Source organism: Aythya ferina (assembly GCF_964211825.1).
Source record: "Aythya ferina genome assembly, chromosome: 1".
Classification (NCBI taxonomy): domain Eukaryota; kingdom Metazoa; phylum Chordata; class Aves; order Anseriformes; family Anatidae; genus Aythya; species Aythya ferina.
Window position 1 is genome coordinate 65570923 of NC_140296.1, and position 126105 is coordinate 65697027.

Below are 126105 nucleotides of genomic sequence, written 5' to 3' on the forward strand. Positions count from 1 at the left end.
CCTGTCACTCCCACAGTGGCTCGTGAGAAAGCTCGGGGGAAGACAAAGGTTCGTGGAGACTGATTTTGGCTAACCTTAGCCACACGGCTGTTTAGATGGGGCCTGGTCCAAAGTCAGCCTCAATGTTCTGGTTTGTGTCCTGGCTGAATTAATTTGCTTTTCGGCTTTTGAGAGACCCCAGAGAGCAGGCTCCTGGTGTGAAAGCCCTATCAGCCAGGCTGCTGCTGTTTTATAAGCGTCACATTTGTTTCCTTTCACTTCCTTTTGGCTTAGGAGTACGTAGATACATTTAACAGGAGCACATGCCCTAAAAATAACATCTTCAAAACAGTTGGAAAATCAAAATTTTTATTATTATTATATTTTTTTTATGATTACCTTTAGCAGGTCTATTTTATGATCTGGCCTGGGAACTTAAATCACGCAAAAAAAAAAAACAGTTTTCACACCTTACCACTTTTAAGATAAAAAGCTCTTTAATGGCTTTTCTATGAATTAGCTGCTATAACTTCCAATCTCTTGGCAGAGCCTCGATAACACCGGCTAACATGATGGTTTTTATTTAAACTATGTCAATAAGGGATAAATAAGCAAAAAGGTGCTGCTTTCTCCCACTGATGGCCACCCCCAGCAACATCCCTCTGAACATCAGACCTTCTGTATCTCCCACCTGCCCAGGAGAGGCTGGTAACAGGCAGACCCCGCAGCAGCACTGAAGTGGCCAGGAGGACAGAACAGACAGCTTTCTCTCTTACTACAGCCCTGGCAGAGGTTTCTTTGCTCCTAGAGGTAACCACGAGGCATAAAACCCACCTGAGGGCACAAAGGACTAATAAAGCCTGCAGCAGTTTTGGAGGAGATCAGTGAGCAGCTGTCATGAAGCTCGCTTAAAGCTTTCCTCTTTCTCATGGGAGAGCTCTTCAGTCAGAGCAGTATGCCAATAAACATGATGTCAGTAAAGAAAAAAGCCATCTGAGTACAAATGAGAAGGGCCAAAGCTTCTCTAGCTGTGGTCAGTCTCTGAGCATCTCCATGATCTAGACGTTGCCAACAGGAAATCCAGCTCTTGCACTCTCACAAATGGCTTTGCTCAAGCAGTATCAAGCACTGGTTGGACTAGTATCAATAAGGGATATTAGGGGAACACACACAAGCACACTAGGGAACAGCAAATGATCTGGATCATTTGCTTGGATGCCCCTTTTAAAATAAACATTTAGAGTTTCAGTCCTTCAGCAGTCCATGACTGGACTAGCCTAATGTCATAACCTCGGGATTTGTCAGCTAAGATCACACTGAACATTGGCCTTTCTAGTCTTACACCACAAGCTGGCTCGTTATTCCTAGCTAACACAATTGTCTCTGCTCATATTTTCCACACAGTCTCAAAACTACACACAGGCCTTTCAAACTGATAGTTTAATTAAATTTTGGCAACCAAGTTTATTTCAGTTCCTGGAGTATCTGAGGATAAATCACAAAATCACAGAATGCTTTGAGTCAGAAGGGACCTTAAAGACCACCCAACTGCAACCCCCTGCCATGGGCAGGGACACCTCCCACCAGACCAGGTTGCCCAAAGCCCCATCCCGCCTGGCCTTGAACACCTCCAGGGATGGGGCATCCACAGCTTCTCTGGGAAACCTGTGCCAGTGCCTCACCACTCTCACAATGAAGAAATTCTTCAGAATATTTAATCTAAATCTACCCTTTTTTACTTTAAACCATTGCCCCTTGTCCTATCACTACACTACACTGACAACAAGTCCCTCCCCAGCTTTTCTGTAGGTCCCTTGAAGGTACTGGAAGGCTACTATAAGGTCTCTCCAGGTCTTCTCCAGGCTGAACAACCCCAAATTCCTCAGCCTGTCTGCATAGGAGAGGTGCTCCATCCCCTTTTATCATCCTCATGTCCCTTCTCTGGACTTGTTCTAATACTTCCATGTCCTTCTTATGCTGGGTACTCTAGAGTTGAATGCAGCGCTCCAGGTGGGGTATCATGAGACCAGAGAAGAGGGGGAAAATCACCTCCCTCACCCTGCTGGCCATGCTGCTTTCCATGCAAGCACTTGTGACACTTGTGCTTTCAGGGAAGTGGACAGACTTTGTTCTGAAGATGAAGCTTTCAGGGGACTGAATTTCATTAGCATCTGAACCCCCCAAGATCATTCTCCTTTTGTGCATTTTGAGTTGGATGTTCCAGGATGGAAGCGATAAAGATTACTTGTGGGAATCTTTTCATAGGCATGCAAGGAGAGATGGAAATCCAGATATCCCTCTGTGCTAAAGAAGTATTTTTAAGTGGTTTAGACAGACTCCATGCGTCCAGGCGTGCCAAGACAGAACGGCTCCCTGTGGGTAGCTCTGCTTGGCCCTGTCTTTTACCAGCCACATGGAAAACATTGTTTCTGTGCATTAGGTTGTTTGACTAGAGGCCAACTGCAGCAGTTTTCCACATCCATCAAGGGGGAAGGATTATGCCATTCCCAGCATGAAACCTCCCATGATGGGACACCCAAATAGGCCAGACAGCAATGTGTGCAAAAGGGAGATACTTTCTGACAAAGTACAGGACTTTTCTTGTGGATGTTCCATCCCTGGAGGTGTTCAAGACCAGGTTGGATGAGGTCCTGGGCAACCTGATCCAGTGAGTGGCATCCCTGCCCAGGGCAAAGGGGTTGGAACTGGGTAATCTTTAAGGTCCCTTCCAATCCGAGCCATTCTGTGATTCATATGGTATGCAAGGGGCAGAGAATTTGAGGGTTGTATATAATTTCCCACGGGAGGTTTTCAGGAGTCTTTGGGAATGTGTCAGTGTCAGTAAGGGATGCTGAGGAGAAGGACCAGATGTGGAGAAATGGAGGGATTGAGATAATAACAAACACAAGGAAATAAAGGAGAAAAAGGGATATGAGGGCTCAGCTGAGCACGAAGAGGTTGCTCATCAGCACATCAGCCTGACTGAGCCCTGTGCTTCATCACCACCATCTATCCTGCATTCTCATTAAATCTTATTTCTAACTAGCTTCTGTGAGGATCCAGTCTGTATCCTGAGTGGCTTTATATGAGTGCTAGCAAGCTTCAGACCAGACTGTCAAGATGAGAGGGTACCAGCACCCAGAAGTTGACCACAAAACCCTGGTGTCATACCTCTGGGTGCCAACATCTGGAGGAGACCAGGAGCTAGGTGCCAACCAGAGGACAGCTCCTGGAGTGACCCACATCTTGTGTGTATGTACCAGTAGGGGACTTGTGTCCAGACCCCCCAGAGAGGGGGAACAGGTTCAGGTTGTCTGTGCTGTTCATGTCTGTGGGAGTGCTGTGTGGGCAGATAAAGGCACTGCTTTGTCTTTGTGGTGGTCTGTGTGACTGTGTATATTTTATGTGTATAAGCCTATTGGGAATACATGTTCAGCCTCACTACAGGCTGGACCCGTTAATGTGGAGCTGCAACACTCACATCCATCGAGCTATCCATCAGGGTATGAGGAATCCACCCCCGTCCCAAAGTTCACCAGATTTGGCCACCCCAAATTTGTTGTAAACTCCATCTTGTGACACCTTCTAAGCTTTCTGTACACTTTCTAGAGATACTTTGCCCCTGAAAAAAAAAAGTCCCTTCCAAGCTGAGAAGCTTCATTACCAACTTTTAAAATGGCCCATGAGGCTCGAGGAGAAACATCTGGCTACCTCTGGCATTGTATTTTTATAGAAGAATGGTCCAACGCCCCCACTTACTGAATCGTCATCTCTTCAGGAATGGAATGACAGTGATTTGCCAGTTATCCTTAAATCACTCCTACCACCAGACAGGCTTGAAGATAAAGTGAGGAATGAATTTATTCAGGAATCCAGATATCAGCAGTATTATCTCCTTATTTAGAGGCAGCTGTACAGAAACAAAAGAAGACTTTGCTTACAGCTGCAGACAGATTATTCTCTGTTCTCCATTTTAACCAGTTAAAAAGCTCTCATCATGCTTACATAGCTATCAGCTGGAAACTCATCAAGCAAGACCTGATCCAGAGCATGTATTTCATTGAATGGATCTTGACTTAGGGATATCCTTGTACATCTCTTTTGTCCCCGAGATCATTTCAGTTCCCCATCACACCTGTTGTATTTGCTGCCATCACCTAACCTGCAAAGTGCTTTTACCTCCTGGATATGTGGTATCTCCTCCTGCCCCAAAGGGTAAAGGTATCACTATCCTGATGCTTACCTTAGTGTGTTTTTACTGTGAAGGAAAGCTCCCCCTTGAAGGCAGAGCAGGATTCAAGCCTCCTTGCATTAATTCTTTATACACTCAAAACACCAACACTTATATATGCATAAGATAACAATCATGGTAGATATAAACATATAAACAGTGATAATGCATGTAGTTAATTAAATCTTGGCTGCATGAAGACAAGAATTAATGATAACCAAACTATTTCAGGATGACAACAACAGGAACATGCTTGGCATGAGTAATGCTCTTGCAATATGCTGTGAAGGCATCTTTTTCTTTTAAAGGTATAGATATACCAGGTGAAAGAATTTTGGAAAACATTAAAACCAGAAGTCATTTATCTTACTTCATGTTCTATTAACAGAGTTTTATTTTCCATCTGTTCTCCCAGACCCACATTAGCCAACACTTTGTATCAAGCAGTCCCTGTGTTTAGGTCCTGTGTGAAGCTAGTACCCATCTTCCCTTGCAAATTTTCAAAACTGGCCACTGACAGCAAACATACAAAAGATTTTACTTCTTTTTTTAAGTTTGGTAGACATATCTGCCACTGCCATATTGACATTGGTAAGAATTACCTTGGGTTGTTTGGCATTAAACTGATCTCACACCTGTGAAGAGTGATTTTGACCTACAGGTTATTTTGCTTGGCACAAGAACCACTGGCTGGTGGGTGTTGTGTGGGAGGGTTGGTCTTGATGAGGCCTTCTTTTTTGCCTCTGGCACCCAAGCCTATGGAGCTACTAGGAAGAAGCTGAGCAATGTGCGTGGCTAGCATGATACCATGTTTGAAAAGTAGCAGGCATGGTCTGTTACCCACACACATTAACAGATGATGCAAATCATTTTCCCTCATGGCAGCACTAGGTCAGACACGTGAGAGTAGAGACTGTATCCATCACCCGCACAGCACAGAAGTGATCCTGGGGCTCAGAGGGAGCCTCCTGGGGGCCAGGACCTCTGGTCCTGGCACTGGGCACATCTGACAAGAGCCTGGCTCTGTCTGCTGCAGCCTCCCTTCAGATATTTACAGACATGGATGAGATCCCCCTGAGCCTCCTCTTCCCCAGGCTGGGCAGTCCCAGCTCTCAGCCTCTCCTCCCAGGAGAGCTGCTCCAGGCCCTCCATCACCTTGGTGGCCTGCCTTGGACTCTCTCCAGTATGTCCAGCTCCCTCTTGTACTGGGGGTCCCAGAACTGGACCCAGTGCTCCAGGTGCAGCCTCACCTATGCTCACCAATACCTCTTCTGCTGCACTGTGACTTTTCTTTTTCTCTCTTTTAAGACACAACTTTTCCCATCCTATTAGATTCTATTAATGAAATTATTGTATTTCAATGATTTTTTTTTTCCCTAGAGGTATTTCAGTGTGCAAGGCAGAGATAACAAGTTCTCTTTCTTTCAGTTTGCTCACCTCCTTTTTTTTTTTTTTCCAGACTCTGCAATGCCGGGTGGTCTTTCTTTCTGTACTTCATTAAGTTTGGCAGCTATCAAACCTCTTCAGGCTCAAGCTCAACTGCAAATCAGGCGTGATACCTGGGGTTCGTGCAGGAACTCAGAAGAAATACTTGATTCTTAATGCACTCGTACACAGGAGCACATTCTTCCTAGAAGCCAGAAAGGAGCTCTGCTGTCAGTTGAGCAGAAGCCAAGTTTAGCACACTCACAGACCAAGGAGAGGCGTGAACCTCTCATCTCCATTCTGTCAGAGCACTCCGTGGAATATTTAATACCTGCGCCCAAATGTTAAATGGCAGATGTGCTTACAGACGTGTTGTCCAAGAGATGCCCGGGTTACACTCGGCAGCTGCCCTTATCACCACCCCCGGCTGTACCTAGCGTGTGCGGGTGATTTATTGAGCTGCTTTCCACAAGGCTCCTGCTCACAGGGCATGGACACGCTCCAGCAGCACGGGGGGAGATGGGAAGCAGCAGCTGCAGCAGATGGATGCAGCTCTCCCCTCGGTTTGGGGCCCTCTGCCAAAACTGTGCCAGACACACGCGCTTGTGCACGGCTTGATGAATGAGGAAAAAAGTGAGAACATTTGTCAACCGAAAATTAAAAGACACCTTAGGGAGCTTGAGTTAAATGGGAGTGGGGTGAGGCATAGGGGGGAAACTGGTGAGGTTTTGAGAAATGCCAGCTCATCCTCAGGGTGAAAGGAGTGGTGGCAAGGCTGCTGAGCACCAAGAGCATGAAAGAATTAGCTTGCAGGTTTTGTGGCATGAGTGGAGGGGGAAGGCCAATAGACCAGGTGCCCAGGGAAAGGGGGAGGAAGGGAGAGAGGTGTGCAGTGGCAGTGGTAAAGGCCAAGAGGAGAAGAGGTGATGGAACAGGGAAAAAAAAGCAAAGGAAATGACTGCAGCACTAAGGTGGTAATAAATTAGGTGCTGGTTTTATGAGGCATGTAGGCAACAATTAGAAAAGGATCACAAAATCCATAGTCAGGATATATGCAAAAACAGGACACAGATTTTGCACAGCAAAGACTTTTATGGCACTATCCTCCCATTATATTGTATGTAAGTAAACCTTTTTACAACATAAAAAGAAGGCACTGTGAGGTGTTTTTTTCCCCTCAGTCTGAAAATCAGAGAGCTCTTCGCATGTTTTGATCAGTGTGCAGCTAACAACCTAGCTGTTTCAGCTGACAGCACACACATAGCAAAGATGTGTCACTTCCCTGCTCAGCAAGCTTTGGGTTTGGTTTGTGCTCTCGGACACGTAGTGGCTAAACTTGTCTGCCAAGACCTTCAAATTAATGCTTGGTCATAGAACTGATTATTTGTGTTTGAGTCTTCTCTGAAAATCCTGAACAGCTCTGATCATGATACAAGTAGTTCTGTTGTTTAACTGAGGACCGTAAAGAGCTGTCACCTGGTTAAATGTCACCTTCTCTGTGAAACCTGAGAAACAATCTTGGCCATAAAAACAAGGTGCCAATTTTAATACACTTTTTTCTTTCCTTTTCAGCCACCAGCAAAATCTCTGTGAGTTCTCAGAAAAGCTATCACATAAACAGCTGAAGTTTGAACGTAACCTGCTCAAATCCTTTTGTGTTATGGATGAGAAAAGAGGCAAATCGGTATCTTAACAAAAAGCAAAAATGAGCATTTAGGACTCATCACAGTCACAAGCAGGACCTGGGGAAGGGGAAACAAGTCTCAGATTTAACATTAATTTTGGCACGTGTCCAGACTAATCTAGGCTTCCCAGCAAAATTGTTCAGATTGTGCTAAGTGGCCTGAAAGGTATGTAGTACCCCCGGGTTGCACTGCTATCAGCATCGCAGCAAGCAGTTAGCAAAGATTGAGTTACCAGTTATGCTGCTGGTTATGACTCCAGGGGAAGCACATACACCATAACACCAGCACCTGCTGTTTATAAACAAAACTTTTCAATATTGCTATGCTTGCTTCAAATTGCACTGAAGCGATGCCAAAAAGGGAGGCCGCTGAACTTTTCTCTCTCCTGCCCTATTCCCTGGTGTGCAGAGATGACACAAAGCTTGAACATTTGAAGATTTTAGATTTATCACCAGTGCCAGCTGTGTTACCCTTTTGTTTTTTCCCTGTTTTGCGAAGTGCCTTTGAAGGTAGTATAATGGTCATACTAGTTCTGCAGCTGAAATCCTACCTAATAAGTCCTAAGAACAGCCTAGTGACTGTGATGCAGTTTGTAGAAATGGGACAACTTTGGTGTGGGGTAGGCAGAACTGTTCCTGAAATTGAAAACAAAACAAAACAAAACAAAACAAAAAACACTATTAGAGGAAAGTTGCAGCCTCAACTTTGTGCCAGATCAGTAAAGCTCTCCAGACAGAATCACACAGAATCACAGAATTTTCTAGGTTGGAAGAGACCTCAAGATCATCGAGTCCAACCTCTGACCTAACGCTAACAGTCCCCACTAAACCATTTCCCTAAGCTCTACATCTAAACGTCTTTTGAAGACTTCCAGGGATAATGCAGAGAAAAGGTTATCACAGCCATACTTGGGGCTTGTTGCTGGGAAAAGCACTCATGCTGAAAAGATTCTTCTAATGGCTCTCAAAGTCTGGAAACTCTAAGTCTGCTAAGGTGTGTTGTGTTTTTTCAAGATCTCAGGGTATTTTTCAGATCCTGTTCTCAACAGTCTCTTACAGTTTCTCCTAGAAGTGGGAAACCTGAGACCCTAGGAGCTTATTTGATTTTTTTTAAAATGTTTGGCACTTGTAGCTCCTCTGTCCTTCAGTGGGACTTGCATGCATTTGCCAGTTTTGATAACGTGGATGTGAGTGTCATGTCCAAGGTCACACAATGAATTAATGCGAGAACTGGGATTATTATTACTTATTATGGGCAGGCTGGCGATTATACCTATGCTTAAAGCAATCTACATCTCCTATTACAAAAATCTGCTTTAGCCTCTTACACATGCCAAAATAAAACTGCTTAGACTGGAATTCCTTATCCACACAAGCACATTTGCACTGTGGGCAGGTGAAGCAGGGCTCTTGCTTATTTTTGCTAGTGGCAATGCCTGACTTTTGCTGCTGGCTTCACAACACTGTACTTCTCTCAGATAACAGTTATCTCACCAGAAAATACCTCTCTTCTGAAAGAAGTCCTGAAAGTTTCTTTTGCATGTGTACTTGTACTCACTGGCAGAGTGAGGGGCAGCGTGGTAAAGATGTTGATTCAAGCAAGCAGGTGAGTGTGCAAATGGGGCACTGAATTTCAATGTTACTGGGATTGCTTCCCCCATCTGCTCTGAACTCAGGCGATCCCTAGGATCCTTTTGTCACAGCAACCCACAAACAGTTACATCTCTGCTTGTAGTTAAGTGAAACCTGCTTGGATTTATTAGGACTTAGTTTGGTGGATTATGAGGGTAGATTTAGCTTTGGACTGAAGAAGTCTTAGCATGATCCAAAAACAGCAGCTACAGCAGAGTGAACATGTATTTCAGCCAAAATGGGAAAGGGCAGAGGTGGGGCCATGAAACAGCTGCGAAGAGCAGTGTCCTTTTGTGAGCTGTAACATTTACTGGGCAGATAAATGGAGGGGTGAAGAAGAAACGAGTCCTGTTTTTCCAACCTTGTTTGAACTCTGAAAATACATCTAGAGCTCTCTCTGGCTAAAGAGGCACCCTCCTGTCTTCCCTTTTCTCAGGGCTTTTGTCACTGGATTTGCAAAGTGAACCCTCGTATAGGGCCAAGTAGGGGCAGAAAGGCTGCAGTGCAGACAGGGGACTGGATTAGTGTTCCTCTGTGTGAGTGGGGCAGGGGATGGACAAGGGGTGAAAGGATTCCTTAGGTTTTCTGTGCAAAGTTTGGTTTTAGAGGTGTTGGGTGTCTGAATTTTCAAGTTAAGGCTCATCTGCATCATTGACAATCCAGCACACCCCCATCTGAGGTACTGTTTGTGCTGCAGGGAGAGATCCTGCATCTGCTCCAGGCCTCTGCAAGCGCCCAGATGTGGAGGGTGCGGGCTGCATTGACTGGGTATAGGAGGGATCAAACACCCTGACCAAATGCCCTGAGCATTTGGGTTTAAAAAGTGCTGAGGAAATTTGTGGAAAGGAAAAGAAACAAGGTCATTAAAAATAGTTTGCCTCTGTCTCAGACAGTCCCTGAATCAAAACCTGTGGGAATCCAGGAGGGAGTCCTGGGGAATATATATTCTCAGGCATGAAATATTTGGCCATTGCTGGAAGCAAAGAAATGGGCTGCGCTAACCTATATCTGGCCCAGCACAGGCATTTTTGTGGCACAGCACGCAGCAAGGGCATCTCACACTGCATGCTAGGCATTTCACAAAGCTATAGTCATCAGAAGCTAGCTGCCTGCTGTGAGCCATCTACCTCCCTCTGCAGCCAGCAGCCAGAGATAGGCACCTCCAGTGGCCAGGGAAAGCATGCAGATACACTGGATGCCAGCTTTTGGTGACAAAAAGTAGGTGAGCTGAACTGCTGATGACAGCAGGCATGGAAAACGGGGAGGTCACAGGGCCCTGAGTGCTGGAGCCTGCTCTCCAGCCCCCGCTCAGCTTTGCAGCGATGACATCTTCTTGGAGCCTCAGCTGGAAACACAGGGCAGGAGGGGAAGCCAGGCAGAAACAAGGCCCTTGGAAACCCCGCATACTGTGTTGTGTCCTCTCAGAGCATCTTGTGTGTTCTCTGGAGCCCTGGATGTCACCAGGCAGTGGGGACAGCCACCTGCTGGGAGCAAACTGGGGCTGGGGACCTCCACGTGCACCTCAGCCACCATGGTGTGGTGAGGGAGATCATCAGGGTCCCCTAGGCTGTGGGTGCTGAAGCTAGCTACCACAAGTGTTTTCACCAGCACATAAATGGCCAAATATACACACAACTCCCTGTGTGCCTTCTGCCAAAAGGCTATGTGCCCATGGGTCTGCATGGGGGTCAGAGTTTGGGAATGCTCTCCTTCCAGGTGCAGGTAGGCTGGGTTTGGGGCTTCATGTGCAGATGTCTTCTTTGGAAGAGGTGCATTGATGACCTGTGATTTCAAAGGGGGAGAACAAGCAGGCAGGCTGATGGCCTGATAGAAAATCTGGATCCCCTGTTCCTACAGCAGATGCTAATCCTATCTTCCTCACCACAAGTGCCCGAATGTAAAGAGTTTGCAAAATATTGACTACTGGCAAAATCTCTTCAAGCTCTCCTCCTCTGGCTCTGTTGTTAAGTCTCTGGCAGTCAATACCAAATGCACACAACTTATCTCTAAATTCCCCAAATTAGATTAAAGGCTCAATGGCATCATAACACATTTTTAATCCCAATGCTACCTGCTATGAACGCAAATGTCAGGACAGCAAGGTCAGATCTCCATGGATATATATATGTCAGTAGAGATCTTCCTGTACAAAAGGCAGTACCGGTGCAAGCTGGAGAGAGTTTCTTGTTAAAGCTGTACTGAAGATTTACATCCTTCCTGGCTGCCCAGGCACTGGCATCTCCTGTGAGTTGCAAAAAATAGCCCTGATTGTGAAGATCAATGATAAAACTTGATAAAACTTGATAAAAATGATAAAAGTCCCCTCAGGAGTCCCCAGAGCAAGGAACCCCACTGCCCACCATGCCAATGCTGCTTTGGGCCAGAGTGCTTCAGACACCTCTCTCTTTTCAAAGGGATAAATTCAAACATGGCTGTAAAGTTAAGGAGCTTGGTGATGTCCCTGCTTCCAAACAACGTCCACAGAAATACCCTTCTTTCTCACATCTTTAGCCTGGAGCACTCTGCACCTTCAGAGAGCTGGCACCCTGAGAGTGGGGGCATTTCCCTTTGGACAAGATCCTTTTTCAGGGAGCTATCTTTCCACAGTTTGTCTCATCAAGGAGTAAAACAGTGTCCCAAATGAAACTGGGACAGTTTAGATCAGTGTGGTCACTAGGATTCTTTTTCTTTTTTTGAAGGAGAAAAGTGAAGTTAACAGATGTGCAGTGCACCTTCCCAAGCAGTTAGATGGAGCCTGTCAGTAGGACATGTTCCCCCCAAGCTGGTCCTCAGTCACTTGATGTTTACACCAGACCCAAATTCACTCAGTAATTGGGCTTACACTGGGGGACTGACCATGTCACGAGTGCCCAGTATAGACGGGGCTACAGACAATCATCTTTTGTACATGGTGTTTTTACAAATTAGCCCCGACCTCTGAATCATGCAAACAAAAAATTGGCCAACATTAAAGGCTGAGGCTTTCCAGAGCTGTCCAACCATATGTCCTAACTACCACATTTTTGCTACTTATACAGCTTTTCATAACTGTTTATTGTTCTGGGAAATGAGAAAGGACTGTTTACACAGTAGCTACAGGAACATGTGCCAAAAAGCCACTAACTCTTGGATGAACAATATTTTCGTCAAGAAACTGTGGGATAATTCTCGTGTCTCCTTTACCTAAGTCTCTAAATTGTGCTCCTAGTCCCTGGTGCTTGGAAGCTGGGAGGCTTTGCATGGACAAAGGCAGATGTCGCTTGTTCCAGGAGACTTGACTCTCGCTGTCAAGTTATGTTGCTTGGCAGGAGCTGAGGACGTGTTGTTATGAGCTTTTTGATGTCAGGATGAATCCTCCAAATGCCAGCTTCTGACTGGCTTGGCATTAAAAACATAAAACCTGACTGGGCTCCATATCAAATGGTAAATCAGTCTGTCACGTCAGAAAACCTGGCACGGGTTTTGCTAGTATCCAGGCTCCATGCTTTGACCCACGTTTGCTCTTCAAACAAACTGTTCAGAGAAGAGCTGGGAGGTGACATGATCTCCTAAAGACTATTGATCCACCAATACTTTGAAGAGAAGAGGGAGGTGGGGAGAATGGGACATTCTTTGGGATTGTGAAAATAATAGACAAATCCATCAAAGAAATTGAATCCCATGGCAGATACTCCTGCTTCAGCCAAGAGGAGGAACAACAGATAATCTCAGTTTAACACCACGGTATTTCTCCTGAGATGTGTGTTGCTGTGTAAAAGAGAGTTATTTGCCTTCATGTAGAGGTTGCCCAATGCAATTTCTTCACCTGCCTGTATTAAGGAGGATTTCCTTTTCCTTCCCTTAAAAAACACCTTAAACTAGTTAAAAGTGGTGGCCAAGGACCATGTCTCTGCTGCATCTTGCCCTGCAGAATCACAGCAAATTGCAGACATGGGCCCAACATTGGCAAGGAGGGAGGCTGTAATCCTAATTCTGCTTGGGCAGGTTTTGCTCTGCAGCTGGAGAGGCTGTGGCCATGTGAGCTGCTGAAAGATCTTTCTTCCACCTCTAATCTCTCATTCCTTAGAAGTGTGAGTGCCCCCTGAACCAAGCACCACACCTCCCTTACAGCGGGCAGGAAGCCCGGAGAGGAGAGCTCCCTCCTGAGTTATGGGGCCCCTGCCCACATTGACTGACTTGTGGCCTCAGTCTGGTCCCCAACTTTGTTCTGTTCTTGCTGGGAAGTGTCAGCACCTGCAATGCCTTCCCCCAGATGAAGTGCTGAGGGGTGAGACGGGGCAGAACGAGGCAGACAGGCTGCCCTGCAATGAGGCTGCACACCTGGGACGGACAATCAGATGGACAGATGGATGGATAGATGAAGGAGAGTTGGGACATCCACAGAGCAGTTGGCATTTCTTAGGGCACTTCTGGTAATCCCAGAGACTTGGGGGATAATCTGACTGAGAAGTTAGAGCTGCTCAAAGCTCAGGTAAAATACCAAGCCATGGATTAATGCTGGTTCTTTGAGGGACCCATGCAGGAGCTCCTGGCAGTAGGTGAGGGTATTTTGAGAGCTGGCAGTCCCAAAGGGAGCAGGCCAGGAGCACGGCCGCCCTTTCCATCGGGGCCTCGTGCTGTCCTATCTACGATGCCTTAAAAGGCTGGTGGCACAGAGGTGCTGCGGTCCTTATCTCCTCTGGGTGGCCAGGGCTCTGGAGATATTATATTTATAGCTCATCTGGAGCACAGATGCCTAACTGCCTAATTGCTATATACATAGTGTGGGTAACCCAATAAAGCCGTGAGTCTCCGCTTTTGTCCCCGTCCTCTCTCACTCGCGGGCTCACGAGCAGAGGCACCACCAGGCTGCAGCAAGGTAAGGCAGTGGCTTGTCTGACTTTTCACCGTCATTTGGCCCCTGTTCTCCTTTTCACCTTTCCTTTGCAACAGAGGCTGGAGGTTTCTCGGGGCTCTACTTAGACACCATGAGGGGAGGGCTTCTTTCTTATGGGAAGAGGGGATTTTAGGAAGTTTGTTCATTTCTTGCTGCCAGGACACATACAGAGTGTCTCACGTTGTATTTCCAGACTGCTGTTAGGAATCAGGTGCTAAATAGCAGCTGCTCTTTAGTTTCTGCACTAATAATATGCTGTCATGTTTCCATGTTCTGAAGGAATACAACCATGTCTAACTATAGACACTTTCCTGGTTTTAATAGGAAACTGAGTGACTTCAGACAGAAAAATTCTGATCAGTTATTTTCTGTTTTTTTGTGTGTTTTCTTCCCCCTCTATCAGCATTTTCTTCTTTACGATGAATTTTTGGAAAATGAATAGAGAGCGGAGAAAAAAGAGGGCAGAGGGAACATTTTATTTTTTTTTTCCTTCTTTGAGACCATTTCCTAATGGCCTTGAAATAAAAAAAAAAAAAAAAGCCAAATTACGAGTGATGCTTACCGATTTCATGTTTAAACAATTGCTTGATATGGATTACAGCAGCTGTGTGAAAAGGGAAAAGGAAGAAAAGCACTGAAATATATCTGGGTGTCAAAGCAGGAATTGTTCAGAACCAGACTGTAAAATAACATTAGCAATAACAACCAAATGCCAATTACCAGACCATTGTTATATTAAATTACTTTTAACCTCATCTCATGAGAGCATTAATTTTCAAATGAAGCTAGTAAAAGAAGACCTCTTGGAAAAATAAGATTGTTTGTGCATATGTCAACATGTGTTTAGATGCATCTACGCACACAATTTTAATATAAACATCCCTATAAATGAAAGTCTCTTCCATCCAAGGACCTTAAAGTATGATACAAAGGTAAGAAATATTAATTTACTTGTAGCACAAGGACTAAAGCTACCACATTTTACACAAGTTTATTACTCTGCTAGGCAATTGAATGAAAGGAGGTTTTCTTTCAAATCACTCAGTAGGCTTTGATATGACTACAGATTGCTGTAAGCACTGGAGAGCAGGACTCAGACCTGACACAAACCCAAGTCTTGTACGAATGGTCACCTCACTTCAAAGTATTTAGGATCGGGCTCAATCCTTAAATGAAGATTTGAAAGAAAAAGGACAGGCCCTTAAATGTTCCAAATTGCTGGGATCCAGTGACTTTAGCTGAGATTTAGGTATTCGCATCAAGTGTTGACTGAGCCAACAATGTGAAGTTGGGCCCAGTACCAGGGTTGTGTCTCTGTCCCCACCACACAAGTACATACAATGCACCCTGCAATGCTCTTGGTCCATGCCATTACACGCTCCTTGCTTCTAAAACAAAGTGACCACATCCAAAACAAGTCCAATGGATAGGGCTCACTGTCAAGCCATGCTGAGGTGGGAGAGCCCTGGCTGGAGTTTGGACAGCTAGACAGTGTGGTCAACCAAGTCTTTGTGCGCAGGACTGTCCTGAGGTCCTCTCTGATTTATGACCATAGATGCAGGCTCTGGGGATGCCTCTGCATGTCCAAAATCAACTGTGTTGGAGACCCACTTACAGGGTGGACATCCCCAGCTGGCATGTCTGGTCTGGCTGAGCTGTCCAGGCTTACTCTGGCAGGGGCCCGTGACCGTCAGTGTAGACAGTGTCGAGACAGCAAGCTTAGGAACAAACTTGCTCTGTCTTTTATGTGAAGAACAGCACATAATTTAAACAGAAGGAAAAAAGGAGTGGTAAATACCAAACAGTCTGCACACACATCTATCTTATCTAGAGGCTTACTGAGCCCTCAAGGATTCCTTGGAAGGCTTAACTTCTTCAAACACCACTGCTGTTGCCTCTGCATGTTCCTCTGATCTCTTATGGTCTCACCACCAGACTGTGGTCTCTTCAGTTCAGATCCATACAGAGCTCTGATCTTCTCGTCCCCAGCACTAGTGAAATGAGTGTTGTAAATTGATTGGAGACCAAAGGTAGCACCTCTCACTGAAGAGCACAGCATTGGCTCTGAGTGGGCCACCAGGAGGTGTTGGGATCTTCCCCAGACCTACAGCTCCCCTTGGACTGTTTTTGTTGTTGTTGTTGTTGTTGTTGTTTTTCCTAAGGTTCTGCAACTATGCTTGACTGTTAGGTTTCTGCAGTAAATTGTGCAATAAAGAAATTATCACAAATTATGCACAAAATTATCAGTTTTTAATAAAGTGGTGTCCTTGTTCTTTTCCCTTTCCCTCACTTCCCCCATGTCAAAATTTTTCCTGTGTCCTCAATTTTTTTGTCTATCATTCAAGCCTTAGCCTAAAACAATAAGAATAAAACAATTATTCTGGTTGGGCACTCAAATTATCATCACTGGTGTATTGACAGTATACTCTTAAAAAATAACAAGTAATAAAAATAACTCTTAAAAAATAACCCTCTTAAAAAATAACAAGTAAAAGTAGCATTCCAATCATGTGCAGGAAAACATTTTTTTTTTAATACTTTGGCCAAATATATTTAGCTTGAAAAAATGCATGAACATGAATACTAGTGCAGTGATTTTTCACTGGATTTGAATTTAAAAGTGAAATAAAACAAAAAGACCAAAAAGCCTGTTCCCAAAGTGAACCCATTTTAAAAGCAGTCTTTCCAACAATAATACTTTGTTCTTACCTAGCATTTGAAAATATGATTAATGCATGAATATCTTTACTTTTTCCTTTCCAAAGAGCAAACCATTAGAACAAGGCAGACCTTTGATTGCAGCTGGCAAGGGGCTGGGAGGGGGCAGACTCATTCAAACACTTCTTTAATACAGAAAATGTAAAAGGCCATTTTTACGAGGAAGAAAACCAAAGAAGGGAATGTGAATACTTATTTGGGGGTTCAGATTTTGTCTTTTTTATTTTTTTCTTATTATTTGTATAGTACCAAACTTGTGTAGATTTTTATCAGCAAAGTGTTTTCACATTTTTCCATACCGGTTTTCCTTTTTTTTTCCTTTTTATTATTTATATATATATATGTACATATATATGTACTGTTTAAGCAGAGCATAGGCAATCTGAATGTTTCAGACACTGTTGCACTGTTGTTTTTCAGTTAGATGAATTATTGCTGGCTGCAATATTTTATCTTTGACTTTATATCTCAGTGAGTACAGTTTCATACTGATAAATCTCAGGCAGCTTCAACAATGTTCATCATATAATACTGATTAGCTCAGAGAAGCGTAGATCATATTACAGAGTCCTGTTTTTTCTGAAAGTAGTTTGAACAATCCTGCCTGTTTTCACTCAACTCATTCTGACACAAACATGGAAGGAACACTAACAATACACATTTTAAAGGGATTCATCAACTTCACAAAATGTTTCTGCTGGAAGTTGATTTACTGGCTACCATTACAAATGCCACTGAGAAGTAGTGAAACTGAAAGAGCAGGAAGAAAATATATTTTCCATCTATTCTGCTTTATATTTTGAGTAACATTTTGTGTGAAGCCATACAGGTTTTCTTTTGTAGTCATTATTTCCTGCTGCCTCAGTGAAACTTTCATATCACAAAGAATGAGCAGAAAATGCTCTTTAAAAAAGGAAAACAAGTACATTTTCAAATCCCATCGTCATGGGAGCAGAATGGGCAAAGACATAGGAACAGAAATTGTTTCAAACAAATAGCAAAAAAGCCAGTGAGCTTTCAAATCACGATATTCTTCTGTGAAGCTTAAGGGATTTTCACCAAAGTCTTACTAAAAATTTGCATATTTTCTTTTGGAGGGAAATAGGTAACAGTGACTCTTTTTGGTAGTCTGCAGCTAGGGAAGCAAAGCCCTACTTTCCTTGAGATTACCATACGAAAACAGGAATATCTGCAATCCTCAGAAGCCCTCCCACCACCACACAGAAGCCCATTATTCTGTCATCTACCCCATTTTTTAAATTCTGAGCATCCTCATTTCCTATGCATTCCACTGTCTGTCTCAGTGCAACACTCCCCATGCCACTGGTGTTGGGTGTGTTTGGAAATGCAGGCAGAGAAAGCAACATGTCATTCCAGGGGCTAGGACACCGCTTATAATACAGCGAGAAAGATGTGCTAACACTGGCATGGCACTCCTGGTACAGAACAATAAATAAAAGACGGGAAGCTATCAGAATAATCTCTATTTGCAGAAGGTTTCAAATTCTGGGCTTAAGCCCCAGGTCGGGAGTTTGAATGAGCACAGAGTAAACATGTTCTGTGTTGGGTAATCATATGGCTCACTTTTCATACTGTCGAGTTGCTTCACAGCCTTTGTTTTATTTCATCTCACAACATCCTTTTAGGGGAGAAAAGTAGCACTTTTTTTCCTAATTTAGAAATGAGAAGTAAGAGCCAGGTCCAAAAGTAGATTCAAGTGTCAAAGTGCAGTGAGGATTGGCAGGCTGTGAGACCCAAATCGGGGCTGCAGTGACCCAGGACTCCAAGAAAAAAGTCTTGGTGAGAGAATATCCCTTCTTTTCCTCTCATCTGAATACAAGTCAGTGTGAGTGATGTTGTGTCCAGCTCTGCACAATTCAGCGAGGAAAAATACAGCAGATGAATTCAGGTGTATGAATTCCACTCCTGGACATGCCTACTTGAATTTGGCTACCCAAGATCAGGTGTCTGGCTGAACTAGACTTCTAGATTCCCTCTAGATTCAATGAGGAAAGAAAAGTACATCTATAGGGCAGTTCATTTCATCCTCTATAGGTGTCTAATGAATCAACCATTGCAAGTGCCTCTCTTTCCCTATCCACTATAGTGGGATCACAGACAGACATAGATTGCTAAAGTTTGGTCCGTTAAAATTTGGTGAAATGGGTACCACCATAAACTATTTGTACAGGTTACAGAGAACATTTTTTTTGATTGAGGAATGGGCAGTATTATCACAAGTCCCTGACTAGTACCTACAAACCCTCTCTCCCTTTCTACTTTTACAAACCAGAGTACTGCAGTAATATAGACTATAACAAGAACCGTGTTAGGCTTACTTTTCGTCTTTCTCCTTTGACATGTTTACTTTCCGTATTTCCCTGTATGCTGATGAGTTTTGGGACACTTTCTGGAGATTCATGAGGCTATCCTGGTGCTGTAGAAACTCTTGAAAATCTGATTCCAGACTGCAAACTGAGACCCTGAACATAGGAAGGAGCATGTCAGATGAATGGAAAGTGCTTCTGGTGGAGTCAGGAACTATTTTGGAAATATTCTGTTAGGATTTTTTCCTAGCTTTGTGGGACTGTAACAGAGTGCAATACTCTGTGGTAATGACTTTGCCTCTCAAAAAAAGAAGGTGTAAGAGTTTATTCAGGAACAAAGGGTTATGAAAGAGCAGAGAGACCTAGAAGCAGGGACTGAATGGAAATTATTTTCTAGATCATTCATTCCACTAGCCCCATTATCTGCAGGGAGAAAATGACACAAATCTATTCAAAAATTTGTACTGACAATAGTTTTTTCAGCCAACATGTCCTGAATCTTTTTTAGTCCAATGCATCTCTTTGTTCAAAGCCAAAAGTCTCTGAAAAATTCAAAATTATGGTGAAAACATTAACAGTCCCTTACAGAAACTTTGAATGGTGATAAGATGGTTGATGGTATGTGATGGCATGATGGTTGGTGTTTTCTTGACTGACGGTATGTGTCAGATTTGCATTCCTAATTATTTTTACTGATCTTCTCAAAACAATGTGACTACAGTACCAATGACAACTAGTCAGATAGGATACTGTAGTCTCTTATTTAGACTGACCATTTAAAATAAGAAACAGTATAGCACTTGCCTTACTCATGGATACTGCATATGCAAGTTTGTTGGTGAGAGAGTTAACAGGAAAATATTCAAACATTATAACTAACCCATTATAAATGACATTTGTCATTGCTTATTAGCACTAATACCAAAGCCATTTATTTTTAAACTGTTCCACCCTCCACCCAAAAATCTCATCAGTTTTACTCTGAGTGAGACCTCCAGGACTGGCTGCAGAAGCATTCCTGAGTTTCATGGTAGGAATGTTAATGTTTCTTTGTACACCACAACCTTAAACAAAACCACAACATTATTTCTAATGTCATCTTATTTAACTGTCATAGTTCAATAACTTGCAGATTCATAACCTCAAGATGATCTAGATTTATTAGTGCAGTTGGTGTCTTCTGACACAATTATTTGTTGCTGTGGAATACTGGTAGGTAAGCAGAGGGTATGGTTATATGGACTAGATTATATGAACATAGTATCTGATGCGATCACATAGTATGTGGTCACCCTGAGATCTCCCTGTCATTGGCACAGGCAGGAAGTTGTAGAATGCAAGGACAGTTTGTTCACCCATCCTTTTTTTCTTAGCAGCCTTCTCTTTGCTTCCAGTGGCAAAATACACACACAGAGGTGCCCTCTCCCCTCACCACAAGCAGGAGCACCCAATGAGCATGTTAAGGATGCCTTGGGATTCACAGCGAACCTTCGTCCCAACTATTCCTCCCCCCGTTATCATCGCTTCCTACTGGAGTTTGCCCCTTCTCCCAGTTGCCTGCTTTGGTAATGGTTTCCTCGTTTGTTGAATCAGAGCAGCAGGGGTAGCAGAGACCTAGCAGCCATACCTTCTTTCTGCCTTTTCCTCCTGTAATTACAAAATCAAATGTAGGGTGGATATGCAGCTTAAAAAATAAAATAAAATAAAATAAAATAAAATAAAATAAAATAAAATAAAATAAAATAAAATAAAATAAAATAAAATAAAATAAAATAAAATAAAATAAAATAAAATAAAATAAAATAAGAAGAAAAAAAATGCAAACAGCACTGGGTTCAAATACAAAGCCAGGAAGAGAAGCAGCATGGGCATGGCTGTAGAAGATCAGTGGCCAAAGCAGAGCAGTCAGGTCTTCCTCTGCCCTCTCCCATGAGAGAAGTTTTTGCTGCCTGTTGATTCTGAGTTTGTTGACAGACAAGCCAGCCCTTTCCCCCCTTCCCCTCTTTTTTTTTTTCCTTTTATTTTTTTTTCTGGACATCCAAGTGTTAAGAGTTCTTCTCTGCAAATGAGCAGTTTGGATTCATGAAAATCCTTCTGGATATATGGAAGAGCCAGCACCACTGTGGACAAGCTCTCTAGGAAGCAGCCAGCCAGCCAGGCAGTGCTCAGTCATGTAAGAGAGCAGCCCAGCAAGGAATCATTGGATTTGAAGGTTAGAAGCTGGGGATGAATGAAAGGACTAGTGCTCCTCCATAATGTGATTTCTGACTCCTCTCTGACAGTCCAAAAATTACTTGTCCTGCAGCGTGCAACACATTGTCTTCAAGACAAGCCACTGTTATATGGCTGTGTTTCATTTTACTCACAGCATTTGAATTTCATTCACATTAAGACAGCAACTCCACCAGAAAGCCATGTGAATACAAACTTGCCAGAGACAAACACAATCCATATGTCTACCAGGCTGACAATGGATAATATATTTTTTTGAGCTCTGTGTGAAGTGTTAGACATGAAATTCACACCAGCAACCAAATGATTGCTTTAATCCTATTATTTGAAGTGCCTGAACACTTATAGGGTTCAAAGTAAGCACAGGCCTAAGAGGATCAATAGCGAGGACTCTACTTCAAAGTGCACAATCTAAGCTCATATTTTGAATCATAATAAATGTCTGAGCCTACATCTTTGACCCTCTCAGAATATGTCGTATATAGAAATGGAGGTTGAGCAGAAAAATATCTGTTGCCATACAAGAAGGATCTTTTTGCAAAAGGGTGTGTTCCCAGTCATATTCAAATCAAAAAAGGGTGGCTGCTTCTACTTACAGAAATATATTAGGATTCTGAAGTAATCTGGAAAGTGATTTGCTACCATATGCTTCTTTTGAATTCAAGACGAGGGGAATGGTCTGGGGAATGATGGGGCCAATAGATAACCAGGACATAAAAGGAGTCCTCAGGAAAGAGAAAGCTATAACAGGAGGGAAAAAAAAAAGGGGGGGAGGGGGGGGGAGGGGAAATGTGCTCCTGTATTCATATTCACTGTGAGGAACCTGGAGAGTTTCCCACAGCAGCACACTACCCTGTGGGGATAATCAGAGAATCTATTTCAAGATGAAGTGTCTGTAAAAGAGGTATGGAACAAATAAACAAAATAAATAGGAAGGAAGTGTTAGAACAACATGATGTTCATACAAGACATCTGAAGGGACTCAGTGATGAAACAGCTGAAATAAGTATAATGCATGGCCTCTTATTCAAAATAAAGCAGGCTTAGAAATGAGCACCTGAAAGTAGCTAATACAGTGCCAGCTCTTAAAAATGATTCCAAGAGAAACTGGGGGAATTAGATCCTGGAAAATCTGATAAATTTAGTAGAAATTAATACGCAGGATAGAGAAGAAGGATAAATATTATACATTGGGAGAAATTCAGTACAGCCTTGTAAAGGGAAATCACGCTCTACAAATCCATCAAGTTCCTATAAGACAGTCAGAAACATGCAGATGCAAGAGTCCTTTGGTTGGCAGTATCTTCCTTTCTTGTGCTTTTCCACGTATGCAATAAGACCTCTCACCAAACACCCTTAAAAAACCTGTAAGCAGCCACAGAATAAGAGGGAAGATCTCTCACAGATTATATAAAGTTGGTTGAAAGATAAAGAGGCAGCTCTTGCAGTAAAAGGAGATCAAAGGCTGAGAAGCAGAAGGATTTTAGGAAAAAGGGTGTTCGGACACTGCAGTAGCATCTTAAACTGAATGTTGATGAACACAAAGCAGCCCACATGAGGAAAAATACAACTTTATCTATAGAATAAAGTTTCTGAGCAGACTACATGCTCAAAAACAGCCAAAAAAACAAATCGAATGTTCTGGTCACATCATCTGAGAAAGTAAATTGTCATAATGGAAAAAGTTTGTGGAAGGAAGATAAAACATAGGGAGTGGGTTTCATAGAGTGACTACATAGCCTAGGACTCACCAGTATGGGAGAGAGATAGCTGAGGGCAGGTACAATAAAGATGGATAAAGACATCAGCAGCTTTTAGAGGATGAATAAAGATCAGATGGTGATTATTTCTGCAAAAGTAAGACCTAGGGTGAATCAAATTAAGCTAATGGGTACTATGTTGAAAACAAACATAGAGATGGTTCTTCAACAACATAGAGAAGAATCATCTGTTACAGGAAATTGTAAGTACTGAAGGTTTCATGGGATCAGGAGGTAACTGTGCAAGTTCATGGAAATAATACTCTGTATGGATAGTGACTCCAAGTTGAGAAATCCCTGAACCAACCATTGCTAGAAGCAATGGGACCTGAAGACTAGGATAATGAGTGAGAGGAGCCCTTCTATACAGTTATTCTCATATTGCTATAGCATGATCTTAATATGTGCAACTTACAGGTTCTGCCCAGTGCTAGTCATTAGGCATTCATGTTAGACTGCAAACTCTGGTCTGAATGCTGTTTCCTTTCTCTCTGTGTTTTTACATCTATGTTGGATTATCAAAACTTATTTGCATTTGGCTTTGGAGGTTACGGAGGTTATGGAGTCCCAACCTTAATCATTAAGGTCAGACTAGTCAAAGATCTGCCAGGAACAAGTTAGGTGTTGTCAATCCTGCCTTGGCAATGGGTTAGATGAGCTCTCGAGGTGCCTGCCAGCTGCTCAGTTTTATGAACCTCAGTTTGCGCAGAAGCTCCCCTGGACTCTGACTCGCTGATAATGGGAAGTGGCAGCTACAAACGGTGCTGTTGGCTCTTCCTAGAGGGTTGTAAAAGATGTCAGGGACACAGGCAGAAAAGGCATTCAGGGGAGCAGGAGGAAATTACTCACTCAGAAGCAACATTTTGGAGGAGAAAGTGTGAGCAGTGGAGCAGTGAGAGGGGAGAGGATTCTGGAAAGGGGGCTTTTCCTAAAAGCACTGTAGCATGCTGGGTGCACTGAGGGGAGTACCCAGATATGTGAGGTATTTCATATAGAATTCCTCGTCTCTTGCGCAATCAAAAACACAGAGTGATGAGTTATTTGGAACAATCTTGCTGTTCTTGTTTCGTGTGTCTGAAACAAGGAACTATAAATCATGATTATACTAAAATGAATAAATCCTAAATTAAGGGGTAGTATTTGCCAGTTCAGAAGACCAGCAATTACTGCAAGCTCTGTAGCAATTTGTCAGCTCGGATTCCATCCACAGGGGTAGGAAACCCAAAAGCCTCTTCCCATCTGTCATACACAGGGCCCTGCATAGCAATCAAGCTGAATTGAGGGGAAAGGCAAAAAGCAACAGCTCCTCCACAGAGGGCTCTGTGATATTACCTGGGTCTCCTCTACAACACACAGAGAAAATACTTCGAGCAACAAATCAGAGAACAAATGCTTTCTCATCTTCATTTCTAAGACGGTCTTTTTAAATAAAGTTCTGTGTCTAGGAGTGACAGAAGAGTTAGCATTTCTAAAGACCACTCAACTCTTGTCAGAAGATGTAGTCTTGATCCTGTGACACTTCCAAAACTCAATCATCATGAACCAGGGTTTTTCTTAACAGCTACCAGATTCTTTAAACCCTAACCTACTCATTGAAGCTTCCTCTGGTGTTCTCCATCCCCTCCTTCCTTGAGCACTGTCACTCTTCTCTCCTCTGATTCCCTCAAATCACAACCACTCATCAGTGTCAAGAGATCTTTGTCACCACGGCTGAGACAGAGTGAGTGCCAGCAACAAGGACATAGCTGCTTTCCTGTCTGTGTCATCTGCAAACATCCCTACATCTCAACAGTCCATGGAGAAAGGGTAATACAGAGATGGAGGCAGACCACATGTTGGCCAGTGCCACATGGCCACATTTGCTTTGAGGCAACTTTTTCAGGAGATAGATTTCTGGGAATGAAACAACAGCTAACTAGGTAGAAAAGAAGGTCATGATTAACTATAAAAATGGAGCAAAGTCTTTGTCCAAACTGATCATAAAGATCTAAACATAAGTAGTCTAAACTGCTCTCAGCACCGTCACAGACTACATTATCACAGAGTTGGCCTTGAAATTGAGTCAGTATCACCTATCTTATCACATAACAATGTCATCTTTCTGACGATAACATTTCCTATAGAAAAGCAGAAGTTTCTCAGTGCTACTGAGCTATGGCATCTCCCTCTAAAGTCACTGCAGAAAATTGTTAAAACTGTCTGTGAAAACAATTAAAAACTAAAACATTTTTTTTTCCAAATTAGTTTGGAATTTCTAAAGTGTTGCGTTTTTCACATTGGTTTAGAATAAACACCCAAATAAAAATAAAAGTTATGCATCCATTCAAAGTAGATAGATTTCCAGCTCATGTAAAGGTCTCTGTCTGCTTTGGTTGCAGTAGACTTAATGGATTGTCTAAAAGTATCTGTAATTTCTTCAGAGTCTGTGAAACTCTGATGCTTCTTACTCGCTCAGCATTTCTCTTTCATCACCCAAGGAAAGGAAAGAAAAAAATAAAAAATAAATAAATAATAATTAAAAAAAAGATCACCATATTGCAAAAAGACTTATGACTGGGATACTGTATGGGGAAATAAAATATAGACTATAGACTAAAGCCAAGCCATTTACGCTTTGTATATTTATTGTGTACTTGAGAATAACTATGTATTTGAAAATATCTTAGAATAAGATATTAGATATCTTATTCTTAGATATTATTATATAAGAATGAAATTTCAGAAAGATTTAATATTGGCTGGTTGTTATTTCAGGTTTAATGAACTAAAATGCAATGTCTGCATGAGTCTATACTACTTCCTAAACAGCAGTGCCAAGAACAGCAGTTCACCTAAATGTACCCTCTCATGTTCAATGGAAGCTTGTGTTATGTGGGTTCCAGCATCAGAAGAGGATTTGCTGAATTTCGATAAAGTAACATAACAGTTGCCAGATAAGATTGTGATGGGACAAGTCAGTCAGTAGCTTAGCCATTTTCAAGCTTTAAAGCATAGTTTTCCACCTCCTTTGCCCCCTCAGAGACATTAAATTTCTCTGTGACTCAACTTTGGGGAAATAGGTATATTACACTTCCAGACACCTTTTTCCACTATTTTTCTTGGTTCGTTCATTTCAGCCAGAAAAGGAGATAAGTGTTGAAATGGTGGTTACTGAGGCATCAACCTAGTAGCTAAAGTAAGATTTCTGAGGGATTAGTAAAATCACTGAGAAGTCCCAGTATGAGAAGGATACATTTTCCATCTCATTTCCTATATGTGAGGTATGCCCTTCTCCATATCACATTTAAACCTGTTAAGGCACACAGTCAACTGAAGTACAAACAATAAACGCCACTTAAATGCTACATCTATTATGAATATCTAAGCCATAGGGTATGCTTCTGAATCACAAGATGGTACTGAAAGGTGTTTGTGTTTTCAAGCCTAAATGCAGGCTTCCTTTTAGAGATATTGCCTGATGTCTTCATTGAATTGTTTCCACTGAAGCCTTGAAGATGGCTAATCAGAGAACCAATGAAGTTAAAAAAAAAAAAAAAAAAAGTCACTAAACCGTTAAATTTGCCAATGGGGGAAGTACATAGATAGATAGATAGATACATAGATAAACTTCCCATTCACTTCCCATACCTTTCCCCACTGTCTGCCTGACAATTAAGGAAATAAATTTTCTTTCCCCCCAGTGGATTTAATACTAGTGGGAGAGAAGGTATGTGACTTTTTGCCAGTCCAGTGAATAAGAGGTCAGAGGTTCCTCTTGCCATCTCTGGTAGTGCTTGGTGGAGAGCACCAAACTGTGCTGTCTGGTAAGTCTCCCTCATCCCTTTTCAGCTCCTACTAAGCATCAGGTCCAATTGTGAGCACACAACCCCACAGATCATCAGGTTATAAATCAGTAGAGGCTCTCCTGCCTTCAGGGACTCAGAGATTTGATTAAATCAGACAAAAATGATCTTATCTTCCCAAACTCAACTCATGGCCTGCAACAGTTAAGCTAAACAATTTCAGGTAGAAACAGTAGGTATTTTTAACTTGTAATTGTGGAAAACACTACAGTGTATAACAGCAGGTCACGTCAAAATATCTCTGGCAGAGTTGCTATCTTGGCTGTTAGTGGACAGGTAGGGAAGTGAAAATATCATGGAAATAGAAAAAAAATATGTATTTAATTTGTTTGAATATTTAATTTGTTGAATATTTAATTTGATTTAGAAAGGTCTGGAAATAAACTGACTCAAATAGCCCAAATCTAATCACCTTCAGGGCTCATTTTTCTTCTTTACATCCACTTCTAAAACAGAGGTGAGTTACAAACTACATCTAAGATGGAAATTAAAGTTTTTGTCGCCACTGTGCAGTAATTTAAGCTAAAATAGAGAAAGATAAGGATTATTATTATTATGCATTTATCAAGGCTTTGTAAAATTCCTAACAACTCGCACAAGAGTGTATCTGTCCTGAAAGCTGTATTTACTATTTATATTAGGTGAAACTAAAGACTAGAAAGATTCAATGTCTTGTCCAAGGGCATCAGGCAAGTGATAGGACTGGAAACCCATCCAGCAGCTCTCCCAGTAAATGGTTACAACCCCATGGTAGCTCAAGAGCTCACTGAAAATTACTCCCTGTCTGGTTTAACTCATCTGCCAGTGCTAGTGCCAATGCAAGGGAACAGCCAGTGACACATGGCTGGGGAGAGCAGCAGCTTTGATTCAAATGAGCTTTAATTGCCATGGAATCAAGCTCCATAGTCCCTTACAGCTGTGGCTGCTCCTCCAGGGCACAATGCCTGAGCTTTGAAAATATAACTGTAAGGGCTGCAGCAACAGACAGACAGACCCTTGGGCATTGATGAACATCAGAATAACTCCCATTTGTAGAGGAGAGCTAGGAATGGCCCTTTCTTACCATTTTATTCTGTCTGTGCTTTTGGTAGATTTCAGGTAGAGCTAGGACATACTAATACATTCCACATCATTCAAAATCTGACTGCCTTTCAGGTACTCAAGATGAGAGCGAGTATGGGTCAGGGTTCTGGCACAAGGGGGTTGTTTTTTTGCTTTTTTTTTTGTTTGTTGTGTTTTGTCAGTTTGTGTTTTGTTTGTTTGTTTGTTTGTTTTCAGGAGAGACCCTTAGCAAACCCATTTCAGGAAGTACTTTTTTACTATTTGGATGACTCAGGTTGCCCAGAGAGGCTGTGTGGTCTCCTCTTTGGAGACCTCCAAAAGCCGCTTGGAGATGGGCCTGGGCAGCCTGCACTGGGTGGTCCTGCTGGAGCAGGGCTTGGGCCTGGTGGCCTCAAGCATCCTGTGGTTTAGTGATCTGTATAGCTGCACCACTGCCCAAGCATGTGCCAGGACCCAGTGTCCAACACAAAAGGACACAGGATTATCTTGCATCATCTGGATGCAGAACAGCAGCAACAATATCTCAGGCTAATGGGCTTTACTTTCTCATCCTATTAGTTTCTCATAAGGCTGCAAGCCCTGAATTTAAAGCACCTCCTTTTGGCGTGCACCAGTCACTACTGGGGTAGCACCCTGGATTGCCTCCCCTCTCTGCCCCTCACGTGGCAGAGAGCAGACATCCCCCAGGTGCTTCTGATCCAAATTCTTCCCTCCAGGAGGTTTCCCAGGACCCTCGCTGTTTCGATTAACAGAATGTGTTTCTGCTACAATGGTTGATATATGAAATTGGATTTTGTAGCAGAAAAATTAGTTCCTGGTTATAGGAGGATTAATGGCTCCCCTCTCTTTAGTGTGTGCCCACTGGCAGGGCGCTCTGCTGGGTCCCGAGCATGTACTGAGACAACCTGTTCCCTTGGCTCACTCTTACACAAGGGGCTTGTGGTTTCACTAATTTCCCCTGCTTTTCTTCTTTTTCTTCCTCACTACGGGGGGAACTCACAAAGAAAGGAGGGTGGGGAGAAACAAGAAAAGGCTCCGAGTGCTCGTAGGAAAAGCCTGCACACTTGCTTCTTGTAAAAATGTGCACCTCTCCACGAAGGGGAGAGACAGCTTGTTTCACTCCTCTCTGGGCGAGGCACTGTCACAGCAGGCAAAATAGCCAAAGTGAATAAAAACTACTGATTTTAACCCAACGCTTCGCTTTCTCAGCCAGGTGAAGAGACTTACAAATGCTTGGCTTCGACTTGCTGTAAAACAGGATCCCTCAGCTTTGGCGAAGCCGCGTTATTAAATAAGCATCAGGGGTTTAAAGAAACAAAGGCTGGAGGAGTTGGTGGGGGGGAGCCTTATTTTAGGAAGGGGGCCAACAAAGCTGAGATGTTTAGGAGGGGGAAGTATCTACACCCTTGGAAGAGAGCAAGTGCCGGGTGCCAGCTGCAGAGAGCCTACAAGAACGGGTGTCTCCGATCCTTTTGTCTCCTTATATGGTAAAATGATAGCGAGGGGTTTCGCTGGGCTGGGGAAGGCAGCAGCCTGCTTCCACACCACGCTGCCTGCGGAGCTGAAATGAGAAGAGCTGCTCTGGGCAGGCACTAGGAAGCCCCGGCTGGCTGTACCGCTCTCCTCTGCAGGCAGGCCGGTGTGCTCCTCACCCGTTTGTTAATGGATGTGACCCCCTGCCCCTGCTCCGGGAGGTGACACTAGCTGCCCGCTGCTGCTCTGTAAGTAAATATCCCCTTTTTCCACCCCCTCCCTCCCCGCTACCCACCGACTGTGCCTTTGAAGGTGCCGCTGGAAACAAAGGGTGCAGAGAGATGGAGAGGGATGCGTGATGTGGTACCCAGTGGGTTGTTGGGTAAGGAGGCAAGGAGAGGGATCGCCGGTCCCCCTTTCTCCTGAGCACACAGCCAGGTTTGTGAAGAGGAGAAAAAAAAGATGAATTCCTCATCAGAGCAGTTACTGCTGCGTGTCCGAGCTGATGAGGCACCGGGTCATTTCGTGTGTACCTGTTTTTAATGACTGCATTGTGCTGTGGGTGTAAGCCGCTGGGGAGGTCAGAGCAACTCAGAGCCAGGCTCTTGGGTTTCGCACACCTCTGTGCACACTTCCTGCTTCCTAGTGCAACAAAGGATCATTTTTGCACTCCAGCAAGAGCAGATGCACATGAAACAAAGGTAGCCTTTCCTGATCGCAGGCAAACACTGTGGACGGATTGTGCACGGGAAAAACGGGGAGCCATCAGCACCATATTTCTTCTTTTTACGTGGTGAGAATAAATAAGAATGCAAATCCCAATTAATAGCTCTGAATCCCTTCCTTTCATGCTTCTCTCTTTGTGCCTGTGTGTGCAGTCACGATCATGTAGGTGCTTACTGTATGCCACTGAACATGGATTTCTCTCTGTGCATAATAAAGGAAATACTAACTTTCATTGTCTGCATTGGCTGCTCTAAACTTCCTACTTCCCTAAAGAGATATGGCTTTTGTTTAGTTCACTCAATGCCGGCGTATTTCAGCTTTGCTCTGTACAGAGGCACACGAGAAAGCAAACCTTGTAAAATCTATACAGCAGCTGCCTTTGTTACTCCCCTGATGCCTATCTGGGGGTATATTAACTGAGATTGCTGATTGATCATTAGGTCCAAGGTCAATAGCTGTAACATATATTGTTGGCTATACATATTTGTTCACTGTCTTAAATAGGAGTTGTCCTAGAAGTGCCAGCAGAAGGGTATGTATTATCAGACACTCACACAGATCACAGTGTGAAGGAATTCTGTAGCTAAGGTTGCCATTTCTGTTATGAACCTTATTTTCATCTGTTCATACACTTACAGAACTCCCTGCTTTATGGCTTAAGTCTTCTGTGTCTTTTGTCAGCCAGATGGTAAACTTTGAAATTGATTGCTTTGGGCATTTGGATTTGAAAAAGAGAAAAATAGTCCTTTTATATTAAAAAAAAAAAAAAAAAAAAAAAAAAAAAAAAAAAAAGTGCTTGTTTTCTGTGTCTGTACGTATAACTGGGAAAAGTTGCACCCAAAAGACTGCTCTCTCCATAGAGCCCATGATCAGATCTAGATCCCATTTTGGGAAAATTAAAAAAAAAAAATCATATGAGGTGTTGTATCTATTAAAAACTCAGTTCCAAACACGACCTAGTGGCACTACCGTATCCAAAAGCTGGCCAGAGCTTTAATAAAACTGTCTTTTGCACTAGCCATAAGACAGATATTGATGGTTTGGGGCTGTCCTTTGGTGTCAGAACTAACACATGGTTGGGATGAGGTGCCAGCAGAAAGGTCAAAAAAAACTGCTGTTGCTGAGAAATCATGTTTGTGGAAGTTACCTGGGGTTCCCACTTGACACCTCCACCTGACTAGTGAGCCTGAAGTTGGGAGATGCACCAGTGCCTGAGTTTTTTCCAGAATGCTTAGAAGATCCCAAGATGGCAGAAGCATTCGGGTAGAATTCATTTACTTTTGGTTCTTACCACTCTGCTGAATGTGCTCCCAAGGGAATCAGCAGTGCTACACATGCAAGCACCAAATACTCACTTCCAGGTGCTTGTTTTTTTTATAGGACATTCTCATTATTTTCTGTGAGATCACTGCTATCATATAGCAGCAGCTGTGTTGTTGGACATTATTTATGTAAAACTTCCACCATGAAGATCATGCAATGGCAATTTAGTCTTTATCTATAACTGATCAAAGTACTCAGATACAGATAATGCCCTACCTAAGATAATACAGTTTCTTAAGGAAGTCTCTTTCCCTGAAATCACATCTTTCCTATCCGTACAGACAAACATCAGCACCCCCAGAGATCACACTTTGCACTAGAAAAGGTTTAGACAACTCCTTCAGTCATACTCAACATAGTCCTGCAAGTTCCTATTATGCTTTAAATATCAGGAGATTAAAATAGATAGATAGATAGATAGACAGACAGATAGATAGATAAATGCAGGTCCTGCACTTGTAAGGGCAGATGTGATTGTTTCTGCCACATTTCCATGCAAATTCAAACTTTCACCCCAAAAGAAAATAAGGGGAGTGGGCTGTAAAGACCTATACTCACAGGAGTGAATCCTGGCTCTGTTCCACAGGACATTGAGTCCCAGGTCTGAGAACCAAGCAACGCTTTACCTGCTGTCATCCTCACCTCCTTGCCTTGCAGTGTGCAGGACATTCAGAACTCAAGGGAGGGACTGGATTAATGTTAACACCAACAGCCAGAGGACATGGCTCCTCTATGAAAACTGGGCTGAAAACTGAATGATTGCCTGTTGCTCCTGGCCGTACACCACTGCTCATTCTAGGACCCTAAAGGCGAGCTACAAGCAGGTCTGAGGTGCATTCATGTTGGATAAATTAATCCTCAGTATCATCAAAGAACCTCTGTATGGTATAGTGTTGTAGACAGTCACCTTACCGCATTTGGGTACTGCTGCAGAGATTGTGGAACTCATAATTTGCATTTTTAGACTGATTAATTTTAATTGTGCAATTTTTATGGTTCATTTACATGTGCACAGTTATTTGTGATGCAGATTCTTCCCAAGTGAGGGTGTGAAATGGCAGGGTAATGAAAGTTTTCATGGAAATAAATCTTGGATAAATTGACTGCCAATGAAGCATTAACATTAAAACAATGCTAATTAGATATCCACATATATGTAATCATAGAAAGGTTTGGGTCTGAAGGGACCTTAAAGACCATATATTTCCAACCCCTTGCCATGGGCAGGGACACCTCCCAGTGAACCAGGATTCTCAAAGCCCCATCCTACCTGGCCTTGGACACTGCCAGGGATGAGGCAAATATATAGTTTGATTAGAAAATGCTAGAGGCTTATTTTAAAGCTGAATACAATAATACTCATGTCAACTCAAAAAATTAGTCTTCATTTTTTTCCTTTTTACATACTCTTCTACATTATATTGGCTATCTAGGATGATAATGTTTAGTGTATATATAGCAAAACACTGTAAGAGGGATGTAGGTGAACGTAACACTGACATAAAAATTTTCACCTCTTCCTTTTCACAGCAAATTTTCAGTTTTGAAGTTGCAAATATATCAACCACAGAAGAGCAAGCTCTAGGGCTGCACATAAGTTTGGCAGGAAGCAGTTCTAGACCCTTGGAAAACATAGGCACAAGGGTTCAAAACTCATCACTCTTCATCTTGTATAATAAAAGTACTAAGTTGCATAAAACAGTAAGATATTTGTAAGCATTTCCTTAGCCCTGTTTTCTTGTTGTTCTAAGGAACTCTATGGATTTAGACCACAAGTATCTTCAGAGACTAGGTCCCATCACTGATTAATTCCTCCTCCATGTTATGCAGTGCATTTCTCCACAGTCCACCCAACATCTTCCTTCTTCAGTTAGGAAGGATCTCACCCACAAAAGGATTACCTATTTCCTTGTCTCCAGGCTCACTTTGTCTTTCAGTGCTTGTTCCCAAGTCTCTCATGCACCACAGATGCTTTTACTCAACATTAACAGCTGATGTCTTTGCTCACTATGTCCAGTCCCTATCCCTAAACCCCAGCCAACAAACTGGACCAAACTGGTTTCACCAAGCTGTAACCCACCTATTTTTCTAAAATATGTCCATCTGAATGGGCATCACTAAGACTTATGTAGCCTTTTTTTCCCACATTTTGGAAAGCCAATGGCTCAGGAGTTTAGCAGAGAAGTATGGATGCTTCACAGCATCGAAGCATTCATTGCTACAGTAGTTTCACACAGCAGATGAAAGACGTGCATTAACTGTCCTCCACATCACCATGTGTGCCAGTTATCTTAGACAGAAAGGGCTTTTGTGGTCTTGACTTTGTAAACAGAAACAGAGAGAAAGAGACGGAGCTGCTTTGCTAAAGTCCAGGACAAATAACAATGCATTCTTCCTGCATAGGATCCTCCCAGTTTTGTTTCTATACTTTCTAGAAAGAAATAAACATTATATATTTGGGACAGTGTCCTATTTTTGTGTCCTGGATTGTTTTATACAGCATTTCAAAAATATAGAAAAACTCAGAAATTTCATTGCATAGTAGAACGTGATTTTTTTCTGGATATTTTTATCTTGGAGTCTGATTTCCTTGACATTAACAGTGCTCCTGTCAATAAGAGAAAATGATACTTTTCTGGAAAAAATATACCTCTATTGGAGCCTAATAGCTGCAGTCATTTAGATTAAATATTTTTTTCCATAGGGTAGAGCCAGAGATAACTGCAGGTTTTATTAATGTTATACTATTTTTCTCCTTCCTCATGTTCTGTTATCTGCTTAAATGATCTTACTAGAAATATGAATTTCTATGCTTAAGTAATGTCAAGTATTTGGCCTCTCTCTTTGGAGTAAGTATTGTCTTATTCCACAAGAGAAAGAAGGCAGACAGCAGTTTCAAAAGGCTTTGAAATACAACATAAGAGCACGCCTTTCCGCTTGAGCTGTGCTCTTCCTCGCTATGGTAGATGTAAGAGTCATGCTCTGTGTTATTTAAATAGGCTCCTTTTGTAAATGAAATGTATGCAGGAATGTTTGTAAAACCATACATCCTCTAGTCACTTCAATATCAACCTCAGTTAATCATAGTGTAAATTGTGTGGGGTGCACTGTCAAAGTACCAGTGCTCATTTCTTCTGTGGGATCTGTACTTACTACCACTGCTGCTTACTCCACAGCTGCAGGAATGGCTCTAAACTGGAGCAGATCCTTACTGAATGCCAAACACAACAAACCACGCAGAAACCACAACTGGAGTGTTCCTGCTCCACCGTTGTGACTGTACTTAGGCAGAGGCATTGAGAGCCTTCCCACACAAGAAACATTTTCTGTTCTTTATTATTATTATTACTTTAATGAAAGCAATATTAAATAGCAGACTTTCCACTTTCTAATTCATGATAGGCTGACTGTGCTATCCAGACAGGAACCAGGTATGCTTTGGTTATCTGCACATGTTAATGCCGTCTGTCTGCTCAGAAAATTGCTCTAAACTACTTAAAAAGAGACACTGGAATGCTATACCATAAGCAAAATAAGTCACCCGTGTACAAGCAAGATGAGTTGCTGGAAAAACTTAAATGTGATTCTGAAGAATACTTTCAGGTAACTTTAAAAGGTCCATTAAAATATAAAGGGCTTTTTTGTTTGTTTGCTTGTTTGTTTGTTTTAATATTTAGTACGTATATAGAAAAGACTGGGTGGGATATTTAAGATCTGGGTACAACTTTATTTTATTATTATGTTCAAATAGCAAATCAAGTTTTCCCTGCTTTTGCAAGGTAACTGGTAGGAGATCTACAAATATCTTCTCTAAGCTTAAAACCTTCAGAAGCAGCAAGGGACACCTCTGTAGTCAGATATTTCTCACATCCTAACCTTGACTTGGACACTGGTAAATCAGTCTGGACATTGTTAACAGGGCTGATGTGGGAGAGCAATGACATGTTGTGTTACAAGGCCTTGATTTCTTGAAGACAAAGTGCCAAATCTTTTGATGGGTTTACTACAGGACTGCTCTTCCACAGCAACAAGAGAAAGAAGCGTCCACTTTTTCCTCAGCTTAAAAATGACAAGAGAAAGAAAGAATGAAGCCAGATCTGTCTGAGCATCCTTGTCTCATTTGCAAGCTAAACATAAGCCCCAGATACAGGGGATACAGGGATACCCAGCAACTCATTCCCTACAGTAATCATGCCTCCCCTTTTCAGGGACATGCACAAAAGTGATGTTACGAACAGCTGCCACACCAGTAAGCTTCAGTGTCTCAATAACCTTGCAAAAGCATAACTCTTTTCCTCTCTTTAATGAAGAAATTCATCTTTACAGAGTGGTAGCCCAACAGCCACTGTCAGGGACAGAGGGCCTATGGCAGAAGAAGAGCAGATGGCTGAGCTTTCTGTAGGATGAGCTCTGTGTCACTTGCATCTCAGCATCTGGCTTAGCTTTTGGAAGCTAAGGATGAAAATGTCCCTCTGTGATCCATGGAGAGACATTTACCTGCTCTGCATCAGCTGGCTTGGTTCTCCATGGCTAGGAGCCTGCTGCTGGAGGGTCAGGGATGCAAGCAACACAAAGGTAGCACTTGTCCCACGGCCAGCTTCAGATCCAAGCACACAGATTTCCCTACAGGATCTGCCATCAGGGTGTCTGTGGGCACTCGTCCCACAAAGCAGAACATAAGCAAGCCAAAAGAAAGAGGGCTACTGCCCCTAAATGCGTCCCAGTAAACCTAAACATGAAGGACTGTTTTGGATGTTTGTGGTGTGCATCTGTTCCAGCTAACTTCCACCCACTGAAGTTCAGGTGGATTCTGACTGCATGTTACATCTTTTTTCCACTTATCAGTGCTACTGGCAAATGGTCATTTCTTTACTTCTCCTGAAGTAAATTCAAAAGAAATACACACACATATATATATATATACAGCCCTTCTTCTCTCCTGCCCCCCTGCATGACATTATTGCCTGGTGTGGAAAAATGATTAGCACTTAGAAGAGTGGTTTGCAGTTGCTGCAGTAAGATTGTAGATAATAAATGTGGCAATAGCTGCTAAGTTACAGGAAAATAATCACCTCTTGCCAGAAAGACCAGCACAGTTTGAACTGCTAGTTCATAGTTGCAAAGGATATCATAAATCTTTGCAATTTAGCCTTTGGAACATTAGCATAAATTGTTTCCAAATGCTCTGGACCTGCATGGCTTATGTCACTGGAGTTGCCAGACACAAATCTTCCTTTCTCAGGGGAAGGAAAATAAACAGATCAAAAATACTCCATGTGCACAGTTCTTCTGGGGAAAAAAAAAAAAAAAAAAAGTCAGGTGGGAGAAATGTGTGTATGTGTTAGAAGAAGATGGGTGTCTCCAAAGACCTTTTATTTCATGAGAGAACATCTTGCTCTTAGGGGCATAGGAAAACTCTAGCCCTATCGATCTGACCAAGGTCAATAACAAACCCCTCTTAGGCATCTACAGGTGGTTTAGTTCAGTATCTGCAAATACCAGTAAAGAGATCAGAGTTTCACTTCTCTAAATAAACTAAACTCCTATGTTTTTTAGACAATTTAGAGAACATCTCCTATTAGGTTTGCAAACATTGCTGGAAAAAGCACACATGGTCTGGGGCAGCTAGTCCCTTCTTCTAGTAGCAGATCATGTCAATTGATGAGGGAATGCTACATAATTCCTTAATAAACCCTAATTTTTATGAGATAGTATGATAACTTCAACCATTGCTTCTAGTAAAATGAGCCTGTATGAGCAGAGAGGGGAAGAAGAGGAAAGAAGCACAGCTTTTATTTCAGCCTACTACTTACTTTTTGGTAATTTTCATGCCAATTCTTACATCCTGGAAGACACTATCTGGGTAGTGCTAACATTTAGCATAAGCTGGAACTTCCCTTCTGGGCATGCAGGGGAAAGCTGTTTTCCTTTTGGAGATGTACTTGTTATGTCTAATGCTGTAGGAGGGAGACTGTGGTAGAAAAATCAATTTCTCCCTTATGCTAATGTTGAGAGCAATATGAAATTGCATCAGTGTAAAATGACTACTGCAATAAAATCTAAAGACCTTGTGGTACTACAGAGAGGCATAATAAAGATGAGCTTCTGGCCCACAGAGCTCTACATTCAACAAGTATCAGCACAATAGGAAGGCATTAATCAATGGCAAGAAGGCTGAATTGCAATTTGTGCCTGTCCACAACTGCGAAAATAGTTGTTGGGTTTTTTTTTGTTTTTTTTTTTTTTTGTTTTTTTTTGACAGGCAAAAGCATTGCTCGGTGTGATTTCATGTTTATTTGTAAAGCAACAGTGAAAGGATTCATTTGGCATTCCTACTAATATTCCGCAGATAGGCCCTCTGATTATTTTATATTTAATTTCTTCTCTCCAGAGAAGAATAAAACTGCCAAAATATCCTCAAAATATCACATAGTGGGTTGTGAGATTCAGTCCAAGACTCAAATCTAAACAGCCTGGAGCTTGGGATGCTTCGCGCTGAATTCCAGCTTTCTGAAGGAAACCATATGAACCTGAGTGCCTAACTTTAAGAGATATTGGGTCTGAAATTGCTGCCAGATCCAGCAAAGTCACGTAACTAAAACCAAAATGCAGATCTTGGAGATTTTCCTTTCTTGTCATTTAATTTCCCAGACCACTGGAGCTATGCCTCTAACCCTAACCAGAAATATCCCTTCAGGGTCTTCTCAGAGTGGAGTTCACCCCAAATCTATTTGAGACATAGGAATTGGTTCTGCCTCTCCCTGCTCTGGGAGGGACCTTGACAATCTCTGAGCACAGTTAACAAAATCAAATCCCTTTCAGGATGTGTCTAGGTATTTTCCAAAATAGTGGCAGTGACTCTTCTTATAACAAACAAGCTGTAATGCTTGCCTGTGTTCCTGTGAAAAAAACACCCAGAAAATAATAGAGCACTCAGGAACACCCCCGCGACATCGGAACATCCAGTTCAGATGTAATAGTCTTTGCTTCCAGTTACGAACCACTTCTATTTTACATTTGGCAGCTTTGGATGAAGAATAGAAATGGTATAAACCTTTAAGGGAATCACACCCTATATTTTTCACTCTTACACGTCTTCACCACACAAAGCTTTGGCTCTGTGGTATTGCACACCTAATTCAAGGCTAGGGAAAAAAAAAATCTGAAGAAATGTGAAAAATGCAAGTCCATACACATTTCCTGCTCAGATTTCAGATTTTTAATAATGCAAATTGACTGTGCAACCAAATCCTATCATTTAAAAAGGTGATAGAGTCTGGTAAAAAGCTACAGATTTATGTCCTAAATACCTACCTTTTACAGAAAGCTAACACTCCTCTCAGACTCAGTAATACACACAACTTTATAATAGCCTGACTCCATTCATTTAGCTGAAATTACTCCTTGGAGGGATTTGCTTGAAGCAAGTTAAGTCCTTTCTATTTCTTTCATGGGAAGTACAAATGTGTTACGTAGGCTGGGAATGTAAATGGGCTCAAAATGGAGGGGAAAATAAATCTACCAACACCGACTAAATGTTGTGGCAAAGACTTCACCTCCACTTGAAGAGGAGACTAACCTGCAGGAAGCAAGTTATGAAGGAAATACACCTTTGTGCCAGCCCTGTTTCTTGCTCTCTTTCCTTCTGCTGTCTTTGCTAGCCATTGCTGTTGGAGATGGGCTACAGGTGAACTTCGGGTAGTCTCTGCACTTCTTTCTCCAGTGTAATTCCTCTGATTTTCCATCATTTCGTTATCAATCCCTATGGTGCTCTTTAATCTCCAAGGACCAAGAGCACCTAGCGTACTCCTAGCTTTCCTTTTGGATAAGGAAGTTAATTAGTGCTTTCCACAGCTTCTGTAGAGTGAAAACAGCTGCACTGCTGCTCCTTTTGAGTAGGTAATAGCATGGATGACCGGCTGCCAGGATTTGTGTTCCAAGCACTTTGGGGTGTTCATTAGTTTCCCTGTCCTTTTCCTTTAGCAGTCACCTGGAGCTCAGAAGGCTTCCCAGCAGCTGAGCCATCATGTACCTGCAATACACATACAAAAGCTCTCACTTCTTAGGCTTAGTGAATAACTACACAATTCAGCAGCTGACAGATCATCAAAAATAGAAAGCCTTCTAGCCACCAAATCCAACTTTGCCAATTCGGACCACCCTACAACCTTAATCAAACACCAGCCACAGGGGATACAGTATAATAAGAACTGAAAATCCTGGAGGAGAACTAAGAATTTCAGAATGCCCTAAGGGTGGCTCCTCCAGCCAAAAGAAAAGGACAAACTCCAGGATCAAGGAACCCATGCCAAGAACACTAAGCAAGTAACAACTTTTTGTTTAAAAGTGAGGGCTAAAGTTGGCAAAAGCACTGCGGCTGCTGTGAACGTCACTTGTGTGTGAAAGACAGAGATAGCCACTTAAGCCATTAGTACCCAAAGCATTTAAGGCTTTATAGACCAAATCTGGCTTAACGGGGAGACCAGGCCTGGCAGGCAGTGAAGGTCATGCAGTACAGGTGGAATGTGCTTTCTGCCTTGGAAATTCCCCTTCCTAAACAGGCGGCTATGTCCTGCTCCAGCAGTAACCTCTGAGCAGATTTCAGGTGTAACACACACTGAGAGCCTCAGGCTAAGAAGCTGATGATTCCAATTAAACCCAGACTCAAAATAAATTGTCCCAGGCAGTAATGAACATTCATGCAAGTAATCAAAGACATTCATGTCATTGTTACTTGTGTGTGCATCCAAAATATACTGGAGACATAACAAGACCAGAGGAAAAAATAGCAAGTGACCCTGATTCAGACGAGATGACCTTTTGCATTTTCTTCTAGTGGCTTTTTTGCTTCCATAAACATTACATGACATTTGGTTTAACCAGGGTAGCTAGCTCTTGTTCGTGTCCCACTAAACCACAGCAGCTGGATAACTCATTCAGGGGCATCAGAGAAGACTCAGACACACAATTGCTGCCCCCCCCAGCTCCTGCTGCTAAGAGCACCCACAGTCCCACATGTTAGCAGAGATGGAGGGGTAATGGCTCTCTGCAGAGCAATGACTGTTTGCCATGGGCTTATAGAGAATGCAGAGAAGGAAAGTGCAGAAGCACATGGCAATGGTGTTAGATAGCCCCTGCATGACTAAAGTCTACCAGCAATGCAAAACTTCTCACCTTACAGAAGAGATGCTGGTCCTTCTGGAGATTAGCTGATTCATCCTCTTAAGATATTTGGTTTCCTCCATCCCCTACAGAGACAACGTCTTGCATTGGGCCTGTAGGTCAAATTTACTCGATATTCCTTAGGAATCCCATGTGAATTCTTCACAATCACGACTTACCCATTTTCCTTTCTCTGGTCTCTAACACTAGCTCTGTTCAAAGACATGTCAATGGTGGTTAAAATAGATGGGCTACAGTCTTTGTCCAGGGCCACAAGATTTACAGTTTTCTTCTATTGTGTTGATTTATCTGATTGAAATTTGAATTTGATAAACTGGAGTCGATAATAAAGCCTTCTTGGGGGATCGGGTCAACATGCTTAGTCTGATAAATGCCTGTTTCTGTCTTTGTGGCAGAATAGCTGGACTCCAGACACCAACATGACCGAACGCTTCGACTGCCACTACTGCAAAGAGTCCCTGTTTGGCAAGAAGTACATCCTGAGGGAGGACAGCCCCTACTGCGTGAAATGCTATGAAAACCTCTACTCCAACACCTGTGAGGAATGCAAAAAACCTATTGGCGCTGACTGCAAGGTACGGCAGAGTTGTGTCTCATCATGGAAATCTTGGCAGAGTAATGTATTACCCCACAGCTGCGAGCACATCCCTCACTCTACACAGAAATGTTAGGCTCATCCTTGAGTGCTTAATTCACTGATGTAATGAATGAACGATTTGGTCCTCAAAGTGCTAGACACTTCTTTGGAACCAGCAGGAACGGAGGGTGCATCGCACCTCTTAAAACAGAGTTGAGCAACAAACTTTCAGATGTTTGTTAATTCAATTTGCCCAGGGCCTTATATAGCTGGAGGGCATAATGCACAGGTTGAGAGGAGTCCTGCTCTGAGCAGCAACAGACCCAATTTAAAGTACCAGAAGGGTTTTCAGGTGAAAATATTTGATGTTAAAAACACATGTAATCCTTCAGTATTCCCCAAAGTTAACAGGTTAAATTTAATGACCTTTTTCCAAAGGTAATACAGCACTGACATTTTACTTTATTATTTAGGATGGAGAACGCTGTCTTTATGTGGAAGCCTTGTGTCTGAAGCATGGTGCTATTAGCTAGAAGGACCCATAAGTTTATCTTGATGGTTATGTAGGGTTTTCTTTTGGTGAAAAAGTGTTTTTTTCTGGACCCCTGTGTCTGTTTTTCGTCACTTCCAATGGTAAGACTCTATTATAAAACATGTTAATAGAAATTGAAAAGCACCCCTCTTCCTTTAAGCCATGGGATGATCTGATGACAGAAAGTCTCCTTAACTCATTAAGAGAGCCCAACTGGCCTTGGGACCAGCTAGGACCTGTAAAGGTGGCAGAAACCAATTTTTCTTGCCTTTGGATGGGACGGAGCTAAGCTGCTGCTGTCTCTGCAGTGACCACAATTAATTGTCATCAAGAGACAAGATACACTCAGAAAAAGATGCCAACTCATGGACCACAAAAATTTGGCTCACACTGACCAAAGTAATAAGTCAGTCAGAACACAATTAGACTTCTAAATGGAGAATAATGATAGTGGAACCTAACTAAAGATTACATAGGAAAGAGCAGAGGTCTCACTTGTTTGAGCTATACACCACATGGCAACACGTACCTGTTCTAAATGAGGTGTGACTGCCTATTTTCCTTTTAAATTACCCCAAAGAAGTGGAGTTCACACCAGTTTTACTCTGACTGAATGAAGACAGATGATATTTGAGGCATCCAGTGAAGTGATGGTTGGAGTGCTATGGATGGATTTCATCCTACGTACGCCCTCCCTGCACAAATTTGACCTGTTCAAAGTTGGCCAAGAGTTTCACTGGCAGCATGGGTTTACATTAAAACAGTGATTTACGTTGCATGGCCATAGGATTCTTTTATTTCCTTCACTGCTGATCCATACCTCTAGGAACATGAATTAATTCATATTGCTGGTACTACCACACTATCGTTACTTCAAAGGCTCAGAAATATAAAAGTATATGCTTATTCAGATCAGGAAAATTTGATTTCTTCTCTCTTCCAAACTTATCTATCCTATCCTATTGGAAAATGGGTGGGAAAGCCCCTTTCGGAAGCCTTAAAACGGTGAAAATGTTTGGCCATCATGACAGAGAACTGGCAATAACCCATAAGAGGCCATAAAACTGCCAGTTTCCCTACAGCTCATAAATATGCAGATTAGAGAAAAAATACAGCTGGCCTGACCTGGAAAAGCAAAATATTTCTGCCCCATTCTAGAATGTGCTTTTGTTTTAAGGTCTCCTTCTAATCCCCTGAGAAGATATTTCCATGTGTTGATATTCAAGAATTTCAAAACTTGGACTGGCTTCAACAAATCTCGGACAAAGTATTCAGGAATTAATCAGGCTGAACTTTTCAACCCAAATTTATGGATTTAGGGAGTGTGGGTGTTATCCGATATACTTCATTTCTGTATTTTTAAGCAAAACACGCTCTAATAGCAGATAAAACAAATACAACAACAAAACAATAATTTTCTGCAATACAAGAATATTTTTATATGTAAAGGACCAAAACTATATGTGGAGAACCAAAACAAAAAGATAGTAAATAAAGATTTCTTAAAGAAATTAACTGTGTACCAGAAAAAAAATGCATCTTTTTTGTTGTTGTTCGTTTCTATGACTGTTGTGTGTGACTGCAAATAATCCTCTATGCTATAGCCTTTCAACCTGCTGACCAATTTTAAGCAAATTTTAACAAATGGCTAAATGTCCCTAAGCTCTTTGAGTCTTCTGAAAATGAAATATGTTGTGAGTATTGAAAAAGACATCTGAATAATATTCCCATTGAGAGGAAAAATAGAGTAGCTTTTCAAGTACAGTAACAGACTCTAGAGAATACATTTAAGAGAAAGCCCTTAAAGGTTTCTCAGCCACAAGTTTCAGTCAAAGTTTGTCCATGATTGAGCATAATTGAACCAGGAAACACAAAGTCACAAAAATCACGCTTCTTCTCCTTATTAAGCTATATATATACACACATAAGCATCTAAACACATAATAGATATATACACATTATACATGTATACATATATGTATCTTTTCACATACTGCATTTGCAGTACAGTCAAAACATGTCATGCTTGGGAATAAAACCAGTATGCTTACTACAGGTACAAAGTAGACTCCATACATATTAGCTGTCCTGACATAGCCTTTATTCAGCTGTAAAATTTAGAACTAAAGCTTTATAAAGTGAAAATATTATCCAGAAGGGTAGCATCCAAGCCTCTGTGTCCTCCAGGGGCACCCACCCTTACATCCATCCACAGGACAGACTGAAAAGCCCCAACTAGCTCTCACCTCAGATCCTCCTTTGCAAGTCCCTTCTTGGCCACCACTGTTTCTCTGCACTGAAAAGAGCTGAAATTAGATCTCAGCTCCAGTGGGGATGCTCCTCATTTCACCCTGCAAAGAATTACTTCTTGTGGGTGGCTTGGTTAGTCTATGGCTGTTTCTTAGGACCTGCAGAATTTGAGACTAAAGACTAGGATTAAGATTCGGAGCTCCCGATACCCAAAGAATGAACACTTATCTGCAAAATTAGGTGCAAAGCAAGAATTAGCTTTGATAAGATTGTAAATGATTACTTATCGTTGTGAAAATTACTGTACAAAAGACAGCAGAAAAACAGTGAACAGAATCTCTCTCCTCTTAGTGGACAGGAGCAATCCCCTAACCAGCCCTCCCACCCAGCAGCAACTCTCCTGCAGCTGAAAGGGCTATACCAAAGCAAAACGGGTGGTGACAAAGAGACAGCCAGCTCTCCAGCTCCAGCACTACTGTGGTGTCTTTCTTGCTGTGTTTCAGCACTGGTGCATAGCATCATCTCCCCTGGGTTACACTGAAGCTTCATATACTGAGTGGTGGGAGGCACTGGCAGACAGACAGTTGAAAAACACGATGCCATGTCTCTCACAGCTATTACACATCCTCCATATGCCAACAGGTCCTAGCAGAAATTTGCTCCTTTTAAGCAGAAGAGGTTGGCATTTTGATGCCCGTGTCCCTGGTGAATGCTCCCTACGCCCACTGTTTCCTTGCTTCTTTCTGGAAATCCATCCATAATGTTCTCATTTGCTTAACTGCTTAAATGTGACTTTTGGTTGATTTTTGCCTTTTTTTAATAGTTTCTTTGCAGGCCCTCTGGCACAGCAACCATCACAAATACAGGAAATACCTCCAGTAATCAAGTGCTTAATGCAGACCACAAGCTGGCCTTGGCAAGCAGGAGAGGGTGCAAATTCCCTCCATAAAATATGAGAATTAAAAGTGGAGCATGAGATAAACTACTTTGGCAGCACATAGGCCAAAAATAAGTCAAAAGGGTCAGTCTTACATATAAACTAAACAAAAAATATAGCATCTAATGACGTGGATCAGGAAAGGGTGAAAAGTTGTCCTAATTTTTAAACTCTCTTCTGTGTTGCAACACTTCCTCTGTGCATTGCTGAGTATCAGACTCGCTCTCATGAAGAGGAATGGTGACAGAGACCATTCATCTCTTGTCATATCACTACGGTGCTGGCTTCAGTAGAGTGCTGCTTAATTTTACCTTTTCTAAATACAGTCTTGATGGGGAATTAACTAAAATGTTCTGTTACAGTGTGTGCATGACCATAATTTGTACAGAGATTTGTTGGAGTACCCCACTTTCCCTGCTTATCCTTCTGAAAATAGCATTGTCACTAGTAAGAAAGTCTGATGTGTGCTTTTCATTTATGAACAAACATATACAGTTATCCTTCTGGTAATGATGCCTCTAGTCTCCTTCTTCTTGTTGGGTCCCTGTTGAGAGCCAGTTCAGGAGAAAAGGTAATTCACAATGGCTTAAGGTTGCTTAGACCTACAAAGGTCTAAGACACGATGTATTTGTAGGATATGAGGGGCTGAAAACAGCTATCCTGACAAAGTTCTCTTTGGAGATGGCACGATGAAAGTCAGGGAAAGTAAAATTGTTTGAAAAGCACCTGAGGGCTTTTCAAAACTGTAGTTTCAAACCTATTTTGCAAGAGATGACTAAAAAGCTTTGGATACAGATAGGGTCCACATTAGTTTTTCCTCATGCCATGTTCCTACTGTCAGTCATCTGCATGTGTACAACTCTTGGCTCACTCTGATGTCTCTTGGAGAAACATCCCAGAATTTGCCACTCATTTGGTCCCCCCAAGGAGCACTGAGCTGAAATTTTCAAGAAGCAGATTCTCAGATCAAGCTGAGAGATGTACACATTCAAATCTGAGTAGCTTCAGGTCTCATTAATCTAGTTATGTTTGTACTCAAGCAAATCAGATAAGGGAATTATTATTTTTCACATTCAGAAGAAATATAACTGAATGAAGTGCTAAATATTTCTTCCTGCAAATTCAGCTGCAGGATTTATTGTAGCTCTTCAGAGGCAGGCATTGCCCTCCTCCCCCTTTGTTTTCACTGGGAGCACATCTGGAACTAGTTTGCAGCTCTCTGCTCCTCAGCTGCAAAACACTTGCCCGGGACAGACCAAGTCCACAAGCATCTGTGTGCATGCATCTCTCTGTATGTAAACACAGTTCCACTTCTGAAATGTCAATCTGTGGTAATTCTTCAGGCTGTTATCTGTGCTTGTGTGTGCTTTATCTGACGAGAGCACGTGGCTGTCAGTTTTCATAGCCAGATGCACAGATTGATGGTAAAAAGTCAATCTCCAGATTTCTTTTAGGAAACATAAGAGGATTCATTAAAAACTAGTTAAAATACGTCGCATCAGGGACTCATTTCTTTCAAGCTGCATAAAGCAGCTGAGAAGTCACACTCATCAGTATTTTAAGGATGCACTCTAGTTGTGAGTCCACAATAGTAAATGTCTTTATTAGTTCTTCCTGGAAATCCATGCAATAAACAGTAATTACAAGTAAATCACTTGTGTCTTCTGCTGGAACAGATTTGTTTATGTTCCTGTCAGCTAGCCTAACCTCGAGTAAATCTAATGCTCTTTCAGCTTAACTGAGCACCAGCCTAGTAGTCAGACAAGCTTGAAGTCATCTTTGCAGATGCAGCTTCTCCAGTGTAGAATCTGATCTAGATCGATAAATCTGTAATTTATGTGCACGCCAACAGCTCCAGTTGGATATGCAATGTACTGACATAGACAAAACCTGATATCCACCAACTTCATAACACTGACCTAAGAACAATCATGAAACAACTCACAAACTATTTCATCAGTACCTTGAACTTCCCTGCTTCGGATGGCAGATTCAGAGAAAGAAAGCAATAACTATTTCACCTGGCCAATGCTCTGCCGCAGGCATGTCCAACCCAGACATCCTAAACATCCCCCACATTCGATGACACCAGCTGTTGCAATCATCCAAGCTAGCTAAAGATTATTTGCACCAGTCTGGATCTTGCTTGCTTTGGGTTGTGGCTGTGACTCATCACTTTGCTATGATGAAGTGTCTGGTACTGTGACCTGCTCCACTAGTGTCCATACAATCTGCCATCGTGATCGATACAAAGATTAAACATTGCATCAGCAAAAGCTAATCCTTTTCTTCATTATTCCCCTGCAACAGGAAACAGACCTTCTGCATGGTATAATTTTATTGATTCAACAAGGCAAAATGAAAGGAAATATCAGTGTGAGAGTTTGGGGTATAAAAATTAGCTTGCAGAATACTGCAAAATATGGAGAAAGGCAGAAAATGGGAGGAAAAAAAAAAAAAAAAAAAAAAGGAATCTATCCTGTTACAAGAGAAAGAAAAACAGATCTGTTATTCTGTTTTCTTGCAGGCAAATTTCTTATTTTGGAAAATGCTCTTGGCTGTATGTTATATTTCTCTGATGAAAACATTTTTCTCCTTTGAGATCAGATTGAGGCTATTCAACTTAATTTAAAGAAGAAAAAAAGTTAAATAACTTCTAAACAAGATGTGGGTTTTTTTGTTTGTTTGTTTGTTAGTTTTTTAATTTTGCAATTAGAAAAGTCTAAGATTTTCTGGTCAGAAATCTGGGTTGTTTCAAAAAGATTTCCTTGAAATAAATAGACAACCTGAGTAAACAACTGTCAGAAAGCTGTACAGTAGGAAGCTTAGATACTCTCTCTCGGGCTGCATTCTCAGAGACAAAAGACGTATTGGACACTACTTGTTACTCACAGTGACCTAAGAAATTTAGGTGAGCAGCTCAGTAGTCCAAAGAGAGATTCTTCATTTCGCAAATTCTTCTGAAGTTACTATAGTTTAGCACATTACTACGCATCCGCTGAGCTATGCAAAAACTATTTCAGTGTTTCCTTTTAGCTATTTTTGAGAACAAGGATCCTGCTGACATAACATGTTGCTATTTTAGGCTAACCTAAATCCACAGTATTTGTTTGTTCTGGGCTAAGATTGCGTGTTTGGAGTCACCTGTGACTATGCTTACATGGAGCAGAGTAGGTCTGACACAAGCTATTGTTTCCATTCCACTTTATACAATTAGGGGAAAAAAATAAAAAGATATAAAACTCATTCCTTTCCTTCAGTTAACCAGGGCAATTCTGTGCTTCTAATTAATATATAGCAGCTCTCGAGCTTGAACCTGACAAATTATTTCTGCTGAATTTTTATATTTCCTACTCATGACAACACGAACACACCTCACAGTCCTGCCTCAAACTGAAGCCTACATATTTAGGGGTAGATATCCTTTCTTGCAATGATCTGAGCTTCATTTTGTCTGAATTCCCAAAAACGCTGTTTAAACGTTACTTGATTAGACTACTTTGAATTTTAAAAGACTCAATGTACTACCTATTTAAGTCATAGTTTTTAGAAGAACTTTTTGGTGTTGGTTTGTTTTGTTTTAATTTTAAAAAGTAACACCAGGGAGATATTTTAAATACTTAGGTGCTCCAAGGTGCTAATCCCTTGGTCAGGAGTGTTCTGGATCAGCAGCTACAGGTACGGTGTGGTCTCATCTTCCAGAGTGTTCATTCAGTCTCCAGCAATGCACCTGATTTACATTTGAAACAGAAATATAAGACTTGGTAAAAATCAGTCGCAGCACACACACATGCACGCCTTGGTGTAAACCTGTTGAACTATCAGAAAGGGAAAGGGATTTCAGTCCAGAAACGAACAGCTATAAAATGACCTAGAAATTGGAAATACTTAAGACAAATAGGGGGAGTTGTTATATTGCTAAAGTTAACAAGTTCTAACCTGACTCAAAACCAGGACTTTATTCTCAGAGGAAATACCTAACTGAACTGAAATTTAATTCAATTGACCTTCATTTGAGAGAGGGTTGACAGTTGTCATCAGCTGCTTTTGGTAATCACGGCAAAATAAGTTCACCTTCATTAGAACATGCTGTTTTCTTGAGCTGTGGGAATAAGCCCTAACTCCTGGCTGTGATCCAGATCTGAACACATTTACATTCTCTGAGCTTCCAGTTGTGCAAATTGTTCGTTCTGTTCACTCTGTGGTTTTGGATTTCTATAGGATCTGTCTTACAAGGACCGCCACTGGCATGAAACCTGCTTTCACTGCTTCCAGTGCAAGAATTCATTGGTGGACAAGCCTTTTGCCGCTAAAGAGGAACATCTACTTTGCACTGACTGCTACTCCAATGAATACTCTTCCAAATGTAATGAGTGCAAGAAGACTATTATGCCAGGTTAGGATGCTCACTTTTGGGACTGAGGAAAGATCTGGTTAAACATCAAACCCAATCTTGGCAATATTTGTGGTGACAAATGTTTTTTTCCATGACTCTCTCTGCTAAGACATGATGAACTTTGTAAGATATAGTTGCATCCTAAGTTATTTCCATGACCAGAACCCATAGTTTTCATAATGAATCTTGTTAGAATTTTTATGTGTGTGAAATGGATTGTTCTTGAAAACTAGTATCTATTTCATTTAGTAGTTTTATTAATGGGATTTACAATTCTCTTTAGAAGCATTCATTAAAAGGCTTTTGATGGCTGGACAACTCTTCTGTCCAATCCCACCTTTGTACTCTGTCTCAGTTGGCTTTCCATGCTTGAAGGTCAGAGGACACTCACACAGTTTAACTTAATTCTCAGTTTAGTTTTTTTTAGGTAAATACTCTAAGTTTAGATTCTGCAATAAAAATGAATAATTGGTCAAAATATCTGTAAGGTCTTTCTTAAGCACACGGGTGTAAAGAAAGAGGGAAACAGGAAAAGGCTCATTTGCACATGACAATAGGACAGCACTTGATTTTTAATTGATTTGATTGTTGATTTGAGGGCTTAAAGTGGAAGGAATATTGGTCCAGCAATAAAACATTAAAAGGCAATTTGAACAATCCATATGCATGTTCCATAATGATTACCAGTTACTTTTTGCAGTAAATTTTTTCCTTGGCTGATTCTCGCATCAGTCATGCTAGACAAAAGCCCCAAAACACAACTTTCTTTGCCTACCTAAGGTGTTTTGATAAGGGATTGATGAAAGCATAGGACATATAAATAAGAAACAGCAAAGATGTATAAAAGCAGATAGACATCCATTTATCAGTATAAGCATCTCTATCTGAGATGAGAAATATTTATTTTTATTTTTTTACTATTTTTAAAGTTTGTTCGTATAGCACTCCATGTTACTCTGATCACCAACTGGAATATAATTCATTTATAAAGAACCAGCAAGAGGCTGGATACCCTTCACGGAGATTGTTGATGCTACTCTTGTCCTTTGCTTTGCCCCACTAAACGTACAATTTAGATTTAATAAAGCATTATAATGACAAGCCCATTAAATACTAAATAATTACAAGCTTGATCTTTCAGGCCTTCTGCAAACTGAGCTCCCACTGACTTCAATCTAGTGGGTAACAAACAGGGCTCCCCCTGCCTTGTGTTTCAGTGATAATACAAACCCAAATAATGAACAGCTAAAAATGTGTAAATATAATTCTTGGCTATTCCAAAAACATGCATCTATATCTTTTCCCAGGATGCCACTCGTCCAAGAATTCCTTTTGGTATGATATAAAGAGTTACCAGCACAGGGAGCGCATAATTCTTAAAAGGTGTCCATTAACAAAAAAGGTCAGAAATACTCAAGCATCAGGCACAAAGATGAGTAACAGTGCACTTACTACATGGCTGCAAGTGAGATCTTTAAAAAACAAAATTGCTGAAGTATGGGCAGAATTTAATGAGACCAAAAAAAAACAAAAATAAAGTTAAGATACTGGTAAACAAAGGGGAATTAAAATTTGAGAAAAGGAAAATGGTAAAACTTCACCCTGTGGTGACTGGGGTGAGGAGAGTTGGCAAAGGAATTAGTGTGGTTCATCATTAGCCAACACACAAACAGCTCGTTAGTCTCCTAAGAACTTGATATCGTGTTAACAGACAGAAAAGTGGATTAACAGTAAACGTCTCTCTTCTTTTAAGGAGAACCTCTTACTGTCCAAAATCTTAAACTGGTACCCCATACCTTGACAACATAAGCTAGCCTCTGTCTCATAGCTGCACTGCTTATTCCCTGACAGCCAGCCACTGAAGAAGAGTTACAAACTACATTGGTCTCAGCCAGAAATTCAGTTTGTGTTCTGGTCTCATTACAGGTACTCGGAAGATGGAATATAAAGGCAACAGCTGGCACGAGACTTGCTTTATCTGCTACCGCTGTCAACAGCCAATTGGGACAAAGAGTTTCATCCCGAAAGACAATCAAAACTTCTGTGTACCCTGCTACGAAAAGCAGTTTGCTATGCAGTGCGTCCAGTGCAAGAAGGTAGTGCTCTTATTTTCTTCACCTAAAACACAAGGGATTGAGCCCCGTCACATTTTAAGTCCAATTAGGCAGAACATCATATTTTTCTGTGTGTGGGAGTGAGTGGGTGGGTGTTAAAAGATTCGAAATCAACTGATTTCAAGAGATGATATAATTTCAGCTCCCATCCTGCACCAGGGACAACATTTACTCAAGTTTTCCTTTCTTCTGTCTGAATATAAATCTAATTACCTTTACTACTTTGTAGAAGCTTCAAAAAATTGGTGGATGGATAGGAGTTTCATACCTTAAATCTCCCTCCTAGAGTCTCATTTTAACTCCGTTTGAGAACAAGCTCCTAAATACTTTGGAAAGAGGCAAAGACAGATGAATGCACATATTAAATTGCATGACCACACAGAAGATGGATTTACCAGGGAATCTCCCCTTTGTGAAGGCAGGAAATGAAATTAAAGTGACCATTTTTACAGCTTTTTAGGAACACTCAGGAGTCAAAAGAAGTTTGGTTTGTCTAAAGCCAGGGGAGCTGTTATTGTAGGCAATGTCTAGTTATAAGAGGAAAAAGCCCAGACAAATTATGGAGAATCAGGAAGAAAAGATTTCAGGTTAAATTGAAATAAAGCAATCTTTGCCAAGGGAAATAAGGGGAAAATTAAAACACACAAGGTAGTTCTTTCATTATGAAGAATGGGACAGGTGAAGGAACAGAAATGAGACAAATCCTAGCACATGAATTTAAAAAAAAGACCTACAAAGACCAGCTTCAAAAACAAAGAGCACAATTCAGAGTGATACATAGGGCTTCTTTGTATAAACGGGGCAATTACAATGAATCACTTGTATGTTCTTCTCAAGGTTAAATTCAGCCAAAATTATGCTTTGCTGCTGTTAAGCCTTTTTCTCCTTCCCCCCACACACAAAAACCTCATCGTTCTTCCTCTTTACCCAAGATACAAAGCTGCCACCCTCAAGAAAACACTTTGTCTTACTTCCCATAAACAGGCTATCACTTCAGGAGGCGTTACTTACCGGGAGCAGCCCTGGCATAAGGAGTGCTTTGTCTGCACTGGATGCAAGAAGCAGTTGTCCGGACAACGCTTTACCTCCAGGGATGAGTTTGCGTATTGCCTGAGCTGCTTCTGCAACCTTTACGCCAAAAAGTGTGCTGGATGCACAAACCCGATCAGTGGTAGGTCCCTCGTGGCGAGTCACTGAAAAATTATCTCATTTTTTTCTGATGAACTACTGCTAATATTAAAAATGGTTCGTTAACTTATTCTGACTAGCTTGAGAGAATCAAGACACTACACAATTTAGGATTCGTGAACTTAAATACTTACCATGCCTTCCAAGTGCCTCATAAAAAGTGGAAGAGGTCATTAAATTGAAGTTTTCTCCTTTCCACCTGACTTTCACGAACCATGGTGGATGCACAGTAACAGAGTTATGCAGGTAGTGGGATATCCATGTCCTGTATGGCATTTCACTTGTGCTCGGGAGAGGGATCGCTGACCTCAGTAACAACAGTCTCTCTACCAGTAGCTTCTAACTGCGTTATACCTCATGTTGTAGCAAAGCATTGCTTCCCAGGACAGCAGCTGGGAAATTACAAGGCTTTCCAGTACAATGGTAGTCAAAAGATCAACTGCTTATGGCTTTACCTGTGAAATACTTAGCATAAAATTGTAACCTCCTACATGTAGTAATCAGCATTTAACACCAAGATTGCATATCTGAGTTATATCTGAATCATTTTCGCATGATAATATTGCTCTACCCCACACTTGTAGATGCTGGTTTGTGTATCTCCTAGAAAGGTCAGTGCATAACACCTTGCTTGTTGTTACCCGCTCACTTCAGAGGCATTTCTCTTCTGAATATCGCAGTCCTTTCTTTCATGCTGTTTTCTTCTGTTATTACTAATGGCAAATACCCCAAAAAACCCTCTCAAGTAAGACAGATGCCCAACTGAGTCCGTTCATCAACTTTCAGCTAGTCAATCCCTCTGCATAATATTCAAATTGCTTATCATTAAGGTTAAGCAATAATTACTATTACAAGAGACATTAGCCCCCTTTTTTTTTCTGTACAACTTCTGTACTCCCCATGACAACCTCCACAGCCTCACACTTTTGAATGTTTTTTGTCATTTGCTAACCTTCTTTTCTTGAGGCACCCTCCCTGAAATCTGTGAATCAAGTCGTGAAGTAGCCTTCCTAAGTAAGGAAAGGAAGACTTCCTTTCTAAAGAACTTAATGCATTTTCACAAAACAAGATTCACTTACCCAGACATCATAAATGTTGTGTAAATAACCACCAGACTTCTGTAATTCAGATGCAGTTGCTTTTCTTCTGCTCTGCATTGTAGTGCCATCCTGCTGTCAGCTAAGGGCTGAGCCAATCCTTAAAAGTTCATTTCTGCCACCATCCATAACCACACCAACGGTCTAGCTCACTAACTCAGCTGAAAGCAACAGAACTGCTTAAGGATGAAAATCCTTCTTGTTCCAGAGCAAGGGTGACAAAATTAGCACAGCAACAAACAGAAATAGGTTCAGCATAATGGCATTTTTCACCGCTGTATGTCAGACGTCCACAGCTATCCAGAAGTGGAGTCTGAAATAGCATCACTTAATGGCTAACGCGCTACTCTTCCCCTGTAACAGAATGCTTTTGGTTTCCAAACAGGTCTCGGAGGAACCAAGTACATCTCGTTTGAAGAGCGGCAGTGGCATAATGATTGCTTTAACTGTAAGAAGTGTTCTCTCTCATTAGTGGGCCGTGGCTTCCTAACAGAAAGGGATGACATCCTTTGCCCTGAATGTGGAAAGGATATTTAAAGCCCAAAATAAAGAGGCAGGAAAGAGAGGCAGAAAGCCGCGCTTGCAATTTATAGCCTGAAACACACAGATGTTTGGAGCTAGCTTTGCCCTTCCGTGTTTCGCTATACTATTAACATCACTTAACCTTCTTACTCAAACTCTGCAAGTACAGAGGGAAAACAACTTCAGAATCTCTAGTAGCAGTGATGGTGTTTAAGATTTCTGTAGCTAACTAAAACTAATGCAAAACCTGAGATATAAAACCATTTGGGTGTTACTGACATACTACACTTTTTTTTTTTCCCATTAAGTATTCCAGTTTAAGCATCTGAGTTAAGTTATGAGCAAGTGAAACAGTTCAGTGATTACAATGGCCGCACGCAATAAATTCATAGATGGGTATTCAGGGTGAAGCCCCCAGCCTGCTGAAATTAATGGCAACCACCACTCAATTTCAATAAGGCCGTGGTCTCACCTCAGTGTTCTTGAGCTATGTGACTAGTGTGTGCTGTCAAGTACGTAGGAAGACTACAGACGTAGAGGGTGTGTTAATGTACAAGGATTTGTGCAATGTCGTAAAGAGATAACGATAAAACAGTTGAAGTGGGAGTGCTTCATAACATACACATTTTATTGCATGACTAGCTGATCATCGTGTGAAGTACAAGCTCTGATTGACAGTGTCAGTATTACATTTAGTCGACATTACACCGCACATTGTATTTTTCAAAATAAAGTCATTTAAAACAAAGCTGTTGCCGTGGTTTAACTGCATTTATACACCAGGTATTTACAAATAAATTGCTTTCACAGTCTTAAGAAACACAATGCAAGAGCCACACAGACACAACCCTTTTTGCATGCCCAAGTCAACTATGAAATTATGAAGTTCAAACAATCCCTGTACAAGCCCTGCTGATACAGCAGTCTTCTACTAACTGCAGTCACGGGGAAAGTTATCAGCAAAACCAAACTATGTGAAAATACTGACTTGATCGCAGCTGATAGAAGTGTGTTCATAGGCTCTGAACTCAAAACCAAAGTATTCTTTCCAGCAATCACGCTTAAAAAAAATTCAAACAACATTTATCTTTGCAAAGGTCAGAAGTTTATCTTCTGACTGGGACTTGTTTTATTATGTAATTTGTAATACCTTTTTCTCTAGCATCATTTCTGCTACATGTTTGCTACAACAGCAATAAAAACTAAGATGACACAATCCACGGGATGATAAGCATCTTCCCAATACACAACGTGGCCATATTATGCAATGAACTAACCAAGCAGACCTTCCCCATGGAATTTGCTTGCATCATGGAAGAGGAGGAAAGTAACATCACTTTTCCAACGGGAATCTTTCTTTGCTATGAGGGTGGTGAGGCTTTGGCACAGGCTGCCCAGAGAAGCTGTGGATGCCCCATCCTGGAAGTGTTCAAGGCCACGCTGGATGGGGCTTTGGGCAACCTGGGCTGGTGGGAGGTGTCCCTGCCCATGGGACAGGATGGGGTTCCAACCCAAACCATTCTGTGATTCAATGATCTTCAAATGTGCAAAGCAGAATTAGAGAGTACTTGCTGCGTGTAACTGGGGAAGGTAAGTTTGCTCCTAGTTCCTGCCACCATTCTTAAATTCATCTTTTTTTTTTCACCAAGTGTACAGTAGTCACAGGTCGTTCCTCTCTCATTAATTCAACAAGCTACATAGTTGCATTGGATCAGACTTGGTTTCCTGTACAGTTTGAAGAACTTTGCTGTCTGCTATTTCTGAAGTGCACACCCTCCTAACCTGATCTCACCAGATAATTAAAATCTGTCCTGTAGTGACTCCGTTCTGTGATGAAGGCTGCAGTCAAGAACATCCATCCTTACATCCACACCCCCTAAAGCCAGAGAGCGCCCACCTCGTTTAGCCTCTTCTGAGGTCCTGCTGGTCTCCGAGCACACTGCAGCTCCGCGCTAGTACTTTGCTGAGAGAAGGACAGCTGCTATCTAAAGCAGCAGCATAGGGCAGTAAGAAGAGCATGGCTTGCACCCTGCAAAAAAGGTTACAGCAGCATGTTAAATGGTCCCAGCTTTGGGTAAAGGTAGGTGAAATGTGGCAAAGCTGGAAAGCGCAGGAGCCTTAAAACAAGACTCTTACCATGCAACGGCAGCATCAGGCTGTCATTCCAGTACAACTCTGCAAAGCACTCCTTAACAGTACGACACACACACATACTCTTCCAGCAACTGGAACTACAACAAAATAAAACCTAGGCTCTAAACCACTGCCAAGAAGCCACCCAGAAAACAGAACTCCTGCCAGTTACACTAGTGCAAGGAGCAACACTTCACGTGGTAAAAAAACACTGTTAAAACTCAAAAGTAGCCATGGAGCCTTCTACTCTAAGTATTTCTTAAGTTCCAGTCACTTGAATTCCACTGAAATGTAACTGCATAAAATGGACCGGTCTAATTACATCGTAAAAACAAGTCAGAACTACTTGGTTTGCTTTTAATTGAATTTATTTAAATAGGATAAGGCTACTTAAAAGACAACTCTTTACATACAAAATGTACATTACGTTAAAGTTTGCTGTACTCAAGTACAAAAACTGCACAAGTGTTTAGTAAAAGGGAAACAGCACACAATATTTCAAAACACACATTCTTACCATTTTACAGCATTCAAGAAGTGCCTTTTATGTCACAACAGTGAATGGACAACTGTCAGTAATGAATTAAGCTACAATTTTTGGTTTCAGTACTAACCAATTAAAAAAAATGTAAACAAGCCTTCAGATCACTACTGACAGCTTATTTTAGTGAGTTAGCTAAGTGGATTCAGAAGTAGATTTTTTGTTTATGTTTTACTAAGTCTGGAAGTACTATTGTTTTCTACCATCCATATATTTAAAATGGATCAGGCTTCATCCTGAGCCACTGAGATTTAATAAAAAAGTTGCCATCAACTTAACTGGATGCCTGCCTTATAAGGCACTACCAATAATCCAGGTAAAACCTCAAGTTTCACAGAAAACCAACATCCACCTTAAATGATCATATGAAGGGAAGAGAACAAAATATGTATTTTTTAAGAGTGCAACTACATACACTAATGCTCTTAAGGTGGTACTTAGTCTTCCTGACCCTTTCCCTCTCCAACTGTTTGTAAGCTGAGAAAGCACTGGCCTGAATTCCACAGGTTTTCCCCATATTTTATGAGCATGATTATAACCAGGAAAACAAGCAAATCTGCTATATCGGCACATTTTTACACTTACATGTGTAGAAAATATGCCTGTGAGTATTAGAGAACATGGCACTAATCCATTCGCTACTTCCTCTCAAAGATTCGTATCAGACAGCCTAATAACATACTTCCGTCTGTGCATTTCTTATCTCATAAGTCAATAAGAGAAACTTCAATTTGAAGCAATGCTGTTAAATAGTTCATCTCTTATTACCAACTTAACCTGCCCTGTAAATTCTACACTCATGTTCTGTGCAACAAAAAGGAGAAAAAAAAAAAAGTGTCTCAGAACAGCTTATCAGCAGAATAGTCAGTTTTCTCATCTAAATTAGCTATCTTCATGAAGCCAAGAAGGCTCCTGGGATCGCTCTGAATATCAATAACTATTTTAACTATTTATCCAGAAGTGGAACAGAACTGAATCTTACTGAAAACAAATCAAAGAATATTTATGCATGTGATTTGTAAGGACACGTAGGAGATGAACTATAATAATCTTGAAAACTAAAAGTGGAGGGTTTGGTGTAATGTAATATTACCACTTTTTAAAGAGGGAATAAACTGTTTGGTGTACAATAGTAGACACTCTTAAGGTGACTGGTGATAATGACTCCAGATTTACAACAGGGAACCTTTAAACTTGTTAAAACTTCACAGCAATCTGAATCCCTGTAAGGTTTAAAAAGAAGAGTACCTAAACTGTTCAAATATGACTTATCTGTTTGAAAACATGGAAGTAACATTTATGTTTGGAGCACCGCTAGCTACTTCATGGCCATGTAACATGCTGGATTTTCTTTTTTGCTTCCGTAGGCTTTAGGTCATTCTGCAAAAGAAGAAAACATACAAGCATTCTTAGATATATTGCACCAAGTTGATATTAATTATTAACTTGAAATGTTCAAACCTAGTACTATTGCTGTACTCAGCTACTATGCAGCTTTCTATTGCCATCTTGTGGAGAAAGTTGAATATCACAGAGATAGAGAAGAAGGAAATAAAGCCCATTAATTTAACTACATGCAAATCACATACATCTTTTGCTTTTCCTTAATCCCTAAATGAGTTAGACAGAAGTTAACAGGCACGCATTAGAGCTTTAGAACACCCTTTTAAAGTTCCTTTAAATTGTCTTCTTAAAATACTTTCTAAAATAAGATTGTGTAAAGAAAATAATCAACAGAATTAGAAAATCAATTCACTGTCGTTAAACAGAAAATGTCAGTAAAAAAAAGGAAAAGTAGGTCTTGCTTTGCAATGACCTATATAAAAATGTAAAATAATTGCTGAAGCCTCTTTCAATCCCCGCTCCTCCCCTCCAAGAAGCCAGAAAACACTAAGCAAGCCTAAAGTAAAACGATGGGAGATTTAAGCGGTGAAATAAATACCTTTCATCATCTAAAATAAGAAAAATATCTGAGAAATTAGGGCTTTAATAGTTCACACAAAGAGAATAAACACAGCTACATGACTTTTCCAGATCATTTTGAAAAACTAGTTTTGGCATGACCTAGAGATCTCTCTTCTCCTTAGGAGCTAAAGAGGTAGCAGCTGACAGCAGTCCTGGGTGTCTTAGCCACTGAGAGGTTGTAACAAATTAATCAGAAGGATAATTCTGTGCTATTCTGCACAAAAACTTCATTTTTTCTTGGAAGTCAAAACCCAATCACTTTACTGAAAAGGCAGTTGTCATTACTATTATTATACTAAAAATATACCAGGCTTCATAGGCTACAGGCATTGGAAAGAATTGCCCAGGGAGGTGGTGGAGTCACTGTCCCTGGAGTCAAGGAAAGGCTGGACGTGGTGCTTAGGGACATGGGTTAGTGGGTGACATTGGCGGTAGGGGGATGGTTGGACCAGGTGATTTTGGAGGTCTCTTCCAACCTTAATGATTCTATGGTTCTATGATTCAGCCATAAGCCAAGTGTACTGCTTCTTCCTGCCAGTGTTATTATTCAATACTGAATTCTATAATTTCAGACAGTTAAGTAACATCCATTGGACACACTTGCCTAATTTCAAACTTTTTTGACCCACGTTAACCAAGGCATATGACTGAACTTACCTGTACTAAACCGGACAACAAACTGTGGCTAAGACAGAAAGTCAAGTATCAGAAGCCCTGGCTTCCAAGTGTCAGTAATATAGCGTCACTTAAGTGTTCGCCATTATGTCCGTGAAATATTCAAGTAAAATATAAAAAAGCTGAGAGGTGTATGCCAAGCACGTTTCAAAAGCTCTGCGGGTTCAGATCTGACCAATTAAGAAGTTCTAAATAAGTTAGTGGTATTGGTAGTAGGAAACACCTCTCCAACATAAACTTGATTCAGGGCCACAGCTGTGACACTTGTAATTAAAACCCTTGTTGTTAAAGCTGCCTTTCAGAACAGGGATATGTTTAGGTGCTTGTGTTTAGCAGAATTTTGAAGGAACCTACCAAGCTATGCAGTAAGGATATCACCTGCATTCCTTTATGTAAGAATTAAAAAGAGAGAAGGGAAAAAACAAAGAAAGAAAAACAGCAAAGGAAGGAAAAAAAAATGAAAGGAAGAAACAAGGATGAATAAAAATATTACATGAGGCAATACTGAAGTAACAGAAATAAGGTGTGGTGTCCTGAGAAAATTTCAGTCAATGTAACAGTGTAACTGCATGTTGCATTTCTAAAGCTCCCCCTGCAGTTCAGCCAGGATCATATACCTCGATTTCCTACTTTGAAGCCTGGACTTGTTCCAATTACTCCTGTATTTCACTGGAAACGTAAAAGAGCCCTTGCATTTATTTAATACATTTGTATTATGAATGAATACAGTGCAAATGTAAGACTTATCCCCACCTTGCAGCTGCCCCATTACTGGGCTCTGCTCCTTGCTCTCTGGCAAGAACTTAGCCTAATAACACCTTCACCAACATTCAAATACTGCTGCATCTTTCTCCTCAACTTGTGGCTGTGTTCAGCACCATTACTTCCACTTTCAAAGGTCGACCCTTCTGAAGTCACATATCCTGCTTTAGTTCTTCTCTCACCTCTTCGGCTTACCAGCCTCCTTCTGCCCCATCCATAACATGGATCTCTTCTCTACCTAGATTCGTTTGCAGCTGAATCTAACTTACAGAAAAGAGGTCACTATTTAGTGTTGTGATTAACAAATCAGCGATCAGTTTTCTACTTGAGAACAGCACCCTCCTGTTCAAGATCTCAGCACATCCTTCTCATCATCTTATAGAAATTCAGGTACCTGAGCAAGATCACCATGGCTCAAAATGAGCACTCGACCTTCGTCCTCTCACTCCAGCTAGCACGGTTTGTTGTTGCTCTCATTCAGACCCACAATCTAGGCAGCTCTCCAGATTTTCTCATCCAATTCCTACCTCTAGCTTGCCAATTCCTATGTGAGATTTCAAACAGATGGCCTTCTTCCTTTAAGGACACATGCTACAGCTTGCAGCATCTCACTTCAGTTCCTTCAACATCTCCTCCTTCACTTTGACAAATGAAAGCTTGTCTTAATCATTCAAGTGTGATTGTTACAAATGTTATCATTCCACTTTTTTCTCCCCTACTACAAAACAGACCAGGCTACTCTTGTTCTCTAAAGCCTGTCCTCTCTCTCAGACCTACAAGTAGGGTTATTTTTGTTTGCTTTAGTTGACCCTGCTACCAGCACCACCTTACATATTACCTACTTGCTCATTTTACAATGACATGCATGTTTTCTGCAGAGCTGCCTCTAACACAGAAGCTTCCCACAAACAAGTAAAAAATACTTCATTTTTTTCCTGCTGGTCTCTCCCAAACCAGCTACTCCTTTCTAAATACTGTACTATTACTCCAACATAAAATAATCCTGGGAATTCTTACCAGGTTCTACCTTTGGTTCCCTCAACTTTCAATAAAAATAAACGTACGTGAACATACATACCGGCAAATCAGAGTCTTCTTTTGGAACAGATCTCTTTAACTTCACAACAGTAGCTCCTGCTACTGGAGTCAAAGGGTACGCCTTCAGATTAGCCAATACACTGCTATTAGTCTTTGAAATATTGTTCTGCTTAGCCTCACTATTCCTCACTTCCAGCTTAGCGTCCTCTGGTAAACTGGAGGCTGAAATGTATGATGAGGCATTTGAAGAAGCTGATAATCTCCTAACAGTGTTGGTGGTGCTTCCAGCTGGGGGTGGTTTTAGGCGATCGGTAGCTCCATTTTCTGTCTTCTTCACTTTTATGCTTGTGCTCGTTGAACTGCCATCAAACACAATTAATGGCCGTTTCCTCAATCCTTCCACCGCTGTAACACTGAAAATACAAATTGTAAAATGATCACAAACACAAGCCAGATGACTCAAAAATAGCATATCCAAGACATAAGCAGTAAAAATGACTTCAATCTTGCCTAAAGTAAAAATACATTCCAAAATACTGTCCTTAAACTCTTAGCTGCCCCAAATGTAAGCAATACGAAAAATTCCAAAATACAAAGGGGCGTGGGTGTGTATGTGTGGAAGAGTATGGGGCATGCAAGAGGTCAACAAAGAGGGTTGAGTGAGGAACCTTCTAGACAGGCACAGTTGTACATCCTAAGATTTCACACTTAACTTATACCACTGTAGCTCTTCATGAATAGCAAAAGACATTAAAAGTCATTAAGTATTTAAAAAGTATTTGAGAAAACGTGAACCACCTTACAAGAACAGGATCTAATATTCTGATGCTTCTAGATCTCCCCAGTTCGATACTTATTCAAAATCGTAGTGTTAAGACAGCCTAAGGAACTGTGAGATGAGAAATGAAAACGTTAAGCAAAAAAGAATGCATACTTGTTTCTGAAATAACCTGTTGAGCAGGAACCCTAAGCGGATTTAATGCCTTTCGAATAGTTTGTGCCTTTGTGTCTAGTCAGAGCCAGCCAATTTAGTAACAACTGATTGATGAAAAAAAGAATACTATCAAGCTACTATTAAAAGACCAGTATCAGAAGACATCCTGACTGGCAACAAAAATAGAACGGTTATCATACCTTACTCTGCATCAATTTAGAGTTTTAAAATGTGTTGCTTAAGAATGGCAAAGATGAACTGTTCAGATTTAACAAATAAAAAAACAATTCACCGTTAAGTCATAATATTCCTGTTTAAAAACTTCAGTTTTCAGTACGCACTTACTGTTTAGCGATCTTGCATAAAACAGGGGAATAGAAGTTGAACTACAGGGTTTTCAACAGAGAAAAACATTCATTAATTTGACAATATTGATGTTAGATATATCTACAGACTTTAGAAGAAGCCACAAGTAGAGGTTTCAGTCGTTTGATCTGAAACATTAGATTAGTAGCTGCTGAAAACTTCACACGTTAAAATAAGAAATGATACATCTCTTGTACAATTTCTGTCAAGACCAGGGATTTCTGGAATGAAAGGAATAACAGTTTAGGGACTCACAGAGCAAAAGAAAGTTCAGCTTTTCTTCAGATTTGCTTCTACCTTACTATCTGTTCACAACAATACACGTTACACAAGCCTCCTCTTTTTCTATTCAGCAGCTTCCCAGAACTGATAGACACAGAAACCTTAATTTCATTTGGTACATTTGTTAAGGGATCAGACAGCTCTTTGGGTTATATCTACATAACTGTGGTCTATAGAAGAGCTTCTACAAAACATGACTAGCTTCCAAGGAGCGCTCAACCAGACTGTAGATAAGGTTTCACTGAAACAATAGCAGTATTTAACATATCCGTTATATTAAGGAGTACAATTTCACTCGAAAAGCCTAAAAAGCTGATACATGCCTCAAAAATAAAGCATGATACTCTTTGCTCACTTTGGCTTTGTCTAAGACTTAACACTACAACAACAACAAAAAAAAAACATTCCCCAGCAGCCTTTTTGGAAAACTAGTTTATAAACTATGTGTAAGAGGGGACTTTATACCTTTTTTCAGTCACCTTCCTTAATTTAAAGTATTTTTTTTCCCCCTCAGGAGATTTTTTCTTTTTTTTTTTTTAAGTTAACCTTTAAGACTAGTAATTCAAGAACTATGATTCTACCTGGATTGTTATCTACGCTACTTAATTTTAGAGTTGTAGCACTTGTACAGGTGACCACATGCTACAATACAATACAGGTAATACTCCCAGAGAAGCACTTTGGGCAAGTTCCAAAAGAAAATTGGACACCGTACCATCAAGCATTGTCACATCTAATTTTTAGATAAGTGGCTCGCAGACAAACACAGAACCTGAGGTGTGACATTTGTTTTATTTACATCAAGTAGAGAATGCTTAAAAGCCTCAGAGTAGGACTTACGTTAACCAGCACTCTTCTGAGGGAGGATACTGAAGCCATAACAGCTGAAAATAAACAGTTTGAGATGGTGTTCCTTTCCACAAGACACTCCGTGAAACCTAAATTTTAATGCACGTCTCCTAAATTCTGGGGAAGTGCTCAAACCACGCTATAAGCCAGGCTTATAATGGTGGGCATGCTCTAATCCTGATGTTTATTATGTAGTGCATGGTGAAGAACTCAAGATTTGCTAGAGGAAGCAAGAACTTCTCTACACAAGCAAGCAGGGTTTCTGCTTTTTCAAATGATTATTCAGATCACTCATGCAGTCAGCTCCTGACCATGAGGACAAGTGAACAAAAAATGTTCCTTGTCTAGCCCAGCCTGGTACTTAATGTAACACCCTAAAAATTAACAGCTCTACCAAGGCCACAGCCCAGAACATGCACAGCCACAGAGCTCCCAGAGAATGAGTTTGTGGCTGAGATTCTCCAGACTCCATAGCACTTCAGAAATTACACATACATTTTGAGATGCAAACAGTTCTCCTCCCTCCAGCAGTCGAGATGCTCTTACAGATGTTTCTGCAAAATAGCTGTCCCTAAACACAAATACTTTCTGAAACATTTGAGGTTGGATACAGTGCATTTGTTCTTATTCAGTGTGATTGCCTGCAGACTCAAAATTCAGAAATAAGATGTTTCAACTCTCACCTCAGATATTACATTATATTATTGAGGTATAACATGATACTGCAACTCAGCAAGTCTTTTAGGACTTGCCAGCAATCACCAGCAGTAAAACTAAACAGTCCTCAACACTGAGTTTTCAATTTCAATACAAGTTATTAATGTGTTTTTACCTCCTATCTGCAGCTATTAGAGGTATGCAACTACACACAGAGCTCTGCTGAGCGTCTCCAAGCCCCACAGTAACCCGAGCACACTCTGGAAAGCAGAGCCTTCCCACGGTGGAATGCAGCAGACAGCTCCTGTTATTCAAATGATGAATCAGCTTATCTGACTTTGAGTAAGTAATTGTACTTTTAGTTCAGTTTATCTCTGACTTGCACATAACTTACAGCCCCATAACGGCCACGGATTTTCTTGTTTTGAAAAACAAGAACGTCAAGGTCTACTTCCTTGTCTTCACAATGGCATGACACCAATTCTCCTTAAGCTGACAAACACAGCTACGAGGAAAACCATACTGTTTAACATCCGCAAAGATCACCAAACTTCCATGATTCTTCCCATGACCATACTGTAACTGAAGTTTTCTCTGTGCAACTTTTACTTACTGAACGTGCTGAAATTCGATTGCCTGCTCCTGGTTCTCTGGGAGCAGCAAGTGGAAAAGAAAAGCAGACTGGTGGATTAAAGATATCTACTTTTACTGACCATTTCCCTAGTAAAAATAGGTTTGACCCTTACTGAGTTTTATTACATCAAAATAACAGCTCCTAAACTTACTCTACATATGATGTAAGGATGAAGCCATTCTCCCATCTAAAAATTAACACAGCTGCCTTCTCTCAAAAACATCCTCCCTGCTATCTTTAGTTCTCTGATAAAAAATTCTTTTGCACCTATTTCAGCACACCAACAGTGTCTTATTATTTGAACACTAACCTCATGCTTTTATCTTCAAGTCACAAACGGACCACTCTACAAACAGACCTTTTAAGCACGAGGAAAAAAAGATAAGTCAGTACCCTAGACACTGCTTTAAAAAAATCACTTGCCAGAATTTGTTTAGTTCTTCCTTGTTAGAAACCTCTGTAAGACTTATGAAATTATGAAAATATGAAACAAGCTGTAATAGTGCAAAAAGCACAACAAGAATTTCTGTCCTCCTTTCCTTTAGCGTTTACTGATGGAGCTAAATCAGACTTGCCACCCATGCACATCAAAGTTAAAGTCTTGGGCAGGGAGGAGGTTTGGGGAAGAAAACATCCTGTTAAATAAACTTCCGAGGAAGATTTTGCTTTCTGATCAAATCCAAACATAAAAGGTTTTGAACACAAGGCAGAATACTCTCAGAAAGGAGGCGTTAGTTTTGACCTGGACACACAAAACTGCTGCAGCATACATTCCTGACTCAGCAGACCAACCCCGTTCAGTGAGCAAGCATAGTTAAATATGCCGCTGGTATTTGTCTTAACACTGTAAACATGATTATTATTATTTAACAATTAGAAGGTGAAAACAATAATGATTTTTTTCTTGATATACTATTTTGAAACATAGCAATAAAAAGCAAGTACTATAAGCTAGATGCCATTAGTAACATTTAGATGACAAAAAATATCATCCTTTTTCCCTATTATTGGAGTAGGAGGATCCAACACTTCTGACACAGGCTGTGACAGCATTCCTGCTGTACTGTAACAATGTTCAAAACTTGTACAAGTTTTAGATGTCAGCCAGATGAAGACCAAACTAACTGCATTTTCCTAAGTTCTCCAGATCTATCCCGTTGAAAGCCAAATTACCTTTTATTTTCACTTTTCGTTTCATTTTGCTGTCTTTTCTTTTCCATCATTTTCCCCCATCGACTTTTGGGTAGGTCACGCTGAGGCAACGGAATGGCATGTTGAATGTAGAGGTCAGTGAGGCCGTCTTTGTCCATCTTCACATCATTTTTGACAAGGATGTTCTTCTGTGGGGAACAGAAAAAAAAAAAAAAAAAGTGATTATTGTGACAAATTCAGAGCACAAACAGTGGCCAAATTTCATTTTCAAAAGCCATTCTGAAGTAGTGAATTGGGCACAAATGCCAGGGTGTCAGTGGTGAGGGGGCTGCAGGGGTGACCCCCATGGGAGGCAAGGAAGTGCCCTGTGCCAGTGACAGCCCTTTCTGGCTGATAACTCTGAAAACAACTGAAAACAACCCACTGCACACCAAAGCTTCAACCAAGCAGAGAAGGTCATGGCGCCAATGCTGAAATACTTTCAGTAAAGGGCAAGAGCCACTAGGGACAGGAGACACAAAAGGAGACAGAGGAGAAGGCGCATGAGGAGCTGTGTGAAGAGGTGCTCTCCTTCCTCGTGCAAGGAACTGAGGACTGACAGCAATCCACACCAGACAGAAGAGAAGTTGAGTCCAGGAACGGAGGAGAGGTGTTTCCCGTGTGTTTGTTTAATGGTTTCTTTCTGCCGTTTCTTACTTCGTATACATTTTCTTCCTCTGTTCCTTGATTCTAATTCATTTTCTTCTGCTCCAGAATGGGTTTCTCCACGGATCACAGTCTCCATGAGGTTTTTCCTGCTCCAGCAAGAGCCCTCCACAGGCTGGAGCCCACTCAGAGGCACATCTGCTTTCCAGAGCCCATCACCAGCCACATCCCCCAAACCATCAATTTTTCATGAGTTTCCCCATTCTCCTCACATCTCCTCATCTGTCTACTGCACGGCCTCTCTTTGCCTCCTGCTGCTGCCACTCTTTGTCAAGCAGATTTGAGCAGTACCACGTGTTGAAGTACCACTGGTTGAAGCTTTGGTGTGCAATGGGCTGTTTTCATCGCTGTCAGACAGCTGAACCTAGCTGTGACCGGCACAGGGCAGCTCCTCACTTTTGCCTGCACAGATAACCTCCACAGTCCACTGCTATGCAAGCCCTGAAAATCTTCCCAATAAAAACAGTTACACAAGAAAATTAAGTTATGATAGAACTATTGTTGTTAACCAAGGTTTTCATGCACTCTTAAACATGTTTCCCTAAATCCAACTACAAAGCCAGAGCTCTCTTTTGTACTTCCAAAAACCAGGCAACTAGAACATAAAGCAGTTCAAACTCCCAGACGTGGAACTCTGCTTCTGCACCAGTTCCCAACATGTGAGTTGCTAAGAGAGACTTCTTGTCACTGTCAGTTATAAAAGCACACAGATTTTCTTTCTGATCACACACAAGGTTGTAAAAACAAATGTTGGTGCCTTCTACCAAATTTATTAAGAGAAAAAAAACAGTAATGTCACGCAAACACAGGCCACTGAAAACAGGTCAAGTTTCTGCTGCTCCAGTGAGCAGCAGAAATGCTTTATAACTTCTGATAGGGGCTCAAAATTCGTACGCTGTTGTGCACATAAACTATGTGAACAAGAGCATACAAAGTTGATCAATCTCACGTAAAAGCCTTAGAAGATTGTTTCATTCACCTAACGTTGCAGATAAGGCAGTAGCAAGTACATCAGTACTTCAGTACATCAACTGAAGCTTCAAAATGGGCTATAAGTCACTTTCAGACTCAGATTTTTCAATAGCATGCAGTTAAACATTATCTCTGCTGGCTGTGAAGGACGTGTTCCCTTTAGCTCAGTGAGTATGCATGCACCAGCCTTAACAGAGAAGATCGACTGTCCACAGGTAACTCTACTGTTGTATGTAAATGCTGCCTCACAGACACACAAAGTTTGATAAATTATTCTTTAGCAACCACAGGAGCAGGGCTCAGACGCAGCCCCTATGAAAACAAGGGGGGCAACTCTCAGGCTGCACGCCTCTTTTAAGCAAGTATCCAACCTACAGAGCACAACATTGCCTTTTTTTTTGACGTTATTTTAAAATTATTTCTTCTCTAAGTGCTTCTGGTGCGCCCGACCGGCGAGCCCAGAGAGGGGCTGGGACAAAACCTCCCACACGGCAACCGCTGGGGCCCGAGGCCGGCCTCCCCCCCCCGGCCCCGGGCAGGGCCGCGCCCCCCCTGCGGGGCCGCCCCACCTGCTCGAGGGTGAGCAGCAGGAACTCCTCCGAGAGCAGCTCCGGGTGCAGCAGCAGCTCCGAGGCCGAGCGCCCCAGCGGCCGCTCCGCCGCCACAGCGCCCGCCCAGCCCCGCCGCTGCGCCGCCATCTTGTGCCGCCCGCACCGCTTCCGGCCGCCGGGCGGGGCTGAGGGCGGAAGTGGCGTCAGAGAGGGGCGGAAGGGAAGGGAAGAGACCTCCAAGATCATCGAGTCCAACCTCTGACCTAACGCTAGCAGTCCCCACTAAACCATATCCCTGAGCTGTACATCTAAACGTCTTTTGAAGACTTCCAGGGATGGTGACTCCACCACTTCCCTGGGCAGCCTGTTCCAATGCCTCACAACCCTTTCAGTGAAGAAGTTCTTCCTAACATCTAGCCTAAAACTCCCCTGGCTCAACTTAAGCCCATTCCCCCTCGTCCTGTCACCAGGCACGTGGGAGAACAGGCCAACCCCCACCTCGCTACAGCCTCCCTTGAGGTACCTAAAAAGAGCGATAAGGTCACCCCTGAGCCTTCTCTTTTCCAGGCTGAACAAGCCCAGCTCCCTCAGCCGCTCCTCGTAGGACTTGTTCTCCAGGCCCCTCACCAGCTTCGTCGCCCTTCTCTGCACCCGCTCAAGCACCTCGATGTCCTTCTTGTAGCGAGGGGCCCAAAACTGAACACAGTACTCGAGGTGCGGCCTCACCAGAGCTGAGTACAGGGGGACGATCACCTCCCTAGCCCTGCTGGTCACACCGTTCCTGATACAAGCCAGGATGCCGTTGGCCTTCTTGGCCACCTGAGCACACTGCTGGCTCATATTCAGCCGAATACACAGAGCTCTTAAGATAGTTCTATGACTTATGAATTCAGTTTTGGAATATTAACAGTAATTTAATCGTACAAGCAAGCAACGTAACGTTTATTTACATCCACAGAATCACAGAAAGGTTTGGGTTGGAAGGGACCTCAAAGCCCACCCAGCTCCACCCCTGCCATGTGCAGGGCACCTCCCCCAGCCCAGGCTGCCCAAGGCCCCCTCCAGCCTGGCCCTGGGCACCTCAGGGATGGGACCCCCCCACCCACCCTAACGGCCCCACGTGACGGGAAGGCAGCGGGCGGGGCGGGGCGCGGTACCGGAAGCCTGGCGCCCGCCCCTCCCCTCCCCTCCCCGCGGCCGGCGGAGCCCCAGCGAGGCCCGGCCCGGCCCGGCCGCGGATCCCGGAGCGGCGCTGCCCGGCGCTCGCAGGTGGGTGAGGGGTGAAGGGGGGGGGATAAGGCCCCGGGGGGCCTGGAGGGGTTTCTCTCGCCGTGTGGTGGCCGGGGGGGGTTGTTGGGTGCCGGGCGTCTGAGGAATTTAAACCCCGGGTGAGGCTGCGGCTTGAAACGGGCAGGGAAAGAAAATCCACAACCTGTTAACTTCTGGGGGAAATATAAGAAATGCTTAGCTTGAAAGACCACCTTATACCGCAATTTATTTCTGGATATAGTCTTGCTTTGGGCTAATTTCAGTTCCTGGTAACTCATGAATTGTCGTTCACCTTATTAATCTTTGCAAATTTTTATTATGGTTTTCAATGTTGCCTTGTAAAAGCAACTCTTTATTTTTACATATAGCGCTTTGAAACAGAATTCATTTTTACCACTTGTATTTAATTTCACGATGGTTACAGTCGCCCTTTGGTCCACAGAAGTTTCATTAGGCTGCCCAGGGAAGTGGTGGAGTCACCATCCCTGGAAGTCTTCAAAAGACGTTTAGATGTAGAGCTTAGGGATATGGTTTAGTGGGGACTGCTAGCGTTAGGTCAGAGGTTGGACTCGATGATCTTGAGGTCTCTTCCAACCTAAACGATACTGTGATCTGACATTTTATATCTCCACAGTATGCGTGGAGTAGGAATAATTATGTGTGTTGTTTCTCAAAGCCAGCACTGAATGTCTTGAATGGAGAAGTGGTTGTTACGCAGCAGTCGTGGCATAGCAAAGGGTGACTAATTTAGGTCAGCAGTTCTTCGTCTGTTCTTCCAAGGGCTCAGCACAGGTGTCTGCTGGTGCCATATAAAAGCAAGACTAGTCTGCAGCACAGCAAAATTACATCAACTGGTTTCAAAACACTGATAATCGCTTCATGAATTGGATCTGCCCCTTGGCAGTGCTTGGTTGTAAAAGGGAAGGTCTAGTTTGCAGAATGTGAATATTGTAAGTGCTGCTTAGCACTTAAAAACAATCTTTGGGGATGGTTGTGATAGTAGTGAACAAAAACTCCTCTAATTTCAGTGCTTCTTGAGCATAATAAACACTGTATGGGTCATACTTCCAAACCAGCTGTGTGACCATGCACTAATATTTGCCAAGTCCATAGTCTGGTATTCAGTGCTACTCACGCATCTCTAAAACGAATGCTTGATGATATTACCCCCAAAAAATCAGTGATTTTCATGAATTATTTTTCAGTGGCTTGAAAGTTAATTTAATTTCTTATTGTTGGAAAGTCAGGAATGGAAATGTGTTAGATGGAATCTGCCTGTGATATTTCACAAGAAGAGTTACTAATAGGACTAAATTTTGTCAAATAAAATGTAAAGCAACATGAGACATTAACGTGTAGCACTCAGCCTTGTAGCTACTCTAGAAGTCTAAGAGACAAAGTTCGTATCATTTCATGTAGAGAAGATGTTTGAAAGCCACAAAGTAGTAGTAGGAAGAACTGCATGCAGTGCCAAAGTATCAGAGAGCCAGCAATGGGCTTGTTCCTTGTGGAAGAAGCATTGCTTTCAAATTATCTGGGTGCCACTGTGAATCTACTTCAGAACAGACTTGAAGTGAAAAGTCAGTTTGAGTCAGTTCTGTGGTTATTAACATGCTCATTCTGGTTTGCGTAATCTGGTTGGAAACAAGAATGTAGCCCGTAAAAAGAAAAAGCAACTGTGAAGTTTTTGTGCTGGTAAATGTTAAATGGCTGCCTCTAATACTTGATGGTGGTGATTTGGTAACTTTTTTCTTCCTTACTCAGATCACCCGGAAGACACAATGAGTGTGAAAGCTTTCAAGCTCGTTTCTGCTGTGGAGCGGGAGGTGTTAATGGGAGACAAAAATCACATCAACATTGAATGCATCGAGTGTTGTGGAAAGAACCTCTACATTGGAACCAACGACTGCTTTATCTATCACTTCCTGCTGGATGAAAAGCTATCGACAGCTGGAAAAATAACTTTTGCTGCCACCAAGCAACTGCATAAATACCTGGGCTTCAAGAAGCCCGTGAATGAGTTGAAAGCAGCATCTGCACTCACCAGGCTGCTTGTGCTGTGTGACAACACGATAACACTAGTTAACATGATGAACTTGGAGCCAGTCCCCACTGGTGCTAGAATCAAAGGAGCTGTGACGTTCACCTTAAATGAAAACCCTGTGAGTGGGGACCCTTTTTGTGTCGAAGTCTGCATTATCTCAGTCAAGCGACGGACCATTCAGATGTTCATGGTGTTCGAAGACAGAGTCCAGATCGTGAAGGAAGTGTTTACCCCGGAGCAACCCTGTGCCGTGGCTGTAGATGGCTATTACTTGTGTCTTGCGCTTACTACACAGTACATCATTTTGAATTATAATACTGGCGTCTCCCAGGATCTATTTCCTTACTGCAGCGATGAGAAACGGCCGATTGTGAAGAGGATTGGCAGGCAAGAGTTTCTGTTGGCTGGTCCTGGAGGGCTAGGTGAGACTGAGGTTATATACTTCTCTTTCTTTGGACCTGAGAAGGGAAGCTTAAGCAACCATTAGTATTATACAGAACCACAATATTTTTCTTCACATTCATACTGGAATGTTGTGATACCAAGGTAGATGGTATTAGTACTAAATGTTACTGCTCTTCTGCCTTTTTAATGCACACAAATCAGGTTATTTGTATTTTAATCCTGCCTGTAGAAAGCTTTATGTCTGTATAAACAGATAACAAGGTAAGTAGCGTCCTGCAGGACAGAGTGAATAAAACTTGGTTGGTGCCATGTGAAACCTCAAAGGCTGGTAGCCGGCCTGCAGTGACTAGCTGCACTGAGTTTGAAGAGCCCCATGTTGCTGTGAATTATTATTTTATTTTATTTAGTGTAGGCAAGCTGTTTTTTCCTGTGCTGCTACTCAGAGTTTGTACAAACTCCCTTTTAGAGACTGTTACAGATTCAAAAATAGGCATGTTTTATTACAGCACTGATGAGAAAAGTTAGCGGAACTAAGCTGCATCCCAACTCCTGCATACGTAAACTCAGTCTTAACTGTAGATCTTGTGACCCTGGACAGTGTTGTTGCTTATTTTTTAGTAGTTTTCGGCTCTGCATTACAGAAAATGATTAAGTATTGCAAAAACGAAGTTCGGTCATGAGAGATAATGCTCTCATCTAATGGATGTTTGTAAGGGCTAATGCTGCTGCAATCTGTCTAAATCAACAACATGCTGTAAATTCAGTAACGTTGAGCTTTTTTTTGGGAAAGCTGCGATATCCCAGAGCTGACCAGATGCAGAATGCTTTCATGCTGTTTGCTGTATGATCCTACATTTAAGAGGTGCTGTTTATTTGTCTTCCCTAACGCATTAGGAATAACATGATACAAAGAGATCTCAAACGTTTAGGTCTGTAATTCAGGGATCTACGTGTTTTTTAATAAATTGCAAAGGAAATCAGGAATGTGATTAGGTGCTTATATTGAATTTTCACCTCATGACCAGATATACATCAACTCACCATTTTTCCTTAAAAGAAGTAGGTATCCATTAGAATATCAGCTTATGCAAATTAAAGATGTTCCAAGATGAACTTATTTTTTCAGACTGGAGACTTCTGTAAATCGTCTTGGTTACATGCTTTATATTAGAACTGTTTGTTGTTTTGAACATGGATGTAAATTTGTGGGTATTAACTTTCACAGCACTACTAAACTGGTTAAAATTCATGACTGGATTGTCTGGAAGTATTCCTTTTTGATGTACTTCTAGGGAGACACGGTTCTTACTTTAATCTGTATTTTTATAGGAATGAAATCAGATTCTGTTCCTTTGTTTACATGTTTTTTTTAGAAGATTAGATACATTCTCACAAAATAGAAAGCAGAATTATATTTAGTTAGACTTTTGTTTTTTATCTGCTATCCTGAGAGAGAGCTATCCAGTGAAGACCTTTGTTTACAAAATCCAGTATGCCTGTGTAAGTAGATCATCCTGAGGTTAAAATACCAGGTATGTGATACCTTAAGCACTCTTCTACACTCCTGCACAAATCTATACTTCTGTAGTTCTAGATGTGCTGTAAACTTTCTCTTTTCCTGTAATGCAGGCAAAATCTAACTTGAGCTATCAGACACCTTACGAAGACTGCTTGCTACTGATCATATAGTATTTCGCAGATTGTATAGTATTTTCTTGCCAAACTTGGTTTGGCAAGATATTTTTTTTTAATCATCTGTTTTCCATTCCACCCTCACTGTAGTTTTGTTTAGTATCATCCCCCTTGCTGTTTTTCCTCAGTAAAATTCTTGGTGTCTTTAGCAATAGTCTCTGCAGTTGAGAAGGTAGGTGAGCACCACTATAAAACATCATTGGCATCTTGGCATTTGTGACAGGCTCTTGCTGTTAAGTGAATGGTCTTGAAAAGACTTGATGTAGATCTTAAATCCTCATTTTGGTTTGCATTTCTACACCTTATTAATACGCGTTCATCTGGCATTTGGTAGAGCATCTATATTAAATTAAATTGGTGCTTAAAGGGTGGTGGTCGGTGTCATGAGGAGAGTGCTAATGGAAATAACATGGGTGGTGGCACAGCCTGCACCCACAGCAAGTTTGGATGTGATACAAACATGGGAGGAGTGGCTAATACAAAGATGATGATGTGATTGCAGCATCTTATGTGAGGAGAGGCTGTGAAGCCTTGGGACTGTTCAATCTGATTAAGAGGAGGCTTGGAGAGATCTTAGTGGAATTTATGGGGAGGATAGTAAAGACACACATCAGTCTCTGCTCAGAGAGGTAATGGGTACAAATTAAAATACAGGAAATTCCATGGAAACATGAGAAAATCATCCTCATTTTCATTGTGGTCAAGCTGGAACTAGGAGAGGATGTGGAGACTGTTCTTCAAGGTACTTAAAAATCTGTCTGGAGGAGGTCTTGAGCAACCTAATTGAACGTGCTTTAGCTGGGAGATTAAACTGGGTGATCTCCAGAGGTCCCTTCCAAATTCAACTATTCCATAACTTTACCAGGCAAAAACACAGATTTTAAGTACCTAATTTTAGTTTATTCCTTTTGCCTTTCCAGCACAAACTCTTCTCACTGGTGTGTGGTTTGAGCAGTTACGTAGTGACTGAGCAGCATACAACTGGACAACCGAGCCTTGTAACTTAGGGCAGAGCACGTGTGCTAAGCAGAACGATTGATAAAAGGTTATGGGGGGTCTTCTCACAGTTGATACTGCAGAAAGCAGAGTGGTCAATGGTAACAAACATGTCCCCTTCCTGTTTGCAACCACTTATAGTATTCTTCATACTGTCAACTTTGATAACCAAAAGTCCTCATATTAGAGTTTTAAAGAAGTAAAGAATAATGCTGCTTTCCATACTTCACTTTTTCCACATATTTTCGCTAATAAACTTCTTCTTTGGAAAAAAAAAATAAACTACAGAATCTATTGTACAAAGCCCTGAGTAACCCGATCTAATTTGATCCTGCTTTGAGTGAGAAGAGTTGGACTGGATGTCCTCTGGAAGAACTGATATTTTTCTTTGGTTCTGTGATTCTACAGATTTCTAGATCTCTTGGTGCTAAAAATAGCACAGCTGTGTTTTGAGTGATTCCTGTAACTTTTGGATAGCATGTGCATTTTTAATACAGAATTGATCAGTGACTTCATCTTTCATCAATTATATTCCTGTACTTAGCCAGAAACCACAGCCTTTTCATAGTTGTAGTGTTTGTTGTTATCCTTAGGTGAGAGCTGGAGTAACTGGAAGGCATTAAAAATGGGTAGTACAGTCAGCCTTGCATAATATTTCACTTCTGATCCCCAAGGTTATTAATATCTATAGAAGAAATTTGGAGCGCATACGATGGTATTTTCTGCAAGGTGCTCTGATAAAAAAAAAGCTGAATCATTATAGTGTGAAAGTAAATAACATTATTTGCTAATAGGTGTGAAATGATGGCTTTGTCTAGCACCCCTACTCAAAGGAGGGGTCTGATCATTTCAAATGTTCTCTAAAGGATTCAGAATCTTAATTTCTATACCAGGGTTCTGTAACAATCTACAACCACATCTTTTTTTTTTTTTTTTTTTTCACTTTCAATATGGCCCTCCTACCCAGCTACCCTTACCTCATTATCCGCTGTTTGGAAGAGCTTTTGTACATGGAATAACATAATCTTTTAATCTCTGTTCTTTAGAGCTCAGACTTATTCTGCCAGCTGTCAAGTGGCTTATTCCTGCTGTAGGACAATTTCCATAGTCACATTTTGAGTGTAAAAAGTACGGATTCTAAGTGGTTTTTGTTCATGTTTAAAACTGAAATTTACATCATGCTTCAGGATGGCTCATGGTCAAAATTGCTGAACAATGTTTGTAAATTCAGACTGGGATTTTTCTTCAAGTTAATGCTAGAAGCCTCAGGAAATAGAATTGGGGAATACCAAGTACAAGAAATAAAAAGGCATATTGTTCAAAAGCAAGTCAAACTCTCTGGAAGAGAATAGACAGGAAGTGGTAGAGAAAAACACAAATTAACTGAAGATACTGGATTTAATCTTGTTACATTGAAGGCATTGTTGGAACCTGTGGGGATCTGGGGGTCGGCCTCTTCTCACAGGTAACTAGCGATAGGACTAGAGGGAATGGCCTCAAGTTGTGCCAGGGAAGGTTCAGGTTTGCAATGAGGAGACATTTCTGCTCAGGAAGAGCAGTCAGGCACTGGGACGGGTTGCCCAGGGAGGTGGTGGAGTCACCGTCCCTGGGGGTGTGCAAGGAGAGGTTGGGCCTGGTGCTTGGGGACATGGGTTAGTGGGTGACAGTGGTGGCAGGGGAGTGGTTGGACCAGGTGATATTGGAGGGCTTTTCCAACCCTAATTATTCTGTGATTCTATGATATTTATGTCTAATCTGTGCTTGGCTTTTGTGAAAATGTTTTATACATAACTTCAGATTTTTTTCAAATGATTGATTGCACCTTACAGGAAGTAATTCTTTTGAAGAAACTCAACTCTCATCCTGTGAAAAATTTGCAATGGCAAAAGTGATGAAGTAAATAACTGTCTATATACTAAAATCCTCTTCAGGCATGCAACACAGCAAAGAATAAATATTCCTATATTGCGGGATAGGTCAGGCAGCACAGAACTGCAGCTCTTAAGACAATATTTTTTGTATTGTTTGAATGTTGGATCTCACTAAATATCTCACTAAATATTTGTTGTTATGAATGATTTTGAACATGGCATAATTCTTTAAACTTTGTTTTTAATAACCCAAATAGTTCTTGTTAGGCCTTTTCAGTATTCCTCTCTTCATTTCTCATGGTGTTTGTTTCTGTGGGTAAAGAATAAAGCAAAACTTCGAACAGAACAAACCAACAGGTGTGTAAGATCCAAGGAGCTATGATGCACTGTCATTGTGTTATCTGATACTGCATCTGTTCTTTGGGGCCTGTTCTTTCTATACCCTGGTATCCATACTGGGAAGGGGAGGGAATAGTCTTTGATTAGTGCAACCCTCAAGCTTTTTTTCTTTTCTTGTAGGCATGTTTGCAACTGTGGATGGCATTTCACAGCGAGCCCCTGTGCACTGGTCCGAGAACGTGATTGGAGCAGCTTTGTGCTTTCCCTACGTTGTTGCTCTGGATGAGGAGTTCATTACAGTGCACAGCATGCTTGACCAGCAGCAAAAGCAAACCTTACCTTTTAAAGAAGGACACATTCTGCAGGACTTTGAAGGTATTCCAAAGGATGCTTTTTTGTAATTCTGGAACAGTCTCAGTGTGGGCACAGTCACTTCCATTTGTTCTTCTTAAACAAAATATCTAGCAAGCATGTTAACCATTGTCACTTTTCCCTTGCAAATACATTTGTGGTTAGATTCCTGCTGCTTGTGCCTATGGTATGAAAAAGTGTTTGTTATCCAAAATTCAACACTTCTAGCAAAATGTATGACAGTTGTCAAGTCCATTGTCAGATAGGAGTGTGTGGGCCTAGAGTTTTTTCTTATAATTTATTTTCTCTACTGTAACACACTATTAGCTTTATGTTTTGTGAAGGAACAGTATTAGCTTGGTGTTATGAGTCCATAATTGTGAGCTATGAATATCTGTCCACTGCTTTTCCTGGCAGTTGTAACATCTTAAAATTGTTCTTTTGGGCTACTAACTAAAATATCTGTTAAAGGTTCAGAAGTAGGTATTTATAAAGAATTTTTAAACAGAAATATGAGAATTATGATGTTACCTGAAAAATACGACTAAGTGTGGAATACATTGCATCACTCTTTTTTTTTTTTTCCTCTTTCTAAGAGAGTTACAAACTCTAGTACTGTGAACTGTGTGTTACTAGTTACCTTTGATGTACAGCTTACAATTTCCTACTGTAAGCCTGAGGAAATAAACTAGCAGCTACAGGTCTCTGTTGTCTTGAATCTGGGCAATAGTTTTACAGTGGTGACCTGTACAACCTTGGCTGTCATCTCCTATGATGAGCCATTTCATTTACTTAGAGTGAATAAAACCTGCTGTAAATAAATAAAACTCTTATATTTGTGTGAGGGCCAACTTACAGGTAATCTGTACTACCTGGTAAATACGTTAACAAGAAATACAAGTTTTAAAACTTTAACCCTATTTAGGTTCTTGTATCTTAAATAGCAAATATTAAAGCTTATTTCTAAAAATCTTTTTTTTCCTGCAGAGATTATAAACTGAAATATGTCTGTTTGCTCTGTCCAGGAAAGGTGATTGTTGCTACTACTAAGGGTGTGTATATCTTGGTGCCGCTGCCTTTGGAGAAACAGATTCAGGATCTTCTAGCTAGTCACAGAGTGGAAGAAGCCCTTGTCTTAGCAAAAGGAGCTCGAAGAAATATTCCAAAAGAGAAATTTCAGGTCTGTCCTTTAATTTTCATGAAAATGTAAATCTACGGTGGGGGGGCTATGTACGCTGATGGTCAAATGACTGTAGTAGATGGGAGAGCGATTTACGTTGAAAAGGAATCTAACTAATATGTCTTATGGTTTCATCCTGAGGAAATAGATGTGCAACTGAATTCGTTTGTTTGTAATGGCCATGATGTTTGCAGGGTTGGATGCTGCTCTTCTGTTGGTTTTGGTATTTTTTTTTTTCTCTTTTGTACAACTAAACAAAACCAAAAGCTAGGGATAGGAAAAAATACTGCAGTGCTTATCATTCTGTGTTCACTTGTTAGTTGCTGTTTTTTTGTTTTTTTTTTTTTTTTTGTTTTTTTTTGTTTTTTTTTGTTTTTTTTTTTTAAAAAAGTATACTTCCAATTAGAATTTTTAAGTTTGACTTTGTATTGGAAATTCTCACTGTGCCTTAAACTCCACGGTATTACACTTTTGAAGTTAAGTGATGGGAAATCTAAACCAAGTACATCGTAGTTCCAAGCTTGTACTGGTGTGTAACTGAATAGTTAAGATTTCAGTGCAGCAAAAGAGTATCTTACCATAGAATGGTTTGGGTTGGAAAGGACCTTTAAAGATACCTAATTCCACCCCCACCACCACCCCTCCATCATGGGCCTGTATGCCACCCACTAGATCAGGTTGCCCAGGGCCCCATCCAGCCTGGCCTTGAACACCTCCAGGGGATGGGGCATCCACAGCTTCTCTGAGTAACCTGTTTCAGTGTCTCACCACTCTCTGAGTGAAGAATTTCCTCCTTCTCTGCAGGGCTGCTCTCAATGAGTTTTTCTCCCAGTACGGATTCATGTCTGGGATTGCCTTGTCCCACATGCAGCACCTTGCACTTGAACTTGACCCTCATTAGGTTCATGTGGGCCCACTTTTCGAGCTTGTCCGGGTCACTTCGGATGGCATCCCTTCCTTCTGTTGTATTGACTGCACCACTCGACTTGGTGTTATCTGCAAGCCAGTTCCTTTTTGGTGGAATGGTCCACTCTTCAAATCCATCTCTCTCCAATTTGGAGGCAAGGATGTCATGTGGGACCAAGTCAAAGGCCCTACAGAAGTCCAGGTAGATGACATGGCTCAGCCTTCCCTTGTGAACTGATGCAGTCACTCCATCACAGAAAGCCACCAGATTGGTCAGGCGCGATTTGCTCTTGGTGAAGTCATACTGGCTGCCTCAGATCACCTCTTGGTCTTGCGTGTGCCATGATGTTGCTCCAGGAGGATCTGTTCCATGATCTTCCCAGGCACAGAGGTGAAGCTCACCAGTCAGTAGTTCCCTGGGTCCTCCTTTCTACCCTTTTCAAAAAAGAGAGTGACTTTAGTAGATCTTTGGTTACTGAGATTTTTAGTCATTTCCTTCTACCTTGGGTTTATATTATCATAGATATGCTACTGGATTTATTCCTATCTGTGATTTAGAGACTGAAACTTGGATGAAGTCGAATGAAATCTCTGTAATATAAAGGAATAATCATTTTATTCCAGAGCAGTGTTTTAGAATGTAAAAATAATTCACCAAGCAGGTGAATGAATTTTGGATGCTTGCTTTCTTTTTTGAAACTATCTGTAGTCTACAGGAAACCTATATGCAGAGCTAAAATTAATCTTTTTCTATTTTCAGCTACTTCAGAGTGTTTCATTGCCCTCAAAGTGGCATCTGTTGCATTACTTCCAGCTGAAGTAATTCCAAAATGAATTAGTCTGGCAGGATATATATATATATATATATTAATTTTAAGAAGATTGTAATTTTATTCTTATTTCAACATTTAAACTTTGTTCAGTGCCTTTGGAAGGAAGAAGTCTATAAATTAAATGAAAATGTTAGGGATTCTTAATTCCTCTGTAGAATGAGTGGCTGGGAGGCTGCTCTGCAAGTTATTAAAAAAAAAAAAAAAAAAAAAAAAGCTTGGCCAGAAAAGCACTTCCCTCCTTTTATTTTTAGTTTTATCTTAGTACCAGATAGTTTTATCTTAGTACTTAAAAAGTACTGAAGCATTTCAGCAAATTCAGAATTCAGTTTTGCATTGCATCCTTGTGTCCAAGCTTTCCTTTGCAATCTAAAGAATCAAAACAAAATTCTTCTGAGAGAACAGAATATGTGATTAAAGGTCATCATGCATAGGCATTAATTTTCTAATTATTTATTTCCAGTTTATGAGTATTAGCATGGAAGATGTCTTGTTTTTTTTGTCGTTGGTTGTTTTTTTCCCACAGATTTATCTGCAATTTTTTATCTGAAATTGATATGGAATCTCATTCCTCTGAAGTTTTCTTGCTTTTAGGATTTTTCTGTCTTTAGGATAAGTCACTTTCTGCTTACGTGTGCATTATGTGCACTGAATGTCTTACTTCCTGAAATTACTGTTTCCTAGAATAAGTTTTTTCTTACTTTGTGCTTTTAAGGGTGTTCAGTTACTTTGGGTGAATGCTATGGTAGAAAAACAGGAAGCTATTTACTTGTATGCAAAACAACCTGTTGTGGTTCTGAGTTGTACCTACAGACTGATGCTAACCAGCCTAAATTGATAGTCTCCCATTGACTCATATTAAAATGATTAAATTTGGCTTAGCTGTTGACAAGGTAGTCCAATTTTTCAGAGCGCATCAGTAGTTGGAAATATAACATGTTGAGCTTGCTTTCTAATGTGCCTCTGATAATTAATGCTGTCATTACAGGTTTGCTACAAGCACATCAGTCTTGCCTTTACTGTAGTCTCACATAATATAAATCCGATGGAGTACAACCAAATTACATGCCTTGCATGCGTGCATCTTTTGCATAATTTCTTTGTCATACTTTACCTGATCACATAGTTGCTCCTTTCCAACTTCTGTCTCATAGATATCTTCAGGTATCTATTTTGCAAGCTTTTACTGATTCTTGAGTAGCTGACAAATTCTAGGATTTATTTTGCCATTTTGTACTAGCAGAGGTAGGAAGACCGAGGTATTCAGTTAAGACACTTGATCCAGGAGCTATAATTTATCCTTACAAAAGAGCAATTGTAACTTCTTGATACAGGCAGTATTTTGTACAAGGGAAAACCTGTTTTCCACAAGCTGCTGTATTTTCCCCAGTTTGGGATGGCTTTTGTTGTCTACACGTAACTAACTCAGTCAAGAGAGTTCTTGAGGGCATAGGGTTTTTTCCTACAGTTGAGTACTGCGTTGTTGTTGCATGCATACACAAGTGCACGCTGTCTCTCTTTATATCAGCATAAATATGCATATATTCCAATAGTACAGAATAATAGTGGGTTGGAAACAGTAAAGTACTACATTCACAGAACTGTTTGTGCAACTGGTGTTACTGGAAAGAAGGAGGTCAAGCATTAGTAGCTCTAACCTGTTGTTTAAGCTATAGCCCCTGCAGACTACAAATTTCTCTGCTATATTACATGAAAATTTCTTTGTCTTCAAACATCGAGAATTATTGTGAAGTAAAAACTGCTAAGCAAAGTGGTGCAAGGAGATGGCGTTGCTGGATATCATATCGAAAGAATACAGAGGCCTTTCTACCATGCTACCATGAAATGACTGAATGCTACTTATTAATTTTTCAGGACAGCTGAAGTTTGCAGAAATCATGGTTGATGGTAGTGAAGACCTTGGTTAGATTGACACACATCTTGCATAGGTATCTCTTTTTTTGCCTCTCATTTTTCACTAGTTTCAAAACACTTGTTTAACTGTACACAAACCTGACCAGAAAGCTAAAGTAACTTCCTACAAAAAATCTTTTTGCAATCTTGTTGGTAATGCTGATCATCCTAGAAAGACTTCTTTTAGCAGCTGTGAGAATTAAAGCTTCACTACAGCCATTGCAGGTTCAGCAGTCATCTTTGTTTGCTAGTGCTTTTTCAAATATGAATTAATACAAATCTTAATTCAGTTTCTGCAGCTAGACTTTTGTTCTCACCATTTTTTTCTAATGTGAATTCAGTCAACAATACAGAATTTGCCTAAAGCATTTCAAGTCCTACAGTTGCCCTTCAAAAATGATAGGGGAATAAATAATGTGTTGAATTTTGATGGATTACAGTTTAGTACCTTTTTAAAAGATACTAATTACAATATTATGGCAGATGAGTCTGGAAGAACTCATTCTAGAAGATGGCTCTCCTATTGTAAACAAAAATTAAGTGTAGTTGGCGTATAGATGTAGCTTGTTTTTAAGATTCTGGGAGAGACTGTAGAATTTTCTACGTCTGTTGCTTCCATAATCTTCAGCATTTGACATCAAAATGTCTTATGATAAACTTGGCTGAAAATCAACATGGATACTTATCGGTTTATCTTTCAGAAGTTGGGAAAGTCTCTGCCAGCCAGGAGACATTTTCCAACCCTTTCATGCATGACTTCAAGGGACAAGTGAAGATGTATTAACACTTAAATGAAAGTGAACACCACTTAATCAGTTTAAATTTAAAGCTGATTTCTTAGGGCTGTACTTAAAACGAACTCATTGACAGTTTAACTTCTATTTGAAAAGATTGCTGTACAAGTAAGGCAGTGTCTTCAGAGTGTTAGATCAATTCAAACTTAATTCCGATATCCTAATTCATAATGTGTAAATATTAGCAGTCCATCCATTGGAAAAAATGAAAAGACTTCAAAACAAAACCTTTTGATTCTGGTTTCTTTAATAGGATGAAAAATGTTTGTATTGTAACCCTCCCTAGCAAGTCTGAAACCAGATTTTGAAGTTTCCTGGTGGAACAAGGTGCAGGTAGTTGATGGTAAAGGATTTCAATCTGCATCCTTAGGCAGTAACCAGACAGGTATTCATCAGTTCACAAATTTGGATTCATTTGTTTAATACCATAGCTAAAATTGCGAAATATTTTATACATTTTGCTTATGTATTATGAGGCAGTTTTACTTTATTACTGTATTTAACTTCCCTTTTAGCTTTATTTAATTAGTACAGTTGGATATATAGTATAGTAACATTAGACATATGTGGTGAATTACTGTTTTGTATTTTCTTTGTTAGATTTTTCTGAAAAAAATGCGCCAGGTAACATTGCTCTTTATTTTCCCTTTTCTTCCTGACACTGGAGAGGCAAGAAGTCCTACAGCCTTACAGATCAATAGGTTTTAATGGTTTACTAGCAATCAAGTGTTTCCTTAGGATTATCCATTAGTGAAATGTGCACAGACTAAATGGACTTAAGCTGTTCTCTTAATCGATCCATGATCTTTAATCAAGGTGAAAAATCAGCAATTGGACTATCAGTCTACCTGCCTGGGGCCTCACTCTTTCAGCAATTCCCACCTGGAATTTGTTCATAAAAGTATTGCTATTTCTGTAGGTGTTTTGATTGTAAATAGGAGCCTATAGTTAGGAACAGCATTCAGGTACTATGGTAGACATCAGAAAACTGCATATTTATTCATGGAAGAGGTGGAGGGGAAAATGAAGGGCATGTGGATTTGGCTAGCTGGCTGTATTTTCAAAATGCCAGTGTTGTCACAAATGGTGGATTCTTTCAAAACACTGTTTAGCTTCCTTTCAGTAATTCTCTTTTTGCTATTGGAAATATTTGAGCCACATTTAATCTAGTGGTAACTAACCATTCATATTGAAGGGAGAAAAACTCACATGTAAAGTACATCTCGTGTTCTTTTTCAAGTGATTTTTTTATAAACTTTTTTCTGTCGAGTCATGATCTTAACCATAAAACATAACAACACATTGCTGTTCTTGTGCTTTACTTCTGATTTTCTTACTAATATTTTATGTATGTTTGATTTCTATATTTTATAAATTGAACTGCTTTAAAAGTATTTTTGAGAAAAGGCAGAAAATCACAAATAAGATCATCTGGGAAAGAGGCTGTGAAACTCGCCAGCAAGGTTGCTAGGGAAGTGGGGTCAGAAGAGGAGAAAGTTGGATATTTATGGTCAACTGAGACCCTTGAGTTTGTCTCGTCTTTGTCTTCTGAATTATGAGAACTTTAGAGATAACCATCAGCCTTCATGTTTGCACATACCACAAGCAAAAACTTGAGGCAGGCCATACTGATGTAAGAGAAGTTATTTTTGAATTAAAAATAAATTTAAAAAAACTTTAATTTGCTTCTCGTTGACTTTGTTTTTAGTAAGTACTAGTGCATAGTGTTGTATTTACACATCTCTAAAAAGAAACTCAGTCTGGATAGTAGATCCTGTGTATGTTCAGTTACATACAGTAGAAAATGTGGAAGATAAAGGCTTTATTTTGCATTTAACTTGATGGTCCTGCTTGAAGGTGACGTGTTCAGTGATTTTTATAAGGTACTTATTACAGACATTACTAGTACCATGTGAATAGCTCCTTACAAATATGTTTTTTTCTCCTCTTCTCTTTCATAGGTAATGTACAAACGAATCCTGCAGCAAGCAGGTTTTATACAGTTTGCACAGCTTCAGTTCCTTGAAGCAAAAGAGCTCTTCAGGTAATTGTGTAACAAGAAAATTATTTATTTATTTGTTTTTAAATAAGGAGATAGTATTCTAGGTTTTAAAAGCATTTAGTCACTTGAATGTTTTTTAATGCAGATTGGAGATCAGTGTGATAAGATAGCTTGGTTGGGAGAAAAGCAGAGTAAGACTGAAACGATTTTATATTTGAAGAGTTAATGCAACTGATTCTTTCGTATGCTAACAAACAGCAGCATTAAGGCTCTAATCCTGTATTTTGATTGTGTAGAGATTTTTTTGACTCCATGCCGATGAAGGTCAAGGCATTATTACTGAATGTGTGCTGTGACGTGTTTTAACAAAAAAAAATAAATAAAAAATAAAATAAGCAAAGTTACAATGTATATACAATTGACACAACTACACAACTGTAGTTTTTATTGAGAATGATGCTACTGAAATTGTTTTTAACACTTCTTCTGGAAGTCTGTACAAATCTTCCCAACTCAGCTGTTTCAACAGTCACTTGTTCATACAATGACCTTGGTAATTCACTTTCACTCCATAAAATCAGTCAAAAATGCTGCTTGGTATCTTTATTTTACCTGATAATTTCATTTCTGCTAGTAGCACCTCATTCTGTGCAGGGAGGCTGTCCAGGGTTACTGTAATCCATGCTGACTACATAATTTCAGCAGATAAGAACTCTCTTCGTTTAAAATCAGTTGAGAGCCAGTGGAATAGAATTGCTATGGTTAAACAACTTGCTGTAGGTAGTAGGCTTGTATGTTATAGGGGAGGAAAAAAAAGTTGTCCTTGGGTTAATAGAAATGCGTCGAGGGAAGGGAAACTTTGGGCAAAGTTACTATTGGAGAAGGGATTTTCCACTTTACCTACAGCTGTCTGGGGTAATGGGAAACACTGGGTTTGAATGGGCAGCACACACTGGGTGGAAATTGGAGAATGACAGGAAAGGTCTGAACAGTGTCTATGGGCAACTTGTTCTGGCCACAACCATTTTCTATATTACCTTGTAATTTTTGGCATTAGTGAGCAACTTGCAATCTTCCTTCCTCCCGGTAGTCTTACAAATACTGGACTAAATCACTGCTGTGCTGTGTATCTGAAATAGAAGTACAAGCTTTATAGTAAGGAATTTTTATAGTAAGTAATCATCTAAAGATTCCCACAAAGCCTTTCCATGTGACTTTCCAGCAGACATCTTGTTAGTGTGGCTAGTCTTGGTAAAATAGCTCGTTGAGGTTACATTAGTTGTAAAATTTCTTCATTGTCTGGGTGTGCCCAGGTGGCCAGAATCGTATAGCAGTGTCTTGACTGTAGCTTGACCCTTCAACCCCAACTTTTTCTGTCTATCTGTTCCATCTATTCCACCCTGCCTGGCAGTGATTCACTGTAGGGTCTAGTCTGAGGCTTCTGCCTTGCTGGTAGTGGTTTGAGGATCTCTTAAAAGCAGTGAAATAGGAGAAATGTATCCTGCAGGGAGCTTCAGCACCTTGTAGAAGGAGGGGAGATGGAATAGCCAAGATCAGTTATTCAGCACCCATGCATCTAGCAGTCCATCTGACAAATGAGCTTCAATGAATGGTACTGTGCAAGCTTCTTTATCGGAACAAATGTGTTTAATGAGAACTTCCTGTCCAAGCCTGAATTTTGGAGCTCAGTCAGCATCCTGGGGTGTTCCCTTCCTCTAAAAGTTGCTATTCCGAAGCAGAACAGCTGTTCACAAGCTGCTAAAAGTCTTTGCTGGGGGGAGAAAGCACAGACAAGCATCCCTTCTGACCAGCCATGTGTAAGCCATAAGTACTAGGGTGACTGAAAATTCCTTGTCGAATGCAGGATCTCTGATTTTCAGTCCAGGCCATTGCACCCAGTTCAAATAATATCTGGTTATTCATTGACTGAACACTCAGACAGTCCTGTTCATTTAAGGCTTGTTGATGTTTGAGGAAAAACTGGGAAAGATAATGGCAATCCATGCAAACGCTTCCTCCAATCTCTGTGTTTCTCTGGAGCTATTTCAAGCTAGCGTTAGTCAGAAATAACTCATGTTAAAATGCCGAAGGGCAACTTGATGTCTGTCTGAAGAAAAGATGGATTTAGCAATGAAACAGTGGCATCAGAAGCTCCAACAAACTGCTGTGATGTGGGGCTGCTTCTGGCCAAGTTTCATGTGAGATCATCTCATTCCTCAGAAAATGTCCGAGTTATAAATCAGCTGGGGAAATAATCGTGTTGGACTAAAGGCATCATTTTCTTGCACCAGTAATCCTTGGTTAACCTTGTCAAGATACTTATTTTATGCTTAATGTCATAGTTCTTAGATACCAAAACCTCTAGGAGGAATGTCTTCCTACTGAGTTCCTTTAGGTTATGCTGATACTTCAAAATACTGGAGAACATTGACAAGAAGGAAGGAAGTGCTAGCTGTATTGAAACTGAAGTAGTTCAACAAAAGGAAGAGGTGGTTTTTGTTTTTTGTTTTTTAACTTTTAGCTGATTTTGTTAACCTTAAATTGAGCGTGCTGTCAACAATAAAACTTTTTTTGGTCTGACAGATTCAGTTGTTGTTAGCACCATACAATCCATTATAACTTACAAATCATGCTGTTTCATGTTGCTGTCATTGGGGGTTTGCATGCAGTTAGACCAAACAGCGTGTTTAGCAGGCTGTTTACTGAGTTCCAGTTATTTTGCTGAGATGTTGGTGGTATAGATGCCCCAGGGAAAACATTTCTCCGTGGTATTTGCTTATGTCCTTTCACTGGTTAGATGTTGTTTACATCTGACAGATACAGGATTTTTTCTAAACCTTGTTGTTTTTAATAAATCAAAGTATAAATTCTTCTTTTTTGGTAATATTGTCTCACCTGGGAAGAGATATAGATGGACTTCTAGCTAAGAAGCTAGCTTTCCTACAGCAGAAAGGTTTTTATAAAAAAAAAAAAAAAAAAAATGCTGGTAGTTATACTTGGATACATCATAAGTAGGATTTAGTGTTAGGTGATGTAGGACTTAGTGTTCAGTTTGCATCTTAAATGTGATTCAAGGATATAAGCTTCCATTACAGCTAGTGAGATCTGGGTAAAACAGTCAAATTACGTAGGCTCCATTGATATCTTTGATATCTGTAAATTTAGGGGTTATAATTTGGACCTGAATTTTCCCAGGTCTTGTAAATTCTGCCTACTGTGCGGTTTGTAAACATAAAGCCAAAGAAGACCCAACGCAGAATTACTCTGAGGGAAGTTGTATTTTAAGACAAATCTAACTGTCAGTGCTAAGAACCTATTTTTTACGTTTTACCAAGTGGCTAGCTATATGTGGCTAAACCTTAGAAGCTGAAAACTCAAAGAGATATTCCAAGGGAAGGTGCTATTTGTAACTCTCTTCTTATATCATTTCCTTCAAAGATAGTGGAAAAAGCCCAAGCCAAAACTTGCAGCTCCAAGGAGCCATGAGCCTTGAGGTGAACATTAGTCAGTCAGGCACGTGGGGCTGTTGTTTAGCATTTGCTATGTCTCTGAAGAAGTCTGTTCTGAGTGATGCTTAGCTTTTAAGGAGGTTGCCTAATTGCCAGTTAGCATTGCTGTGGGGAGAACAAAATTGTACGATCTGAGCTCAAGTCAGACCTGCTGAGAGAGCCACTGGTGATTCACAGCCCAAGGCATGGCCTAGCCCACGTTGGAAGCTGGTTTTCATTCTTCTTCTGGAAACAGATGGCCATTAAGGCCAGAATCCATGAAGCTCAGAGGTGTGGTAACTACTTCCTCATTTAGGAGAAGTTGGATGGTAAGGTGAACGGGCGCAGAACCTCAGCAACCGTAGAAGTTGGAAAATGTTTTAAAATTTGTTAAATGTGGTGTGTTAAATCCAACACTTTTAACTTCTCCACGGTCGTAGTCTCCATCTAAGCTTAGGCCATTTCCAAGTATGTGAGAGCATGCCAACAAGGAAACTGTTGTCCATCTGTACTTTAATTTCCATGGATTTATCAAGGCTCCTACACAAATTTGGAGTGGACTTCTGATGTTATTCAAGTTATGGATTACCTTTGTGTTCTAACAAAAATCAGTGAAGAACCTTGTAGGGAAAAAAGATCTCTTCTTTATTTAAATACAATTAATTTACTCCTGTAAAACATCTAATGTTATATATTACCTTGTGGTTCTGAACTTGTCTTAATTTATATGGAGTAGTTGAATTAACCAGAGCTCCAGCTACATTAATCTAAGTCCAAATGCTCTTTGAACTGTCAGATCATACCACTGTCAAAACTTGTTATTTCCTGGTTATTCTGCATCTTTAAAAATAAATCTCATCTACCTCTGAGTTCCATGTAATGTGGATCTAAAGCTTTCAAAACCAAATACGAAGTCTGAAATAAGGAATTAAAAGGAAACCTCAACTGCAGGAATCTGCAAAGTAGACATGAACACTACTTCTTAGTAGAGGCTGGCCTTTCTAGTGTAGAGGTGGTTTTTTTAGGCAGTAGGAGCTCTGTTTATGAATTGGAAAAACTTTCTTTTCAAACCTCTTTTCGCAGGAAGGTTTGTCGTGTTCAGATTTTTCTCTCTTGAGGACTTCTGCTTTCTACGATGCTGTTTCCATGTGTTGTGGTCACTAGGCTCTGGAACAGGGTGCTTACTGTTCTTAAATTTCTTGTTGTTGTTGCGGTCTCCCAGAATTTCATTCTTCTGGTACAGATTTAGTAGCCAAAGGATACTCTTAAATAGCTATTTAGAACTTTTAAAAATATATATAAAATACTAATGTTGCCATGGAGATGCTTCTTACCAGTTCATATTTCCTGGATGGTTTTGGAATAATTTCTTTGGCAAGAATTGAACAGCTTGAGGCATACCATATTGCTTTCCATGCTTCGGAACCGTAAAGGAGGGATTAACCCACCTGGTAGGATCACAGAATGGTTGAGGTTGGAAATGGCTTCTGAAGGTCCCTACTCAAGCAGGGCCACCTAGAGCAGGTTACCCAGATCTTTCACACTTGATTGCCTGCAGAAGGTAAAAGTCTTCCTGCTTCATCTGCTTCCGTAGTTAGGACTTGTTTGCTTTCGGGATACTTCCCAATCACGTTTGTGAAGGGAAAATCTTTCTGAGGTTGCTGATCATTGGATAGATCAAAACTATTTCAGTTTTATTTGCAACAAAACAGTAACTAAACAGGATTTATTTTGAAGAACTTCAAAAGTTCCTTTTGATTTTTTTTCAGCAACAGTATCTTCTGCAGTTCAGGACTGCAGTTTCATCTTTAAAGATCAATTCTGAGTAATGAATTTGACAGGGAACTGAATCACAACCTGGTTTCTTGCAGTTCTCCTATAGCAAAGCCTAGGAGGAAGAATCATTCTAGCTGTGAAAATAAGGAAGGTATTTGCCGCATGAACAAAATTCTGTTTTATTCTTCTGTCACAACATTCACTCTATGAATACTTGAGGAGTTTCTTCAGTGAGGTAGAAAGAAAAATGTTTTGGGTAACATATCAATGTTACAGCCTGCTCCTAGATAGGATACCCTACACATGTGGAGGGAAAAGCCTCTCACTAGTATCTGACATTGATGTATGCCTGACACCTAAGCTTGCAGAATAGACTTCCTCTTACTGGTTAGCAGGATGCATGATTAGTACCCACAGTTCATTTTCAGAGCCTCTTAAAGAAGTAAGCTGAAGGAGGAATCTGGTGCATTTCAAAGGTAGGAAAACATTTTCATCATCCAAATGTGTTCTGAAAGCTTCAGTTCTCTATAGGAGAATCCTGTCTTCTGCAGAACTATACTTGCACAGTCTCTGGCTTGCCTGAAAGGGTTCACTGTCTCCATTTTTTTTGCCTTGATCAGCATACTAGCTACAAGAATGTATTGATTAAATCTATGATGCTGCTAGGAACGGCACTAGGCCTGATCAGATGATTTTTGTATATGCCACCAGATAAATGTAGGATGTCAAAAGCAAAAGCCTAGCCAGTCTTCGAATTCTTGATACTCTAGGGACGTAAAAAGAATAACAAATTTGGGTAGAAATATTAAAAATAAATAAATAAATAAAATCCTAATTTATTCTAAAGATCCTTTCTCCAGTGTTGACATGTTAGTGTCCTGACTCTAAGCACATGTTCCCAGAATGTTACATTTTTTTTGTGCCTATGTATACTTTCTCTTTCTTTTTGCTTCATCTAGTTTGACACTGTAATTGCAGAAGCGGCCAGCTTGACGTCCGGGAGCTGATCTCTCTCTACCCCTTCCTGTTGCCTACTTCCTCTTCATTTATACGGTCTCATCCCCCTCTGCATGAATATGCTGACCTCAACCAGCTGACCCAAGGGGACCAGGAGAAGATGACAAAATGCAAACGATTCCTCATGAGTTACTTGAATGAAGTCCGCAGCACTGAGGTTGCAAATGGCTACAAGGAAGACATCGACACAGCTTTACTCAAGTTATATGCGGAGGCAAATCACGAAAGCCTGTTAGATCTGCTGGTTTCAGAGAACTTTTGTCTATTAACAGATAGCGCTGCCTGGCTGGAAAAGCACAAAAAGTGAGTGGATTTTTTGAGTGAGGTACCTCTGAGACCAGGAGAAAACACATTTGTCTTAAACGCTGTTGAATTTTAGAGCAATGTGTTCAAATCCTTTCAGTTTCTCCAACTTCAGGTCCAAAAGACATTTTGGCCTGACTTGTGAGCATTTACAAATTTCAGGGGAAAGGTATTAATTGATAGTCTGAAGTAATGAAAATTTGTTCTGTCTTATGCTGATAAATACTGTTTTTTCCCTGAAACTTTGTGTCCAACACAAAAATAAGTTTTGATATAGATTTGGTTGGGGGGTGGGAGGACAAGCAATTTATTTGCTCTCATGATAATGTGAGAGTTAAATAGATGCAGTAGCAATACTCCTCTTGATGTCTTGGACAGAAGGAAAAGATGCCTCAAAACATGTAGAAACTATCCACTAACTAGTAGCTTTTAAATTATACTCACTTATTCAGGGAAAGAAGGCTTGCTTTTGAATTTTGAACTCCCACTGATTCACTAAAAGGACGCTGCTTAAGATGGCTGCAAGTGACTTCAATTTAGAAATACCCGTGGGTGGAGAATTGGGTGATAGTCATTAAGCAGGAAACACCAGATAGTAAATGTGTAAAATATCCCAGTCGTAGGTAGTGTCTCTGTCTTGGATTTAATTTCTTTAAAACATTGTAGTACAGTAGTAGCAACTACAGCAGTGGCAGGGAGTCTTTAATTGTGATTAGATTTAGAGTGGTTTCGTTTCTTCTAGGTGTTTTGTTGAATCCTCTTGGCATGCATGCTTTGCTTGGCAAGCTCTTGCAAATATGAAGTGTGGAAAGTCATTTTGTGGAAACAGCCATTGTAGAACTTCAGCTTCATTTGTATTACAGGACAAAAAAACACCTCTGTGTGGGTGTACTGTACAAAGCTCTTCCTTGCCTGACTTGATTTTGTGTTGCGCTAAAGAAAATGCTTCTGATAGTGAAACAGAGTTTTAAATAAAAGCATCATACGAATTTGATTTTGAAGACATGATTAACTATTGGTGGAATACTTTATTATTTGGAGTTGTTAGGTGTGTATGTGAAATTTGAAGAACAGCAAGGGAATCTTCTCTAATTTGACAAGTAGTTTGTCACTGTTTAGGTTGGAGCTAGTAACTAGAAACTATCTTTAGAGAGAGAAACACTTTTCTAGGACAGAACTTCTCTCCTTTGAATGTAGGCACAGCTATATTCATGTCACCTAGAAGTCCCACTGTAAAATACTGTTATATTCCTTGTTAATCAAATAATGGAATTGGTAGGGAAGATCTAGAAACTTTAATACTGTCTTCTCTTTTTATACAGGTATTTTGCCCTTGGTCTCCTTTATCACTACAATGGTCAAGATGCTGCAGCACTTCAGGTGAGAATAAAGCTTTTAGTGTCATCTGTAAACCATTCCAAAATCTTACCTCTGAGATAAAAAATCTGAGATGCTAATTTTATGTTTTGGAAAGGGATGTGTATATCTAAGAAACTTATGCTAAGACTTCCTTGAATAAACTAATGTTGGATCTGAAAGACCTTCAGTTATTGAAGATGATAGTGATTTGCATGCTTGTATCCTGTTCTTAATCATAACTGTTTATATCAGAATGTTTGTACTTTAAAAAAAAATGTACAAAAGCACTAAAATCATCAAGATACCATTTCAAATGGTGTTTGAGGGACTTCAGGACATATCCTGTGCTGATCAGTCTGTATACAAGGAGCAGAGCAGTAGTGTAATCTCATGACAGCCACTGATAGCGATTGGGAATTTGTTCACTGCTCATCACCAGGTTAGGATGTAACTTGCAATATCTCTGAGTTTCAACTGATTTACTAATTCCTTTAGGGACCCCCTTCTGATGTCATTAAGAGCAGTGGTAGACTACAGACTGCAGACAAAATAGCTTTGTTATTAGCATCTAAAAAACTTCATCTAGAAAGATGTGCTTGATTAATAAATAACACATATCTCAGGCCATATCTAGTATCTAAGCAGTTTGCTGTGCGGCTTTTAGAGTGTGTTTATTGCAGTTACCGTCAAATGTATTCAAGACGGTTAGATGTAAATAGTAATTTCCTGGGCAGAAAGATAGTAAGGAAACAAACCAGGAAGCTCCATTGTTGCATACAAGATATTTTTCTGTTTGTTTCAAGGAGCAAAGTTTATTGCTAAACTGGTCTGCTAGATGTGGCAATTCTTACACGAATTAAAATTAGAACTAAAAGGAAATCTTCTCACATGGTGATTAAAGTTCTTCAGTCAAAATAAAAGAAGAAAAATATTTTTTTGTCCAACCTGTTTGAAACATTTGCTTTTCTTTTGCACTCTCCAAAAACATGAGAAGTAGACTATGTACCAGAGAAAAGGACTCTTATCAAAAACTTTCTTTGGTGGTGGTGTACCTCCGCCTCAGTTCTTCTACTTGTCATTCTCAGATAATGAGAATCCACATGTAATGGGGTTGGAACTAGTTGAATATGGCAGGTACAAGAAAAGACTGATGGACAAGAGGTACAAATTTAACAACCAGTGTGGTCCCTTACAATTGACGTTCCTAGAAGCCCTTTCTAATTGTACAAGTACCAATGGTTGCTATGAAATTTTGTAGTAGCTTGCATACATCTTGAGTTAGAAGACAGTACATGTTTTAAGCACTTGAATCTTTTTTCTTTTTTTTTTTTTTTTTCAGTTATGGGTGCAGATAGTTGATGGAGACATTGAAGATTCTACACGTTCAGATCTCTATGAATATATAGTAGACTTCCTTACATTCTGCTCAGACCAAGATCTAGTGTGGAAGTACTCTGAATGGGTTTTACAAAAAAATGAAGAGGTTTGTAATTGGTGTACTTTTTCCAGATCATCATATACATAATGCTGCAGAAATGTTTTGGCTGTTGAATAATATTCATATCATCTTGGTAGCTGATTGGACTGTTTTTGCTGAATATTTAGTAACTAGTAAATAGTAACTGATAGCAACCTAAGTTTTCTTCTCAGTTTTTCTAAGTCCCACTGTTAGCAATCCCTATGCTAGTGATTAACTGCTGACTCTTTTTCTGAAAACAAAAGTTAGGTCATTCTGAACCGTCTAAACAATGAAAGATACATAATCTTTTTTTCCCATTTCTAAGATAACTTTTAGATCTTCAAAAAAAAAATTCACTGAAGACATTAGCTGCTGTTGTTTTTTCATCTATGAAAGGATTTCGGTGAAGGGTACTATCTGTTTACATTATAGGAATTATAGAATAACTAGCCTTCATTCAAGATAACATCTCACTGCTAAACAAATTAACTTACTTAAAAATAGAATTTTATAACATCTGTTGCTGTACTTAGCTGTGAAGTGGGGTATTTTATGCTGAATTAGTCTGTGCTGTTGGAACTGGTCACTACCTAACCTAAATTAAGTAAAAGCTCAGTTATTGCATGTAATGACCAGATTTCTCAACTCTGGTTTTGGTCATTGTAGAAGTCTCTTAAAAGTGATGATATACACAGAGGGAGAAGGTTGTAAACAGTCTGGTCTCCAGACGCTTTATTGCTACAAAGGACTGAAATCCCTTGTTCTGTTCCAGATCTGTTCAACACTTCTTGTAGGCAGTACAGATTATGCCTAACATGTAATATATATAATGTACACATATAGAACAATATAGAATAATACATTGTATTGGCAATGTATAGAACACCAAATGAGGTAGGGGAGATGGGAGCAGGTAAGATCACATTAAGCACAAAGTAGTGTAATCTTAATGGTGTGAGTGAGTTTTTACATTGTCTGTTTTCTGAATAATGTACTAACTGATCTGATAGTGCTATTAAGTAGACATTTAAATGGTAATAAAATAGCTGTCAGTGAGCTCCTAAATACAATTATCTCTTTCTAGATTGGAGTACAGATTTTTACTAAAAGGCCTGTGGAAGAACAAGAGAAAAACATCAATCCAGATGATATCATCAGTTGCCTTAACAAATACCCTAAAGCACGTGTTAAATATCTAGAACATCTTGTATTAGAAAGAAAAATAGAGGTGAGTCCTACAAAAATATCAAAAATAGTTTGCACTCTGAATCCTATGCATGTGGTGAGTAACTCTGAAAATAGCCAAAGTCTAGAAGAAATATGCATAATTTGAAGGATTTTTGTATCAGTGTTTCTCTTCTGAGTATTGTAAAGTTAAACTGGAAGATGAGGATCTGAGATGTGCCTTTTGTTTATAACTGTTCAACTCTCATGATGGCAAGACAGTTGCCTACCTTGTGTCGGTTTTTCTCCATCTTGTTTTTTCTGCCTCACTGGTGAGGCTCAGTCCACAAACAGTGATTTAAGATATTTAAATCAAAATTTCTCTGGGATGCTTGCATACTAAGTATGGCACTCATTGAGACTGAACTATACATCCTCAAATAAGGAGTAGTTAACACACAAAACTTTGAGCCACCTACAAAGTGCATGGGAGAAGGTGAAACATAAGAGTGTATTCAGTCTGTCAGAATTGACTGCATATTGATTACTAGAAGCCATATTTTTTGAAGTGTCATTTATCACTTTCAAACATCCAAACTTACGGTGGTGTAGTTTCCCCATTAGAGAATGTGACTGATTTATAGTTTCTCTTTTTTCGAAGAGAAAAATGTACATCTCCAGTAAGATCATAGAAAAACATCTGAGCAACCACTAATCCTATTGCGCAGCAGTAGTAATGTATTAAAATCGCTAATTCAATGTCTTAAAAGTAGGTATGTTTTATTCTTCTGGAGTGATCTGAAGAAGAAATAAAATTAAAACATGCATCTCTCACTCTGTAGAATTCCAAGCATCTCTTTGTTGAATGTCCAAAAGATGTGTTCGCTAGTTGAAGTGACTATTATTTTATTCTTGGTTGCTTTTTAAGTATAATACAGAGGCAGGAAAGCGTTATAGTACTTGGATATGAGACATTTTAAGCATAAGAAAAGTTCCTTTAGCCTTCAAGTAATGAATACAAAGAAATAAACATCGAAGAAACTCAGCAAGTCTGACCAGTTCATGAATTTACGTTCTTAAAATGTACGTACTAGATCAATGCTTTCCCTCTGTTGCTATTGCAGATACCCCAGATGTACTACACTGACCAATTAATGTACTATTTCTAATGTTATGAATATTTTCAAATAAACTTTTAAATAGTTTTATTACTACCTGCTAGTAAAGGCTGAGTAAAGTTATATATACACACTAGAGTATTATGACTGCTTTAGTGAGAATGTTTCAAACTAGTCAAATCATCAGCTTGTTTTGATGAATATGTGGTAATGAATAATGCAGAAAGCACTGTGCTGTCAGAGTGCTTGTCTACCTCTGGTGGTGGCTTTCTCAGATTTTATTGCAGAAATAGAAAAGAACATATCTGAATATGGTGAAAACTGCATTAAACCTTTTTTTTTTTTTTTTTAAACTAGGGAAAATAGAGGAGAAGAGTAAACATCCTTGTACTCAAAAGAGATCTGTTTTACTGCATTGACTTTCATTAGATGAGCTTTTGAAAGGAAATAATTTTTGCACAAAAAAAGCTATTTATTAATCTTTTTACTTAAGGTGAAAAGAGGTTTAGGAATAAGATATCATATCTGTATTTCAGAAATACCTGACTTGTTGATGTAGAGAACCCAGTATTGTACATAGAGCATATCCTGTCTTGTGAAGCTTGTATGACTAAGTTGTCTATTTAAATGAACAAAAGACTTCTGGATTATCTGAATTAACTAAATGAACTTAAACATTTCTATGTAATTATGTACATATTCATTGAAGTGTTATGGGGAGGAGGAGTTGTATTTGTAAACTGAGCTAACATTGCTCTTTTCATTTGTAGAAAGAAAAGTATCATACTCATCTAGCTGCATTGTATTTGGAGGCAATACTTCAGCGAAAATCTGTGACCACGGATAATTGTACAGAAACAACTGAACTTCTATCGAAACTACGCAGTCTTCTTCAGAAATCTGATCTTTATAGAGTTCACTTTATTTTGGGTAAGACACACTTCTCTTCATCTTTGCTTCCCACTGGAGCTAACATACAGCGTTTATAAAGTTCTCTTAAGGATAAAAAAAAAACAACAACAAAAAAAACATTTGAGGTTTCTAGATGGTAAAACTATCAACCAAATTCACCTATTTAAGGTAATTCAGTGAAGAGAGCAGCTGTTACCATCACCTTTTGATCTGAGTTCATGAATTAGAATGGCATGTTTGCCACTTCATCAAACACAGAGCATGTGACTAGATAGAAAAAGTATCTTCATACAGTACCTTCTTAATTTCCTGCTTCTTTTTAATGATGTGCATGTAACATGACAATCTTTTGCAAATGGAAAAGTTACAAGTTTATTTGTTAAGCAGTCTGTTTCTTAATTAGTGTGAACTATAGCAAAGCTTTGAGGAGTGTGATTACTAGAACTTTTGTTGTACGTAACTGCCTCCTGCTGTGAAAACTGGGTTTCATGCTGGGCAGAAAAAAAGAGGATCTTTTTTTTTTTTTTTTTTTTAAGTGAAAAGGACAGTATATACCTTATTTGTAATATAAGACAAGCAACAGTTGAGGTAAAATACCTCTGGCCAGTGCTTCTTTGCCTTGCTTTTTAATGTACTTTCCAGTGGATGAAAGGGAAATGCCTTGTTGTACTGAAAGATGTGAAATACTTTCTGAAAGTCAGTGAGAAAAATCCACTGGCTGTTGAAATAGAAACAGGTGAGTAACAACTAAAATAACGAAATAACATTTATTGCCTCCTTGCCTTTCTAGTTACTAAAAAATTATATAACAAGTAATATACAAGTATAAGATTCTGATGGAAAGTCTTGCTCTTTTTTATCTTTAATTTTTTAAGAGTACGAGCTGCAACGTGGATTATTCTCTTGAAATCCATGTCTTTCAGAACACAGGTTTTACTTACTTTTTTTGTCTTACATAAAGATGAGATCAATGCATGCTTGTGTGTTCCTTCTTGAAAAACAAAATAGTTTTATGGGGAAAAACATTGTATTTCCATACACATACATGTACTTAGTGGGAATTGAGCTCTGTGGGCTTGTCTAACTTGAATTTGGGAGAAGCAGTAGTGTTCTCTCCTCCACTGAGCAAACGTTGCCTTGTTTCTCATTTAACAGACAAAGTCCGTGGCACAGACCTTCATATGGAAAGTGCAATTTTATATGGAAAACTAGAAGAACATGAGAAGGCTTTGCATATCCTTGTCCATGAGTTGAAGGACTTCCATGCTGCTGAAGAATACTGTATATGGAACTCTGAGAACAGAGATCTGCAGTACAGACGGAGGCTTTTCCATATGCTGCTGTCGGTATATCTAAATCCAGGCGCTTCGGATTATGCACTAGTCATGGCTGCTGTGGATCTCTTGAATAACCACGCTGCTGAATTTGATGCAGCTCTGGTTTTGCAGCTGGTGCCTGACAGCTGGTCAGTGCAGCTCCTTTCCCCCTTCCTGGCCGGAGCAGTGAGGCAAAGCATTCATACAAAAAGAATGACTCAGGCTGCACTTGGGTTAGCACAAGCTGAAAACTTGATCTACAAATACGAGAAGGTAGGTTTTTGCTTTTAACAAAGGTGCTTGTACCAGAGGCACTTTAAAGCTTTATTCTGTATTTATTATATATCTTAATTATAATCAGACACTTGAAGAGTTAGGAGAAAGGTGAGATCAGGTCCTTCGTAATTTTAATTGGTGAATTTATTAGTGTGTTTTTTGTTTTTTTTTTTTTGCCATGGCTACTACAGTCAATTTTATGCTTTCTCAGTAAAACAAAAGGGGAGGGGGAGCCTTGAAATAGGAATAACTTTGAACTTGTGGACTGAATGAAAATGAATCTGAATCTGAGATTTCTGGATTAATGAAGCTCTTTCAGTTGTGTTGGTTTTTTTTTTTTGTTTGTTTGTTTTGAACAATGGAGCATTTTCTTGCTAGGATTGAGCACTGTCAGAAGTTGCAAGAAAGCTTGGCATTAACGCGCAGCACTTGGCGTTAATTAAAGTTTGTCAATCTTTGTTTAGTGATGAATTCACTTACGAAGCGTTTTTCTATTCCAAGCTATATAACTGTGTTGCTTAAAGTTTCCAGTGGATTTTTGATTTCTTTTTGGTCTAATAAAAGTTTATCCAGCTTAATCTGTCTATGATAAGAATGTGACAATACTCGGTTTGCTTTCGAGTTGTCATGTGTCCTTGTTTAGGAAGCCGTTGCAGGTTTTTATCTATACTAAATGTGTGAGTGCCTTTCTTTGAAAAACAGATTAAAAAGGAAGAAGCATGGAAATAAACCAGCATGAATGTGGAAACTTAATTTCAAGTTAAATAGTTTTAAAAAGCTAAATCTTTTTTTGCCACTTATGTCATTGACTGTGTTTGTAATGATATGGTGATGTTACCAATGATCTGTTGTGTTTTTTGTTTTTTTTGCTGCATCTTATTTTCCTTTCTTGCTAGATTCATGTTTGGAATTTTTTTCTTTAGGTCAAACAAAAAGGAACTCCAATTCTCCTTTCGGACAAAAAGGTCTGTCAAGTGTGCCAAAATCCTTTCTGCGAGCCTGTATTTGTAAGATACCCAAATGGGGGTATGGTCCACACGCACTGCGCTGCAAACAGACGTCTGAATTCAAACATGGCTCATCACTCTTCCACTTCAGGCAATCAGACTTGAAATATGTTCCAGGTCCCACAAGTTCCCATGACTTGCATCCCATTGAAAGTGGGCTGGAAAAAAGAACAAAGTGCAGCTACTTTAAGTATAAATCAAGATGAACAGATAGTCCTTGGGTTAATGGGAAGAATTTCATAAGCATAAGATATGGCCACTTGCCTTCTCAATTTCTAATGAATGTAGATATAGGAAAAAAAGTTCACTACCACAGAGAGGTGTAAATATAGGCTCTTCTGTATATAGTAACGAACAGACAAAGAAAGCAAGCCTTTTCTTCACAGTAAGGATGAATGTCATGGAGACAAGGTAAACAGTTATTTTCAGAAATGTCACTTTGCACTGAATGCGGTGTTGATAAATGTGTAGAGGTGGAGATGGCATCTCTGGAAGTTGGAATTCTTGGAGCATTACACGACAAGACTGGCATAATGCAGCTGACTATCAGGACAAAAACATACTTCGGTTATGATGTTTGCTGCAGCATGTCCTCTTTTGGATTCTCTTCCCCAGGATCACATTATGAACTTGTTCTTTGCTCTACGAGTCATTGGCTTTTGCACTTTTTAGTACTTTTATTTCCTTCCCCTCTCTGCTGTACGGAATTTAAACTTGAGCACTGGTTTGTTAGGTTTCTACTCCTACAGTTACTGTAGTAAACTGAGTGGAAACTGATTGCCTTGGTCACACAGCTGTGCTTGGAAGAAAAAAATGAAGTCAGATTGTCTGGTCAGGCTGTAGTCACTTTTATATGGGGAAGATACTTTAATATTGATTTATTTATTAATATGCAAATATACTGTACATACAGTTGAATAAATTGATCTTATCATAGAGTTTCCTTGGAGGATAAGGATGTAGCTGATGCATAAGCATATAGGTTACATGCTAAATGTTTGCTATAACATAGCTTAAGCAGATTGAAACTCCACAAGAATGGGTGTTAGTACCTGTGGATGACTTTGTGCAATCAGAATCATGGAAAGGTGGATTATTGGGAGCAAATCTACAAAGATGCACTACAGGGGTACTGGACTTATTGTAGTCTACAAAACATTCTGTAAACTAAAGCTTTTCAGACAACGAAAAAATATTTAACTGCCAGGATGAATTGTTTAACCATTTTAAAGCAATTTAAAAGAGGCAGCATCCCACAAAAAAAAAAGTTTGAAAATGATGACTTTAAATAAAAGTTAAGAATTTCAAAGTCAAAGCATTTCTTTCAATTTTTTAATGCTCTAATAAATAGTGAACAGCATGCAGCTGACAGTCAGTAGGGCTTCTTACTGTTTTAGTGTTCCAAATCAGAATTCAGACTTCCCGCAAAGTGGATCATCTGCATGATATCATCTAGTTGCGGTCTCAGCAGAAGTCTCAGAAGTGTTATAAGGCTGTTTCATAAGCCAGCCTTTCCATAAACATTGCGTTGCATCCAGGAATGGGCAACCAGGCTGCATCCAGGATATTTCTTTCTCTTTGAAGTAAAAGCCCTTTGGATCTTTCTCTTTCCTGAATCAGAAATCAGAAAAGTATAGCCATCATGTTGGGTTAAAAAAAAAAGTTGTTGTTTTTATCTCTTTCTACTAAGGTATGTAAACATTTAGTGAAAAGCACCTTCAAAAAGGACATTCTTTGTCACTTCTATTATGAGTGATTATCCAGCGTTTAATTGATACGAGCAGGTTCTGTATCTTGTATTCATGATTTTCAGATATCATGTATACAAATAATAATGATGACAGACAAATTTGTAGTTCCCTGTCCTCAAAACGTTTGCTGACAGAGAGGCAGTGACCTTCCAAAGATCTGATAAACTTTGTGTATAGTAGCATGCTATTCATAAGAATTACTTTATTTTGCTGCAAGCATCCTCAGTGTGCTCTTCGTTCTCATCTAATAAGGAGGTATTAAAGCAAATATCACTCTGCACGGTCAAGACTAATTCTGGCTCCTAGGTAGTGATGAACAAACTTATTCTTTGTCAACTAGTGCTGCAATGGATTAGAGATCATATTATTCCAGACCACAAGAAAATTCTTAATTGTTATTGCATGAAAAGGTAAGGCTGAAAAATATAAAATTTATATTAATGATTTTTCTTTTTTTTTTGCATTGGCTAAAATGTAGCAGTAACAAATGTCTATTTCTACATACAGAACTAATACAGAAATAGGAGTAACACAAGATAGCATATCTGCAATCACTGATGACCAAAAAGGTGATTGTTGAAGATGGGAGATCTAATCTTTTTAGCCCTCCAGGAATGGGGACTGGATAAGGTATTAACATTTCTTTCAGACATTGTTGGCTTTTTTTTCCCAGATGAGCTTTTATACCGGAACTCATTTGGATGAATTAATATGAAAGTCCCATGGCAGCAAAACGAAAAAGCAAAAAAACAGCACAAGGCTGAGGTAGAGCAAGAGCTCAGCAGGGCAGTGGCAGGTGAAGGATGCTGCCGCAGTGTGCGTACAGCACTTCAGCAACTGGGACATCGCACGATCAGAGGAGATGGCAGCCTATGTCAGAGCGGTGTGTGGGATGCTGTATTTTATCACCAGGAAATTCATGGAAGGTGTCTGCGCTTAAATCCTCTTAGGAAGACAACTCCACAACCTCTCTGAGTAAGAACTTCAAATTGGAGAACCTGAGTTCGTTCCTCCATTTCTTAGCGCTGTCAGTTTGCTCTTTCTTGTTTTGTATACCTGAAATGCTGGGACAGCGTTGCTGCTTTGGGAAGTTCTTCTGACACGGCTACAGCAGCAGTGGGGGAACAATAATCTGGTTGTTAATTGCCAACTAGATTAATAAAGGCAGGAAAGAAAATTATTTCATTGACCATCCTAGATCTGAAATTGAATGGACTTGGGGCTCTGAGAGGTAAAGCTGCTGATTTTTTTTTCTTCTCTTTGTCCAGCTAGGGGATGCAGCCTGCCCTTGGAGAAAAGAGGTTGAGGCAGAACATTTCTTCTTAATTTAGCTCTTGGTAAAATAGTTGTTTGTAATTGATCTTCAGATTTTTTTGCTGATGAATGTCCTCAATTTTGTATATGTTGAAATCCAAACACTAGTGCAGAAGTTTTTGTAATGTCACAGGGTGACTGTGATTCAGGGCATAGCAGGTGAGGTTAGTCTCTCCCATGGATGCTTTTTCAGGTATTGAGACTCATTTACCGCAATTTCTAATTAAGGAAATACTGCATTTCTGACTTTTATTTTTAGCCATCCTCCGTTACAGTGGCTGACACATACAAAAAGCACTTCTTAAACCCTTTTATTTCTTTTGTATACCCTCTTTTCCTCTCATGAAAGTTGTCTATTATCTGTGTGTATGCCATCCTGTGTGGTTTTTTCCTTCTCTAAGGCAAAAAGAGGAAAAAAGTTGCCCAGAATCCAGTGCTGTGTTCAAAGTAACAGCTGTACATTTATGACTAGGGAGAGTTTGTTAGGTCTTAATTTCTATGATTTGAAGAGTTATCATGTCAATATTATGAGAATAATGGGCTTAAAGTCTGGAAAAATGTCAGCAATTTTTCTTTATACAGAGTACACCACAAGAACTGATGAAGTGACTTTTTCAGGCAGCCTGTCCTCCAGTGGCTCAGCTGTGCACAGGAGCTTAGGCTACAATGAGAACGTGGCTTTACCGCCCACACTCCAACCTCCGAAACCTATAACCTGTATTACCCAATTAATATTGGTTTCCTAGCCATAAATAAATTGACATGGGTGTTAGTCTGGAGAGTTCTCGATGTTCCTTAGCACATCTGTATCTGCTCAATAAAATACCACTTAGTTACATCAATGAAATGAAACATCTATAATGTCAACTGTGGAAAGGTGGTGGTGGAGATAGAGTGCATGTTTTGAGACCTTCATTACATATTTGAGCACACAAGCATTATCTTGATTCTGCTTAATCTTTATAACAAAACCTGTTATTTGCAAGACTCCGATCCTGAATGACATTAAAAGATGTTATTTTATACAGTTTAATCAAGAGGTAGCTTCATTTTATTACTTTTCCCAATTTGCTGCAGTCTTTATTCAGCATAGACCTAAGTCTTTTATTATATCCTGCTGTTTATAATCGGCAGTAACCGATACATTTTCATTGTGAGCTCTCCTCCCATTGCATCTATTTACAGTTTTTTCTCCTGCTGTACAACACTTTGGGGCTTGTGCCCTGTGAACACTGATAATTAAATGTGCTGCTATTTTTGAAGGAAACAAAAAAGTTAATGACATTCTACAACGGTTGATTATAAAAACTGAAGTTCCCCTGCAGTAAATTTTGTTCGGATGGAAATCTGTACTGTTAATGCTTTCTGACTTAATGGTTATGTTGGTGAACATATACAGCAGTCTGTGAAATGTACAAATGTATAAATATGTTGATTTTTAATAAATACTTTTAATTATGTTTGTCATTCATTCCTAGATACATACACAATTGAATGTGAATGGCCAAGTGAAAGACAAACATTTTTTAAAGGTAGATAGAGAATTAATTTGTGTGATTGACGAACAAAGGTAGTTAAATGAGGAAGCTGAAGTCAGCAAGTACAGGATGTTTATGAAAAAACAGGTGCTCTGTTTCACCAAAACTGGTGCATTTTGCTGAATCTGAAGTTTCAAGTGAAAGTATCTCCTGCCCTTCTGGCAGCCAGGAAATACACTGGAGAGCCCTGGTTCACATTTCTCACAACCATCCTTCTAGTCAGGGGAGGAAAGGCAATGCGAAGAGTTGGCTTCAAAAGAAAAAAGAAAAAAAAAAAAAAAACACGGTTGTGGCTATGGCACAGCAGGAGTTCAGCTTGTTTCGCCTCTAGACAGTGGTTAGAAAACGGTCCACGCTAATCATCCAGATGGCAACTCCTTCCAAGACAAATAATCAATACAGCGTAGATGACTTTGGGCAGAAAGGAGCCCCAAAGGTCCAGTTCACTGCAACATCCCTAGCTGCAGGACAGCGCAAGGTCAGGGAGGCCAGGGCTGCCAACAGAAAGCTGATGGCTGAGCACACAGCAGGTTTTCTGTGGGTAATGAGGTTGATAGCAGTGCCTAAAAATCCAATAGCAACAGGGAACATTATTATGGCCTGTGATTGCCAATAACACCCTGAAGATACTGCCTGGTACTTGCGTTGAGTGGGAGCTGACTGTCCCCAGTCTGGGTTAAAACCAGAAAAATGTAGGCTGTTTGGGTTCTCCAGAGATGGTGTTGTCCAAGCCCAACTCAACGCAGGGTCAACCTGGGTCAGGCTGGTTGTGTTGTTTCAGGCCATTGCTGGTAAGATTGAAACCAGACTGGGAAAGGCCCAAATGTCTTCTGATCAGCTCTTTGCAGGGGAAAGTAAAGCTTAAGCGCCCACAAGAGTCTGTGGTATCATATAAGTGGCTAAAAGTAGTCTGTCCTGGAGGATTTATTTTATTTTATTTTATTTTATTTTATTTTATTTTTCAGATTCTATGGGATTGAATAAAAAGGGAATTTCTAGAAAAGAACAGGCTACTTTGGGATTTACAGGAGCTGTCGCTGATGACAGCTTCAAGAATGGCTGCTTGATGCTTCTCTGACTTCATCACCCATATAACAAACAGCAAGTGCTGATTTCATGCAAAACAAAACTCTCAGACAAGGTCTCCTGAATTGAACTGTCTTCTGAACCAAAGGAAATGGAGTTAAATAACACATCATCTAAGTGTTGTGTGGGGTCAGACCCATGACAAAAAAAAAACATAAAATTTCTTTCAGGTAGTTCAGGTGGTCCTGGCAAGGGAAATCATAAAAAAGCCGCAACTTTGATGTGTTACTTTTACGTATCATTTTTTGCTTTACACAACTGTCCTTCTTCTATCTGAGTGCTGTGACAGTGGTGGCACTGAAAGTCTGAGGTCCATGAGCCACCTTCCAGCCATGCACCATTGGAGAGAAAGAGCTAGCACTGGCACTTAGGCAGGCACCTCAGTTAGAGGCAACCACCCTTAGCTGAGGGGCAGAACATGCCAATGACAAGGCCGTCCTTCACTTGGCCTTTTGTGGTGGATTTTCTTTCACCCAATACCAGCGGCAGGCAGGGAGGCAAGTCAAGGACAAATACATTGTTCCTCTTAACATACGCTGACAAAGGGCTGCACCAAAGACCAGTGCAAGCCTTGAGTCCCACAGCACAGCCAAAATATACAAAAGTTTGTCCCACAGGATCTAGCCTGCTTGGTGAAGAGGTATGTACCACCTGGAGGCTATGTTAATACATGTCCATGTTTTTCATTGCGTGTGCTTTACTATAAGAACATTTTGGGATGTGTTTAGGACTCCCTTCCAAAAGATGGACATATTTTTCCCCTAGTATAATGATGGAGGATAACCTCTCAGCCTTACCTGGTGCTGGGCAAAGCACAGGCATGGTGAAATTACATCACCAAGAGCATCCCTTCCTCCCCACTCCTTGTGATGGTTCACCTTCAGGACATCACAGTTATGTTCACTGTCTCCCATAACAGCATTTTGGGGTGAGAGCTTTGCTTGTGCAAACTCTGTTCATGCACACCTAGCACTAAAGGTTCATTAATTCCCACTTTTCGAAACTATGCAAGCTGCATCAACATGATAGCAAGTGTTTCCTGTGTTTCACCTCTTAAATAGTGTTTTAAAAAATGTCACCTTTTGTTCTTTCATTGACAGCAATTTAGAACCACTGAGAAAAAAAAAAAAAAAAAAAAAAAAAAAAAAAAAAAAAAAAAAAAAACTGCAGCCACAGAAAATGTCAGGAAGCTCATCCAAGGGGCCTAAGATCACAAATTTGAGTCGAAAAGCTAACACATCCCAGAATAATTTAATGTTTTAAGTATTTTAACATTGTATATTAAAATTATGTAACATAATAAGTATTTTAACATTGTATGAACTCCTGTTGCTCCTCTTCCTCTCGCCTCCCCTGTTCCCTACAGCTCGCCAAGACTTTGAGACCTGTGCTGCCCTCTTAAATGCAGCATTTTTCTTTTCACTCCTACTTTTCTATGCTGATGGCTAGAAAGGGCCAGGGACCATCCCTAACTATCTCAAGACATTTCTTAAGGCAACTGCATCAGCACTGTCTACCTTGGCGATATAGCAAAGTTTTGTCAGGCGAATTCATGAGAAAGGTGACTTATTTACAACTTCAGATATATATAAAAAGGACAATAACAAGCTTATTTGATAAATTTGAAACAGACTTAATGCCGTCTAATTACTGCACCTGTACCAAAAGGCAGAAAGAAAAATATAATTAAATTCCAGAATTAGACAGAGAGGGGGGAGAAACAGCCTAATAATAGCTCCTTCACCAATAAACATAAAGGTTATAAGTGGAATCCCCAGAATTTCAGAGTCAAAATAAAATTGTGAAAGTGAAAAGGTTAAAGGCAGAAAAAAAATAATAATCAGGCAGCCAAATGTAAATAATACATTAATCATGCACATCTGCTGGGGCTGGCGAGGGAAGGCTTGGCTGAGCAGCCAAGGCGGCGCGGGGCTTCGCCTCACCCCAGGCTGGCAAGGACCACAGGAGCAGAGTAATTAGAAGTAGGTACTGGGCATAGCTCCTGTAGGAAACGCCGTGCTAAAGAGGGAAAAGCATATGGCAAGAGGCAAAACTCAGCAGGTGATGGCTAGGCGTGTGCCCATGGAAAATCAATTGCTACTGCACTGGTGAAAGCTCTGTGGACAAATGAGTGTTAGCTGCCCTTGTGACAAGTGACACAACAGCTTCGCTTCAGTGCTGATCTTTTCCAATTTTCCTACTTGCAAAATAAATTGGCAGGGTCCTGATGTGGAAGAAAAGGATGGCTTGTCTTCGTGTTGACATTAGCATTTTAAGGCAGCTTGATGCATTTACTTAGGATAAGTTTATTATTATTTTTGTTGTTGTTATTTTGTTGTTTTTAATGTCTGTATAGACAGCTGATGACCAAATCACCTGTAGTTCTTCAGGATGTGAGCCATGACCAGCTGTGGGTGTGCTGTTTTGCCCAGCCAAGGTATCCCCCTGAGAGATGCTGCTCACCACGTGCAAACTCCTCGGCTCTGGGAGCTGCTGCCAGACAGGCAGGGCTGTTTCTGCTGAGACTGGTGTGGAGACACTGGAAGCTCCTGGTAGCTTGTGCACAAAGTTTCTCTATTTACAGCATTAAACTCTTATGAACCCAACACACACCAGAGCTAAACAAAACTGGGGCAAGCATCCTTACAGGACTGTTTTAATACCTTGGAAACATACAGTTCCCACTGCATATAGTAGCTATTACATCTCTGCAGTGACTAAAGCTGAGGAAGAAAACATGAGTGGACCTGGAGCTGATTTTGCTGATAGAATTGCTGAGGCCTCACAACATTAGCATTGGAGAAGCCAAAATCCAGCCCAGGCTACCACTGCAGTCTACTTCAATTCATATAGATTGGATGTTTCCCGTTATTGCCTTCAGACCTCTTTTCCTTGATACTATTTCACATCAGGACACTTTTCCCTGCTGTTCTTTTATTATTTATAAGCTGAAGGTTCTCTTGATGAGCATATTTTGTCTGCCTTGGGACAGGTGATGTAGAAATCTTTGCTCTAGCCTGCATTTAGCAAGCTGTGTCTGTCCCGTGTGTTCACACTTTTTGGTAGAAGCCTCTGCTTTTACAGTTATTCAGCCAAAAGGGTAAATCCAGCATATTTTAAAAAGGCAATTTCACCAGCAGTCCATTTAATTTTCTTTAAAAAAAAAAAAAAAAGTTTTGTACATTGACATCCTGGATATGGAAACAGAAACAACTAAAAAACTTTTAGCAAATTTCAGATAAACTCAGGAAGCAGAAAACAACTTCTACAAGACATATGCAGATACCTTTTAAAACAAAAGGATTCTGGGAAAAGCACTGCATTGAGATGGATCCCAGAGAATTATGTTTATGGAAATATGTTATAATAAGTAACTATAAATAGGAACTCAGAAAAGTGAAGTTTACTATTTTATATGAATTTAAGTTCAAGGAGTAGACGATATTACAAGGGGAGAATTTACTTGTACTCAAGGAAAGCGTTAGCAGCTTCTGAGGTCCCTTCAACAATTTTGTGTTTTCGTGGTTTAAGAGGTAAAAAGAAATGACTGATTGCCTGAGGATTTTTTTTTTTTTTCCAATAGGATTAAACACAAAGCAAAGATCTTTCTGCAGGGTACGTGGAGTTGAGCATTGCAAGAACCTGTAGAGGCATGAAAACGTTATCTTTTGACACAAATTTCACAAATTTAGCGACTCCTCCTCTGTCAACTCACACTGGAAAGTGCCCGTGGGCAAACATTTCCAGACCCGCGGTGCAGACAGACTCCAGGCTTCAATGCAGCATCATCTGGCCCCCACGGCACAAGGAGTGATGGGCGCATTAAGAGATGCTCTCTCACACCTCGTTGCCTGTGTCCTGGGGTGGCTGCTGCCCTGGTGGGTGCACTGCCGTGCCCCTGAGCAATGACCTCTGGAGGAGGCAGCACACTATTTGCCATCCCCCGCTGCACAACCTCCCAGGCTGTGCATTAATCCAAGAGTGCTGTGCATTAATCCACATCAGTCCTCTGAAACACAGCCAGGCACAGCGTGGAGACCATTACTTACTTCATCTCTAGTACCTTTAGTTTTAACAAACAGAAAGCTAGATACAGTGGTTTTTCTTTAAATCCTTCATGCATCATGGTCATAATCTGCCCTCCAAGGTGTCTATTAAAATTAATCATTTCATTTCCCAATACTTTGTAGTGCCAAGGTTTTGGTAGCAAGGGGGGCTGCAGGGATGTCCTCTGTGAGCAGAGCCTAGCAGCTGCCCCACATCACATCAGAGCCAGCTCCAAAAGGGACCTGCTGCTGGCCAGTGCCAAGTCAGGGAGCAACACTGAGTGGGCCTCTGGGAGAGCAAATTGAAGGAAAACCTGATGTGCAACAGCATCTGGGAGAGAGGAGTGAGAAGCAGCCCTGCAGCCCCCAGGTGAGTGCACCAGGAGGGCAGGAGGTGCTTCAGGCAGGCAGCAGCAGCTCCTCTGCAGCCTGTGGAGCTGCCCCTGGTGGAGCAGGCTGTCCCCCTGCAGCCCATGGGTCCCACATGGAGCAGATCTCCACGCTGCAGCCCCCCCATGGGTGGAGGAGCCCCCGGTGGAGCAGGTGGATGTGGCCTGGAGGAGGCTGCGACCCATGGAGAGCCCCCACAGGAGCCACGGAGAACCCTGATCTAGCAAAGCACTTAACACAGAAAAGCAATGTGCTCTTACAGTGCCTTAATGATGGTTATAGAGATTTTGTGCTACGGGAAGTAAAGAGCTAGATTTGGGAAGGGATAGGAAGGCCTTTGGCATAAGAGCAGTTAGTGTGTTTTTGCTGCAGCTCATATTCCCTTCAAGTAGTTTGAGCAACGTAAGATAAAACATTTTTACCTCCAAATTTTCTAGATTCCTGAAACATGAAAAATGTGAGGCTGATGTTCAAGCTAGTTATTGTGCCTGAAAGACACATGTGGAACTGCCAAGAACCATCTCAGGAAACAATTCTAGCTTTGAACTACAACATAAACAAAGAGACAATCACGTTTGTCTCTGGGGGAAGGAGTGTAGTGATTCTAAAATTGCAGAGATGTAGTCCTGCACAGAAACAGCACTGCACTGCAGGGGAACCTCAAGGACTGGTAGAAGGCCTGTGAAAGTATTCTTGAACTTTTTTTTGTGCTAGGACTAAGAAGTGTGCACATGTGTCAAATTAAATGACGAAGGTTAATTTAGATCTCCCTGATAGCATGCAGGCATAGTAGGTTTCAATCTCCAGGTTACTTTCTCTACTAGAGCTTGAGGGAGATCAGACTGTTGAAATTGAAAGCTGTAAAGAAGCTTCTTTTCTATCTAACATATTAAACAATAATATGTATTTAAGAGATACCTGAATTTATTAACAGATCAGGTTTGATTATAATGCAAGCAAGTCTTACTTGAAAAGCTATCTTAATTTATTCACAAATAACAACAAGCAACAGCAACAAAAGCTTGACTATGCAAACAGTTGATGTAGAAACTGTAATAATGAATTAGTGAACAATAACACCACTAAAAAAAATACAAGATCCTATACATAGAACCTCAAAAGCAAAGCCTTTTTGATTATTTTTTTTTCTTGGTATTAGCATTGCTGTACTAAGCTAGGACTCTTTTCCGGAGAAGTGAATTTATAGGTTGTTATCATTAATCTGAAACCAAAAAGGTTTTTAGTTGAAGATTCAGAATAAAAAGTATCCACATCTGTTCAAAAGATAAAGGCCAGCACACAGTCATGAGAAGTTATGCTGAAAGTGTTAGTGCTATAAAGCCACGGATGAATATTTAGCTTTATGTTCTACCATAGGGTGGCAAACTGAGGACAGTAATCATGGAAAAAAACTTTGGTGAATTGCAACAGCCATGTTCTTAGTGCAGGGCTCGGAAGCCAACTTCACAAGCTGCACCTGTCCAGGAAAACAGTAAAATAGGATGGTGTGGATTTGATGTGTGTGTTTCTCTTTTCAACAAACTAAAGAGAAAAAAAATGTGGTGAACTAGTTTACCAGGATTCTGATTCCCACTGAAAAACTCATTCAGAGAACTAAGAATTCAGCCTAACCAAAATAATAAGGGGGCTTTTTTCTTATCAGGAAAAAAAAAAAAAAAAGATATATCTATATATGTATATATATATATATACACAATATACACACACAAATTTTTATGACTACATCACAAGCAGTTTACATCATTAATATCAGTGTAGCAGAAACTCATTTCCATGATGCTTTACTACTACTCACCCACTACAATTTTATTTTTAACAATAATACCTAAAACCTACTTCTCTACCTGTGTGAATGCACAGCAAACCTCTTCTGGTAGCTCCATTAACCTCTTCTAGCTCCATTAATTTTGCCCACTTTTTCATCACTTTCTCCCAAGTCCTTTGCTTCACTTGTAAATAATTCCCGGTGGAGGATGGCCTATGCTCGAATCTCGCTTTTCATCCCTGAATAAGGGTCCATGCAAATTAGATCTGCTCAGCTGAGTAAAATCCAGCTTGCTAAATACTGGTAAAATTATGTCATGGAAACAGACCCCAATAACCTGCCTTTGCTTTTACCCACCACTTGTCAGACACGATCACAACAATAGCAAATTAACTTCAGAAAAAAATCCTGACAGGGCAAAGATACTCGGGCAATATTCAAATGAACCACTTAACCTTTTGGTACTAAAAGCTTCCTGCAATAATGAAACATTAGTCATTAACTAAATGTGCTTTGTTAAATATTAGACAAGAGAGCACATTCAATTTAGCTCTCACATATACTTAGCGATAAAGAGCCATCTGTGTTGAACACAATCTCCAGGACAGGAAGTGTGCTGTGAATGGCACTCCAGTCTAGCAAAGCTCTGATGTGTGGGCAAAAATACACACAACAGCCAGAACATCATGGAAAAAAAGGCAATCCGGAATGGAGAATAATCATATTTATGAGGTTATTCTCCCCTCTCGGAATTATCCATTCTGTGCAAGCACAAAGGAAAGACGGATTAAAAAAAAAAAAAAACTCCACCTAACCATTAGGCAGACAAGGAAAACTGCACAAAGTAAAGTGTGGTTCTTGCAAGGGCTGCAATTCCGTCTCTTGCTCTTGCTGTGCCATGGCATGAGGACTGTTGGGGCTAGATTAACACAATGGATAATTAGTCTCCTAAATATTGATTAGACACCCAATGCTGAAATTGAAATGTTTACTCCCATTTGCTAAACAGTGATTTTTCAGTTCTTCACTGCTATGAGCACAGCCACCCAACAATTGGAACACCACAGATCTTGTTGTACAGCAAACTACCCCATGAGGCAACTGCTCTGATTAGGCTAGACCTCCCTTCTCTCAGCTCCGGGGCCTCCTCCAGAATCCTCCTCCTGGAGACTGCTCGTAGGACCACAAAGCCTAGCTAGGAAGAGCTGTGAATATTCTCAGCTGTGGTGCCCAAACTAAGAGACCTGGCTTTAAACCTCTCCTCTACCTGAGGACAGCCCCTGAAGGACTGCTTGAGAGAAGCTGTGAACCTAAAAAGCCTGCCTGCTATCAGTTGGATAATGGGATGGGGCCTTCAGCTCTACTGGAAACTTGTAGGGATCCACAGACCAGGAGGGAAAGCAGTTTAAAAGGAATGCTGTTGCTCTGGGGGAGGCAAAGGCACCCCACAGCCCTACACCCTAAATTAGGTGGGAAAACTGCCTTCTGGAGTTTCCTCTTTCCACATACACAGATCTCTGACTGATGAACTATACATCTCTGGGGTGGCTAAAGCTAGGAGATGTGAATTCCCCTCACTCCCCAGAAAAACTGGCAACTTTGAAGTTAAAGGAAGGGACAACAGAATCTTAATTTTAGGTACTGAACTGCACTCTGATACCAATATTCCCCTGTGGGCCTATTCCCTAGGAGTGTTTAAAAGATAGTCTTTAAGCTGTGCTTTTCTCCTCGGCTTTACCACCAGCTAGTTTTGGTAGTCCCTGCTGAGCACATTGGATTCATGTTGCAAACTCATTGTGCTGCAGTTCTTCCAGAGTAGGGTGTAGGCATGCAGGCCCCAGATCCCAAAGTGAGAAGAAGAATCCCACTTGACAGCACTGTATTTGAGACAACTAAGTTGGTCATTGTGGTCACTTCAGTCATCAGACTTTGCCCTTACTGCCCATGAATTGTCCCTAAAATCATGATCAATGTTTCTTGTAGGACCATATTATCTGATCTGGTACTCCATGTCTCTCTTCTGTGTGCTTTCATGGATTATTCACAGCATCTCAGTCCTTTCACAGCTGACAGTTTGTTGCACTGCCCAACAAAGCCTCCGTATGGCACAAGCATCCTAAGAGCAGCACTCTTCTTCCTCCTTGACCTTCTTTAACACTTACTGGTTCCTGGTTCATCTGTGCTGAAATGCAGTTGGCAGTTTGTAGCTGATGTCAGTGGGCGCTGCCTATTCTCCTACATTTGATAGGAATGATGAAACATCCTGACAGACCTCCACTGGTCACCTGGCAAGCTCTGGTGTTAACCAAAAAACACTTCAGTATATCCTCAGAAAAAAAGTTCTCCAGTCTAATTTGTCTGAATGTCATTAACTATATGATAAAATAAAATAAAAATAAGAAAATAAGATGAATTTATGAGGTGTAAAGCAGTGTTGTTTTTTTCTTTCTTTTTTTTTTTTTTTTTAACATTCATATTAGTATACCCATAAATCCATGTTAAAAGAAGCCAAGAATGCCTAGAAACATTATTTGTGTAGCGTCACATTTTTTCAATTGCTTTTTTATTAGTGCTTCATAAGTATTCAGAAAGTGCTTTAGACATCTCCTGACCAACACCCAGTACAAGTGTCATCTTCTTTAGCTTTAATGATATTGCTCTGGGCAAGGGCAACTATTTCATATCTTTCTGTCAAGATAAGAAAACACATAAGCAATAGGATTTGAAAGATTTCAGCCCTTCTGGGAACCCTCCCTGTAAGGATCACTACAGCTGAATGTCTCAACAGGAGCAGCAAGGAAAATGTGTGTCAAGAAGAACAAGGTCTTACAGCATATTATTATATTTTTAAAAATTATTTTCAAGTTCTTTGGACTCAGAGAAATGCTTTTACAATTTCTACTGAGTCCTTTAGAGGGCTCCTCATCAGCACTTGAAAACACAGCAAGTTCTTTAGCTTTACAAGTCCCCTATTTGTGACATAGATTCAAACATACAACTAAGTAGTTCATATTCACAAAACAACAAAACAAAGTTTTTTTCAGGAAGGAAACTGTGTTTTACCAAAGGAAAATAAATAAAAAAGAAAAAAAAATCCCTGTACAGTAAGCCATGATTTCTGTGTATTTGGGGTTTCTGTGCGAGTTAGTTGCCCCGTTCCTTTCAAAGACAGAGATGATCTCATCTAAATCTTGCAAAATCTACAGAAACTTTGCCAAGGTGTATCACAGTAGTCTTTAACTGGTGTCTTCTGCTGGAAGATGCCAGATGTAAACACACACATCTTATAAACAGGTGGAAAACAGGTGTTTTACAACAATTAGTCCTGAATCTCTCTTCTTTCCTTTCTTTTTTTTTTTTTTCTACTTCTCCCACACTTCTTATCTATAGTACTGGCTGCATAAGTCACCCTTGCCAGCCACAGTGAAGAGCTGAGAATACATTAAATGCCAAAGAGTGAAGATGAACAGTCCTTGTCACAGTACATTATGATATGATGATAGTGCTTTTTCTGAATTGTTCCATTAGAAAAGCTATTCTAAGGGGAGAAAAGATGGTTAGCAGTCAAAATATTAGGAAGAATTCTTAGTAAATGCTGCCTTTAGAAGTCTACCAGAATAGCTATTGAGATTGCACTTATATAGAATAATAATAATAAAAAAAAATAATAGTTTTATTCTGATATCTATCTTTAGCTGGGTTTAACTGAAAAATTCAACCTATATTAGTAATTTATAGATCAACAGAGCAAAAAGGAAAAAAGATACATTTTTAGAAGTATTCATGGTTTTGGCAAGTAATAAAGAATTTAATTAAAAGAAACTACCAAGATGTATCCATAACTCAGGACACCCGTACATACTGAGAAATACAAGTGGGAATTGGCCTGAAGAATGAGAAGCTGTGGGAATACTACCCCTGATTCAGCCACAGAGGTACGACTGCATGGTGTGGAGGCAGGACTTTGGACCGTGAACAAATTTTAAGCCTAAAGGGTCCACCTCAGGTGAGGAATGAGCAGAGCTGGTTTTAGGAATTCACACGGTGTTAGACCCACAAGTTATTTGGGTTATGGCAACTGCTGTTACAGAGGCACGAATCTGTGTGCTCCTTGACAACAGCACTCAGTACAGAGAGCTGACATCCGACCATCAGTTGTCTTTGGAAGTATGTTATTTCAAGTGATGGGAAATCAATCAGGGTTATGGTTCATAACTTAGATTCAGAGTATTTCCCCCATTTCACAAATCAAACGCTCCCAGATCTGTCAGTTTAAAGCAAGAGCAGAAAGTGGGCTGTAACTCTGGGGTCCTACCCTTCACACTTCACCTTACCCTACAGCACCCTCCTTCAGAGCCTCCTTGCGAGTCAACTCTGCAAAGCCTGGTGGTTTCTGCCTACTCTTCTCACTGACTGGCAGAGCATCATTTACGTTCATTAATTCATAATCATGTACAATACCTGCAGAAGTGCCCTCCCTTATCTACCTGGATTCAATCACTAGTGGTTTATTTTTTTCCTGGCCCACTCTATTCAGCACAAGGACTGTCCCATATATTGTTTCTGAGAACAATTTTTGGCGCTGAATTTTGGTTGAACGTGTTCACTTTCCACGGGGACTTTCTGTCCGGGCCTTCCTGGCTCCTTTTTGAAATTCCTATTAAAAACAGCAGGCTGACATTAGATTCTGGCAATTATTACTGACAAATGCTTCAAATGTTAATGTCATAATTGCATCACTGTTGCAGTGGAGAAACAGCACACCTCAAAGAAACCAGGCCAGCTGGGCTGGGGAAGCAAGGCTGCCCTTTCTCTTCAGAAGCAAAGAGTCCAGGCTGTGTGGTCGCTGCCAGCATAGTTTAGTTCAGCAGAGGCCAAGAGCCATCTCCTGTGACCCTTCCCTGACGAGATCTCAACTGCAGATGCACAGACAGCTGATGGAGCCTAAGGGCCACTTCCACAGTGCTCTTCTGTGAAAAAGCAAGTTTGTCTGTATGCAGACATACATACACGCACATGACATTTGTAAAGGTATTCACACCTGAGTTGGGTTGTTCCTTCCAGATTTTGAATCAAGCAATTTAAAAACCACCACTTTGAGTTGTTGAGATTGGCTTAAATAGGCACTGTTCATTTCATCAATACATGTATGACATGTACATACCTTTCTTTATGTATTTATATACACCTACATAACTAATTGTTCATGATGTCTGATTTCTACAGGCCTATGAAACAGGCATCACGTGCTCATCTCAGTATTATAACAAAGTTCTTCCAGATTTTGGGATGGGAGGGGTGGGGAGAAGAGAGGGAAGGAAGAGAGAAACTGCATGTGAACATTTTTGTCAAGGGAGATTGGAGGCATTTAAGGGACCTTTACAAAAACCTCACTTAAGAGACCTCTTGTTCGTCTTGCGAACAGTACAACAACAGCTTGCAGGAAATGATGATCATCTCCTACTACCACTTGCTGGTATCCTATAAAATATTCTTTTAAAACATCTAGTGTGTTGAGGTGTGTCAAGTAGCTTTTTCACCACTCGACGTGCGATAAACAGGATATCTCTCGTAATCAGAAAATCTAAAGCGTAGGGAATGTAAAGATTAAAAGAGCAGTGTTTTTCTTTAAATGAATGTAATCAATGCGCTTATTAGTTTGCTGCGGCAGAAGGAGAGAGTGGGTGGGTGTTTCAGAGTTGGCACATGTCTATTTGGCACCAGTGAATAGCCTGAGTGTTTATAGAGAGAGCTCTGTGGAATCCCTAGATTCTGCAGATTTCCTTACCAATTTTGTCTCAGATAATTAAGGATTTTAAATAATAAAAGAAAAAGTTAAAGAGGAAGTACAAGCTCCAGCTGGATCAAATAAAAAAAAATAAATAAATAAAAAAGGAGGGTTTTTAAATTCTCAATATTGCCTTAAAACTAAAAATCAGCACTCAAGCACAATTTGGCTCTTAAAAGTAACTATGGAAAACTGGCACCTGCTTCCTCAACAGATCTACTCACTGGATGTATCCACAGCTATATCTTCTTAAACTAGTGATTAAAAAAATTTCTACAGCTGCTGGACCTGCAAGACACATAGTGTGGGACAGGCTTGAGCTGGAGTCTTTCTGGTCCATACCTGGCTGAGCTGACCTGAGTCCCCAGACACAGTCTGGTCACTCTTCAGCCGTGTCAGGATGTAACCGTGGCACTCACCTGGCTCAGGCAGAGCTCTGGCTTAGGCAGAGCAAGCACATTGCCTGTGGGAGCACACTGCTGCAGGCAGCAAACCAGCCATAGCTCTTACTTGGACTCTCTAAGGGAAACTTGGATGCTGTCAGAAAGACCAAGAGCTAAATGGACATCCAGTGCAACTCCATTCACACTCTGAGTATTACCAAACTCCTGCAGCTCGTGCTCAGGCTGCAAGCCGTTTCTCTGCAGTCACATACAAGCTCGGTAAGGGAGCAGGACTCACCTATTTCCTATGTCCTAGCGCAGCACTGTAAGAACTTAGACTATCAATCATATTGCTTGTTCTAATGCATATAATATATTCATAAAATACCTATGTGCCTATATATGTATATATTATTGTATACATATAGTACATTGATCACTTACAACTTTACCATTTAATGATACTGTTTGATTTTTCACAATCTATTTCCTACTCTTACTGTGACTAAAAGAGATCAGTACTCTTGGGCAATGTGTTATTTTGTCAGTTATGTGAAATTAAAAGCTAAGTAAGACCAGCAGTAATTCAGAATGATAACTCTGGGGAAAAAATCTATATATTACAGAAATGTTGTGTCTGGCTTTGTTGTTGTTGTTGTTGTTTTTTTCCTACTCATTGGCTTACGGATTTAGATGAAATAATATTCAGAAAAATATATCATTTTAAAATGCACATCTATTAGGTACACTTTGCCCTTTTTTATTTTTAAAATGCAATAATCAGAATGTTACACTGAGCCACTAAGGCCTGTGACAACAACATGTACTAGGTGCATAGTCATGATTCCTGTACTGCAGCTGTGTCATACCTCCAGTAAGGAAGCTCTCTCCTTTGAAGCCAGCTCAGACACTGTCAAACCTCTTTCCACCTCCTCACTCTCTACCCATCCCTATCCACTCGTTTAAAAAAATAAAAAGAAAAAAGTACTTTTATACTCACTCCAAGAGACACTTATATCAGACCTAACCACCAATGCCATTTTGAAATAGTCTTTGCTCTAAGGCCTTTGCACTGAGCTCTCTCCTCATGTAGAGGCGTCTTATCACCCAGGGAAATGTTGGTAGTTATCCAAATATAGTTATCCAAATAGGGGACGTCCCAAAGGCATGGCAAAGCTGGCGTCTCTCAAGGATTTAGGTATTTAGTGCTGCACTGAAGGGGCAGCCACAGCTCCAGAGGCTTTGCCAGGTTTATGAGCCCCACCAGAGCAACCTCAGAGAGTGGAGGAGCCTCTTGACTCAGGACATCTCTGCCTCATGGGAGGGAGGTGGAGAAGGGGTCAACCTCCTCCCTGGACTGGCAAATCTGAAGTAGCCACGGAGGGATGGCAACCTACAAACTGAGATGTGCCATACTATGAGATCTCACAGAGGATAAAAGTCCATAAAGGTTCATGAAGTCAATAAAATTTCCATTGACTTCTGATGAGATCCTGAGTGTATCACATGGCTGGATATTATACTTGGGCAAGGCCAAAAGAAATATAATCTGGAAGAACTAGGCTCAGGAAAGAGGTTTTTGCTCCTTCTGAGCTGTGAGATACAGTCCAAGCCCCATTCTACATCCTTTTTCAGTATGCATATTGTCTGGCTGGAATGCTTTACATCATACCCTTCAAAGCACTTCCACAACTCTTCAGATTTGGCAGTCACCATTTTCTCATGCTCTATTTATTACTCCTATGGTTTCCATGACCATCTATTACAAATAATGGCCATGGACAGCACTGTGTAGGTGAACCAGATTAATGTCGATACCATCCTGCAATTGGGGTGTGCTAAGCTGCTTCTTTGGGAAGATCCTCCCCCCTCCTATTTTGATTTTTCTGCTGCTGTACTTGATGACTAGCAATAAAAATGGGTAAACAGAGATCCAAGGGAAATGAAACTACATCTGCTGAACATTCAGAGCCAAAATACACAAGGTGGATAATTTGCATGCTCTATGTAAAAAGTAGTTACGCAGCTTTCTTCCTACTCTTTACATCTCCATAAAACATAATAATGGATTTCTAATTATACATCCAAATAATAGGCAAGCTGCAAGATGCTGGGAGAAAATTGGAAAGGGGGAAAGAAACTAACCAAAGGTACAGATGTAAAGAGGGTAGTGACTTTTCTATAAAGATGCTGTAATGGCTGCTAAGTAGTCATTTTGAAACAGAAATTTTTAAGTGTCCTAATAGGAGTTTTCATTTTCTGACAATTTGCTACACAGTTGAGTGATGTCAGACAACAATCTGCAATCTACTACAATGACCAAAGAGGAACTGTCTTCATGCCCATTAAAATATATAATTGATTCCTAAATTGGCTCTCCACAAAAGAAACCAATCAGATTGATGCCAAATTCAGGCAGCAGATAAAGTCTTGACAGTTGAGATTAAGCATTTGATAGACTTGATGCTGAAGTGAAGCACATTTGTAAATGATAAGCTCCTTGAGGTAAAACCAAATTTACAGTGGATTATGAAACACTATCATCCTCGTTTTGTTGGTGAAAGATGGCATTCAAATCGGCTGCGTTGCTGCCAGGAAGGGGCTCATTGCTGGTGCAAAGCATGAGAGCCCCTCTGTCCTGGCTGCAGGGGGACAACCCAGCTGGCCTGCATCCTGCTCACCTCTGGAGGGTGAGACAGAGTGAAATCCCAAAGGGTTGAGGTGCTGGAAAGTAGCCTCAGCTACTGATAGCGTGGGCTCCCTCCCAGCACCTCCCCAGCCTTCAGCAGCCAGGAGGGCTGGCTTGTGGTCCCAGCACCTTTGCTGCCCTTGCTCTTATTTTGCCTCCTGCCTATTTTTAATAGTTGTTTCCTACCTTGCGATATTCTTCTGGGGCAGTCTTTTTTCCAATTTTCTGGTCTGAGGCATCCTATGAGTCTTCCAGAGGGCCATGCACATGCTTTGCACGCTTGCCTCATCAGTATCAACTCCGTCAGCACACCTGATGCAATCAGCTTGCCCAGATGAGTTAAGGCAGAGATTACCTGGTAATCTTTCTGCTATAGCAACAAAGAATCAAAGTTTTTCTGATGAAATTTTCTAAGTGTTGTTTTCCTTTCTCATTTTCCTTCAGTCAAATAAAATCATTAAATGTCCTTTGCAACTGGAGTACAAATAAGTTCTGCTGCTTTGGAAGAATGTACTTTGAGGGGGGAAAAAATAATAAAAAAAATGCATGATTGCTTAATCTTTGAAATTAAATGGAGTTTCAAAGTAATGTTGGGGAGGATTTGGAACGAGCCTCAAAGTGACTTTGACAGAAACTCTGTGAGGGAGCTGACTATTATAGCCAATACATCTCATCTGTTCTCCTAGCAAAGTATTAGCTACCAGAGAGCTGTCTTAGGCAAGATACAAGAGGAACCCTTGGCACAAAAATGTCTCTGACAATGGATGTCAGCACTTGTGTCAAGGTCTCACTAGTGAACAAGCTTTTAATTTCTGAGGAATTTAACTGCAGCTGGGTGAGAAGAAAAATATATATATATATATTATTTTACCTTGCAAGTGAAATAATAGGTGGATGAACTTTTACTAAATAACAGATCCCATTTTTTTTTTTATGTTCCAGAAGAACAGATGAAGGCAGCGTAGCTGTTTATTGCATAACCATGAGCTTCGATTCACCTTTTTACCTGTCACATATGAACGTTAAAAACAAAACAAAAACAGGTATCTCCACCATCTAAGAGGTTTTGCAACTGTCACTGCCTATACGTGATCCAGCATTCAAAATACAAAACATGTAAGGTTATAGTTCAAAAGGTACTACCTAAATCCTGAAGGACCATTCTGGGACCTGAAAGAAGGCCTGTATAAAACCAGCTTGAGTTTTTTGAATCAATTCTGTCCTGGTACTACTGGTGTAATCATCTTTGTCTTGGCAGCATCGTGCCTCACCTTGACTTACGAGAAATAGCAGTTACTGAGGGGAAGTGCAACTAGGCAGGCAGGCACTGGGCACCAGTCCTGAAACAGAGGAGATTTTGCTTTTGTTGATCTCACAGGACAAATGGCACTTTCAGAAGAAAGTGTCAGTGTATTATCTTCTTAGCTTGCAATTGCTTCCAGGATGCACTCACCTGTTTAAGACCCAGGGTAGTGCAACACACCACACCCCTTAATTTACATCATTTACCAGATAAGTATTGTCAGCATCTAAATATGACGTTCCTTGAAATGATGCAGAAACAGTCAGCACACATCCTGAAAGCCTTAAAGATTTAGCACATTGAACTACAGACTTTATGAGCAAGAACTTTATGAAACAAACCATAGAGATGGAGCTCGTACTAGTCACATACATAATAAATATTATTTAAATTGCCAGAAATCAGTATGCACCTTTACATGAATTTAGTTGTCTAAACTCTTACTGCTTTTTAGTTCTGCTAGCTCAAAAATGTTAATTCCTTTAAAAGATCCAAATATCCAGGAAAAACAACAGTATAGATAAATCAGAAAAGATTGAATTAATCCATTGTGATATCTGTAACATTCACAAAATAAACTATATTTTCATGTTTTTCTATCTAGGCTGATCTCTATTTCTGACACTGGACCAAGAAAATGAAAAAAAAAATACACACAAAAAAAATTTCCCTTGCTGATGACTGACAGTGGTATGCGTATGGGACATAATGCATCATCATCCAATACTTCCCAGAGAAAAGAAACATTAAATGAAGTGAGATAAAATGGTTGCTTAGCTTCACTTTTCAATCACTGCCTATTTTTCACAGGCATTACTGAGGCATCCACTGAACTTTGACTACTGGGACATTCAGTAGGACACCAAATGCTAGGACAAGGCATCCACATCAACCATTTGAAACAGTTTGGGTATGACTAGTCTGACTGGGAGACTGAGGTGTAGCGTCACTTTCAAGAGTTGCATTTGAAATTGTGATAAATACTCGACTTGATATGACACTGATTTAAAATGTATCTCTGATTTTTCTGCTATTGCAAATTTTATCACCATCATCAGTTTGTGTTCATTATTTTCAGCCAGGATTCTATAGAGGAAGTAGAAGTATTATTCCCTGTTTTTATACTGTTTATGGCCTTTGAAGAAGGGACAGGACAATGACTTAAACATAGGCTTTGAGAAAAAAAAAATCTTTAAATGATTTTTTTTTTTTTTAAAGAACAAATTCTCTCAATGTTCATGTGATGTTAGCTATACTGTAAAAGCCCTCTGTCCACTCTAAACAGATTCCAAAATGCATCAGGATTATTGCTATGCGATACCAAAGATCAGAACTCCAGAGTTTTCAGAGATCACACATCAACTGCCATGTCTTAACGTATCATCTGAAATACTCACTTGAAGGTATTAGTTATTATTTGAAACTAGATTGCTGAAAACTAGCATTCTCCCACATTTATTTCTCACTAAAAACTGATTCTCTTGCCAGAAGAAAAAAAAAAAAAATCCTGGAAGGAAAATCTGAATCTACCCTTTAGAAACCCAATACACTTAATCTGTTTTTACAAAAATAAGTATTTATAGGGAAGATCCGTATTTCTTTCCAAAATATCTACATACCACTTTTGAAGACAGCTAGTGTCATTAGATTGCAAACTGCTCCATCTTGTGGTAAAACAGCAGCACTAATACAAAACAGGAACAGCTTTATACCTTTTTATTGTGGGAACCACCAGCCAGAAGGAAATGTGAGAATTACCAGAAATCAATTGCATTGATATATTTCTTTTGTCTTGCAGCCAATTTCCGTATCTTACCTCAAAGCAAATCATCAATATGATGAAAAAAAAAAAAAAAAAGCCATATGAATCACAGCACACATTGACCAGAAAGCACAGAAGGTTTATTTCTTCCTTATGCCTGCATTCAGAAAACATTTTAATGTTTTAAGTATAAGTATCTGTCACAGTCGGGATACTTTTTCTGAAATCTTATTGGCAAGATAAGTTGCTCCACGCTGGACGTGGTTCAAAGTTGAAATGTAACCAGCCTGGTATGGATGCAGACAGACAGACAGACAGGTATTCAAGAGCACCGCTCTCACTAACCTTCACAGTACCTTGTACTTCTCACTGTGCAATCTGATGGCAAGGGACACATTAGGAAGTGCCACCAGCCCCCGCTCCTGAGTGACTACAAGATGGGAGACCGAGTTTACCAAGCTGGTATTCGTAATAAACTTATTCACGTGTCTGTGGAATTGCAGTCTGCTCTTTATAACTAGTTTTCTAAATGCTAGTTGCGTAGGTACAGCTGTTTTCCAAGTGGAGGGATGTGACACTGTTCACTGAAAGATCCCCCAAACGTGGTTCATACTTCTCCCCATACAGTACATCCTCTCTACCCACAGGACATCATTTGCACATCTTCCCAAGGAATTCTAAACTTCAACCTCCACTCAAGTAGAACTGGTGCCACAGTTCAGGAGAACTGCTTGGACAAAACATCTGAAGGCACAGTGAGACAACGAGTAAGAGGTTTGGCACACACAGGTGTTGGGTAGTTTGAAACATGAGACTGCAAAACGAATGGAGGGGAACAAGAAATTAAAACAGACTCTGATAATCTGATGCTACTGCTGTGTATCATTTAAGTTGACGTGCTTGTGTACATGATCTGGTATGTAAGAACATCAGAAGAAGCCCTATGTACCTAAATGGATATTTAGTGAATGCTTTTATTAAAGTCACAGCTTTTACTGAGATACCATATAGAGTTACCTTGCTACACACTAGTAATTTAGAGTTAAATTAGCAGAAATGCTACTTAAACTATTTTTATAGTGTAAAACACGTCTTGTATAGCCCCCATTTGCTTTTCAAAGAGCCAGGTAAATTGCCTCAGCTGTTTATTAAATTGAAATTGAACAAATCACACTTTTGGTTGGGATCAACTAGCTTAGTGATACAGAAGCTATCAGTGACTCTATAGAGAAATTTTGCCCAAATTTTATGTGTATTCTTGAGAAACAACAGAGAACAATGACAGTTCAAAATTACCACCGAGGGATTCTGGGGAAGCAAGGAGTCAGAAATGCACCAGTCATGGATGCAGACCGCTGAAACCCAGTTTCTAACCTGCTGTTTTCTTCAGTCCAAGAGATTTGTGTGTCTAATGCCACCTCCTGAATTGCACTTGGGAAAACAACGACACATACAAATCACTCACAGCTATTTATTATCAGCTGCAGTGGACTGCTAGCACCTTTTGGTACCTCTGAGGTACAATATTTTTGGCATAATCTACAACAAACATGAGGTAGGGCTGCATTCTCACACTTGGAGAAACTTAAAAAGGGCCCTGTTGCTACATCTACTGTATTTCTTTTTGTCTGCTTTCTCCAGGCTTGAGGAACCATACTTTTTCTGCTATAGCCCAGTTCATATGGGAAAGATACAGGATATGCTTTTCCTGGATGCACTATGTATTTGACCTCTGTCCCAGGAAGAAAGATGGAAATAAACCAAAGTTTTGCGCTTTTGGGGGAGTGCTGCAACCGCTGATCTATTTTGGAAGGCTACAATTATAGAGAGGAGGTGGGCAGCACTGCCATCACCTCCTGCTTCTGATTTTAAAAAAGTTATGACTGTTTTTGGCAAAGAGTCCAATGCTATCTTTGCACATTAGCCATATTCAGAACACGCCTCCTTGATCAGGCCCCTTGAGATTTAAAGGGTGGAGAAGATTAACTTCAGCCTAACCCCTTCAGCTCTTTCTGCATTTGGGGGAAGAAGAAAAAGCTGACTCCTCCAGAGGGTGATTCAGAGCACCTAAAATTAGATATTTGCTCTGAATCACTCCCCACTTAACCCTAGGGAGGCATCCTGGAGAAAACTGTTTCCACAGACAAAGGTTAGCCTGTGTGACTGTTCCGCTGTCAAC

General features: G+C 40.4%; 3 protein-coding genes across 10 annotated transcripts; 2 read left to right on the forward strand and 1 right to left on the reverse strand.

Annotated features, from left to right (window-relative positions):
• Positions 1-13662: 13662 nt before the first annotated feature.
• Positions 13663-54834, forward strand: FHL2 (four and a half LIM domains 2). 6 transcript variants are annotated; one of them, XM_084506194.1, is made up of 7 exons: positions 29239-29489; positions 29963-30034; positions 40869-41048; positions 48991-49165; positions 51092-51261; positions 52264-52450; positions 53950-54834. In XM_084506194.1, the coding sequence occupies exons 3-7, from the start codon at positions 40893-40895 to the stop codon at positions 54099-54101; spliced, it is 840 nt and encodes a 279-aa protein (XP_084362320.1). In that variant the 5' UTR covers positions 29239-29489; positions 29963-30034; positions 40869-40892; the 3' UTR covers positions 54102-54834. The 6 variants fall into 6 exon arrangements, with proteins under 6 accessions (XP_084362319.1, XP_084362321.1, XP_084362317.1 ...); XM_084506193.1 differs by lacking the exons at positions 29239-29489; positions 29963-30034 and adding an exon at positions 13663-13809 and having other exon boundaries at positions 40874-41048; XM_084506195.1 differs by lacking the exons at positions 29239-29489; positions 29963-30034 and adding an exon at positions 13673-13809.
• Positions 54835-56569: 1735 nt separating this feature from the next.
• Positions 56570-68463, reverse strand: LOC311429939 (ashwin). The gene is made up of 4 exons (XM_084506197.1): positions 68321-68463; positions 66096-66262; positions 61241-61613; positions 56570-58140 (listed from the first exon to the last, which is right to left on the reverse strand). The coding sequence occupies exons 1-4, from the start codon at positions 68447-68449 to the stop codon at positions 58084-58086; spliced, it is 726 nt and encodes a 241-aa protein (XP_084362323.1). The 5' UTR covers positions 68450-68463; the 3' UTR covers positions 56570-58083.
• A 1021-nt stretch (positions 68464-69484) lies between these two features.
• TGFBRAP1 (transforming growth factor beta receptor associated protein 1) lies at positions 69485-101399 on the forward strand. 3 transcript variants are annotated; one of them, XM_084506198.1, is made up of 12 exons: positions 69485-69571; positions 71336-72037; positions 77099-77293; positions 78295-78449; positions 84855-84937; positions 91138-91479; positions 92802-92859; positions 94178-94321; positions 95382-95525; positions 97350-97509; positions 98647-99080; positions 100007-101399. In XM_084506198.1, exons 2-12 carry the CDS (start codon positions 71353-71355, stop codon positions 100193-100195), a joined length of 2589 nt encoding a protein of 862 aa, XP_084362324.1. In that variant the 5' UTR covers positions 69485-69571; positions 71336-71352; the 3' UTR covers positions 100196-101399. The 3 variants fall into 3 exon arrangements, with proteins under 3 accessions (XP_084362324.1, XP_084362325.1, XP_084362326.1); XM_084506199.1 differs by lacking the exon at positions 69485-69571 and adding an exon at positions 69620-69690; XM_084506200.1 differs by lacking the exon at positions 69485-69571 and adding an exon at positions 69716-69840.
• Positions 101400-126105: the final 24706 nt, after the last annotated feature.

Bases quoted from the DNA above. Each gene is read 5' to 3' on its own strand.
- FHL2 (XM_084506193.1), top strand. From the start codon at position 40,893: ATGACCGAACGCTTCGACTGCCACTACTGCAAAGAGTCCCTGTTTGGC. The intron at 41,049-48,990 runs GTACGGCAGAGT...GGATTTCTATAG, and splicing joins CTATTGGCGCTGACTGCAAG to GATCTGTCTTACAAGGACCG. The intron at 49,166-51,091 runs GTTAGGATGCTC...GTCTCATTACAG, and splicing joins CAAGAAGACTATTATGCCAG to GTACTCGGAAGATGGAATAT.
- TGFBRAP1 (XM_084506198.1), top strand. From the start codon at position 71,353: ATGAGTGTGAAAGCTTTCAAGCTCGTTTCTGCTGTGGAGCGGGAGGTG. The intron at 72,038-77,098 runs GTGAGACTGAGG...CTTTTCTTGTAG, and splicing joins GGCTGGTCCTGGAGGGCTAG to GCATGTTTGCAACTGTGGAT. The intron at 91,480-92,801 runs GTGAGTGGATTT...CTTTTTATACAG, and splicing joins TGGCTGGAAAAGCACAAAAA to GTATTTTGCCCTTGGTCTCC.
- LOC311429939 (XM_084506197.1), bottom strand. From the start codon at position 68,449: ATGGCGGCGCAGCGGCGGGGCTGGGCGGGCGCTGTGGCGGCGGAGCGG. The intron at 61,614-66,095 runs GTAATTTGGCTT...TTGTATTTTCAG, and splicing joins ACGAAAAGTGAAAATAAAAG to TGTTACAGCGGTGGAAGGAT. The intron at 58,141-61,240 runs GTATGTATGTTC...CTTCTTTTGCAG, and splicing joins AAGAAGACTCTGATTTGCCG to AATGACCTAAAGCCTACGGA.